Raw genomic sequence first — 144,179 nt, 5'->3', positions numbered from 1 at the left:
CAGGCTGGGGCATAATAGACTTCAATAACCGGGCACCGCAACAGTCACATGGGGTTCCCCACGTCAATGCCTCTCTAGAATAGTCACAGGTGGTACAAAAACATCGTATATACGGTTTTCCTTCCACCTCGGTTGGCTCGAGGCCTAGCGGGAACTGGGATAGGTCGGCTCCCTGGACATAGGCTTCTTGCAGGCAGGTGCAAAGTAGTGTAAGAATATCTACTCCTGGCACGCGCCAGGGCACATACATATTAGGGTGTACCCCATGACAGTCTATTACCTCATCAACGTATGGTTGAAGATCACAATGCTTGCTCCCCCTGGTGGAATGTGAAGGAGGGGCTGCACACTCTTTCAATGAGTGATTCTGGCTCTGCACTGCGTCACTGTGGGGTGGGGCTTAGGTTTTCCCGCCAGTCCCGGACGGTTTGCTGCAAAGTCACTCTGCGCCTTGAGCGCGATACCACGTGCACTCTGTTCACTTGGGGAAAGTTGCCATGGCGCTGGGTCAGCGTATACTAAAGGGTAGCCCTCAGGTGGGCACCCGGGCATAAATAACGTGGACGGTGACTCGGACGGGCATATACCCCCTGAGAATGTTACCACAAAAAGCAGCGATCTCCCCGTGGACGGGGAGTAAGGACCTATATCTAAAATAATGGCGTGCTGCCACCCAGGGATTTTATGCATATGCTCATAGATCTCCGTCTCCGATATAGTGGCGGGAAGGCCTTCTAAGACCACCACACGGCGGGGATTTAGATTCCTCCTCAAGGCCCAGGCGAGGACCTCGTGTCCAGACTTTACAGACATTGTGAAAAAAAATAGGAATTGGACAATTTGAAAAAAAATGGAATGGGGCACCCCGGGTCTCTCTCAGCAGCGCCTCCAAATGTAACGGGTATTCCACCCCACCCAATCGCAGATACTGTGTGGGTGCGGAGAACATACAGTGTTACCAGGTGTGGTGCGTTACCTGTTAGCTCACAGGAGGGCTGAGCTTCCGCCACGGGGAACCTGGGGTAATTATATTAGGAGTAACCGTGTACTCGGTGCAGCGCCTCCACCTGCGATGGTTCCTAGCAGAGCAGGAATGGTTCCTCGCAGGACACATACAATAACCACATACACTGTATGTATAATAACCAAATACCTTTTACTGGTGAGCATATGAGCCAATAACCATCGATAGAATAATAGGTGTACCTCTCTAGAGGAGACACTAACTAATCTGACACGTATAACTCTCCCACCTTCACCGGCTGATCCCACCCCATGTCCAGTAATCTCCCACACAATGTCCAGCACTCTATAGAGAGCGGATATGTGTGACTGCGCAGTCACTAAGGAAACTACTAGGCCTGTTGGTGCATGTGTAGATCAGAGTTACCTGCCGAGGACTCCAGTGCTCGGGCCTGCAACGGACTTCACAAAGGATCTGCCGCTTGATGATATCCGTCTGATCCTGTGGTTCGAGGTCCAGGGTCCGCCAGGGGCGATCCCACCCTGGAGATAGTCTCTGTCTCTGGGCACAGACTTGAGCCCAAGTCTTCTCTCGGGAAGCGCAGCGTCCGCTGTGTCCCTATCTAACACTAGCGCTACTGTGACAGGATCCCTAACCTAGGGCCTGTCCCTGTAGCACCACAAACTGGGGAGTGAGGACCTCTCTGGGACCTAAGGGGTTAATAGCCTGCTCCGCTCCCTTAACTCTTCCCAGTCCTGACTCTAACTAATACTCCCAGCACCTGCAGCAACGTACTGCAACCTACTGGGTGCATGCTGCAACCGTGCTGCACAAACCCTGTGCCTTCTTGCCAGACCTCACAGCACTGACAGCCGTGACCTTGACAAGACAGCACTCACACACTCACTAAGGGCAGCGTCCCTACCTAGGGCCGTCCCTAATCAATTACCCACTAACCTGGTGGGGAGTTGGGGCCTACCTGGGATGTGGGGGACCTTGCGCGGTGCAGGAGCTTCACTCGCTCTCTGCACCCTTCCTTCCCCTTCTGCTCCCCAGCTACAACTGACGTTCTCAGCACGTGAAATGTATCTTATCTGTCTCCAGAGCAGTCCTGCAGCCCTATTGGCTCCTATGAGGCACCTGGTGCCTGCCTCGCTATGCCCCATGGGAGTTGTAGTCCCATGGAGGCTATAAACACATTGGGGCCACGTGCGCACGAGTCCCTAATGGCCGCTGCAACCTCTCCTGGGCTGTCCCTAACTGTCTCGCTAGTCCTGCGCATGTGCAAGCTATCTGTGGGCCTCCCGGCGCCTGGATCTGTCTGCGCATGCGCGATACTATGTGCAATGGCGGCGCCCTCACAGTCCTGCTCCAGGAGCGCCAGGATCTCGGCAACGCGACCGCGGCCCTAACAACGGGCCGCTCGCGTCCCTGGCAACCCCGAGCAGGAGCCTGACCGCCCTCACCCCTGCGATACGCTGGCGGGGCCGCCATTGGACTCGGCGGCACCCGCGATCGCCAGCTAGGTGAGGGGTGTGCTGACAGGCAGGGGGGACCTGGCTACATATAAAAGACAAAAAGATAAGAAAGCGCCCAATACTCGTGTATTATATTATGATACAAAATTTAAAGTTCCATAAAACTCCAACAAATGCGCACTCACAAACATAAAAAGTATTTAAGCATGTAAGTAATACTCATTCGCCAGACGCTGGAAACTGCTGCTCCGCTCACACGTCCTGCTCCCACAAGTTGTATGGCACCTCTGAGCTACCGTCCAGCAGGAACTCAGGGGATGTGCAGCTACTCCTGTTCTCAGCCGGAAACGAGCTGTGGTGAACAGTGGTTCCGGATAGGAGGAAGGGATAAGGTAGGGCCAAGGGGACCAAATTGCTGATGTGTCACCATAAGGTGGCGTCCCAAAGTCCCAGCAAACAGCTCGTCAGCGTGGGGCAGCGTCACAGAGTCCCAGAGTCTGAATGAAAGTCCCAGATACAGAACAGGTCCGGTGCAATGACCATCACTAGTAAAACTAGTATCCCTACGCGTTTCTTCACACTTGGGTGATTTCATCAGAGGATAAGTGACGGATATACGTCATAGGTATTTATATTTAAATCCACCAATCAGCAGAGGTCATGGCTAGTTGAATATTTGCATAGATAAATACAAGCAATCAATTAATTAATGGCTGTATGTCCCAATAGACCCATACAACAATAACATTATCAAATAGAATTAAATCTTTGGAAATATACATATTTATGACCACAAAAGAAAACATGTATATAAATTCATGTATAAGTGTGTATATTTTGTTTGCACCTATAATAAGTACATAAGTATAAATCAGGCTATATGTTATTTGAGCAGTATGTAACCATTCATAACAATTGTGAAAATGAGCCTGTATTAGATGACTCAATTTACATTATAACTAACTACAACATGATTGTATATACATGTGTATTTTAAAATACACAAGTACCAATGTAAACATAATAATAAATCTAAAATTTAAAGGGAAATGGAAGAGGAGAAACAATAAAAATAAATATGTTATAATAATCAATCCAATCATTCAATCCTCCCATAAATTTGAGGTGGATGCTAGCCACTTAACAGTGATCAGCAGCCTCCCAAATGGGCTACTAGAGGAGGATAAATGATTAAGATACATATGAGGTGTACTTGAAAGGATAACAAATTAGAAGGAACCCACTCATACATTGCTCTAAATAATCTGTTGATAATTTTTGATATTTGTCAGGAATGTCCATTATCATGCATCAGAATGTACGAGTGATAGATAGTATTACAAGGGTATTCAAAAATTGTGATATTGCTATTTATGTTAATAATGAATAATAGATACCCCAGGGTATATATTTAACCCATAGTATGTTGAACCAATTATTGTAATTTAATATGCATCTGAAATACTAATGGTGATATATCTTTCAGATAAGGAGAAGAGAAAAGAAACATCAAACAAACAGAGACTTTGTATCCGAGATCACAAATAACGCAAACTGAAAAGAATGCACCATACAGCAAAAAAAATATATAATATATCGCTGTCAGTTATGGAGGAAATCATTTTAAGTGTTCAAAATTGTGAAAATGTATATGTAAATGTATATATTCTTATATATCTTAAATCTCTAATATGTGTACAATAAAAGAATACAGTGAAATCAGAGAGAGTACCAATGTATACTGCCCAATGATATTATGTTCCTATATTAAATTATATTAAAGTGTATGAAACTAAAATTAAATCTTAATTTATGTGATAAAGTGTTATATTAGTATTATTACTGTTCTAATACGTGACCTATCTAATAAACAGATATGTGAGAAAGAGACCCCATGAGACAGACACAGAGGGAACATGTCAAGCATGTTCAACCCAGACCTCTATATTATATCATTAAGGGAGAATTGTCCTATCAAACTACAGTACTGATATCAATGCAGTCGTTTAAACCAAATGGGCTAAGTGTGTTAAGTACATAAATGCAGTACAGTAGGTTTCTCTTAGATTTAACCGTTTATGTCTATCCCCACTTAATAGAGTGGATTGAATACTTTCTATGCCAATCACTACTAATGTGGCTGGGTCTTTGTTATGTTTCAACTGATAGTGGCGAGATAAACTGTGTGTTTGTAGTCCTTGTATTACGTTCCTACGATGTTCTAAAAATCGTATACTTAATGGACGTGCTGTCCTCACAATATATTGTAATACCACAAGGGCACATAATAGCATAGACTACAAAGCTGGATAAACAATTTATATGTCCTTTAACTAGATGTGTAGTTCCGTTGGAATGAGATGAGATACTATTTGATGTCTTTAGATGTTTACATGTTATACATCTTGGGCGCCTACAAAGAAAATTACGATCAACATCATTTATATCCTTCATGTGCATAACCTCTGAATATTTTAATCTACTTGGTGCCAAGACGGATTTGAAGTTTTTTGCCTTTTGAAATACAACTGGTGCTCTAGCTGGTAGGTTTTTTTTTACCAATAATCGGGTCATTCAACAGGATGTTCCAATGGGAGTTCAGTATCGATTTGATCTTGTAAAATGCATTGTTATATTGTGTGACAAAAAAAGGTGAACTAAAATTTTTGCTCAACCCTCTCTCACAATTCTTGATCTTTTGTTTTGATTTCTCCAAACTTTCACATCTATCCATTGAACCTACCTGTTTGAATGTATACAGAATAATATCCTTATTATAGCCTTTGACAACAAATTTCTTGACTAGAATATCCCCATGGGCCAAATAATCAGAGTCAAGAGAACAATTTCTCTTGACCCTTAAAAATTGGCCCCCGGGGATATTTTCCAACCATTTTTTGTAATATTTACTGGTACTGTGTATATACCCATTGGCAGCTACCTTTTTAAAAAAGTGTTCGTGACAATTCTGCCATCCTCATTGGCACTCAATTCCAAATCTAGGAAAGTGATCCTTGATTTATTCAGTTCTGATGTTCATAGACGACCTGCTATTCATCTGGGATGGTGACGAAAAGGAACTGGTAGACATCTTTTCTTCCTTCAACACTAATAATATGGGGCTAAAATTCACACCAGAACTGGATAAATCAAGGATCACTTTCCAGCTACCAGCTAGAGCACCAGTTGTAAATCCGTCTTGGCACAAAGTAGATTAAAATATTCAGAGGTTATGCACATGAAGGATATAAATGAAGTTGATGGTAATTTTCTTTGTAGGCGCCCAAAATGTATAACATGTAAACATCTAAAGACATAAAATAGTATCTCATCTCATTCCAACGGAACTACACATCTAGTTAAAGGACATATAAATTGTTTATCCAGCTTTGTAGTCTATGCTATTATGTGCCTTGTGGTATACAATATATTGTGAGGACAGCACGTCCGTTAAGTATACGATTTTTAGAACATCGTAGGAACGTAATACATGGACTACAAACACACAGTTTATCTCGCCACTATCACTTGAAACATAACAAAGACCCAGCCACATTAGTAGTGATGGGCATAGAAAGTATTCAATCCACTCTATTAAGTGGGGATAGACATAAACGGTTAAATCTAAGAGAAACCTACTGGATTTATGTTCTTAACACACTTAGCCCATTTGGTTTAAACGACTGCATTGATATCAGTACTGTAGTTTGATAGGACAATTCTCCCTTAATGATATGATATAGAGGTCTGGGTTGAACATGCTTGACATGTTCCCTCTGTGTCTGTCTCATGGAGTCTCTTTCTCACATATCTGTTTATTAGATAGGTCACGTATTAGAACAATAATAATACTAATCACTTTATCACATAAATTAAGATTTAATTTTAGTTTCATACACTTTAATATCATTTTATATAGGAACATAATATCATTGGGCAGTATACATTGGTACTCTCTCTGATTTCACTGTATTCTTTTATTGTACACATATTAGAGATTTAAGATATATAAGAATATATACATTTACATATACATTTTCACAATTTTGAACACTTAAAATGATTTCCTCCATAACTGACAGCGATATATTATATATAATTTTTGCTGTATAGTGCATTCTTTTCAGTTTGCGTTATTTGTGATCTCGGATACAAAGTCTCTGTTTGTTTGATGTTTCTTTTCTCTTCTCCTTATCTGAAAGATATATCACCATTAGTATTTCAGATACATATTAAATTACAATAATTGGTTCAACATACTATGGGTTAAATATATACCCTGGGGTATCTATTATTCATTATTAACATAAATAGCAATATCACAATTTTTGAATACCCTTGTAATACTATCTATCACTCGTACATTCTGATGCATGATCATGGACATTCCTGAAAAATATCAAAAATTATCAACAGATTATTTAGAGCAATGTATGAGTGGGTTCCTTCTAATTTGTTGTCCTTTCAAGTACACCTCATATGTATCTTAATCATTTATCCTCCTCTAGTAGCCCATTTGGGAGGCTGCTGATCACTGTTAAGTGGCTAGCATCCATCTCAAATTTATGGGAGGATTGAATGATTGGATTGATTATTATAACATATTTATTTTTATTGTTTCTCCTCTTCCATTTCCCTTTAAATTTTAGATTTATTATTATGTTTACATTGGTACTTGTGTATTTTAAAATACACATGTATATACAATCATGTTGTAGTTAGTTATAATGTAAATTGAGTCATCTAATACAGGCTCATTTTCACAATTGTTATGAATGGTTACATACTGCTCAAATAACATATAGCCTGATTTATACTTATGTACTTATTATAGGTGCAAACAAAATATACACACTTATACATGAATTTATATACATGTTTTCTTTTGTGGTCATAAATATGTATATTTCCAAAGATTTAATTCTATTTGATAATGTTATTGTTGTATGGGTCTATTGGGACATACAGCCATTAATTAATTGATTGCTTGTATTTATCTATGCAAATATTCAACTAGCCATGACCTCTGCTGATTGGTGGATTTAAATATAAATACCTATGACGTATATCCGTCACTTATCCCCTGATGAAATCACCCAAGTGTGAAGAAACGCGTAGGGATACTAGTTTTACTAGTGATGGTCATTGCACCAGACCTGTTCTGTATCTGGGACTTTCATTCAGACTCTGGGACTCTGTGACGCTGCCCTGCACTGACGCGCTGTTTGCTGGGACTTTGGGACGCCACCTTATGGTGACACATCAGCAATTTGTTCCCCTTGGCCCTACCTTATCCCTTCCTCCTATCCGGAACCACTGTTCACCACAGCTCGTTTCCGGCTGAGAACAGGAGTAGCTGCACATCCCCTGAGTTCCTGCTGGACGGTAGCTCAGAGGTGCCATACAACTTGTGGGAGCAGGACGTGTGAGCGGAGCAGCAGTTTCCAGCGTCTGGCGAATGAGTATTACTTACATGCTTAAATACTTTTTATGTTTGTGAGTGCGCATTTCTTGGAGTTTTATGGAACATTACATTTTGTATCTTAATATAATACACTAGGATCGGGCGCTTTCTTCTCTTTTTATCTTCTAGATCCAGTGGGAGGTCGTTGTTCCTTTCAGAAAGCTGCCTACATCCAATATAGAGGGCAAAAACCCTTCCATCTCAATAGGATATTTTCATCATATGGTTTTGTGGACTCGGAATTACTTTATTATTTTTGGTTCCTATATCATCATTTTTTAACCTTCCTTCACTCCCCCAAGCTCACTTATTTTATTTATTTTTTCTTATACATGCATGTTTATATGTTATAATTTGAACAGTCATTGGTAGTACTAGTTTATGTTATTGATTTAGTTTTTATTTTATTTTATTTTACATTTTTATTTTTGGTATAGTGCTAGAGCATCATTTCCTGTTATACATTAGGTTCCTTTATTATATTTTATATATATATATACTAGCTGAGAGACCCGGCGTTGCCCGGGATGTAAATGCATAATAGGTAGTATTATTTATAACTCGTGGAACAATAGGTGAGTATTTGTTGTAAAGGTTTCGGGGGGGGGGAGGAGAGAGGGGAGTGGGGGGGGAGAAAGGGGAGCAGGGGGGGGAGAAAGGGGAGCGGGGGGAGGAGAAAGGGGAGCGGGGGGGGGAGAAAGGGGAGCGGGGGGGAGAAAGGGGAGCGGGGGGGGAGAATGGGGAGCGGGGGGGGGGAGAATGGGGAGCAGGGGGGGGAGAAAGGGGAGCGGGGGGGGAGAAAGGGGAGCGGGGGGGGAGAAAGGGGAGCGGGGGGGGAGAAAGGGGAGCGGGGGGGAGAAAGGGGACAGGGGGGGGAGAAAGGTGAGCGGGGGGGAGAAAGGTGAGCGGGGGGGAGAAAGGGGAGCGGGGGGGGAGAAAGGGGAGCGGGGGGGGGGAGAAAGGGGAGCGGGGGGGGAGAAAGAGGAGCGGGGGGGGAGAAAGGGGAGCGGGGGGGGGAGAAAGGGGAGCGGGGGGAGAAAGGGGAGCGGGGGGGGGAGAAAGGGGAGCGGGGGGGGAGAAAGGGGAGCGGGGGGGGGAGAAAGGGGAGCGGGGGGGGGGAGAAAGGGGAGCGGGGGGGGGAGAAAGGGGAGCAGGGGGGAGAAAGGGGAGCGGGGGGGGGGGGAGAAAGGGGAGCAAGGGGAGCGGGGGGGGGAGAAAGGGGAGCGGGGGGGGAGAAAGGGGAGCGGGGGGGGAGAAAGGGGAGCGGGGGGGGGAGAAAGGGGAGCGGGGGGGGAGAAAGGGGAGCAGGGGGGGAGAAAGGGGAGCGGGGGGGGAGAAAGGGGAGCGGGGGGGGAGAAAGGGGAGCGGGGGGGGGAAAGGGGAGGGAAAGGGGAGTGGGGGGGGAAAGGGGAGTGGGGGGGGGGGGAAAGGGGAGTGTGGGGGGGGGAAAGGGGAGGGGGGAGGGAAAGGGGAGTGGGGGGGGGGAAAGGGGAGTGGGGGGGGTGGAGAGCAGTGGGCATATGTATTGTCATAATTTATGTATGGGCATTTCCCCCCCCTCCTCCGTGCGTCCGTCCCCCTGCTGGTTCGGCTGGTGGCCCCCCCGTTCCCCGTGACTCCCCCCCCCGTTCCCCGTGACTCCCCCCCCCCCCCGTTCCCTGTGACTCGCGCTCCCCCCCCACCCCCCCGGCGCCCGCTTGGTCCCCCGATGTGCCGTCCTGCTGAGTGAGGTGTGCAGGCGGCTGCAGGAAGCGCCCTGTGTGGGCCTAAGACTCGCGCTCCCCCCCCCCGGCGCCCGCTCGATGTGGCTTCTGGCTGAGCGGCGGTAGGAAGCAAGCGCCCTGTGTGGGCCTAAGACTCGCGCTCCCTCCCCCCCCCCCCCGGCGCCCGCTTGATGTGGCGTCTGGCTGAGCGGCGGTAGGAAGCGCCCTGTGTGTGTGGGCCTGAGACTGAGGCGGGACGCACAGTGACTTACCTGAGCGGGTGGTAGCGCCGGGGAGGTAAGGGAGCGGCTGGGGTAGGAGGGCCGCGCTTCCCGTCCGGAGCCAGTGCAAGACGGCGCACGTGAGGGGGGGAGGGGGGCGAACAGAGGGTGTGTGTGTGTGTGTATAGAGCTGCTGTGTTGTGTGTGTGTGTGTGTGTATAGAGCTGCTGTGTTGTGTGTGTGTGTGTGTATAGAGCTGCTGTGTTGTGTGTGTGTGTGTGTGTGTGTGTGTGTGTGTGTGTGTGTGTGTGTGTGTGTGTGTGTGTGTGTGTGTATAGAGCTGCTGTGTGTGTGTGTATAGAGCTGCTGTGTTGTGTGTGTGTGTGTGTGTGTGTGTGTGTGTATAGAGCTGCTGTGTTGTGTGTGTGTGTGTGTGTATAGAGCTGCTGTGTTGTATGTGTGTGTGTGTGTGTGTATAGAGCTGCTGTGTTGTGTGTGTGTGTGTGTGTGTGTGTGTGTGTGTGTGTGTGTGTGTGTGTGTGTGTGTGTGTGTGTGTGTGTGTGTGTGTGTATAGAGCTGCTGTGGTGTGTGTGTGTGTGTGTGTGTGTGTGTGTGTGTGTGTGTGTGTGTGTGTGTGTGTGTGTGTGTGTGTGTGTGTGTGTGTGTGTGTGTGTGTGTGTGTGTGTGTGTGGCCCGTCACTCCGCCTCAGGCCAATGAGAGGTGTGCGGGGGCGGGCGACCCAAGGGACCAATGAGATTTCCCCTAGGGACACCGGACATCCAGGCAGGCAAACATACAGTGCTTTCACTAATATAGTATAAGATATATTTTTTTTATATATATATTTTATACATTTTTGATAATACAGTTTAGTTGGTATATTAGTGCAGATAGATACTTAAAGCGCAGTCTTTTTTGTATATTTGTATATATATATATATATATATATATATATATATATATATATATATATGTAGCCAGGTCTCCCCAGAGTGTCCGCTCCCCCCTCACCTCGATGCCGATCGCGGGGGCCGCCGAGTCCCATGGCGGCCCCGCCGGACGCTCTGGGAGGTGAGGGCGGTCGGGTCCTTGCTCGGGGGTTGCCGGGGACGCGTGCGGCCGGTTGCCGGGGCCGCACTCGCGTCACAGGACTCCCGGCGCTCCCGGAGCCGGGCGGTGAGCCAGCCGCCATTGTTCCTTGGCTCGCGCATACGCAGTGGTCGCGCATGCGCGGAAGGAACCATAGCGCCAGGGAGGTGTTGCGCGAGGGTGAGGAGAGCCGAGAGAGAGTCACGGCAGGCCTGACAGAGTCGCGCATGCGCAGAAGATAGGCCAGAGTTAGGAAGGAGTTGCGCGAGAGTAGGGACAGTGAGAGGGATGTTGCGGCGGCCATTAGGGGTTAGTGCAGGCAGAGGGAAGGCGCGCACGCGGCCCCAATGTAAGTACAGGTGCCCCGGGACTACAATTCCCATAGTGCCTAGCGAGGGAGGCACCAGGGGCCTCATAGGAGCCAATAGGGCTGCAGGACTGCCCTGGACAGAAAAGAGATACATTTTGCGGGCTTGGACCACGCCGTCAGTCAGAGTCAGGAGCCCAAGGAAGGAGGTAGGGTGCAGGAGCCGGGGACTCCCTGCACTAGGCCAGCGGCCCTAAGGCCCAAGTTAGTCCTGATTCCCCACCAGGTTAGTGAGTGTTGCCAGGGACAGCCTCAGGTTAGGGACCCTGTCACTCATTGTAGTTAAAGCTGGGGAATAGGAAGGGATTAGAGGGCTGGTGTTAGCCTGCAGAGCGTTGCTGCAGGAACTAGGTGAGTTAAGCGACGTGAGGCACTGGGGGTTTCATAGCGGTAACCAGTCCGGTGAGCCATAGCCCAGGTCCGCGTTGCGCGTAGTGTGAGGCAACGGGGGGATTCATAGCGGTAACCAATCCGGGGAGCCATGGCCCAGGGCCCGTGCTACGAGTAGGGTGGGTGCAGGGACCTACCTGCATAGGATAGGCACCCCGCATGCCCTAGGAGTTTCCCCTTAAGCCACTTAAGGATGCTGTGCTATAGGGACGGCCTATAGTGCAGTGTGTGTCACGTTGCTATATCGTCAGATAGGGACTCAGCGGATGCTGCGGTTCCAGTGACGGAGTTCGGACCCACGTTGGGGTCCACAGAAAATATCGCCAGGATAGGATCAGACGGATTCATCGCACGTCTGACCCTTTGTGAAGCGTTGCTGATCTGAGCACCGGAGTGCTCGGCAGGTATCTACAGTTCTAAGTGCAGCAACGGGCCCTTAGTGTAACTGTGACTGCGCAGTCACCCATTGACTCTCTCTGCAAGAGAACGGGACATTGGGTGGGGTTCTTTGGACACTGGGTGGGATCACCTGGTGTTGGGGAAGTGTCCTGCTGGACGTCGCGGTAAGTGTCTCCTCTAGAGAGAGGGACACCTGTTCTGATATGTTATGTTCTGTTCCTAAGTAAATAGTATTAGTTATTATATTTCAGTGTGTGAGTATTGATTATTATTGATTGTCCTGAGAGGAACCACTCCCCCTCTGGTGGGAGCCATCGCAGGTGGAGGCACTGCACCTATTGTAAGTGGTTGTCCATAGTATTGTAATTGCCCCAGGTTCCCCGTGGCGGAAGCTCAGCCCTCCTGTGAGCCAACAGGTAACGCACCACACACACCTATTGTAACACCGTATGTTCCTTACACCCACATCAGATCTGCGATTGGGGGGGAATACCCGTTTCATTTGGAGGCGCTGCTGAGATCGACCTGGGGTGCCCTGTTTTCAATTTTTTCAAATTGTTCCATTCCTATTTTGTGTCCACCATGTTTGTCAAGTCTGGAAATGAGGTTCTTGCCTGGGCTTTGAGGCAAGATTTTAATCCCCGCCGTGTGGTGGCCGTCGGAGGCCTTCCCGCACATATAACCGTGCAGGAGGTCTGGGGGCATATGCGTAAAATCCCCAGGTGGTCGTACGCTTGTCCATTAGATGTAGATCAAGACCCCACCTCCCGGTGGCGTTCGATGCTTTTTGTGGTGAACTCAGAGTGGGATATATGCCTGTCAGAGTCCCCCGCCACAATGTTTATGCCCGGGTGCCCCCCTGAGGGTTACCCTTTAGTATATGCTGACCCCGCGCCATGGCAACTTTCTTCAAGTGAGCCGAGTGCACGTGGTACCGCGCTCAATGTGCAGAATGATTTTGCAGAAAACCATCCGGGGCTTGCGGGAAAACCAGAGCCCCGCCCCCGCAATGTGAGTGACTCAGTGCAGAGACAGAGCCACCCAGTGATAGAGCACACCCCTCCTTTAAATTCCACCAGGGGGAGTGAGCACAGTGAACAGCCATTAGACACTTCTGTTCACCAGGAGGAGGAGGAAGGCATTGTCGTAGACATGGAATATTTTCTTTCTGAGCAGGAAACAGAGATAGACTGTCAGGGGATACACCCTAGTGTGTATGTGGCCTGGCTCGTGCCCGGAGTAGATTCTCTTCTCTTCATGTGCTCCTGCCTGCAAGAAGCCCACGCTCAGGGAGCCAACGTGGCTCAGGGACCCCTCGACTTCAGGACCATCGAGGTGGAAGGAGAAATGGGCATACAGTGTTTTAGCCCCACGTGCGGTTGTTCTAGAGAGACATTGACATGGTGGTCCTACTGTGAATGTTGCGGTGTGCGGTTACTGAAGTCTATTGTGCTCCAGCATGCAGAATTTTCCAGTGAAGAGGTTGAGGTCCCATCGGTGGCGATGCGCCTACCGGCGAACCACCCCAGCGATGATACAGATGATACAGAGGAATCACAGGGTAAGGTGTCTGTACCCCTATCTTCTTCTAGTGATTTCAGAAACCAACCGTGATGCGCCTGCCAGCGGACCACCCTAGTGAAGTCATCAAGCCAAATATCTCAGTGACAGTGAATCCTGATATGGGCCCGTGTGCCCTACCACGGCCAGCCCGGCCTACAGAGGTACCATCGGTCCCAGGCTTGGGATCAGTACCTGTTGACGATGACAAGGGTGAGTTGACTGCCCCAGGGGTGTCGGGTGTGAGTCTCCAGGTGACCGCGGAGCACGAAAGCTTCTTAAGTCTGGACACCAGGGCGAATGGCTCCACTTGACATCGCGTCCTGGCGGAAGTGTCCCCCCTAGAAGATAGCTGTCCCACAGTACGAGTGGACCAGTACCCACCGCCTATCGTTCCAGATGAAGAGAAAACCATCGCAAGCCAGCAGAGTGGTAAGGAACCCCCTTGCTCCCCACCAGCTCCGATGGAGGTGGCCGTGAAAAAGGCCAGAGTTACGGTTCCTGAACTGCACGAGAGCCCGTGCGTTCCATCCCATATGGTCCCAGGACTGGGATCCTACGCTCCCGAGTTTCGAGTCAGTGAGTGGACTGCTCCAGAAGTGTTGTGGACAGGCCCCAAGACGGCCGAGGTGGGAACTGACAGCGTCCCCGAGAACCTGTTGGCCACCGGGAGTCACCGCAGTGGTAAGGTATCTACCCTTTACCCCCTTCCAGGTGAAGCAGAGACTTTGAGTAAAGAGACAGTGTCCGATTCTCGCTTCTCAGTGGAAGCGGCGTACGTACGTATGGACAAGGACTGTGTGGCAAGGGAGCTAGTAGAAGTGGCCTCCTTTGCGCCCAAAAAGAAGCGGCCCATCCGCCAAGTAGTGGACCGCGGGAAAGGTCCTGGCCGCCTGGCCTGCTGCTTCCAGGCTGTGGATGACCGGGTAAAGGCCGGTTTGAAAGACACTGTGCTATTCCTTCCACCAGGGGGAGGAAGTAGTACTAAACCAGTGACTGTTATCCCAGAGTGTGCTCCCGAGAGATTTACCACGGGGAGGCTCACGGATGCAAAAGTGAGGTACCCCCACCTGATCATTTAGGGGCACCCCACAAATGGTCTCAGCTAGCGTCGGGTATTACTTGGTGTGATATGCCATGTTTTGGTGAGGGTAAAGTCGACCTGCTAAGTGTACCAATTATGCAATGTAAATTTTTATTGTGTAAACTGATGCCAGGTTATGTGGTTCCCCAAGCGAGGGCGTTGGGTTTTTCACCAGGGGGAGAGTGTAGCCAGGTCTCCCCAGAGTGTCCGCTCCCCCCTCACCTCGATGCCGATCGCGGGGTCCGCCGAGTCCCACTTGGACCACGCCGTCAGTCAGAGTCAGGAGCCCAAGGAAGGAGGTAGGGTGCAGGAGCCGGGGACTCCCTGCACTAGGCCAGCGGCCCTAAGGCTCAAGTTAGTCCTGATTCCCCACCAGGTTAGTGAGTGTTGCCAGGGACAGCCTCAGGTTAGGGACCCTGTCACTCATTGTAGTTAAAGCTGGGGAATAGGAAGGGATTAGAGGGCTGGTGTTAGCCTGCAGAGCGTTGCTGCAGGAACTAGGTGAGTTAAGCGATGTGAGGCACTGGGGGGTTCATAGCGGTAACCAGTCCGGGGAGCCATAGCCCAGGTCCGCATTGCGCGTAGTGTGAGGCAACTGGGGGGTTCATAGCGGTAACCAATCCGGGGAGCCATGGCCCAGGGCCCGTGCTATGAGTAGGGTGGGTGCAGGGACCTACCTGCATAGGATAGGCACCCCGCATGCCCTAGAAGTTTCCCCTTAAGCCACTTAAGGATGCTGTGCTATAGGGACGGCCTATAGCACAGTGTGTGTCACGTTGCTATATCGTCAGATAGGGACTCAGCGGATGCTGCGGTTCCAGTGACGGAGTTCGGACCCACGTTGGGGTCCACAGAGAATATCGCCAGGATAGGATCAGACGGATTCATCGCACGTCTGACCCTTTGTGAAGCGTTGCTGATCCGAGCACCGGAGTGCTCGGCAGTTATCTACAGTTCTAAGTGCACCAACGGGCCCTTAGTGTAACTGTGACTGCGCAGTCACCCATTGACTCTCTCTGCAAGAGAACGGGACATTGGGTGGGGTTCTTTGGACACTGGGTGGGATCATCTGGTGTTGGGGAAGCGTCCTGCTGGACGTCGCGGTAAGTGTCTCCTCTAGAGAGAGGTACACCTGTTCTGATATGTTATGTTCTGTTCCTAAGTAAATAGTATTAGTTATTATATTTCAGTGTGTGAGTATTGATTATTATTGATTGTCCTGCGAGGAACCACTCCCCCTCTGGTGGGAGCCATCGCAGGTGGAGGCGCTGCACCTATTGTAAGTGGTTGTCCATAGTACTGTTATTGCCCCAGGTTCCCCGTGGCGGAAGCTCAGCCCTCCTGTGAGCCAACAGGTAACGCACCACACACACCTATGGTAACACCGTATGTTCCTTACACCCACATCAGATCTGCGAATGGGGGGGGGAATACCCGTTACATATATATATTGTAAGTGTGCATTTGTCTTGTCCATGAATTATTAAAATGTTCATCTGATTTTATACAAGGATCGGGCGCTTTTTCTCTTTTCTTTTTCATATATATATATATATATGAAAAAGAAAAGAGAAAAAGCGCCCGATCCTTGTATAAAATCAGATGAACATTTTAATAAATCATGGACAAGACAAATGCACACTTACAATTTGTCTGATAAAAACAGGCATTTTATGGGACCTGCCCATGCACCAAATGAAGACTCCACGGTCACCTCCGCTCTGCAATCTCCAGATTAGTTCTTTGTCCAGTATTTGAGAACGCCGTTTTCTCCAGGATGGATATTAACCACTTGTAAAGAGCTTCTCAACAGCGTGCGTCCGCCATTGCTCACTGGTGCCAAGGCAGGTCAGCCACCGTAGTTTCAATGTAAACTGTCCCTACGCGTTTCTTCCGCCTTTGTGAGCACTTGCACATGCACATGCACATGTCTTAGACATGTCTGAAACACTATTTTTCACCATTATCGCCTAATAAACAGTGTTCAGTGTTCCACTGCAGGCTATTATCAGTCAGGGCTGGGAAGAGTTAGGGGAGTGGGGCAGGTCATTAACCCCTATATGCCCCTAGGAGCTTCCCCCAAAGCCATTACAGGTTGCTGTGCTGTAGGGACGGCCTACATGCGCACACACACACATACACACATACATGCGCTCACGCACACATACATGCGCACACGCACACATACATGCGCACACGCACACCTAAACATGCACACATATACATGCACAGACGTATACATGCGCACACACAAACATGTGCACATAAACATGCGCAAACGCACATATATACACACACACAAACATGCACACACTTATACATGCGTACACGCACACATATACATGCGCACACGCACACATATACACACACACACATACATGCGCACACGCACACATATACATGCCCACACGCACACAGATACACACACGCACATACATGCGCACATATATACGCACACAAACATGCGCACACGCACACATAAACATGCACACACGCACACATAAACATGCATACACGCACACATAGACATGCACACACGCACACATATACATGCGCACACGCACACATACACACATACATGCGCTCACGCACACATAAATGCGCACACGCACACATACATGCGCACACATACATGCACACATATACACGCACACAAAAATGCGCACACGCACACATAAACATGCACACATATACATGCACACACGTATACATGCGCACACGCGCACATAAACATGCGCAAACGCACATATATACACACACACAAACATGCGCACACGTATACATGCATACACGCACACATATACATGCGCACACGCACACATATACACACGCACACATACATGCGCACACGCACACATATACATGCCCACACGCACACAGATACACACACGCACATACATGCGCACACGCACACATACATGCGCACATATACACGCACACAAACATGCGAACACGCACACATAAACATGCACACACGCACACATAAACATGCATACACGCACACATAAACATGCAAACGCACACATATACATGCGCACATGCACACATATACATGCGCACACGCACACATACACACACACACAAACATGCGCACACGCACACATACATGCACACGCGCACACATACATGCGCACATATACACGCACACAAACATGCGCACACACACACACCTCTATCTAGACAAATCACCCAAAAATCTACTCGCCCCAGTCCCACCTTTTAAAAAAAAGAAATGGAATAAATTCCTAGTAAGAACTAATAACATTTGTTTTTGACATAACCGTTTATTTATTGTATTACATTTATACTTTACTACAACTAGTCCTTGTTACTGTACATAGTTCCTTACTAATCTAGTAAAAAAAGCCAGATATAAATGAGTGAGGGAGAGGGTGGTGGGTGATGGTGAGGGTGGGTGAGGGAGAGGGTGGGTGGGTGATGGTGAGGGTGGGTGATGGAGAGGGTGGGTCGGTGAGGGAGAGGGTGGGTGACTGGGTGGGTCGGTGAGGGAGAAGGTGGGTGACTGGGTGGGCGGGAGAGGGAGAGAGTGGGTGACTGGGTGGGCGGGAGAGGGTGAGTGGGTGGGCGGTCGGGAGAGGGTGAGTGGGTGGGCGGGAGAGGGTGAGTGGGTGGGCGGGAGAGGGTGGGCGGGAGAGGGTGGGCGGGAAGTAAGTTACTGGATTTGCACCACACACATCGACGTGATGATGTCAAAAGCGTCACAACGCCAACCCGTGTTGTTAAAAAACAACAACTTTATTATACCTAACACAACACAAGCCACACACCTGATATCACCCATGCAGCCTGCCATCTCTTCCCCTGTAAATGGTGTTAACCTTCTGATTTAATACTGACTAACCATAAAACTCACCCCACAAGTTAAGCATCCCAACAGCCTGCACTCATGGTTACTGTCCCATACTCAGTCACTCCTATCACCCACTGTGGCCAAGCACTGCCATACAGCACTTATTCCCTCACCTACTGTCTCTGTAAGTCTCCCACCATACCTCTTAGATTGTAAGCTCTTCGGGGCAGGGATTTCCTTTCCTATTGTCTGATTTTGCTGCACTTATTGTATCATTTTAATTCCCTGTACTGTATTCTTTGTGAAGCGCTGAGTACACTTTTGGCGCTATATAAATAAAGACATACATAACAATACAATACAAAACAACAAATGTAATATTAAGATAAAAAAATATTTATAATCACTGTGGAACAAAGATATATATTAAAATAATAATAAAATGTTATCCACAAGAAAAAATATATAATAAAGTAAATGTAAAAACCCACTATGATTATAAAAAAAATATCAATTGGGGTATAATTTTCTCTAGTAACATGATTAAACCGTATAAGCTCATACTCTACAAATAGTCATATAATTATATTGCTAATATTGCTTGAAAGAGTATGAAATTAAAGTTGTATTTGAGAAGGATATGTAAATATCAGACGGAAGACAAACCTATGTCCCTCACTAACAAAGGAGCTAATTGCGGGATCCAGCGGGAGAATCTTCCAGTGCTTTTTCACAATAGCTTTGATTTGTTCATATTGCCTACTGAAGCGAATAAAAAATAAAGGAAGACTCCCTCTGACTGTATACGTCCTCTTTCTCCTTAATGTGCTTGCTCTATCCAAACACTGTACTTCTTTAAAAGCTCGATCAAGGTCATCAGGCTTATACCCCCTGGCTCAGAATCTGACAAATAATTTACGGGATTGTGAAAGGAAGTCCTCTTGATATGAACAATTCCTATTAAATCTCAGGAATTGTCCCTTGGGTGTGCTCCTTAACAAATTCTTGGGATTGCATCTGTCAGCGTGAAGGAAAGTATTCCATGCATTAGGTTTACGATACGTATCTGTATGTACATTTAAATCTAGATCAACATATAAAAGTAAATCTAAATAATGAATGTGTTGACAGTGATAATTATAAGTGAAGTTAAGTTTTAAATTATTAATATTAAGTGTGCCAATAAAATATAAAAGTGTGGTGACATCCCCAAACCCAAACAAAAATTAAATCGTCAATAAACCTCTTATAGAAAACAATGTGATCTCTGAAGAGGTTGACGAAAGAGGGGGCAAAACTAGTCCCCATAGCCGTTCCACGTGCTTGGAGATTGAAAACCCCATCAAATAAGAAATAATTATGTTTAAATAAAAAGTGAATGGCATCTAAGATAAAAGTGCACTCTGCAGGTGTGTGAGGATTCGGCATCCTGGCGGTCGCAGACGGTCTCCTCACCCCAACAAGCCTTCAGTGACGGACACCCAGGATGCGCGGTTTCTTGGTCCCAGTACACACGCGCGGACCTTGCGCGTCCTGATCCCCTGCCCATGGATTCGGATCCCGCCCCCATCTCTGTCGCACGACGGGTGCGTTCGACCAGCCTCCCTGCTGACGTGCGAGTCAAGCCCCGCCCCCGCTCTGGGGAAAGTCAGGATCGCCGTGGGAATGACACACACTCTCGGCTCTGCCCCCTGACCTCTGTGACACACGCGGGTTGGTGCACAATTGGTCCCGCCCCTTCTTGTCCCAAGAATCGGCGTGGGAGTGATGCACGCTCCAAGCCTCGCCCCCTGGCCTCCGTGACGTGCACGGGATGGTGCGCAAGCAGTTCCACCCTCATCCCCGATTAGGCTGCATCATAGGGCACACCTGTGTGCACCAGCAGCCTATCGGCACTTACTTCCTGGTTCCGCCCTGGCTGGCTATTGGAGGCTCCTCCTATATATACCTTCAGTCTGCTCTCCATCATTGCTGAGCATAGTCATTGTGACGCCGTGCCTTGCCACATCCTTGTTCCTGAGACCTTGCCTTGCCTTATCTGCCTGTTAACCTCTTGTTGATTGAACCCTGCTAGCACCTTGAACTCCGCTTCTCTCCACTCCTGATCCGGCTTGTATGACCATTCTCCTGCCTCCAGTCCTGACCTTGGCTAAGTACTCCAACGATCCGATATTCTCCTATCCTGAACCTGGCTATGTACCCCGACAATGCGATACTCTTCAATCCTGAACCTGGCTACGCACTACGACGATCCGCAACTCTCCACTCCTGAACCTGGCAAGTACCGTAACCATTCTCCAATCTGTAATCTAGATCTGGCTTGAATGACTACACTACTGTACATCCTAGGCACGTCCGCGTGGCTGTGGGTCAGCGTTATCCAATCCCCTACCTCAGCACCATGGTCGCGCTTCGTTTGTGGTGAGCTACGCGTTACAGTATGCTCAGCCACACAAACTTCGACCCCACTGAGGTAGGAAGAGTTCTGCGCACACACGCAACCTACCTCACCACCTTAGAGAAAAAGATTGTGGGTAGCTAGCAAACCATGCTCTCCCTTCAGGAGGACTTTCGCACCCTTTCTCGTGCATTACAGGAACCGCATCCCCTCTTGTATCTGCTGTTCCTGAGTTTCCCACTACTCCCGCTTTGCATTTTTCTCAAGAAACTCACTTACCTACTCCCAACCATTATTGGGGCGACCCTCATGAATGTTGTTTTTTTTTTAATCAATGCTTTTTACAATTTGAAATGAATCCTTCACGCTTTACGGCACGCCGCGCCAAGGTGGCGTATATTATTTCTCTCCTTGTAGATGACGCTCTTGCCTGGGAGCGAAGAACCGACCTCACATAGGATATCGGAGCCTTTGCCCGGGAATTCCGGAAAGTGTTTGATACACCCGGTCGTTAGGTATGTGCTTCTTCTGCACTTTTTCATGTTTCCCAACGCAGTCGTTCAGTCGCCAAATACGCTCTTGAGTTCAGAACTATAGCTGCCGAGACCGACTGGAATGACGCAACCCTGGCCGCAGCCTTTTGGCAAGGTTTATCAGAAACCTTGAAGGATAAATTGGCAGCCTACGATCGTCCCGCCGATTTGGAGGAGCTCATCGCTGTCTGTATCAAGGTGGATCGTCGCATCCATGAGAGACGTTCAGAGAAGGTTCACCATCGTACCATCCCAGCACGGATCAATCCTGGTCAGGTGATCTCCTCTAAAGTTTCTACCCCGGATACGTCTGAACCTATGCAATTAGGAGGTACCAGTCTTTCCAAATTGGAGAAATTGCGCTGCAAAAACGCTGGCCTATGTCTTTACTGCGGTGTTTCTGAACACTTTGCCTATTTTTGTCCCCAAAAGTCAGGAAACGCAAAGTTTCCATGAGTCCTGGGGGAGTCTCATTGGGAACGCTTTTTCTCTCCCCTATTTCTATTGATAACCCATCTCGCATTCTTGTCCCCATTTCACTCTTTGGGGAGGGCTTTCAAGTATCCACACTTCCTTTCATCGATTCAGGTGCCGGCGGAAACTTCATTTATTTATTTATTTATAAAATATTTTACCAGGTAGTAATACATTGAGAGTTACCTCTCGTTTTCAAGTATGTCCTGGGCACAGAGTTAAGACAAATAATATATGGTTACAAATACAGTTACCTAAATGAACAGGGTATACATTATATACAAGACATTACATGCACAGTTAAAGAAAATATATATTATGAAACAGTTACAGACCAGATTAAAATGTGACAGCCTTAGATTTGGAAGAACTTAAACTGGTGGTGGATGTGAGAAACTCCGGTAGGTTGTTCCAGTTTTGGGGTGCACGGTAAGAGAAGGAGGAACGACCGGATACTTTGTTGAGCCTTGGGACCATGAACAGTCTTTTGGAGTCTGATCTCAGATGATAAGTGCTGCATGTGCTAGGGGTGAGGAGCTTGTTCAGATAGCTGGGTAGCTTGCCCATAAAGAATTTAAAGGCAGGACAGGAAAGGTGAACTTTGCGCCTAGACTCGAGTGATGACCAATCTAGTTCTTTGAGCATTTCGCAGTGATGTGTGTTATAGTTGCATTGGAGAACAAAACGACAAATTGAATTGTAGAGGGTGTCAAGTTTGCTAAGGTGAGTTTGAGGTGCCGAGCCATATACTATGTCTCCATAGTCAATAATTGGCATTAGCATCTGCTGTGCGATACGCTTTCTGACCAGGAGACTTAGGGAGGATTTGTTCCTGTAAAGTACCCCTAGTTTGGCATAGGTCTTGGTTGTCAGGGTATCAATGTGCATCCCGAATGTTAAGTGGGAGTCAAACCATATGCCCAGGTATTTAAAACTAGTGACAGGAGTTAGGGTGGTGTTAGTGTTGGTTCTAATCTGGAGCTCAGTCGCTGGAAGCTTTAAAAATTTAGTCTTGGTCCAAAATACCATTGTTACAGTCTAGTCAGTGTTTAAAAACAGTTTGTTGTGGGAAATCCAGTTTTCGAGTCTCAAAAAGTCAGACTGAAGTATGTGTTGAAGGTCAGAGAGACTATGGCTGTGTGCATATAGGATTGTGTCATCTGCATACATGTGTATTGAGGCTTCCTTACAAGCTGTGGGAAGATCATTGATGAACACTGAGAAGAGTAGGGGCCACAGAACAGAGCCTTGCGGAACACCACAGGTGATATCCAGGGGGTTGGAGTTAGAGCCCGAGATGTACACATGTTGGGATCTACCTGATAGGTAGGACTGAAACCAGTTTAAAGCGTGCTTCCCTATTCCAGAGCTCTGGAGTTTGTTAAGCAGGATAGTATGATCAACAGTATCAAAAGCCTTTGCAAAATCTAGGAATACTGCACCAGTAAGCTGTCCCCGTTCCATTCCACACTGGATTTCATTGCAAACTTTTAGCAGGGTAGTTACTGTGGAGTGTTTGGGGTGAAAGCCAGATTGGTATTGGCTAGGGAAATTTGTCTTGGTATAGTAATCGCTTAGTTGGGAGTGAACACATTTTTCCATGGCTTTAGATAGAATTGGAAGAAGTGAGATTGGCCTGTGGTTTGAGACAGTGTTTTTGTCCCCACTTTTGAAGATTGGGACAACTCTGGTAGTTTTCCAGGTCTTAGGGATATGGCCTGCAGACAGGATAGAGTTGACTATGGAAGCAATTGGTTTGGCAATGGCTGGGGCACCAAGTCGTAGGAACCTAGATTGTAGTAAGTCAGGTCCACATTGGCTGCTTAGTTTTAATTTGAGGAGCGCTTGTGTAATCTCCTCTTCGGGTACTGGGCCAAATTGAAAGTTGTGGGCTGTGTTGGGAGGGGGTGGGGCTATGTGGGTACTCCCAGGATAAGATTCAGGTTTGTGGTTTGGGCTGCGTTTCGCTAATAAGTTAGTGGCACACCCCACAAAGTAATCATTGAATGCATTTGCAATGTCAGTGGGGCTTGTCAGAGTAATATCCCCCTTAGTGATATTACTTGGTTTTTGATGGTTAGAAGGCTGGAATATATTGTTGATAACCTTCCAGAAGTTAGCTGTGTTTGATGTATTTTGGTGGAGATTGTCAGAGTTATATTGTGCTTTTGCGTGCCCTGTTTGCCTTGTGCACATGTTCCGCAGGCATCTGTAGTGATTGAGATCCTTGGTAGTGCCAGTTATTTTGTAACTTTTCCACAAGGTATCCCTGAACTGGTAGAGTGCTATAAGGTCAGTTGTAACCCATGGAAGGTGGGCCCCCTGTACCCTTATTTTGCGTAGTGGAGCATGGGTATCGCAGAGATTTAAAAACTCGGATTGGAAAAAGTCGAGCGCAGAATCAGGGTCGGGAATTAAATCGATTCTGTGCCATGGGCAGTTGGTAAGGTCATCCAGAAACTGTTGTGGGTTAAAGTTTCTAAATGTTCAAGTGAGGAGAACTTTAGGGCTTGAATGGGGCGGTTTAATTTTCCTTACACAGTACACTATTGCATGGTCATAGATCAAGCCTTCGCAGAACGTCATCTGGTTCCTACCAGGCACAGAAAGAAGCCCATCGCTCTTGAAGCCTTAGACGGAAGACCTGTGCAACCGGCATTTAACTGCTAGGAGACAGAGGTGCTTCAACTCAAGGTGCAAGAAACACCTGGAAAATATCCAATTCAATGTCATTCATACTCCTTCCATCAGCGTGATCCTCGGGCTACACTGGCTATAGATTCACAACCCTCAGGTTGATTGGCTCAACAAGGAACCCATCCAATGGAGTACATTTTGCCACAAGAACTGCATTCTGCAGGCAAAAAGTATCGGGGGTACCAACGTGTCCGAGGAGCAGGAGAAGGAGAAGGTACAATTGCCAGACGAGTACGCTGAGTTTCAGGACATCTTCGATAAGGTCCGATCGGAGGTTCTTCCCCCTCACTGCCCGTTCGATTGTCCCATTGATCTGCTTCCAGGCACTACACCCTCCAGAGGGACTTCTTATCCGTTGTCTATGCCAGAGACCAAGGCAATGAATGAGTACATTGCGGAGAACTTACAGAAGGGGTTTATCAGGAAATCCACTTCTCCTGCGGATGCAGGGTTTTTCTTTGTGAAGAAGAAGGAAGGATCCTTACGCCTTGCATAAGATTGCCGTAAAAAAACGCCCCTTATCAATGAACTGTTTGATCGATTACAAGGAGCTAGTATCTTTTCGAAGTTGCACTTACGAGGTGCCTATAATCTGATCAGGATCCGTCAGGGTGATGAATGGAAGACGACTTTCAACACCAGAGATGGACATTATGAGTCGTGCCCTTTGGTCTGTGCAATGCCCCAGCCGTGTTTCAGGATTTCGTAAATGAAATTTTCAGAGATCTCCTCAACTCTTTTGTAATCGTTTATCTTGATGACATTTTAATTTTCTCCAAATCCAGACAGGAGCACATCTCTCATGTGAAACAGGTGCTCCTTCGCTTAAGCCAGAACAAACGTTTTGCTAAAGTGGAGAAATGTCATTTTCTTCAAAACTCCACAACGTTCTTTGGTTACATAATTTCCGATTCTGGACTCACCATGGATCCCGCCAGGGTCAAGCTGTCCTAGATTGGCCACAACCTACCACCCTGAAGGCAATACAACGCTTCCTTGGATTTTCAAACAATTACCGTAGGTTTATCCAAAATATTTCTTCTCTAGTGGCCCCACTTACGGAATTAGCCAAGAAGGGAGCGGCCCCTGCTTCTTGGTCTGCTGCTGCTCTCCAGTCTTTCGCCCGTCTCAAAAAAGCTTTTGTATCCGCCCCCATTCTCATTCAACCTGATCCCAAATTTCCTTTTACCCTTGAGGTCGACGCCTCAGATGTGGGCGTAGGCGCCGTTCTGTCAGAAAGTAAGAATTCCCTGTCCAGATTGCATCCTTATGCTTTTTTTCGTAAACAAATTTTCCGGCCCAATGCAACTACGACGTTGGGAACCGGGAACTCGTGGCCATGAAGCTAGCTCTCGAAGAATGGAGACATCTGCTTGAGCTCACTGAAGATCCGATAACCATCCTCACTGATCATAAGAACTTGCTTTACATTGAAGGTGCACGCCACCTGGGAGATGGTCACTGTTTTTCTGTAGGTTTAATTTAATAATTTCCTACCTTCCCGGATCCAAGAATATTAAAGCTGACGCTCTTTCTCGACAATTCTCCCTGGACGACAAGACTGAGGATCAGCAAAAACCCATTTTACCGCCCAAATGTATTCTCTCGGCTACATCATTTGGAGCACTCAAGGAAATTGTCCGTCAACAAAGCCACATCCCTCCAGGCATCTCACCTCCACAGGACCGTCTCTTCCCTTCACCACCATACCGTACGAAGGTTCTAGAATTGAGTCATTCGTCCAAATCTGCAGGCCATCCCGGCACCAAAAGGACCTTGGACCTCATCTCTCGCACTTTTTGGTGGCCAGGAATGCAAAAGGACATAAAAAAAATTGTAGCTGCATGCCCTACATGTGCCAGGACTAAAACTCCCAGGATACCTCCTGCAGGTCTCCTTCAACCTCTTCCTGTTCCGGCCATGGACACATTTGTCGATGAATTTCATTGTAGACTTGCCTAGTTCCAAGGGTATGGACACGATTCTTGTAGTAGTAGACCGTTATTCGAAGCAGGCCCATTTCATACCACTCAAGGGTCTGCTCAACTCTCCCAGTTTAGCTGACATCTTTATCAGGGAGATCTTTTGGTTACATGGCGTACCCTTGGAAGTAGTTTCAGATAGAGGATCGCAATTCATTTCTCGTTTCTGGCGCTCGTTTTGTCTTCAGCCAGGTATCGCCCTCCATTTCTCGTCGGGATACCACCCAAAGACCAATGGTCAAACAGAGAGGACCAACCAGTCCCTGGAACAGTATCTGTATTGCTTTACGTTGGATTCCCAAGATGACTGGGCGGAACTCTTACCCTGAGCAGAATTCGCCCACAATAACGCACGAAGCAGCTCAACACTGGAGTCATCGTTCTTCGTAAATTACGGTTTCAACTCTTCCACTCTTCCTCTTGTTTTACCTTCCTCAGGGCTCTCAGAGGCTGATTACAGGATAAAAACCTTACCGGACCTGTGGAGAAAGATTCAGGTCAACATCAGGCAAGCTGTCAATAGGCAAAAGAATCAGGCAGATCGCCATCACAGACCTGCTCTGGACCTTAAACCTGGTGACAAGGTCTGGTTGTCATCCAGGAACATCAGGCTGAAGGTACCCTCTATGTAATGCGTAGCTCACCACAAACAAAGCGCGACCGCGGTGCTGAGGTAGGGGATTGGATAACGCCGACCTACAGCCACGCGGGTGCGCCTAGGATGTAGAGTAGTTGTTCAAGCCAGGTCAGGGTTATAGATTGGAGAATGGTTAAGGAGTGGAGAGTTTCGGATCGTCGTAGTTCGTAGCCAGGTTCAGGATTGGAGAGTATCGGATAGTCAGGGTACATAGCCAGGTTCAGGATAGGAGAATGTCGGATCATTGGAGTACTTAGCCAAGGTCAGGACTGGAGACTGGAGAATCATCGTACAAGCCGGATCAGGAGTAGAGAGAAGCGAGTCGGCGTTATCCAATCCCCTACCTCAGCACCGTGGTCGCGCTTCGTTTGTGGTGAGCTACGCGTTACAAGGTGAAAGTGAAGCTTTATCTAAAAAATGTCTGACAGCTGCCATCCCTTGTGTATGTTCGATAATTGAATAAATGGACGTGACATCCAACGTTACCCAAAGGTAATTACTTTTCCATTGTATGTTCTGTATTTTGTTGATTAAATCACCCTATCTAAAATAAAAGAAGACAGTTCCCGAACCAGTGGCTGCAGATAGCCATCTACATACTGAGATACACCATCTCCCAAAGATCCAATACTAGCCACTATTGGCCTCCTAGGAGGGGAGACCAGTGTTTTATGGATCTTTGGGAGCTTGAGTGAGCTTGAGTCAGAACAGTAAATTGCACCTCTACAAGGAGACAGACTGAGACATTGACTGCAGCCACAACTACACAGACTAGCAGAGCCCCTGTACTCTACACAGCAGCTGCAGCACAGCTTCACAGGGCCTGCCGCTCTACACAGCTATTCAGTGAAGTAAAGCCATCAGATCTACCTGTGTGCTACATCCCAACAACTAGGGCTACCAAGAGCCAAACTCTAGACTTCAACCAGTAATCTGAGCTCAATGCCAAACTTTCTTCTCCCAAGTAATGCCTTGTGATAAGTTATATTCTGCACTAAGCAGAAGCACTCATCGCGATGTTTCACTTGCAGAATTCTCAGCCTCACACCATTTATGTGGCAGGGTATTGTGAGATTATTATAAAGAAAGGTCACTCAGAGTTTTTATAAGATAAGGTTTGTTGTTTATTGTATTACAACAAAATAACCAGAAAACATCACAAGCAAAATTGCAAAGAATGAGCTAATAGTGAGCTAACAGCTAACAGTTAACAGTAAGCTAACAATCCATTTCTATCTATGCAGAGATTATTTAGTTAGTATGCCTGTCATACTCACGAACCCAAAAGATATTCTGATAAGTCACGCCAGTCTCATCTAGGTATCGCCTCAGTGTGGTTTTCCACTTCGGTTCTGAATTCTAACATGGCGTTACGCTAACTTATATTGTGTATTTCGTCTATAGCGTACGTGATGGACGAGTGACATGTGACCATCTTCTGTGGCTACTGACGTGTGTTACTGGCAATTACAGTTTGACCACAGCGTGTTTACAACTCAAACAACTTCTGCTTTTATGCGTAAGTACCTGTGTCCCAACGACATATGTCTTAACACTATATCCTGTCCACTTCTTAGCAAAACAAAGAATCTTAGCTGCACAAATTCTAGTAACTGATATTATTTCCAAGGCAAGAAAAATAGCTAATATTCTGACAGTATGCTCTAAGCTGTACTAAGACATATGATTACTGCTGCGGCACAGTTTATTCGAGCATTTGCCCGTTCTGTGCCGCAGCAGTAGCCTGGCGCGCGCCCGAGTGTGACGGGCGCGCGCCGAAGCAGCGGAAGAGCGCCCTCCGATCGGGGCGCTCTCCCTACCGCTGCCGGGTCCGCCGGGTCCCCCGGAACCCCCTGCCGCTGTCCCGCGATCGCGGGACACCAGGGCTCCCTCGGGGAGCCCCTGGACACGCGTGCAGGGGGCGCACGCTCCCGATGACGCGTGACCGCGCGTCTATGACGCGCGGCACGCCGAGGGGCGGCCACTAGCAAGCCGGGAGATTTCCCGGCTTGCGGTACCGACCACACTTCAATAAAGTGTGTCGGTAGTGTATACTATATATGTACCTGTAACCTATAACAATTATGCTATATATACCATATGCTACCTGTAATCCATAACACCAGGACACGGGTCAGAGCTATGGACACCTTAAGTATCGGTATCATTATGCTGACCCCTGCAGGACACCGACCGGATATATCTGAGGCAGTCGTCCATCGCTGACACAGGTAACAAACAGCACACCACACACACTAACTAAGGCCTACAAACACCTGCAGCATGACAGAACACAGACCCTCACCAGACACCATGCATGAGAGTGACAACTCAGACGCTGAGACCGCTACACAACCGCAACAGACCCAGGAGAGTGTAAGGCCTAAGTGGACAATCACACTTACACAACAGGCCCACAAAAATATGAAACTAACATTGATGCACACGTGACAAATTAGAGAAGGCCTGGGAGAAAACTGAACTTGAAATTTGTAATGTTACAAATATTTGCGATCAAGAAAAGCGGATTAAGCAGGTTATAGCACACCTGAGGTCATGTAATAGACTTTACCAAATGTTATCACGGGCATATCTAACTTACTTGGCAAGGACCAATACTGAAAAAAGCCAGCGAGAACATGGCCGACAAAAAGCAGCAGATCTGGAGTGTGACGGCGTCGTGCAGACCGCTATCACGGAAGCTAAAGGCCAGAGAGAGGACCTCTTGCTGGAGACTGCATCACAGTACTCCAGCGCATCAAGGCATTCAACAAGGTCAGCAAGCCCAGTACGATCTAACGCATGTAGCACAAGCGCTACAAGGGCGCAAGCTACCGCAGTGGCCGCACGTGCAAGGGCCACATACAGCTGGAAAGAGGCAGCATTGAGGTGAGAGAAGGCCTGTATTGAAGAGGAGGAGCAGAGAGAAACCACTATCTTTGGCGTTACAGCCAACGCCACCGCTGCTGCCGCTGCCATTAATGCCCCTACCGCCGCAGCCTCTATGTGCATGACGACTGAAGTGGAAGCGAACTTAAAGGCCTTAAGTAAAGAAAGGGAAGCCACAGCCCAAGCCGAGGTCTTAGAAGCAGCCACAAGACAGGATGAGCGCAGGAAAGTGTGGTCATATATGTAAGAAAAAAATAACATATATATAGTGCAGATTGTAATATACTGCATGAATGGAATGAATCTATAAAATAGAACTCACAAAAGTCGCAGATAATGTCACATGTCAGAGATCCTTCTCTCTCGGACTGGAGCCCTTTAGACAGTAATTGCCGGGATATCCCTCAGTGCACGGGTATGTAAGAATAAAAAAAAAAAAAAGCCACAATAGTGCACTCCTGACTAAGGGCACTCCTGACGAAGTACTTGGTACGAAACGCGTAGAGGTCACGACAGTTCATCCTGCGCGTGTATGCTGGTAAGCTGAGACGGAGCCTGCAGGAGACAGCAGCGGTTTTATCCATCTCTGCGGTGTCGAGATCCGGATCCTGTGCAGACACCGCGAGTCTGCTGACTGTCTCAGTGTGAGTGTCCGTTTCCCCTTGCCAGTGCCCAACCCTATGGCGGTTTCTATACAAATCTGTTGATAGGTTGTTTTCATGTTTGTTTTTTTCTTTCATGTTTTTTATATAAATTTTACTGTATTTGTATACTGTGCAGCTTAGGGTTTTGTCACCATCAGGTGTTCTCCTTGGTAGTACTTAGCCGTCAGGCTGCACAGCTGTTCTGAGGTGGGGTTGGATCCCCTCAGTTTTTGTGTATTTTTAATAAATTACCTTCCACTAATCCCTGGTGCGCATTTGTGCATTTTTTATTATTATGGTGTTAGATACATTTGTGTACTTAAGTTGTATTTTTAACAACATTATTGGTTTATCATTCGGGAGCGCCCATTCCATTCCCCACTTCCTTCCCTCCCCATCCCCCACATCCCGTTATATTTTGTACAAGACAGGATGGCAGGGAGCAACCGTACAATTGGATCGGATAGCTTCAGAGGATCCAGCCCAGCGCACTAGAGACTATGAAATGAGCCACTCCGATGTGACACCAGTTCACTATCTCTACCTGATGAGGAGGATATCACAGATGACGAAGCTATGGAGAATGCATGGGAAGTTGGTGCTGCTTCTCTAAGGGCATACGCTACCTTGGATGGCTACATCTACAACAGTAATCTACACGCTCGCTCGCATACGGTTACACTACAACAAGTTCGCAATCCAGGTATGCCCAGACAGAGAAACACGGCTCCTCACACTGAAACACAGTCATCGCACCTCCACCGGTTGGAAAAGACAACGGCAAGATTCCCCCCAGCAACCACCATTGCGCAAAGCACCAACTCTGCACACATACCAAAGACGCACGATCAGCCTCACTCGGCCTTGCGGTCCAACGCTGCAGACTTGGATAGCGGACAAAGCAACATACCTGAATGCAACTGTCCACCTCCTCCGCAAAACCAACAGACAGATCAAAACCAATCAGGCCTAACAGACAAGGGCAAGTACATGATCTGGCATGACTTACCAACTTTGACAACCGTCCTGAGAACTACAGAGTATGGAAGTCTATATTCAAGGATATAGCCAGGAGTCTGGACGTCAATGCAAGGGAAGAATTTAACCTGCTAACCAAATGGTTGGGAAAGAATCTTCAGAGCATGTGAAGAGACTCAGAGCTCAAACATTAACCGCCCTCAAGTAGGTGTTGACTTAGTGTGGGAAAGACAAGAAGAGTGCTATGGCAGTAATTGAGGATGCACTTTTCAAGAGACTTGACAACTTCCTGAGAATCTTGGTCAAAGATTATACAAATTTATGAGAGCTTGGAGATCTGCTGCAGGAATTGGAGTCAACAACAGATCAATCTCTACCAGGTCTCAATTTCTTGAACTCCGCTCGTGGAGTAAAACCCATCTTACCTTCAACTTCCTCATAACCTTCAAGAAAGATGGAGTTCACAAGGTTCAAGATAAAAAGGGATAACCAAGTTGCCTTCCCTCCCTTGTCATTCTTCTTGAGCATTATTTGTGAAGCAGCTAAAATGAAAAATGATCCCAGCTTCGCCATGGGTACACCAATTGCACCCAGTGCAAGCTACCTCAAGAATGAAGGACCGGTGACAAGATATGGTAACATCAGAACGCCTATCTCGGTCCATGGGACAGACGTGTCTTCTACGACATCTACACATCCCAATAATTCTATCGCCACAAGCGGGAAGACGGCAGACCCAAATAGGGAATGCGCCATACACACGAAGCCACACCCACTTAACAGGTGTTTTGGGTTTAGAATTAAGCCTATAGAGAAACACAAGAGCCTACACAAGGAATTCGGAGTTTGCTTCCGATGCTGCGCTTCCATAAGTCACCTGTTCAAAGACTGTAAAGAAGCTATTAAATGTACAGTGTGCAATAGTGACAAGCATGTAACATCTTTACATCCAGAGGCACCAACCCTACCTCCATGGCAAAGCACGGCGGGGAGGAGGAGAAGAGAAGACATATTCACCATCTGTCACATCCCAGTGCACTGAGGTTTGCGGAGAAGGACTTGACCAGATGTCCTGCTCCAAAATATGCCTTGTCGCTCTATACCTCAAGGGACAACCCGAGAGGGCTACTAGGATGTCCGCAATCATTGATGATCAAAGCAACCAATCATTAGTCAGGTCAAAATTCTTTAACTTATTCAACACATAAGAAAATGCCTCCACCTACAAACTCAGAACATGTGCAGGACTGGTTGAGACAACAGGGAGGAGAGCAAATGGCTACACTATACGTTTCATAGATGATAGAATAAAAATAACACTCCCTACGCTTATAGAGTGTAATCAGATCTCAGCGAACAGGAGCCAGATTCCCACACCAGACGTGGCACATCAGCACTCACACCTTAGGGGAATAGCCGACCGTATCCCACCGCTGGAACAAGATGTCAAGATTTTGCTACTGCTCGACAGGGACATCCTGAGAGTGCACAAAATCTGTGAACAGCACACCGGAACCCATAACGACCTGTTTGCCCAATGACTTGATCAAGGGTGGGTGATAGTGGGCAACGTATGCTTGGACAAAGGGCACAAATCAGACTACATTGATGCCCGAAGAACAAACATAATGGAGTGTAAACACACATCCCCCTTCAAACCATGCCCTAGCTTTATTCCCAGTAGAAGAAAGGCTTGGCAATGAAGAAAAACAAAGTCATACCCCTGAAAGCCACAAAAACATCTTAATATCAAAGGAATGTGACAATGGCCTAGGATGTTCAGTAGTCCAGACAACAAAAAAGGACGTACCACCTTCACCAAAGGAAGAGAATGATCTGACAAAGACATATTCCAAGACAAGACCAACAGTTGGACAGCTCCGCTACCATTCCATCCACCCAGCGGACATCTCCTAAACAAAGGAGGGAATCAAGAAATCCACACAAACAGATCAGTGGCACCATGTGCCTACAGACCAGAACCCTGCAGACTACGCTACTAGGCTAGTGTCTACATATCACCCACAGAACACATCATCGCCAACAGAACCAGAGTCTCTGACACAACTTTGAAATCCTGGTACATAGATGTATACAATTTCAGGTATGTCACAATATAAGAGTAATGGAGAACCAGCCTAGTACAATTGTAATGAAGAGGAATCTAGAGCAGACAAAAAAGCAATGCTACTTTACATGTGGCTAACCCTATGGCAAAATCCCAATGAAGTCGGCAGAAAATGTCAACAATTTAAGACACAAAAAGTCAGCAGAAACAAGGCTCCACATGTATAGTAGCATTACTTATTTGTCTGCTCTAGATTCCTATTCATTACAATTGTACTAGGCTGATTCTCCATTACTCTTGTATTGTGACGTACCTGAAATGGTATACATCAATGTACCAGGGTTTCTCAGTTAACATTAAACAGCAGTGCTGCGGAGCTCCGACAGCGTTAATCTTCAGGCACCCGCAAAGTTGTGGTCCTGCGGCTTTCCCTCGTGCCGAAAACAGTAGGTCTTGCTACATATTACAGATGTTTAAAAGTATTTAAATGTATTAGAAATTGCATATTAATACACCTGTGGCCCTTATGCCCCTAATTTGTTTTCTGATAGTGTACTTTTAGGAAACTGGTTGAAGAGCCCTGATGCAGACTGGTTTCTTTGGTCCGTGGATTTCTGCAGATAAGTCTCAAAAAGGGCGATTTGTTCCGCAGTCTAAAATCCGGATTGTTACCGTTTAAATCTGCGTGGATGAATCCAAAATTGCCATTGGATACAATCCGCTGGTGGATTTTAAGAATCCATTCCACGGATTAAGGAATTCACCTGAGGATTTCGTAATCCACGGATGGATTGTTAAAATCCACCAGCAGATTGTATCCAATGGCGGTTCTGGATTCATCCGCGCGGATTTAAACTGTAACAATACGGATTTTAGACTGCGGACCAAATTTTGAATGGAAGTCTCCAGGAAACGGATTTGGACCGGTTCGCCCATCTCATGTTAAAATCCGTCAGGCTTATTGAAAATTGTGACTTTATGGAAAAAGAGCAATTTTCATGATTGCCAGCAGAGGGGGCTGTTGACTGCTATTCTTGCACACTATAATTGGTACATTAATGTAAGTTGCTAAACACTTTTGTGATAGACTCAGATATAGCTACTGTATGTATGTCTTAATTTATATAGCGCCAAAAGTGTACTCAGCGCTTCACTAAGAATACAATACAGGGAATTATAATAATGTAATAAGCGCAGCAAAATCAGACAATAGGAAAGGAAATCCCTGCCCGAAAAGTTTACAATCTATCTACATAAGGAGTTTGTTTAATTCAGAATATAGAGCCTGGAAATTCTTTGTCTATTTTACCTATGTTAATACACACAATCACTCACACACACAAACAGTTTTACATACACAAACACGCTCACATGCACGCACTTGCGCGCACACACACACACACACTTATACACACATGTTGCCAAGCCTATTTATACACATCCCATGGAAAGCATGGGCAGGGACAGTGCCAGGCTCCCTCTTATACAGTACACTCTGCAGAGGCTTAGGTTTATACACAGCACAGAGCCAAGCTGACCTTCTCACACACTTTCACTGCTAGACCGGAGATATGTATACACTGCACGGGTACAACTTGGGAAGTGTCAGGTTCCCCCTCAAACAAGCTGTCAAACCATCCACATATATACAGCACAACAGTGCCAGGCTCACAATAACACACACTCAAATACCTAACTACACAGCAGAAGTACAGCATGGGCAGCAGCAGTTTCAGTCAACCCCAAACACACAATTCTAGCCATCTGTTGTCACTGACTGCACCATAGAAGAACAAAAGAACAATACAGACCGGCGCCTCAAAGTCCAAATGGAAAGAACAAAGATGAGTCCAAAGAATAGCTGCAGTGTCCAATGGAGGATGATCCAATCTTTAGACAGCAGACTCCACAGCAACAACCATGGTATATAGTGCAGGGGAGACAAGAGGGAAAATCATAGCATAACAAGGTATGAACTGGACATATAACACATAGACATAGACAAACATGCACATACAACAATAACAGATAGGCTGACTAATATAACAGAGAATTTATTTAACACAATAAAATGCAATGAACCAGTGAAGAGCAGGTCTGGGATCCGGTGTGTAAAACCGGAATCCTACTTACAAGAAATACAAATGGTACAGGCAGGGGTATATGTGAGCGTGGTCCGGCGGCAGCTGTTGGTGGACACGTGGCGCTCAGGGAGGACTGCAGGCACTTCCTCTGATCAGTATCAGGCTGTGCATCACAGTAGGTAGCTCTTCATGATGCCGTCCGTCCGCGACCAGAAACGCGTCACTGTGGGCGGGACCAGTTCCCGGAACTCACTTCTCCTGTAGCTGTAACCCGATGAATTCTTGCAGAGGTCTGCTCTTTGTAATGTTCAACGCGTTTCGTGCGCATGTGCACTTCTTCAGGGGTTCTGACTGCACCATATTGAAACTAGGGAAGTAGACTAAGGGGCCGATTCATAAAGCAGTGATAAAATCAGTGCTTTTGCGTCCAACAATACATTTTTTTTATCATGCAATAAGACTTTAAGCCAAAAGTGGGATTCACTATGAAGTGAAGGCAATCTTTTTAAAGTCCAATAAAAAAAATGCACTATCGTGCGACCTGTTTTTGTATCAGTGCTATTGTGATGTAAATTCTATAGTGCGATAGCTGAAAAAAAATGCAGCCTTTAAGAGCTGCATGTAGACGCTGCTTCTCCATGCACGGCTCTTACAGGTGATAGTGCAGTAAAAATATTGATTTTAATAATAGGGTACATGTGCAGGTGGTCTCCTGCGCTGAACTGCATTAACTTCAACCCCGGGGACCCCTACTTCCCGAGATACAGGCCCCGGTATGGGGTGTCAGTATCCCCTGTGCTTTTAAATCTCCCGCATCACGTGACCGTGGGATATAAATCCTGCACTGGGATACCGGTACCCCATAACGGGGCCTGTATCTCATGAAGCAGGGAGTCTCTGATGCTTAAACCAATGCGGTTCATCTCAGGAGAGCCACTGCTCATGTTCACTAGTATAAAAACCCCAATAACAATAAAAAACAATCATTACTGTAGCGGCTATCCGCTATGGTAATGAAGCAGCTTTAATGTCATTTTTATAAATAGTGGTCTCCTGAGATGAATCACATTTATTTCAGCCTCAGTGACACCCTTCTTCCCGAGTTACAGGCCCTGGTATGGGGTGCTGGTATCTCCTCCTGTATTTTAATCCCACAGTCACGTGACGAGGACGGTTTAAAAATGGTGGCGATACCGGCACCCGATGCCCGATACCGGGGCCTGTAACTCGGGAGGCAGGGTAAGTCCCTGAGGCAGAAATCAAAGTGGTTCAGCTCAGGAGACCCCCTGCTCCCGCACACTATTAATACAATTTACATTAAAGCAGCTTCATTACCTTAACGGAATTAAACCATTGGGTTTTGGATTGACAGATGAAGATAGAAGATTAAAGAAAAGAAAGAAAAAATGACAGATGAAGAAAGAAGATGCTGATAGAAGATAAAAAAAAGAAGAATTTTGTTACCTGTTCCGGATATTCAAGGTGGATGACGTTGGATTGACTTTTATGATGTCGCGGTACGAGAGCTTGAAGAAATGCCAGGATTCTGAGGGTCAATGCTTCTAAAGGTAAGAAAAATATTGAATATATGTAATTTTATTTTTACAGGTTTTTTAATTGTATTTTTTTATTTTTATGTTTTTCATTGCCCATTGACTGATAATGTATTAATCTGTGCCGTTTAGGGTGCAGATCAATACAGTGACAGCCAATGTAGTTTTTGGCAAATGCTTTTTTTCTATTGATTATTGTTTTTTAGTTTCCTGTTTATTGTTTGGCTTAAATTGTTTGTAATTTGTATGGCTTGTTTTTATTTCATTTTCCGATTGTTTAGTGTTTTTAATGCATTATTTCTTTTGTTGGCTACTGGTTTTAATTTATGTGTTGGCTAGTGGTTTTATTAATTAATTGATTTGTTCCCTAGTGGTTAAAATGATTTAATTGTTTTGTTGGTTAGTGCTTTTATTTATTAAATTGATTGGTTGGTTAGTGCTTTTATGTATGTATTTAATTGGTTGGCTAGTGCTTTTATTTATTTAATGTGTTGGCTAGTGCTTTTATTTATTGATTTGGGGTGTTTAGGTGCTTGTGTATATCTTTTATTATTGTGTATTTTTTGCCTTCATACTTTTTTTATTAGGGTGACAATTTACTGCTATAGTGGCTTATCAGGCCCATATAATATGGGTATGATGTACCACTATGCTAATCAATGGGTACAGGGTGGGTAAAGGGGTCTAGGGGTGGGTGGTTAGGCCTCAGGGTGGGTAGCGGGTGAGGGTTGGTTAACCCCTTAATTACTATAGCGGTTATTAACCGCTAATGTGATTAAGGGGTTAGGGGCCTTTAGATTGTATTTTCCATGTATTCTTGCTGGCATCGGAGGACATGGACCTGGAGTATGCTGACAAGGACGCCCTTCATGATGGCAGGAGTAAGTAGAAAGGTTTATTTACTTTATTTACGCTGGCTGGCTAATGTTTGATTTAATAATGGGCAAATGAGCTATTATCCGGATAATAGTTATTTTGCCCATTACAGTACTCTATGGGTTTGGGGGGGGAGGGGGTTGTATTTATTTCAATGTATTGGGGTAAAAAAAATTGCCCACAGGATTGGTACCGCAGGCCAGCGTGGACCTGTGGGGTCCACCCAAGGGCCCCCAGACATCTGCGGGGATTACCTAAGGGCCCCCAGACACCGCAGGGACCACCTGAGGGCCCCCAGACACCCGCGGGGACCACCCGAGGGCCCCCTGACACACAAGGTGACCACCAGAGGGCCCCCAGACACCCGCGGTGACCACCTAATGACCACCATACACCCACGGGGACCACCCAAAATCCCCTAGACACCTGTGGGGACCACCTGAGGGCCCCCAAACACCTGTGGGGACCACCTGAGGACCCCGCCAGCCTCTAGTGTAAATAATGTGCAGACATTTTGTTTGTTTATGCTTTTATGCATGTCTCCATCTCTTTTGCGCCGCCTTTAGTTGGGGATAAAATCTGGTGAGCTTTTATAGTATGATAAACTCATCATAGCTTTGTGAAAAGCTGTTACTGACAAAAAAAGTTGGGTTAGCCACTTTTTGGCCTATCGTATGACTTTTTTTTCAATGACTGTTTTTTTTGTGCTAAAAAGCCATTATAGCGTGATACTGCACTGTTATCACTGATTTGTGAATAGCAGAGCAGGCAGTATCTCGCGATAAGGGCATTTATCGTACTTAAAACCACTTATCACTGCTTATCGGTCCCTAAGGATGCAGTGTGTGATATTTATCTGTCTATGAAAGCAGGGCCCCTTGATCCAATGGGCAAAAGAGGCAGTTGCCCAGGGCCCATTCAGGGCCTACGACAGGTGGGGACAGCTGAGACCACTATCCTGGGCCAGGTGATTCAAGGAATCTGTTGATCCCAACATGTAGTGCCAGATCTGCAGAGGCGCCTGTCAGAGAGGGCCTGCTGGAGGCCAGTGGAGGAGAAGCCCCCTTTGACAGGCACCTGTCGGCCCCTTCTGTCAGGCCCCTCCATCCACCGAGGCTGCAGGCAGGCACATTCGGCTCCCCAACCCCGCCCCACTCTTTAGTTGCCCTTCATGATACCCAGGCCCACACTTCCTACTTCTCCCTCACTGTCAGGTACTGGATGGGTTAAGCTGTGAGAACGCTTTCCAGTGTAACAGTGAAAACAGTAACCAGGTTATTGTGATATGACACAAACCTCTTATCGCTACCCAATCTGTTTTCCGAGTGATTCACCCAACACTCTGAGATTAAAACCTGCTGCAATTTCCTCTCCTGTTGTATTACTGTTTGCGAATGTTATAATAACATAAGCATTCTGCTTCCTGCTGCATGCCACTCATTGTCTGAAATCAGTAGAACAAGCTAATTTCCTCCATATACACTCACTCCGCTACTCACCTGCCATTCTGCCCCTCTAATACAAAAATCAACAGACTGGTACAGACACTACTTGGCACTGCCCTCTCATATAGACTGCCTGGACACTGCCCTTTCCTACCATCTAATACAGAGACTAGTAGAGTACTGCCCTTTTGTACCCTGTAATACAGAGGTTACCTGAGCACTGCTTTCTTTACCCTTTAATACAGAGAATGCCGGGGCACTGCCCGCTACTACCCTCTAATACAGAGACTATCTTGGCAGTGCCTTCGCCTGCCCTCTGAAACAGGGACTACTGTCCTGTTTCACCCTCTGATGCAGAGACTGCTGGCACTGCCATCTCCTACACTCTAATACAGAGACTGCCAGAGCACTGCACTCTCCTACAGAAGGAGGTGGCTCAGTGAGTAAAGGCACAGGCTGATAACAATGCCTGTGATTTTTTAGCAGCTGAGCCTTGTTCAATTCCCGGTGTCGGCTCCTTGAGACCTTGGGCAAGTCACTTTATCTCCCTGTGCCTCTGGCATCAACAACATAGATTGTAAACTCACTTGGACAGGAACTGTGTCTGAAACACTCCTATGTACAATGCTGCTTATCGGGAATTATATTGTAATTGTGAAGTACTTTGAGCCCCTCTGGTTGAAAAAAGCACTATATGAAATAAAAGTTATTATTATAATTACACTCTAATACAGAGACTCAGGGCCGCCGTGCTCAGTGGCTGCGAAGGGCCTGGAGGCCAAACAAAGCAGGGGGCCTCTGGCCGGCCCTCTTGTTGCCGCCAGACCCAGCTCTCCCCACTGCGGTCCTCCTTCACTGACTGTCCCATGCTGAGCTTCTGATGCTGGTGCGCCGGGCCTCTCTGACATCTGTGCGTGCTGGAAGCAAGCTTGGTGCGGGAAAATCAGTGAGGGAGGCCCGGCAGCCAGGCCCCCCGCAGCCACCGGGCCTGGCTATAGGCCTGAGACCATCCCAATGTTAGTATGTATTTTGTATTGATTTGTTTTTTTAATACATATTTGGGGGGGGGGGTATTTTTATATATATATATATATATATATATATATATATATATATTTGGGGAGGGGTGGGAGTGAGTAGGGTTGCCAGGTGTCTGGTATTACACCGGACTGTCCTGTATTTGGACACTCTGTCCAGTAAAAAATGAGAGGTACTGTACTGTAATACTGGACATGTATATTTCCAAGTATTTTCCTCTCTGGACATAGTGACCTGACGCACCTTTCACCATTGAGGCCAGTATTTTTGGAGAAGCCATCTGGCAACCCTAAGAGTGAGAGGAGAGAGATGGTGTAAGAGAGGGGGGAGGGAGGGAGGAAGTGAGTGAGGAAAAGAGAGTAAGAGTGAGACGCAGGGGAGAGAAATACATGCGAGGCGGGGTAATTTATGGAGGGGGAAGAGTGATAAGAGAGAGGGGGTGAATGAGGAAAAGAGGGAGTATGACGGAGAGGAGAAAAATACATGGGAAGAGGGGGGTAGAGGGGACTTACGAGATGTGCAATGGGGGGGCTCGCAAAACCCCCAATCCGGGAGGGAAGAGCCTGGTCCTAATTCTAGTCCTGGCCCCAGGAAATCTGTCTGCGGCCCTGTAGAGACGGCTTGGGCACTTCCTTACTCGTATCCTCTAATACTAATACTGATACACCCCTGGCACTGCCCCCTCATGGCTACTGACACTACGCAGACACTGCCCCCTCATACTGTACCCTCTAACACTGACACTGCTCCCTCATACCCTCTAATACTGATACTGCCCCCTCATAACCTCTAATAACGAGATTGCTCCCTCATACCTTCTAATACTAACACTCCCCTGAAACTGATCCTCAAACGTTCTAATACTGGTACTCTCCGGCCATTGTCCCCTCATACTTTCTAATACTGACACTGCCCCCTCTAACACTGGTTTTGCCTGGGCACTGCCCTCTCCTACGCTATAACACAGAGACTTCCCAGGCTCTTCCCCCTCCCCCCTCTATCTCTTTTCCATATGGAGTCTTTTTCTGATATCTCTCTTTGTTACCTGCAGGCAAAGAGAACATGTTAAACAGCCCCGTGCTACCAGAGAGACGAGCAAACAGATCGTCCTGCAAGTCACATCACAGATATCTCTCTTGATTTCGACCGGCAAAGTGAGGTGTGTAATGGGAGATATAAACATTGATGGAAAGCAGGCAGAATTCTGTCTTATTAGCCCACTCTCCCTGTGACGCAGACACGGCGCTGGAGGGTGAGTTCTGTTTGAGGTTTCAATTAAATGTTTATTGGGAGGAAGATTCACATCCTGACAGATAAAAGCTACTGAGGCAACAGGTCAGTGCTACAGCTGAGCGAGCAGAAGGTAAGGTCTATCTGTGCTGCTGTAGCTTGTTACCTCTCGTCCTTTCACTGTTACTCCCGTCCAGGGGACAAGCAAAAGGAACAGTTCTGTTCCAGGAATTGTTAAATAATAGGGCAGAGGACTATACTACTATTGCTTTCGGCATCTGTGGAGAGGAACGCTTGCTGCGGGGCAGACAAGCATCAAAGAATAATTACATATTTACAAAAATATAACCATTTTCAGTTAAAAGAAAGGGGAGCTGGGAGTAAATAAAACAAGTAATGGTACTCTTGGTTTGTAAAATAATAAAGTAGTGGTACTCGGTACCATCATATTGGGATACAAGCAAAGCCGACCAGTTTCTACATTCTCATATAGTCCACTGTCTATTTCTCATTGAAAGGGCGGATCCTTACTTATATCAAAGGGATTTAATAGCAGTGGCATGCTTTAATAAATTAAATGTAGGGAACCGACACCATTTTAAGTAATCAGACGTGTATAAGTATTTTTTTACATATATATTTTTTTACTTAGTATTTATTTAATATGTTTTACAAAACGGGGTACAAAAGTGAGACTCGGTTAGGGAAAAAGATGATAGAGACAGAGTATATTAATTAAACAAATAAATATTTTAATAATGTACAGATGCAGCGGTCGTTATTCGAACAAATCACGGCGCTGTTTTCGTGTGCGCTACTGTACTCCACGCGGCATGAATGCCGCCAATCGCCCCAGGCACACGCGTTTATCGCGGTTGCTTTGTTTGAATTTCATGGATTGTGTGCAATTAAGTGCAATTAGATGAATGAATTGTAATGTGTACAGTACTGTACTACTGTGCTACTGTGTAATTTGCAGGTGTTTAAAAGCCACAACACTAAAATGCCATTTTATGCACTCGCCTGCACTCGCGTCTTAAGGCGGTACGGTTGGAAGAAATCCCGCGCCATGACATGGTTATTTCGAGGTATACAACGCGTGATTTGTTAAAATAACGGCCACTGCATTTTATATGTATTTTAATCGATGTCTTTGTAGTAAATAGATGCCTAGGAGGATTGTTACGACATTTACCTTATTTTCTTTTGTAATAAGACTGCATACTGGAACATTGTTGATTAACACTTATTCCCTTTAGATGTTTTATTTCAAATAATTCTGGTGCCATCATCAGCAAAAAAGATAACTGGAGATAACAATAATAAAGTTTAAAATTAGAAAACATATTTTTTTTTTACACTGGAAGTAAATAGGTGAACGTCTTAATTTTAGGGATTGAAATGTTTAAGAAATATTGATAAATTGTTATAAAAAGGGTTTGCCTGCTATGTGAGATTAATACTGTATGATAATGTGTCATTTATTATAAATAATGATTATATTTATTACTCCCTAATTTGTGTTCAGTCTGTCCGATTTGGGTTCTGTCTTTTACCCTCAATGTTCATAGACTTTGATGGAGTCTTGTTTGTACGGTCGTTTTCAATGAAAAAATTAATTTACAGCCCAATCTCTTTTGAATAATGATATCTCTTTCATAAATCTAAAATTAACATGCTGAATGTAGCCTACAATTCAAAATAATACCTCGTGTTATATTTCTTTGTTTAGAAAAAAGTGTTTTTAGTTATATTTTTTATTGAAATAAACCAGCCTTCTACCTACCAACACCTGCAGGCCCGGCACTAAATGTTATAGGGTCTGTGTATCAGCACACATACTGTACAAGTTTGCTTTGATGCATTGGTATAGATTTCTGCCCCAAGCTGTTTAATGTAAAACAAGCTGTACACACAGAATATGTTACAGCTCATTATAATCTGTGCATCACATAATTTCTCCCTAACTCCTCTATTGTACACACAGAATATGTTACATCTCATTATAATCTGCACATCATGTAACACCTCCCTAACGCCTCCTATTGTATGCACAGAAAATTATATGCAACCCTGTAACCCCTTTCCCCCCACCCATTCGTAAATAGGATCTATTACAGGGAAAACTATGCTGGTTACTTGGAGTGGTGTGGTGCATACCTGCTGATAAACAGTAGCCCTGAGTCTCCCGCATGATGGAAGGGGATGTCAGGATAGGCTTCTGGGGTATAAACTGACTCGTACTCACGGTGACAGCGCCTCCATCTCTTGCAGCCCCCAGGATAAGGGGAGAAATTCCTGCAGGACACTCTCTTTCTCCTTCTTCCTCATTGATTTCAGTCTCAGGCAAGAAGTATATTAAACAGGAACACTTTATTCTGCATGTACACTGCACAGCAGTCAGTCAGCAGCATATAGGGCCTGCACCCTTAGGATGTCCCTAGATCTACACTCCCAGCCAGCGGGCACCAGGAGCAGTCCTAGCTCTTCCCTTACTCTCTGGTAGAGTAAGGGGAACAGTTTCCCACCGCTCCCCTAAGGGAGGGCACACAGTAGGCAGCACCCTGCACAACTGATCACGGGTAGACTATGCCTCTCTCAAGGTAGAGGCAGACTGCTACATTTAAGAAGTGCAGCCCCTTAAGTATAGATCCAGTAGGAACCAGCCTCTTGACCCTGATTGGACACCAGGCCTGTTACACTACCTTCTCTGTGACTCACTGAACTGCAGAGGTGTGGGGGAAACCCATGATTACTCCTGGCTACTGCCCTTACCAGGGATTATTGCCAGGACTTGGGCAGACTGATAGCCCAAACCAGCCAGGGCTACATATACATACCATTATAATCTGTGCATCATGTATATAATAATACATCTCAATATAATCTGTGCTTCATGTAACACCTCCCTAACTCCTCCTTTTGTACACACGAATATGCTACATCTCATTATAATCTGTGCATCATGTAACTCCCCTCTAACTCTGACTATTGTACACACAGAATATGATACATGTCATTATAATCTGTGCATCATGTAACTCCTCCCTAACTCCTCCTATTGTACACACAGAATATGATACATCTCATTATAACCTGTGCATCATATAACTCCTTCCCAACTCCTCCTATTATACACACAGAATATGATACATCCCATTCTAATCTGTATCTCCTGCATCATATATCTCCTTCCCAACTCCTCCTATTGTACACACAGAATATGATACATCCCATTCTAATCTGTGCATCATGTAACTCCTCCCTAACTCCTCCTATTGTACACACAGAATATGATACATGTCATTATAATCTGTGCATCATGTAACTCCTCCCTAACTCCTCCTATTGTACACACAGAATATGATACATCTCATTATAACCTGTGCATCATATAACTCCTTCCCAACTCCTCCTATTGTACACACAGAATATGATACATCCCATTATAATCTGTGCATCATGTAACTCCTCCCTAATTCCTCCTATTGTACACACAGAATATGTTACATCTCATTATAATCTGTGCATCATGTAACTCCTCCCTAACTCCTCCTATTGTACACACAGAATATGATACATCTCATTATAACCTGTGCATCATATAACTCCTTCCCAACTCCTCCTATTGTACACACAGAATATGATACATCCCATTCTAATCTGTGCATCATGTAACTCCTTCCCAACCCCTACTATTGTACACACAGAATATGATATGTAGCACAGTTTCCCTCACCCTATGGGAGATATGGCGGCTACCGAGAGTGTGTGGTGCGTTACCTGTGGCTCACAGGGGGCCTGAACCTCCGCTGCTGGGAGCCTGGGGTTTATCTGATCTGTCTGGTGACAGCGCCACCACCTGTGCGGGATCCTACTATGTGGATAACCCTGTCACAGGACCCAATGCAATAATACACACACCCTAAGATAACAGTTTACTGCATGCATATGAAAAATAAATAACAATATAACACCCACACCAAATAGGCCACGTACAGCCATAACTCCACAGTGCCCTGCAACACAGTATCCACACCCGGCTGGAATATCCCCAAAGTACTGAGGGTCCCATGGGCACCCAACCACCCTGGTGTCCACAAGAGACAACCCACCCAATGTGTGCGACAGCATTGCCCACAACTAAAGTGAGATTTGTTGTTGCACTTAGTTAGGTGATGATACCTGCCGGAAGCTCCAGCACCAGGTAGTGGCGACTGATGTCAAGGGGGCTGACCGTTCCCACGCTGTCGTTTCAGCGACGAATCCGCCTCAACGTGGAGTGGTATCCAGCTGGAGGGTCCCACCATAATAGTCTCTTTCTGTGTGGTGGGCTGGTCCCAGACCACCAGATGCCAGATCGCAGTCGCGTCGTGGCTGTGTCCCTCACGCTTGGTACTACAGGGGCAGTGTACCTATCTACTGGGCATGTCCCTGCAGCAACCACCACAATCTTGTCTGGGCCTAGCTGGGGCCTATGGGGGTCTCTGGACACCCTGCACACACACCCTACCCTCTCCTTGTCCCAGCTCCGACTGGTGTGCTCAGCGCGCGAAATGTAACAATATCTGTGCAGGGGAAAGGCTGCAGCTCTACTGACTGTCTTGTGCATCATGGGGCTTGCAGTTCCTGTCTAGCATCTCTCTGTGGCCGCAGCTGTGACACTACTCTGCGCATGCGCGAACAGTACTGCACATGCGCGCACATTATCAAGATGGCGGCCTACGGCGGTCTAACCGCAACCTCCTGTGTAAGTCTGGGAGATACAATGTATCTTTGGACACTCGTCGTAAGTACAGTCACCCCACAGACATCCAGGAACTGACAGGAGCCACGAGAAGCGGAGAAGCCACAAGATTGTTTGCAATGTGAGTGGCTTTTTAGCTGTTTTATGTGCTATGTTAATAAATTGTTTGTGATCTAACACACATTATCCTGGATGTCTGTGGGGTGACTGTACTTCCGACGAGTGTCAATACACCCTGCGAGGAGACAGACGCAGCAGACTCAGGATCTAAAGAAACCGTTGGAGACAGTAACTCACACATGGCCGTGTGAGTCTGATCATATTTTATAGTACACCTTGCAGTTTTCCCTACACTTACCTCAACACGTATTTGATAGCTGGAGAGGATTCCAAAGATACATTGTATCTCACAGACTTACACAGGGCCATGTAAGTCTATGTTTTAGTCTTGCTTGTACTCATTTCCCCACTGTCCCTGCATGCAGTTGCATGTCTGTATTTCACTTGATGCCATTTCACTGTATACAGTATTGCTATTGATATCTGTTCTGTTATTTCTTGTTTGTATGGTTTGCGCTCCCCACATCTGCTATACCACTTACCACAAGGCTCCAGTTAGATTCTCTACCGTGTAGAGCTGCAACAGACTATTCCGGGCCAGTATTGATTACTATTTATTCTATCTTTATTTGCTATACGGCATTCTTGCGTTGTTATTACAGTATCGCCTAATATTTGTTTGGGAAGCGCCCCAGTTTTTTTTCCACTAACCGCAACCTCCGGCAGTATCTGCATCCCCCGCGGATGTAAGGGGGGACAATGGGGAGCCCAGAGAGGAACCTGGCCACATTCTCCCCCTGGTGAAAAGACCAACGTCCCCACTTGGGAACCGCGTAATACATAACCACACTGATTATATATAAAAAAAAAAAAAGCATTGCAATATGTGCAACTTATCACATGACCTAACTCTATATCAAGTTATACATTTCTGAGAATATCACAATGACAGACTTGATTTTACTGCGAGAACACTGCTGAGCCTCGTATCAACCCGTAGGTCTTGTGCACTCCAAGATGCCCATGGTCATGGTGTAGCGATCACAGGACCATGTGTTGTAAGGTTCTTGGGTATAACCTGCTGAATTCTATCCAGTACTGCGACCGTGTCACTGGGAGCATGTTTCAGCAATGAAGGCTTGTTGTGCTGGACGGCTTGGTGGATAATTCCAGCCACTGGATTCCTTATCTGGTATTGTACAAGATCCTTCCAGGTAATGATCTTGTCTGGGGTGATATTTATTCCCTCTGGGTGGCAATAGGCGGCAGGGATAGCCTTGGATTGGCATCCCAATGAATTTGCGAGCCTCAGTTCTGAGAAGGCCACTTTATCTTCCATGACGGCTGCGGTTGAGCACCTAGCCCGCATCCCTGGTCATGGGATTTCCTCCCAGAGGTCATCATCCAGGGTTTTACTCAGTCCCGGTCTTCTGGATAGATAATCGGCTCTGATGTTCAGGGGCCCCGGCTTGTACTTCAAGGTGAACCGGTAGTTAAAGAGGGCCGCCAGCCATCTGTGCCCGGTGGTGTCCATTTTGGCAGTCATCAGTATGTACAACAACGGATTGTTATCCGTGTGCACTTCGAAGGTGACTCCATACAGGTAGTGATAGAGTTTGTCCACGATTGCCCACGTGAGAGCGAGGAATTCCAACTTGTGGACGGAACAGTTCTGCTCGCAGGGGGTCAAACTATGGCTGATGTAGGGCACTGGTCAGAGGCCAACCAGATACTTCTGGTGCAAGACTGCACCTAGGCTGATGAAGCTCGCATCAAGGATGTAGAGCTGCTTCTCGGGGTCGGCATAAGCGAGAACGGATGCATCCATTTAACTTTTCTTCAGGCCGATCAGGCATCAATCATGCCAAGGTGGCCATCCATCAGGGTATATTTGAGAAGGTTGTTGAGGACCTTTGCTTTGCTGGAATATCCCTCCACGAAACGGCGATGGTATCCGCAGAATCCAAGGAATGAGTGAGCATAGCTCCATGACGTTTTTTGGTCTTGGCCAGTTCACCATGGATTCAAATTTGGCGGGGTCGGTAGCTATCCTATCCTTGGACACTATGTGTCCCACGTAGGTCACTGATGTGCAGCAGAACAAGCATTTGTCCAAAGACAGCTTCAAGCCATCCTGGCCCAGCTGATCCAACACTTTCAGTAGCCGTTCTTTGTGTTCGTCCAGAGTCTTGCCGAAGACGATATCGTCCAGGTAGATTAAGCATTCCCATGGGTTTATGTCGCTGATGGTCTTCTCCATCAAATGCTGGAGTGTTGCTGGGGTGCCACAAATGCCTTGCGGCATGCAAGTAACTTGGTAGAAGCCAAGGGGACATACGAATGCCGTCTTTTCTTGGTCTTCAGCACTCATTGGTACCTGGTAGTACCCAGATCTCAGGTCCAGTACACTGAACTACTGGCTTCCAGACAGCGCGTTGAGAATTTCTTCAATCCGCGGAAGGGTGTACTGGTCAGGCACGGTACGGTTGTTCAGGATCCGATAGTCGACACACAATCGGACCAACCCATTTTTCTTCGGCACACCACGATTGGGTGCTACAGGATTCTGTTACAATGCCCACATCTCCATCTCTTGTAAGACATCTCTCACATCCTTCACATCTCTGGGAGTGATGTGACGGGAACGCTCCCTGAAAGACCTGATATCACTTAGCCTGTTGGTGTGCTGAGTGTTTCGGCTGCAGCCCACATCCATCTCCTTGGTGGAGAACACTTCCCGGCTCGTATCTTGGGAACAAGCCTGTAACCTCGGTTGGCATCCTCTTCTGGCGTATTCTCCACAGATAAGAGATGATTGACCTCGTCTCAGCCAGGTTAGCAGCAGGCTGCGAACATGACCTTCACTCTCCTTGGTGGAATCTCGAGAAGTTGCTCAGTCTCTATGATGGCTTAAAAGAGGCTGACAGCACTAATTCTATGGCGTCCTCATGGGCATGCGCACTGCAGCTTCCATAGTCCGTCATTACGTGACTACGTCGCTGCGTATGACCTCACCGTCTCAACGACACTTCTTCAAGGGGTTGAAGAATTTGTATATGTATTGGGGGGCTTGGGGTGTTTTTATATGTATTGGGGGGCTTGGGGTGTTTTTATATGTATTGGGGGGCTTGGGGAAAATTTTATATGTATTGGGGGGCTTGGGGGAATTTGTATATGTATTGGGGGTCTTGGGGGAATTTGTATATGTTTTGGGGGGCTTGGGTGTATTTTGTATATGTTTTGGGGGGCTTGGGGTAATTTGTATATGTATTAGGGGGCTTGGGTGTATTTTGTATATGTATTGGGGGGCTTGGAGGAATTTGTATGTATTGGGGGGCTTGGGGGTATTTTTATATGGGTTGGGGTATTTTTTATATGTATTGGGTAGGGTTGTTTCCCCCCTATGCTGACTTAAAGCTGTTTTTGTGTGTGTGTGTGTGTGTGTATGTTTGTATGTATATTTGGTAGGCCGAATAAAAACCCATGCTCAGACCACCCATGTTTCGTTGCTCTGCAACAAATGGTATTAAAGTGGGATTCTGAGCGATCCTGCACCAGTATTGCCACATGCACATTAAAAAAGAAAAAAGGATTATTGTTTTCAGCAGTTTCTGCAACAGCAAGTGCAACCAGCAGAGAAGTAAACCTAGCAAACCAAGAGGCTGGTAAATTACCAAGTAGAGTAAACAGAGAGGCTCCTCGAACTACAGACCCCAGGTCCAGCCTCCTGCTAGACCAGAGATTCCTAGTAATCCACCAGCAATGCTGAGCAAAATTAAGCCGACAGAGGACCCAGAGGCCTTTCTTGTGACCTTTGAAAGAGTCGCCACTGCTCAAGGCTGGATGTGGACTGCTAGGCAACGACTTTGGCCCCACTACTCATAGGAGAAGCGCAGATCACATATTAAGCTCTACCCACAGACCCCTATAAAGTCCATTATTCTAGATCGCCTAGGCCTGACTCCAGAGACTTACCGACAGTGATTTTGTGCATTCCAGTACACCTCCAGAGACAAACCATGGGTTGTATCACACTGACTAATGGATTTGTGTACACACTGGATGCAGCCTGAAGAACACACCACAGAGGAGATCCTGTAGCAGTTTCTGCAAGTGCTAATCCCTTCCTCCTGCTTCTGTGTAAAACATCATGCAGCAAGTGCCTTGGATGGGGCCACTCGGCTGCTGGAGAACTTCCTTGGGGAAGAAGACAGAGAGTAGCAGAGACCTAATAGGAAGGGACCCACCTGCTCCGAGTGACACCAGAAGAGCCCAGATAAGCGGGGAGTCTATGGACCCCCAGCTCAGGATGGCCAAGTATCCCAAATAGAAGACCCGTTCTCATAGCAGAGAGGCACTGACAACAGTGCCCATCGAGGCACTCCTCCAGCAGTCAAGGTCGACCGATCACTTAAAGAGGGGAGCTCCGGGGTCATCGCCCACAGAACCCACCTGATTCCTTTTCTCCCATCCAGCAGAGGGGTATCTATGAACACCTGCTGCACTAGAGATATTCATGTAGGCTCCAACAGTGGGAAACATGGTCACCGACAACTAGAGTGCCCAGAGATTGATTGCTCTTTCAGAAAGACCATCTTCACAAACGTTGTGAGAACCATCCATGGTCAAAGGAAAACCAGTCCAGGCCCTTGAGAACCCAGGGTCTGGAAAAAAGTTGTCCTGCAGGAACTATTGCCAATTGAACTACTGTCCATGTGGATCATTGAATGTATCTATTGTGATACTCAACCACAGACATCCTGCTACAGTTAAAGGGGCAGGTGGCCCAGCAACAAGCAGGGGCCTTTGCTCCTATCTTGCCTGGCAAAGAATGGCTAGATTTTTCCTGTTTATTGCCTCCATCCCAGGAGGTGCCTCCTTCGCCTATACAGGAGAAGCCCGGTGAACTCTTCCCCTTTTTGGCTGAGATCTTCCCCCGTAGACATCAGACTCCAAAGTCTCAGAAACAGAAATGCTCTGAAAAAGAGGACTAGTTGAAAAGCTCAGGGACTCCAAATGACGATAGTCCTATATGCGGACTACAAGTAATGGTGAGGAATGGCCAAGATGGGGGAAAATCGGTTCTGGATCTTTACTTGACCTGGCTCATCCTGATTTTCGCAAGAGCCAGAGGAATGACCTGGTCTTGGTCCAACAAGTCTCTTGAGGGGGTGACATGCCCTGCCTGTCTCTTGTAGGGGTAACATGCCCCTAAAAGTGCCCCAAATGAGGAGTGGCCAGATAATTCGTTGAATCTTGGGACCATGAACAGTCTTTTAGAAACAGATCTCAGGTGATAAGTGCTGCATGTGTTAGAGTGAGGAGCTTGTTCAGATAGGCGTGTAGCTTGCCCAGAAAGTATTTGAAGGCAAGATAGGAAAGATGAACTTTGAGCCTAGAATCAAGTGATCTAGTTCTTTGAGCATTTTGCAGTGATGTGTGTTGTAGATGCATTGGAGGACAAAGTGGCATATTGAATTGTAGACGGTATCAAGTTTGCTAAAGTGAGTTTCGGGTGCCGTGCCATATACTATGTCCCCATAGTCTATAATTGGAATTAGCATCTGCTGTGCGATGCACTTTCTGACTGTGACGTGTGCTTACCACAAACAAGGCAGGACCACGAGGCTGAGGTGGGGATATTGATAGCCACCGACCAACAACCGAGCAGCCACATCCGGTGTGCAGAGTGAAGGTGATATAGCCGAAACAGGGTAGGAGAGGTCAGGTAGGTAGAATGTACTTGCCATAGTCTGGGGTTGGAGAGTGTAGAATTGTCATATATCCGTAGCCATGGTCGAGGAGAGAGTGGAAGTCCAGAAGCGAGCCGAGGTCAAGGGAACCGAGAAGTCAGGAGTCCAAGTACTAGCTGAGGTCACAACAGGAAGACAAGACAAGATAAGGCAAAACCAATGAGTAGCTTGAGGGAGCACAAGACACATAAACCAAAGTTCATGCTCAGCCAGTTTGTAGCAGGGCTGGGTGAGTACTTAAAGGGCTGGCAGCCAATGGTAGGAAAGCACACAGCTGCAGAGTAATGAATGCAATCAGACATAGGCTGTCCACTGATAGGCAGGGGCGGGGTGCACAGCAGCTGAGGAATTATTAAGAGAATTAACCCCTTGTCTGCGTGTAGCCAGCGTGCGTCATAGGTTGCCCTCTCGAAACGGGGACGGAGCCTGGAGACGGTTCCTGCTGTGTTTTCCTTCCTAGCAGCACGATGCCTACACACGGGTTGCGGCTGACGCGCGTCACTCGTGATGTTGTGAGATGCGGCACAGGGGCAGGGCCTAAGCCGATCCTGAAACTGACCAGCAGTGGCATAGGTTTTGGATATCAGGGTATCAATGTGCAAGCCAAATTTTAAATGAGAGTCAAACATATTCCCAAATATTTCAAACTAGTAGCAGGGGCTAGAATGGTATTAGAGTTGAATCTGATCTGTAGCTCCATCATTGAAAGCTTTAGAAATGTAACCTTGGTCCCAAATACCATTGCTACAGTCTTGTCAACATTTAAAACCAGTTTGTTTTGGGAAATCCAATTTCCAAGTCTCAAAATGTACGAGAGGCTAGGACTGTGTGCATATAGGAGTGTGTCATCTGCATACATGTGCATTGAACCTCCCTTACCAGCTGTAGGAAGATCATTGATGTACACTTAGAAGAGTAGGGGCCCCAGAACAGAGCCTTGCAGGACACCGCAGGTGATATCGAAGCGGTTGGGGTTGGAGTTAGAGCCCGAGATAGACACATATTGGGATCTACCTGATAGGTAGGAATGAAAACAGTTTAAAGCATGCGTCCCTATTCCAGAGGACTGGAGTTTGTTTAGTGAGATAACATGATCAGCAGTATCAAAAACCTTTCACAAATCTAGTAATATTGCACCAGTAAGTTGTTCCAGTTCCATTCCACACTGGATCTCATTAAAGACTTTTAGGAGGGTAGTTACCGTGGAGTGTTTGGGGCGATAGCCAGATTGGAATTAGCTAGGGAAATTTGTCTTGGTATAGTAATCGCTTAATTGGGAGTGAACACATTTTTCAATTACTTTGGAATAGTATTGGGAGAAGAGAGATTGGCTTGTAGTTGGAGACAGTGTTTTCGTCCCCACTTTTGAAGATCGGGACAACTCTTGCAGTTTTCCATGTTTTAGGGATATGGCCTGCAGACAGAATAGAGTTGATTAGGGAAGCAAATGGTATGGCAATGGCTGGGGCACCAAATCGTACGAACTTTGATTGCAGTATGTCATGTCCACATTGGCTGCTTAGTTTTCATTTGAGGAGTGCTTATGTAATCTCCTCTTCAGATACTGGGACAAATCGAAAATTGTGGGCAGTGTTGGGAGAGGATGGGGCTGTAGGGGTTCTCCCAGGTTGAGCTTCATGTTTGTAGTTCGGTTTGTGTTTCGGTAATAAGTTAGTAGCACACCCCAAAGTATTAATTGAATGCATTTGCAATGGCAATGTCAGTAGGATTTGTCAGAGTAATATCCACCTTAATGATATTACATGGTTGTTGATGGCTAGAAGGATGGAATATATTGTTCATGACCTTCCAGAAATTTGCTGGATTTGATGTATTCTGGTGAAGATCTGTTCGGTCAGATAGCACTAAAGAATCAAATATCTTGCTGAGGAGAAGAGAGAAAGAGACTGGGACTTTTATGACCACAGACACTGCCTTCCTTTGCACTATTTCTTTTATTTTTACCCTATGCTGACTTATTCTGGTGAAGATTGTCAGAGTAATATTGGCCTTTTGCATGTCTTGTTTGCTCTGTGCACATATTCCGCAGGCATCTGTAGTTATTAAGATCCTTGGTAGTAGTGCCAGTTACTTTGTAGCTTTTCCACAAGGCATCCCTAAGATGGTAGAGCGCTATAAGGTTGGTTGTTACCCATGGAGGTGGTCCCCCTGTACTCTTATTCTGCATAGTGGAGCATTGGTATCACAGAATTTGAAGAACGCGGATTGGAAATAGTCGAGCACAGAATCGGGGTCGGGTATTAAGTCGATTCTGTACCAAGGGCAGCTAGTAAGATCAGCCAGAAACTATTGTGGGTTAAAGTTTCTAAATGTTAGAATTTTAGTGCTTGATTGGGGTGGTCTGATTTTCTTTACACAGTACAGTATTGCATGGTCACTGAAAATATCTCGTAGGATGCTGGAGGATTGGATTCTGCTGGACTAGAGGAGAGAATCCAGTTTAGCAAAGAATGGTTGTGAGATTTCAGGTTTGTCCATGTGGGTTGGGAAATGAGTTGCGTTAGGTTAAGTGACTTGAGTTGTATCTGGATTTTGTTGTTTTTAGGGTCAAACTAATTGTAGTTGAAATCCCCAAGAAGCAACAGCTCACTCTTCTCGTTTCGAGAGGAAATTGAGCTAAGAAACTGAGTGATATCAGTCAGTTGTGTTGAGGGGGCGATAGATGCCAGCAATAAGAACACACTTAGAAAAGGGGAGGCACATTTTGCAAACTAGGATTTCAAAAGAGGGTGGGCATGGGGAGCAATTCAGCAGCATAAATTGTAAGTTGTCTGCAATATAAAATATTTGCATCAAGGGTTTTAGGAGTTAGCCATGTTTCTGTGAGAATGATGGCTTTGGGTTTATGCATAAGGCACCATGACCTTAGTTCATCCAGTTTGGGCAGCAGGCTCCGGATATTTATATGGGCGACAGATAGACCTTTTTTAAATTTGAAAGGGGTGTTCTCAGTGGTATGGGACAGAGTTGAAGGGAAAGGGCCTGGGTTAAGTTCAATATCACCTGCTAAAGAGAGTACCAGTATAAATAAAAATGTGAGTAGTTGTTTGCAAGTTGTATATTTGTGATGTTTGCCATTTGAGTGAGTAGTGGTTGGTGTGCTGGTTTTCAGAGTTTGCCACCAACATTAAGTAGATAATTAGGGTGACCAGATTTTCAAAATGAAAAACCGGGACACATTTATAAAAAATTTTTTAAAACAAATTGCATCACATGACGCACCCCGTTGCCATGACAACGAGACACTGCCGTCAGGCATGATGCCTCGGCGCCATAATGCATCCCGTTGTCATGTCAACTTGATGCAGCGTGAAGTCATGGAGCGTCTCGTTGTTATGGCAATGAGCATTATGTGACGTCGCGCAGCCATGTTAACGGAATTTGGAGGGGAGGATACAGCCAAAGACAAGATAAATATATAATAAATAGATCTAAAAATTGTTGTTATCTCCGGGTTAGCCTACAATAGAAGGTGGCAACCCTGGCTGCAGTGTGTGTTTGTGCGTATAGAGGTGGGGGCTGCAGTGTGTGTTTGTGCGTATAGAGGTGGGGGCTGCAGTGTGTGTTTGTGCATATAGAGGTGGGGGCTGCAGTGTCTGTTTGTGCGTATAGAGGTGGGGGCTGCAGTGTGTGTTTGTGTGTATAGAGGTGGGGGCTGCAGTGTGTGTTTGTGCGAATAGAGGTGGGGCTGCAGTGTGTGTTTGTGCGTATAGAGGTGGGGGACTGCAGTGTGTGTTTGTGCGTATAGAGGTGGGGCTGCAGTGTGTGTTTGTGTGTATAGAGGTGGGGGCTTTGCTTGGGCCCTTCAACTCTTGCAGCCAGGGCATTGTTGGCCAAGAATGCCCAGTTCGGAGGGGATGATTACTACTTCAAAAATGTATTTATTTCCAATTCTTAACATAACACAAACTCTCGTCTCCCCCCTTCCCTCCCTTTCTCGCTCTCTCAGCTCCCTCACCGTGTATGTGTAATTAAAAGTAAAATAATTAACAAATTAAAATGAAATAAATGACATAAATTAAAATTTAATTAAAAAAGTAGGCATTAATTAAAATTAAGACATTTTAAAAAGAACATTCCTGACCTTGTATGTATATTACACTTTACAAAATAGGGTCTCTTGTTCTCCTTGTGGCAGTCAGTGACATCACTGCCATGCAGGGCCGCAGACAGCTTTCCCGGGGCCCAGAAAATACGTTTCGGCGGCCTTGTGAGAACCCCCCCTTCTCACACACCACCTCACTCTTACCCCACCTCACACTCCCCAGTCACCCTTTCCTTCCCCCCCCTCTCTCTTACACCCCCCCATGTATTTTTATACCCTCCCGACTCAACCTCCCTCCCCAATATACGTGCACACACAGTGACACACACACACAGTGACAAACACACAGCCACTCCACTCCTCATATCTCCCCTCCCCTCCTCATCTCCCCTCCCCTCCTCATATCTCACTCTCATATCTCCCCCTCATATCTCCTCCTCCTACTCCTATCTCCTCATACCTCCCCCTCCTCATATCTCCCCCTCCTCATGCTCTTCCACTCCCCGCATCTCCCCCTCCTCATCTCTTCCACTCTCCGCATCTCCCCCTCCTCATCTTTTCCACTCCCCGCATCTCCCCCTCCTCATCTCTTCCACTCCCCGCATCTCCCCCTCCTCCTCCTCTTCCACTCCCCGCATCTCCCCCTCCTCATATCTCTCCCCTCCTCATCTTTTCCACTCCCCGCATCTCCCCCTCCTCATCCTCTTCCACTCCCCACATCTCCCACTCCTCATCCTCTTCCACTCCCCGCATCTCCCCCTCCTCATCCTCTTCCACTCCCCGCATCTCCTCCTCCTCATAACTCCCCCCTCTCCTCCTCATACCTCCCCCTCTCTCTCCCTTCTCCCCCCTCTCTTTCCCTTCTCCCCCTCTCTCTCCCTTCTCCCCCTCTCTCCCCCTTTACAGCCCCCCCCCACCCCTGCAGCAGCTCGTTTTTCACACCCACCCACCCCTGCAGCAGCCTGTTTTTCACACCCACCCCCCCACACACCCCAGGCCGTTTTTCACAAACACCAGCCCGTTTTTCACACCCACCCCCTATCCACCCCTGCAGCAGCCCATTTTACACACACACACACACACACACACACACACACACACACACACACACACACAGACAGACAGACAGACAGACAGACAGACACACACACACACACACACACACACCATGCTTTGACCTCCAACCAATCCCCTGTTCTACTCTAAAGCCCCGCACCCGGCATCCTGCTATTGAAAAAAAAATACTCACGGCCGCCGCATACTCCTCACGCTGCCCCCGCGCACCGCCGCCACCTCGCGCACGGGACCAGGGACAAAACCCAGGACATTTCCGGGACGGGCCATAACCCGGGACAGCCCAGAAAAAACGGGACTGTCCCGGCAAAACCGGGACGACTGGTCACCCTATAGATAAAGCAAGGATTTTTAGTAATTCAGGGTGTGTAATGATATTGGTGTGGCCCAGGAGGGAGGAGTTTGTAGTGAATAGAGAGAGTAACATTTAAATTAAGTCACAATAAAGAACAGAGTTGAGATAAGTAGCAGGTATGAGATCAGGGATGCAGCTGCCCTGAGACCCTGCTATCAGGACCTTGGGGGACGTTACCAAGGATGTGTGTTTTTTATATGACTGTTTTAGTGTGTGTGTGTGTGTGTGTGTGTGTGTGTGTGTGTGTGTGTGTGTGTGTGTGTGTGTGTGTGTGTGTGTGTGTGTGTGTGTGTGTGTGTGTGTGTGTGTGTGTGTGTGTGTGTGTGTGTGTGTGTGTGTGTGTGTGTGTGTGTGTGTGGCGGTCTGTCCCTTGTAAGTAGCTGTTTGCACTATTGTAGGGGTGTCTTGGCAACTATGAATAGAGAGGTCTCGAAAGAAAAAGGTTGAGAACCACTGTGTTAAAGGGTCAGTCAAAACTTGGAGCAAAGTGACCTAATGATGGTCACATTGTTAGTCAATCCCCAATAAGAGGCTCAAGCAATATAGTGGCCTTCTCAATGTGACGGAGGATTCCAGTCCATATATTTCCTCTAAAGACACTGCAAGAACAACACACAGAAGCAATAAAAGCAAGGCATCTCTAGGATCTATTTTCAGCAGTCTGTAAATTCTCCTAATCTCTATAAAGATAAGTACTTTTTGGAGCTTGTTACCACTATTTCTGCAGAATTTAAGCTGTTCATATAACCCTTGTGTATTGTGTCACAGAATATCGCACAGGATCTTTTCTGGGACTCTGTGATTATTTATAATTGTATGTGGGGTATTTATACAGTATGTAGGGTTTATATGTATTGTAATAAAATGGTTATTTTTATATTTGATCGTGTAGTCTTTTCATCAGCCTATTCCTACAGGTTTTTTATTGGTGGCGCAATGTCTTGGTATTTATATATTTATTGGTGCAGGCAAAATATATTGGTGAAACCCATAATGCAGCGGATAGCCTGACATTTTGGTTCTCTTGAGAAAGGGCCCCCTGGGGCCCGAAACATTGTCAAGCTTTTTTTCTGCATTATGGACCAATAAATCGCCCCTTTTTTAATTACAGTGAGGTGCTGGTATATTGGATCACTCCGGTGATTTATTTTTGACGTAATATATATATTATATTACATTTACATTATATACGATGCAGGGTTTTTTTCTTGTTTTAATTTATCTAATGAGTCAATCCCACTAAGGAGCAAAGTGACCTAGTAACAGTGACGTGTTTAATGGGTCTGAATATAGAGGGATGTGGCTACCTTTCTTTATATCCTTGCACTTATCCTGTTCTCTCCTCACACTCTAGAATTTTGCCCCGCTCTCTCACCATGATGGAGTGTGGCCCCTGGAAGTGGCTGAAAGAGAGGCGAGGGTCCCGTAAACTGGTCCTCTTGGTGGTATTTGTTGGTCTACTGCTGGATAACATGCTTTTTACAGTCGTGGGTATGTTTGCATGTTTTCTGGTAGGAGTTATCACTGGATAGGGGAGTTTGAGTAGCTAACTCAAGTGGTAGAGTGTTTGACTCATTTAATTGGTCAAGGAGTACATGGTTGTGCTTTTTTAAGACACAGGCTTTAAGTTTGGAGGGTGGTATACTTATTTTTGTGAGAGAGTAGTAGATGTGTGAAATATGTATCCAGCAGGCATGGTGAGTGCAAATAAAGGTTAGATTGATGAACCTTTATCTGTTTTCAAGGGAAAGACTGGGGAGATGGCTGGATGGAAAGTGATCATGAGGGTCGAATAATCTGGAAAAATTATGCCTACTGTATGTGAAATTGAGGGACAGATGACAAGGAAGGACAGGTGACAAGGAACAGATGACAATGACGGACAGACGAGTCAAAGGTGACAAAGGACAGATGACAAGGAGGAAGGACAGGTGAAAGGGCACAGGAGACAATGAGGGACAGATGACAATGAGGAACAGGTCACGATACACAGGTCACAATGAGGGACATATAATAAGGAGGGACAGGTGACAAGTTATGGGATATAATGGGGGAGACATGATGAGGCATATGTGACAATCAGGAACATATAATGATGAGCCACACACAGACATAACAAGGTCTCTGGCTGACATTAGTCTCTCTTCTTACTGTAGTTCCAATCATCCCCAGTTTCCTGTATGTCACAGAATATGAGAACGGAAACACGTCTCTACCCCAGCTCTCTCCTTCTTCCTCTTCTCCCTCTGGCTCTGCTTTCTCCTCCGTCCCCTCGCTGTATGATAACTCCACAATGTCCAGCGGGGTTCCTCTTCAAAGTGTGGGCAGGAACGTGACCCAAGTTCCCGTGAAGGAGAAGGGGAGCTGCTATAAAGGGACAGGTTTCTTACGGGAAGAGAACTTGCGAGTGGGGCTGCTGTTCGCATCCAAAGCTATATTACAGCTCCTGATGAACCCCTTTGTGGGTTTGCTCACTAACAGGTGAGACCTCTGTATAAGGCTCTGTTCAAGGATAACTCATAATGTATAAACTTGTGTGTTCGTTTGTATAAGGCTTAATGCATGCTAAACACCCTCTGTATAAGGTTGTGTGCAGTTGTAGCTCCCTTTGTATAAGGCTGTGTGCAGAAATAACTCCCTCTATATAAGCATGTGTGCAGGGATTACTATCTCTCCATAAGGCTGTGTCTCTAGAAATGCAGATGTCTCTCTCAAGTAGAGGATATTTCCCTACAGGGCCGTTTCTATATGCTGCTCTTTGTATAATCCACCTCTTCTTTCCTCAGGGTCGGATATGACACCCCTATGTTTTGTGGGTTTGTCATCCTGTTTTTTTCCACTATCAGTAAGTAGCATTTTGATATTGTATACACTGACCCTTCGAACCTACTGACCCCCCCCTACACCTGCTGACCCCAAACCTACAGACCTCCCAGACCCACTAGTCCTAAACTTATTGACACACCTATTGACATACACACCTATTGACCCCCAAACTTACTGACCACTTCAAACCTACTATCCCCCTAAACCTACTGACCTGCAAACATACTAATGTTCCCTGACACCAGACACCCTGCTGCTTTGTTAAATATACTGACCCCCAATCATACTATCCCCTCAAATCTACAGACTCCTCAAACTTACTGGCCTCTAAAACCTGCCCATCCCCAAACCTATGTAGCCCCCTTTCCCCCTGTGTCAGGGTGACTATGTGTGCTGCTATACCTGTGTGGCAAACATGAGGCCTGATGCTCTGCTGCTGGGGAGCCTGGGGTATATGTATATCTACTAAACAGTGCCTCCACCTGAGAAGGATCCTCACATAGTAGGATAACCCCTCCCAAGACAATATGCCCAGTAATACACACACAGAGTATGGGAAACAGTATTTACTGGGAGGTAATAAATAATGACATCAATAGGAACAGCAATAGACATATATGTATATCAACCCGCGGTATATCCCCACAGTACTTGGGTGCAGGGGCACCAGGGTCCCAGTGTCAAGACCCCAATGGCCTGGGACAGCGCTGCCCACGTGAATGTTGATGCACTTATGCGGATACCTTCCCGGGCGCTCCAGCCCCCGGGTGTAGCTGAACAACAGTCAACGGCAGTCTGCTAAAACGACGCCTCCCTCCTTCGGGTGGGGTGGTCTCCAGCAGGAGTGTCCACCATAAATGGTCTCTGAACGTAGGTGGCCTGATCCCAGACCACAAGTTACGCGTCACTGCGTGGTGTAGACACTGTGTCCCTGATACTGCACAACACAGGGAAAATGGTCCCTAACTATGGTCTTCCCTATACAGCTGCAGGTACCTACTGTGAGTCGGGGACTAACTGGGGCCTGCAGGGGAAAACTGGCCTAGTCCCAGGGCTACTGGCACCTGGGACCCTACCTCGCTCTTCTGTACTCTGCTCCCAACTGACCAACTGCCCTAACTGTCCTAACTTTTATCACTGTTCTAACTGTTTTAAATGCAGCAGTCCTGTTGGCTGCCTCACAAAATGTGGTCTGCAGCCCCTGAGGTTGCTGCGACTTGTAGTTCCCAGCGGATCTATGGGTGTAATGGGCGCCGCTGGCATTATACTGCGCATGCGCCAGGTGTACAAAGATGGCCGCTGCAGCTCTAGATACTATCTGCGTATGTGCGAGTCTTCTCTGCACATGCGCGCGCACAAACAAAATTGTGGCTCCCATGGTGGAGCACTGGCGACCTGCTCGCCAGCTCACCATATCCCTGCAGCAACCACACAACCGTCCCCCTCACGCAGCCCGGAGGTAAGAGGGGGACCTGGCTAAATCTACAAACACAAAAATCTACTGATGCCTTACACCTACAGACCGCTTAAACCTAGTGATCCCTCAAACCTACTAACCCCACTGATTAGGCTGACCATACGTCCCATTTTGAATGGGACAGTACAGTTTTTACCCTATTTCCTGACCGTCCCGTTTTTCTATATAAAATTCCATTTTGTCCCGTTTTCGGCCCCCCTCCAACTCCCCCGAGTGCTCCGAACTGTAACGTCCTGTCCCCGAGCAGTTGGCGATATGGACGCTCAGAGGGAGAGAGAGACAGGGAGAGAGAGACAGGAACACAGGTGGGGAGAGGGAGATGGGGAGAGAAAGAGAGGAAGGGAGGCAGGGAGAGAGAGGGAGGCAGACAGAGGGAGAGAAGGAGGGAGAATTGTTAACTCAATATGTTCATGTAATAAAACTTTTGTTATTGTCTTACTTTTTCATGAATACGGAATATTACATAACCCCATCTCGTTTTTGCCATCCCAATGTCCCGTTTTTGTTTCTAGGAAATATGGTCAGCCTACCACTGATCCCCCAAACCTACTGACTCGCCCATAATCCACTGAGGCCAAAACATTTTACTCTCTCAAACATCCACTGCCCCCAATACATATAAAAATACACCCTCCACCCCACCAAATAGATATAAAAATACACAACCCACCCCCCCAAATACATATAAAAATACACCACCAGCCCACCGAATATATAGAAAATACACTACCCACCTTTCCGAAAACATATAAAAATACACCACCCACCCCCCGAATACATATAAAAATACACTACCCACCTCCCCGAATACATACAAAAATACACCACCCACCTCCCCGAATACATATAAAAATACACCACCCACCCCACAAAATAGATATAAAAATACACCACCCGCCGCCCAAATACATATAAACATACATCAGCCACCCGCACGAATACATATAAAAATACACCACCCACCCCCAAAATACATATAAAAATACATCACCCACCCGCATGAATACATATAAAAATACACCACCCACCACATGAATACATATATATATATATATAGATATATATAGATATATAAATACACCACCCATACCCCATAATACATATAAAAATACATCACCAACCTTCCCGAATACATATAAAAATACACCCCACCCCCCAAAATACATATATAAATACACCACCCACCCGCACAAATACATACTGTATAAAAATACATCACACACCCGCACAAATACACATAAAAATACACCACCCAACACCTGAATACATATATAAATACACCACCCACCCCCCTCAATACATATAAAAATACACCTCCCCCGAATACATATAAAAATATACAAGCCGCCCCTCAAATACATATAAAAATACACCACCACCCCCCCCCCCGAATACATATGTAACGGGTATTTCCCCCCACCCAATCACAGATATAGTGTGAGTGCGGAGAACCTACTGTTACCAGGTGTGGTGCTTTACCTGTTAGGCTCACAGGAGGGCTGAGCTTCCGCCACGGGGAACCTGGGGCAATTATATTAGGAGAAACCCTGTACTCGGTGCAGCGCCTCCACCTGCGATGGTTCCCAGCAGAGCGGGAATTGTTACTCGCAGGACACATACAAATACTCAGCACACCGTATGTATAATAACCAATACCTTTACTTGTGCGCATATGAACCATATAACATCAACAGAATAACAGGTGTCCCTCTCTAGAGGAGACACAGAATACGGCGTCCCGCAGGACGCTCCCCCCTGATCCCACCCCGTGTCCAATAATCCCCACACAATGTCCCGCGCTCTTACAGAGAGAGGATATGTGTGACTGCGCAGTCACTAATGAAACTAATAGGACTGTTGGTGCACTTGTTGATAAGGGGTTACCTGCCGAGCACTCCAGTGCTCGGGCCTGCAACGGGCTTCACAAAGGATCCGATGATAGAAGAACACCGGAACCACCATCAGGACGATCCCACACGGAAAGCCCCTGCAACGGCAGTGGAGGCCTGCGCCCAACCCTCTGAACGGATATGCAGCGTCTGCTGAGTCCCTAATTGACTCTGTGAACTACGGTGATGCTCGCTGCTACTATAGGCAGTCCCTACAGCACAGCAACCTTAAATGGATTCAGGGGCAAACTCCTAGGGGCATACGGGGTAGCCTATCCTATGCAGGCGGGTCACTGATCCACTGCACCCACACTACCTCTCCCGTACCATCCGGGTCCCCTCTGACTACTTCTACCTAATACTCAACACCTGCAGCAACGCACTGCAACCTGCTTGGTGCCTGCAGCGAATGCGCTGCACACACATACGATGCCCTCTTGTCAGCACTCACAGCACTGATAGCCGTGACACTGAAAAGACGCACACACACGAACCTAAGGGAAGGGTCCCTAACCTGGGGCCGTCCCTTATTAATTACCCACTAACCTGGTGGGGAGTTGGGGCCTGTCTGGGACCTGGGAAACCTTACCTGGTGCAGGAGCCACTTGCTCCCTACACCCATCCTTCCCCTTCTTGCTCCCAGCTCCAACTGACAAAAACTCTGTCTGCACACAACATTGTTGCAACTCTGCAGCATGAGAATCTGCCAGCTCTATTGGCTTCAATGCTGCCTGTGGCCAGGGTGAAAGTGCAGTCCCAAGAGGCTGCTGGGAATTGTAGTTCTTGGTACAGCTCTTTCCTATGGGGGCCGCGTGCGCGATCTTTACTGCGGTGCCCGCCGGGAGAAGTCGCCGTCAACTTCCCCCACTGCCACAGGGGTAAGGCAGGGGGCAAAGGAAGATCAGGGGAACCGGGGGTGACCCCCTTACACATATAAAAATACACCACCCACCCCCTCCCGAATTCATATAAAAATACACCACGCATCCCCCAGAATCCATATAAAAATACACCACCTGCTTCTCCAAATACATAGATAAATACACCCCCCACCCCCCGAATACATTTAAAAATACATCACCCACCCGCACAAATACATATAAAAATACACCACCCACCACCTGAATACATATATAAATATACTACCCACTCCCTCAATACATATAAAAATACACCTCCCCCGAATACATATAAAAATACACCACCCACATCCCAAATACATACAGTTAGGTCTGGAAATAATTGGACACTGATACAAGTTTTGTTATTTCGGCTGTTTACCAAAATAAATTCAAGTTACAGTTAAATAACGAATATGGGCTTAAAGTGCAGTCTATCAGCTTTAATTTGAGGGTATTCACATCCAAATTGGAGGAAGGGTTAAGGAATTGCATCTCTTTAATATGTAGCCCCCTCTTTTTCAAGGGACCAAAAGTAATTGGACAATTGACTCAAAAGATTTTTCATGGACAGGTGTGGGCTATTCCTTCGTTATTTCATCATCAATTAAGCAGGTAAAAGGTCTGGAGTTGATTCCAGTTTGTAATGCTGTATGCCCGCAGACCTGGCCAGTCCCCAGTACTGAGGTGGGTAAGGGTATAACACGCACCCACAGCAGTGAGGGCGTGCCCGGAGTGTGGTAGTAACGTTGCCGGACCTGGTGAGTAAGGGTTAACATAATACTTGTTGAGTCCGGGGTGCCAGAGGTCGGAGGGTAATGTCCAAGTGCCAGAGTTCAGGGGTTGGAGAGAGCAGCGTAGTGATGTCCGAAAGCCAGGGTTCAAGGGCAGGAGAGCAGCGTAGTCAAGTCCAAAGCAGAGTTCAAGTTCAAGCCAAAGGAATCCAAACGGGCAGGGACAGGAACCAGAGCTGAAACAGACAAGGGAACTAGGCATAGACACTGCACACACAGGAGCTACAGGAAAGCTATGCAGAGCAAGGACTGAGAGTACAGAGTGGGGTTATATGGGAAGGAATAGGGATGCAGGGAGGAGCATAGGTTTGAGTGGGTACTTGCAGGGATAGGTCAGTGAGATCAGGGAAGGAAACAGAGGTAATCAAGGGTTATAGCCCGGAACCGATGAGGGGCGGAGCCAGAGCATGGGGGAGGTAAGTAACTAGAGTGGGTGCACGTGCCCTCTGTAACCCTGCTGCCTCATTAGGAAGCTTTATAAACCACAGGCTGCACACACATGCAGTCTGTCTGATCAAGAGGGAGTACTGAAATGCTGAAAGAAGATTACTGCTCAAAGGTCTGTCTTCTAAGTACATGTTTGATGAACTGTCTGTTTTGTTTTTGTATGCTGAAGAGAAGCTATTTTTGTTTTTGTATGCTGAAGAGAAGCTATTTTGTTTTTGTGTACTGTATTTTTAAAGGCTCAATAAATAAGCCTTATCAAGAGAACCCGCGTGTGGTTGCATGTACCCTGCAACAGGGATTGTGTATGAAAATGGTTGCAATTCCTAAATGTTTCATATGATATTTTTGTTCAACCCCTTGAATTAAAGCTGAAAGTCTGCACTTCTATTGCATCTCGGTTGTTTCATTTCAAATCCATTGTGGTGGCGTACAGAGCCAAAATTATGAAAATTGTGTAAGTGTCCAATTATTTCCAGACCTAACTGTATAATAATACACAACCCACTTCCCTGAAAAAATATAAAAATTCACCAAAATACACCAAAAATACACCACCCACTTCCCCCAATACATATTAACATACTCCACCCACCTCCCCAATACATGGCTGGGTGTGGTTACTATACTACTCTGTACTGACATATCAGTCCTAGTAACAGCAGGCAGTGTTGGGATCAATCATGGGTTTTCCCCCACTCAAGCAATACCCTTGAGTGACAGGGGAGGAGGTGGGATTAGGTCAGTGGTTTCCCAATCCTGGGTTCAGAACTGGCACCCTCCCCCTACTGTACTCAAGGGGGTTGTATCTCCAAATTGTTAGTTGGTCTCTGCCATTGACAGAGACAAGGTATCACACACAGGCTGCTGTGCACTGGCAGGCCCAGGTTAACTTCCCTTCAGGGGATTGAGTGATGACCTATACCCCTGGTCCTGCTAGAGGATCAGGGAAGAGCTAGAACTGCTGCAGGGGCCCTTGACCCGTAATGAAGGTCCAGAGACCATCTGAAGTTTGGAACCAAAGTTGTGACTGCATTGGGCAGAGTTGCCAAGTGACTGCGCTGGGAGCAGAAAATAATAAAACCGTTCCTATTATATATACCTCCTGCCTGTTGTGTAATCTTTCCGGGGGGAGATAACCTTCATACATCTGGAGCCTACTGCAGATTGAGGCGCTGAGTACCATGGAGTAAATGTCAGGTATGTTCCTGTCACGGGAGACAAGAACTTTTAACACCACAATTTCCCGGATCCTTTGATTGAGCAAAGCAAGAGATAAAATAAATTGTCATTTATTTACACGATGAACATACACAGCTTGATTTACGAAATAATACGAATTAACACTTACTGGGACGGGGTAAAACGAAATCCTCTACTTCCAGATCGAAATATTTAGAAATAGAGTCTCTAAACAGGGAGTTGTGCATAAGCAAAGCTGCAAAACAATCTCTTGGCACCAATTTCCAGGAGCGGGGTTGGTGCGCAAACAGAGACACGAAATAGTCTTTGGCTAGTGGTGCCGCTCGCAACCACTTTTTCTCTGTCGAAGGTACTCCGTTCGTTTTTCCATCGTAGGATTGCTTCTGGATTCCCTAGTTCTTTCGAACTATCGACTTAGGTTACGATGTGATAATGTTTCAAATCCAGCTCAGATTAATCTAACTCCTGATCGGCTGTAGGGTCTTTTAAAAACACCAAACCCTATCTGTACACTCTGCTCACTCTACTCTGTACAATCGCTGCGTGGAAACCAAACTTCCCACCTATAGCAAGGTTGCCAGTCCTTCATGGAACCGGGCAAAGGGGCTTCATGGTATGCCACGGACATGCACGGACTTCGCACTTGTCCCGCTTAACAAACCTAACCAAGCCCACTTCCCCGGCGACATCTTGTCTCTCTCCCCCTGGACATCTGGACATCTGCAAGGGGAAAGCTGTTTATAACTCCCCTTCCCCTTTTAGCACTTTAACATGTCAGTTCTTTTGTTAACTCTGGACTTGGTCAGACATTCTGGGACCATCCCCGCAAGATGCCTTAGAATAGTTAAATTATGCATGACTCAATTGCAGGAATGTCCTGCCATATACCTTTTGATCACTGTACTTGTGAATCAAGTGTTTCCGCTGCTCCGCCTGCTTGAAGGAAAACTCCCTTGCTCTTATAATATTAATACACTTAAAAGAGGTGGACTTTCATTCATGATTTTTCATAAAAGTTTATAAAAAGTAACATACAGCCATTTTAATGATGTACTCCCAGCCGCACGCACAGTAAAATTCAAAGCGCTAGGACGTTCCTAGCCAAAGTTAGCTTACCACTTATGTGGTTGTGGGTGGGGTGTTTTTATATGTATTTGGGGAAGTGGGGTGTATTTTTATATGCATTCGGGGGCGGGGTGGGTGGTGTATTTTTATATCTATTTTGTGGGGTGAGTGGTGTATTTTTATATGTATTAGGGGTGGGTGGGTGTATTTATATATGTATTGGGGGGGGTCTATTTTTTATGTTTTGGGGGGTGTATTTTATATGTATTGGGGGTGTATTTTTTTATTACAACACTTTAGTGGGCAGCGCTGTACCACACATTGGGTGGGGTATTACCTTGTGGACGCCAGGGTGGTTGGTTGCCCAATGGCCCTTCAGTACTTTGGGAACTGTGTTCCAGGTCGGGGACAGAGGATTGGAGGGTATGGCCATGCTTGGCCTGGTAGGTGGGACTGTGTATACACTACCGACACACTTTATTGAAGTGTGGTCGGTACCGCAAGCCGGGAAATCTCCCGGCTTGCTAGTGGCCGCCCCTCGGCGTGCCGCGCGTCATAGACGCGCGGTCACGCGTCATCGGGAGCGTGCGCCCCCTGCACGCGTGTCCAGGGGCTCCCCGAGGGAGCCCTGGTGTCCCGCGATCGCGGGACAGCGGCAGGGGGTTCCGGGGGACCCGGCGGACCCGGCAGCGGTAGGGAGAGCGCCCCGATCGGAGGGCGCTCTTCCGCTGCTTCGGCGCGCGCCCGTCACACTCGGGCGCGCGCCAGGCTACTGCTGCGGCACAGAACGGGCAAATGCTCGAATAAACTGTGCCGCAGCAGTATGTGTGTTATCTTATCTTTTGGTTGCCTGCAGTAAAACCGTTATCTTATACCAAGTGTGTATTCCTTATGTTTCCTGTAACGGGATTATTCTACATAATAGAATCCCGTACAGGTGCCGAGCATCACTCAGGTGCACCCCAGGTTCCCAGCAGCGTAGGCTCAGGTTTTCTGTGAGCCACCGGTATTGCGCCGCACCCCACACACCATATCCACACTTCTCCCAGGGGGGGGGGGAGGTGCGCTACACATATAAAAATACACCCATCCCCCAATACATATAAAAATACATCCCCCCTCATACATATGAAAATACACCCTGTAATGCATATAAAAATACACCCAATCCCCCATCTTTCCCCAATATTATTGAACCCTCAGGGGGCTATGCACTAAGCAGTGATAAGTCGTTTTAAGAGCACAAAGTTCTCTTAGAACGTGAAGTTCCGCCGAGCGCTATTCACTAAGCCGCGCAAACAGGCACTTTGCGCTCTAAAACTGACTTTTTCCTGGAAATTTTTCAAAGTCCAACTTTGCTCGTAAGATGAGCTGTTTGCGCTGAATCCTGCCCTTCTGCGGGATTCACTAAGCAACGCAAACTTTTCGTACGTGAAAGTTGCGCTGAATAAAGCTCACCAGCTAAAGGCAGGTGATAAAAAAAAGCAGGACTTTGAAAAAAATCTTTGTTTACCTTTTTGCAGGCGCAAAACCCATACAACAGGCCGGCGGGTGTCCCCGGCTGACCCCGCGGGGGTCCCTGAGGGAGGCCGGGGGTCACGCGGGTGTCCCCGGCTGACCCCGCGGCCGTCCTGGGGTACCCGCGGGCCTGCGGTACCAATGTTGTGCCTAAACATTATTTCTAACTAAATACACCCCCCTAACACATACAGTACAATAATGTGCAAAATAACTATTATCCAGATATGGATAATAGATTATTTGCTAATTATTAACACTGCATTAGCATACCTAAATAAAGTAAATAAAAACAGTAGCCAGCTAATCCAATGAATACAAGCAGTAACAACATCAACAATGAATTAATTAAACCATTAACCAATGAAACCAATTAATTCCTAAACCAACTCAAAATGAATAGTAACACTAACCAATCAAACCAATGAATTACTACAACATTAATGAATGTAAACATTAAAAGACTAAGAAATACATTCAAACAATATCTGAAATAACCATAATACGCATTAGCTAACATAATACAACATTAACTACAAACGAACACCAATCGCAAACATTTTATTACATTAAGCAGGAAAAAAACAAACAATGACATCCACATAAGAAACTGACATTAAAAAAACCAACAGCAATACCAAGCCACAAATGCCCCCCAAATATTGTCATAATAATGTACTGTATTGATCTGTACCCTAAAGTGGTACATATTAATATATTATCAGTCAATGTGCCTCCCCAAAAAAAGATGACGTGACGAAGCCGGCGTCACATGGTATTTCAGCCAATCAGATCGTGGGAACCAAATACCATGATATCTGGAAATAGTAATTTTGAACATTATTGTACTGTATGTATTAGGGCGGAGGGGGGGGGTCGTGTATTGATGTTTGTTAAATCTTTTTTTAATATATATGTGTTTCATAGTGTAGATGTGCAGGGGGTCTCCGGAGCTGAACTGCATTGGTTTCAGGTCCGTGGACCCCCTACTTCAGGAAATACAGGCCCCGTTATGGGGTGCCGGTATCCCCTGCACTTTCAAGCGTCACGTGACCGGGACATTGAAATTCTGCAGGGGATACCAGCACCCCATAACGGGACCTGAAACCAATGCTGTTCAGCTCCGGAGACCCCCTGCTCATGTACACTATAATTAAAATGTATTTATTTAGTGTACGATCGCCTGTAACAGCCTTGCATGGATGTCATGCAGAATCTCCATGCAAATGTCACAGACGGCTTATTTTTTCTATCAGCTAGCTTACGGGAAGTTTCAGTGCGCTAGCAGAGGGAAAAAACATTGCACGCATGATAAGCCAATTTTGGGCACGCCCGATAGAAAATGGGCTGAAGACCTTAGTGAATCGCACCGCCGGCTTCATTTTTTATCGGACGTGATAAATTTTTTCAGCCCGGCACAAAAGCTCAGAGCTTAGTGCATAGCCCCCTCATTCTTTGTTATGTGATATATGTTAAAAACCTGTCTTGAAAATGTAAAATAAAAAGAAACAAAAAAAATACACACATCCTCAATACATATAAATATACACCCACCCCCCAATACATATACAAATACAAATACACCCCCCAATACATATACAAATACACCCCCCCAATACATATAAAAATACAATACCGAAATACATATTAAAAAAACAGACTTACCTTGGGATGGTGAGGCCGTGCCCGGTGGCTGCGGGGGGCCCCATGGCCGGACAAAGTAGTTGCCATTGGGCCCCGGCTCTCCCCCCGCTGCGGGCCTCCTTCACTGTATCACATGCCAAGCTTACAACACCAACACGCCCTGGGCCTCCCTCTAATGCCAGTGTGCGTCGGAAGCTGGGCCATGCTTTCTTCTGGCGCGCGATGTCAGAGAGGCACGGCGCGCGCCATCGTCAGAAGCTCAGCATGGGACATGCAGTGAGGGAGACTCGCACCTGGGTGAGAGCCAGGGCCCAGAGGCAACTACTTTGTCCAGTCGCCGGACCCCCGGCAGCCACCGGGCTTCGGACACTTGTCCTGGCTCTCCCCACATGTTGGCGGCCCTGATGTGGTGTCTCTATGAGTAATTGGGCCTGTCTGCGATGGGTTGTCTCTCAGTGGGGATCTCTCTCAATGGGGGTATCTCTGCTCTCTCTTTCTCACTCAGTTAAACTCTCTCTCATGGTCGTTCGTCTCTATCTCTCTTGTAGTGTTTGCTTTCTCTGGCACATACACCCTTCTCTTTGTGGCAAGGTCTCTCCAGGGTGTTGGATCGTCTTTCTCTTCTGTGGCAGGTAACATCTTCTCACAAGTCTGACTCCTTTTACCATTAGAGCTCTACTTCACACATTCCCTTGTTAACCTCTCCATTTCATCCCCTATTTCTCTCTCCATCCTTCACTCCGCTGTTTTACGGTATCTTTCTCCCTCCATCTCATTCTCTTTCTCCTTCGCTCTCCCTTTACATATACACTTGCATCAGTATACATGTCCCTTCAGGTCTGGGCATGCTGGCAAGTGTGTATCCAGATGACCATGAGCGAGGAAAAGCTATGGGAATAGCATTGGGAGGTCTGGCCTTGGGAGTCCTCAGTAAGTACAACTCCATGAGGCTTCCCACATGAGATGTGCTAGTTTCTACTCTGAGGATCAGTCTCTGTGTTGGTTTCACTCTGCATATCTATCTATCTTTGTCTCTTCCTATAAGGGTCTCTTTATATTCCTCTGACGGTCTCCATTTCTCTGTCTACCTCAGAGGGTCTCTCTATGTCTCTCTCCCTCTGAGTATCTTTCTCTCGCCCCGCTCCTCTGAGGGTCTCTCTCACTCTCTCTTTCCCTCTGAATGGCACTTTCTCTTCCTGTTTCTCTCTCCCCCTCCCTCTCTCCCAGGGTTTCCCTCACCCCTTGTATCTCGGCCTCTGCAGCGGGAGCTCCCTTCGGATCAGTCATGTATGAGTTTGTTGGAAAGTCATCTCCATTCCTGATCCTAGCAGTCCTGGCTTTGCTAGATGGAGGTGAGGAACATATATACAGTATATGTATCTTATACCCATAGAGTAGTAAGGGTTGGGGCATGTTATGTTTGCTCTTTCCTCAGCTCTGTATCATATGGTGATGTTAATGTCACTGCCTCTCCTCAGCTCTGTCATATTGTCACACTAATGTCACTTTCTCTATATCCTCAGCTCTACAGCTGTGTATTCTTAGGCCAGCAACGTTTTCACCAGAGGTAAGTGTTCTGAGATGTCTGATATGTGACAAGGACAGAGACAGAAGATGTGATCTTTGCTAATGGTGCTGATCCATTGTGTCATGTTTCCCCAGAGTTCTGCCCCAACATCTTTCTTTAATCTACTCAAGGACCCCTATATTTTGGTGGCTGCTGGTAAGATGGAATCTGTCTGTGAGTACAATGAATAGTGGGAGGTCTGTAGGCAGACACTGACCAGTTATAAAGTATACTGGTGGGTTATTAATCAATGGAATGAGTCTACAGCGGGACTGACCTATGGAAGAGGGCTACAAGAGGGCATTGACCAATGTGAGGATTCTGCAAGAGACGCAAAAGTAGACCAGATCATGCTGCACTCACCTATAGGAGATTGGTACTAGGTTTCACAAGCCAATAGGATGGGTCTACTGACTAACAGGAAAACTCTACAGTAGGGCATTGGCCAATGAGGGAGTTGGGGGGGCTTGAGATGTACCATGGGTCAGCGTGTGCATGGTAACTCACCTTATCCTTTCCTTTCAGGGTGTCTTTGCTTTGCCAATATGGGTGTTGGCATGCTGGAACCCACCCTACCCATTTGGATGATGGAAACCATGTGCTCACCCAACTGGCAGCTTGGTACGTGCTGGTCTTGCATTCCTTAGGCAATAACTTTCCTTCTGTGACCCTGAATGTGAGGGCTCATTATTACAAGAGTGTAGTGATATATTGTGCTGTGGTCTCTCATGTATGTTACCATAAATATATCATAATGGCCACATAAAGGGAACTTCCACTGGAGTTTGATTACCCTTGACTTATACTATAGATTATAATCGCTATCAACCCAACTCCTGAGTGCATTATTACAGTAGCAGAAACCCTATACGATCTTTCTTGGCTATATTAACTGAGGGAAACACGACTCCTGAGTACCTTATTCCTATGGCACTGGCACTGCACAGTCCATCAAAGAAATTGAACTTGAGGGTAATCCAGCTCCTGAACGCCTTATTACCCCAGCAGTAGTCCTGTATAACCCCTACTGGTGACTAGTAACAATGTATGATGCAATATTCATGTAGGGGTTCCCAGCTCCTGAGTGTCTTATTGTCAACAGCGACACTGCACAATTTCTCAGAGCAATAGAATTTGAGGTTAACCAAGCTTCTGAGATCATTATTTGCCAGACAGCGACACCTTAGACTGATTGCGCTTGGGAGTTGGGTTATCCTCAAGTTTTGTCACCCTTATGGCCCTGTGGGTTGATATATCACTGCGGAGAGAATGCCTGGTAAGTGTCATGTTTTTATTTACATGCAAATCAAGCCACTTTATCATCTTACAGTACCGACACACTTTATCCGAGTGTGGTCGGTACCGCAAGCCGGGAAATCTCCCGGCTTGCTAGTGGCCGCCCCTCGGCGTGCCGCGCGTCATAAACGCGCGGTCACGCGTCATCGGGAGCGTGCGCCCCCTGCACGTGCGTCCAGGGGCTCCCCGAGGGAGCCCTGGTGTCCCGCGATCGCGGGACAGCGGCAGGGGGTTCCGGGGGACCCGGCGGACCCGGCAGCGGTAGGGAGAGCGCCCCGATCGGAGGGCGCTCTTCCGCTGCTTCGGCGCGCGCCCGTCACTCTCGGGCGCGCGCCAGGCTACTGCTGCGGCAGAGAACGGGCAAATGCTCGAATAAACTCTGCCGCAGCAGTACATGCTGCCCTGTATGAGATCTCATCAGAAAAGCATTTCCCGGCTTAACGAAGGAAAAGACCTCTCCACCGGCTGCACTCACGTTGACATCATCAGGGCTTCAGCTAACCTATTCACGTGATGCACAGTTGGGTGCAGGCAGCAATTTAATCTGTTTGTTGGCAGAGAGGCCAGCAGCGCTTTGCAAAGCCATTAAACATGTCACTGTCATTAGCGTAACCATACGTCCATGTTTTTCATTAAACGTCCTGGGGTCCTGACAATTTTCTGTAAATCGTTCAAATAACCAATTTTGTACTCACTTAAAACTCCATAAAAATTGACACTGCTTGATTTCATGTGATCGATCATATCAAAGAGTAAACATTTTAAATGTTTCCCTCCCGGCCTGGCACCTAAGGAGTTTACATCAGTGTCTGTAATCTTGGCTACTCAGGATGCATTACCTTGTTTAGGGTGCCGGCTTCGTGCAGGCTGCATGTTGACAAGCATTGACGGCCACCAGGAACTTTATAAATTAAAACAGCAACTTTATTATCTCTTATACACAGTCTCACAGTTTGTATACATAGTGCATCTTGTATATCCAATGTAGTGTCTTTGGGCTGCACTGTTTGTAGGATTTCCATAGCGGTGCCCATTGACCAGGCAAGCTGCGAGGGAACCACCACCCCCTCCCCTTGTTAACCGATACCCACATATAACAGATAAGTAACAACAGACTTGGTTTGAATGTATAAAAGGCAGCGGCTTTATTTATTAAACAATAATAGAGTAACCGCTAGTTCCTGCCAGAGTGCTCACTTAATGGGGTAAGGGAAGGGGGTCAGCCAGGCAGGGCCGCCAACAGAAATCATGGGGCCCGGGACAAATGGAGGGAGCAAAGCCCTCCACCCAACCCATAGCGCACCGACCATGAAAAAAAAAATGTTAGCGCGCAACTTTCACTTAACCACCCAATCCATATAAAAATATACCCCCTCCCATCCCCCCAATCCATATAAAAAATACACCCCAAAACAAATAAAAATCAGACTTACCTTGTGGATGGCTGCTACTGGGAAGGAGGGGGGGCGGTGGCTGCTACAGGGGGGGGGGGGGGTGGCGCCGATGGCTGCTGCTGGGTGGGGCTCCGGTGGCTGCTACTGGGGGGGGGGGGGCACCGGTGGCTGCAGGATGCCTGGGGGGGAGGGGAAACGCAGCTAGGGTTGCCAGGTGGCTTGTCCAGAAATACTGGACACAATGCTAAAATATGCGAGACCCTCCCAATACATATAAATAAAAAGTACCCGACTCCCCCACTACATATAAAAAAATACCCCAAGCCCCCCAATATGTATAAAAAAAATACCCCAACCCCATTACATATATAAAATACTCCAGCCCCCCCAATACATGCATAAAATACCCCAGCCCCCCCCCCCCCCAATACATATATAAATGGAGGTGGGCCAGCCGCGGGGGGTGGCGGTGCTGGGGAGGTGGGCAGTAGCACTCTGGCGGCACTGCGCAGGCCCGGCGGAGCTGGGGGGTGAGCGCCACGGTGGTGACTGCTGTGGGGGTGGGATCACCCTGGCGGCACTGCGGGGGCCCGGCAAAGCTCGGGGGGGGGGCGGCCATGGGGGGAGGGGTGGTTTTGACGGTGCTTTACGATGCTGCGGGGGCCCGGCGGCAGGCACCTGTTCCACGAGGCTGCTCCCACATGCACCAGGCCTCCACTCACGCTGGCGCGCCGGAAACTTACCCAGCTGCTGATTTCCAGCGCTGCCAATAGGGAGACCCGGCAAAGAGTGTTGTTTTTTTTTGTTTGTTTGTTTGTTTGTTTGTTTTAATTAACTGGCGCCCGGCCACGCAGGGGGTCCGGGCGGCCGGGCCCCCCTGACACACGGGGCCCGGGACGCCAGTGCCCTTTGTCTCCCCCTCTTGGCGGGCCTGCAGCCAGGCCTTGTCCTGCTGCCCCCGTAGCGGGCCGAGCCCCCAATGAGCTGGCCGTTGTTGCGAGTGGGTTCCCAGTAGTCTTGTTCAGTTGACCCCACACACTCATGACTACCTCTGGGCTCCACCAGCCCCGAGCCCTGTCTGGCAAGGACAAGAACTTACTGCTCAAACTGACACCGTGACAGTGGCAACATGGTCAAACTGACCCCTCCTTTAGGAACTTCAGTCCTTTCTATTTCTCAGGAAGTCTTCTGACTTTGCCCTGTAAAATACAATAGTACATGTTAACAATGTTTACAGGCAGTATACTGTAGCTTAGCAGCTCAACAATGATAATCGTTCTATTTCCTCGTTACATACGAGTACCTGCCCCGACTACCTTCTGAAAAGGGATTGTGGGTTGGAATTTTGCTACAGCCGGGAGCAGAATGTATGCTCCCGCTCCCGGCTGTGTCTTAAGGCCTCTCCCTAGCCCCTCCCCCAGTCCCTACCAAAGGCTGCAACTGCGGTGGCCCAGAGACCCTAGTGAGGTGAGGGGGACTTTCCCCCAGTCATAGCCATCCCTCGCCTAACCGGCTAGAGGGATTGCTTGACCAGGGAGACTGCGAGGGACCCCCCTCCCTTTTTTAACCGATACCCATATATAACAGACAAGTAATGACAGACTCAGTTTGGAGGTATAAAAGGACGCAGCTTTGGTTATTAAACAATAATAGAGTAACCGCTAGTCCCTACTGGAGTGCTCGCTTTATGGGATAAGGGAAGGGGGTCAGCAAGGCCTTGTCCTGCTGTCCCCATAGCCGTCCGAGCCCCCAAAGAGCCGGCCTTGTCGCGAGTGTGTTCCAGGGAGTCACGTTCAGTTGACCCCGCCCACTCACTACTACCCCCGGGCTTCACCAGCCCGACCCCCGTCTGACAAGGACAAGCACTTACCCACCAAACCTCCGCCACCAATGGGTCTATTTAACCCCCCTTAAAGTAGGCCCGTGCCACCAAACCCATTAGGACCCTCTCCAACCTTTCTTTAAAGCTCTGATAAGCGTATGCCGTCAGCCCTAAATAGGCTGACTAATTTGCACGGCATCACCATCTTGTTCAACTTTACGTGCGCTCAGTCAACGGCACCCAGGGCGCGCGAGCCCCATCCACACTGCCCTGCAGGCTATGTCTGACCAGACAATCTAAATTCCCAGCCAAAGGACGAGGATGAGAGCAGGTCTTGCTTTATCGCATTGACTAGCTCGAAGTAGCGTCGCGCGTCCAGGTAGTTGCCCCCGGCATGAAGGATGATGATCCATGGTGCTCTTCTATCTCTGGCCATCGTCATTAGCCGTGGGATTAATTGGCCCCACCACAGCTCCCTACCTTCCCACCATAGCACCTTTGCATGCTCCGCACATAACCCCAAGGTTTCTCTCATATGGGCGTATGGCTCACTTCTCTGTGTATGAGTGAATCCCCGATGATCCATGCATCTGCGGCATCTGCGAAGGCATAAGGGTGGTGGAGGTTTATTCCAATAAGCGCTATTCCCCCGTTAACGTGGGCCTGAAGTAGGACCAGTATCTGTTAGACTTCCAATGTCCTATCTTCTGTATCGCTGTTACTGACAGACCCGCGTGCGATGTTTCCATTGCCGCCCCAATCCGGAACAAATGTTTTCCGTACTGTGACTCGTCTAGACCCTGGTGTTAAAGGTACATGCGAAAAACCCACAGGTACTGAAATCTAGATAACGGTACTCCATCCGCGTGTAGAAGTAGAGGACCTTGCCCGTCTGGCCTGCATTCCAAGTATTCCTCAAGCACATTAACTGGTCAGAAAACGGTCCCTGGTAGACCTAGCAATGAAATCCAAGCTCTCTTCCCCCGCTGGTCCATTTTCGACCTTTGAATGTGCAGCTTAACTGACCCATTCCCTAAAATTACGTCCTTGAACTGCAAGCCTCCCTCTCCTTTGCGTGATACGCAGACTAGCTCCCCGGCTCTCAATGCTGCAAAGAAGGCCAACGCAAACATCAGTCGAAAAAGCCTCGCCTCGAACATGGAAAAATGCACTCTGTCTGCCATCTGCGTTAGACTTTCTAGTATTGCTGGTGTTACTGGCCTTCTGCTGTCTTTTGATTTCGTCCCCTTCGTTAACCCTGCTAACACCCTTTTGACTATAAACGTCTTTGTCGGATCCTTCTTGCCTTCTAACCTCAAACAGAAGGAAACCCCCGTCAGTTGCTTCCCTTCGGATCCTCCTGTTAAACCCTTTGTTCTTAAGTTTAAAACGAACGATAGTAAGGTCCCTATTCTTGACACTTCTAGACCCAATTCTCCTGCTTGGCTTTGATAATTGCTCCAAGCCGCTGTGTACCACGTACCCGGAGCCAGAGAGGATCGTACTAGCTTGGTCACTGGGTCGTCGTCAGTTCCCGCAAGTCTACTGGGCATGGACTGCCGTTCGTGCCAGTGCCAGTTTCCGAAACGGAAACAGTGTCAGTGCCAGTTTCCGAAACGGCACCATCTGTAACCGGGATAAAGAATCAGCAATGTTATTTGCAACCCCCCGGACATGCAATGTTCAAGTGCAGACATGAAAGTACAAAATTGTGCAGATGGGTAACTGGAGGGGAGCGTGAACTGAAATTGTACCCACTTCTACTTACCCCCATGTTATCCGACCAGAACATGACTTCCTTATTTGCGAATAAATGACCCCACAGGCGCACCGCGATGGGCAAGGGGAATAGCTCTAGAAATGTTAGGTTCCCATTGAGCTGAGTCTCCCTCCATTGGAGAGGGGATTGTTCCGCACACCATGCCCTGTGAAAGTAAGCCCCAAAACCGACTGAACCTGACACATCAATAAACAATTGTAGCTCAGTGTTATGGGCTGGGCGCACTCGCCACAAGGTTTTGCCATTATAATACCGTAAAAAATCCAACCAAACCGCCAAATCTTTGCAGATTTCAGCGGTGACCAGGATGAAGGGGCTAGGATGTTTTACCACAACTGTGGCAGCAGAGAGGCGCATAGCAAACACCCTTCCTGCCAGCATGACGCGTTCTGTGAAGACTAAGCAGCACTTGGAAATGCCTCAATGAGGTTTTTTTGAGGGCCTTGAATTTCCAAAGCAACTTGCCTAGAGCGACTAGCTTTTCCGGAGGGAGCCTGTACTCCATCCTCACTGAGTCAATCTCGATGCCCAAAAAAGTAAGGAGGGTTGTTGGATGCACCGTTTTTTTCATCGGCCAAGGGAACGCCAAACACGCACCATGGCTGAAAATTCAAACAGCCACCTTGCGCATAAATCTGAACCCCCGGGGCCAACAAAAAGGAAATTGTCCAAAAAGTGAATGGCCCCTGCTGCCTGTACCTTTTTACATGGTACCCATTCCAGGAAGGTGCTAAACGTCTAGAAATAAAAACAAGAAAGCGCACATCCCATTGGCAAGCATAAATCAACGTAGTACTTGTCCTCAAGTATGCAGCCTAGCAAGTGTAAACACTCTGGGTAAACCGGCAAAAGCCTGAAAGACGATTTGATGTCAGCTTTTGACATTAATGCCCCTTTACTCATCTGTCCCACTAGTGCTGCCGTTTGATCGAAGTTTGCGTAAGTAACCTCACACAACTCTCAATCGATACCGTCATTCACTGACGATCCCTCTGGGTAGGAGAGGTGTTGAATTAACCTATACGCCCCCGCCACGCTCCCACTCCTGGCTGTGCCTGAAAGCCTCTCCCTAGCCCCTCCCCCAGTCCTTCCCTCTGGCCACGATGGCGGCCCAGAGACCCTAGTGAGGTGAGGGGGGGGATTGCCCCACGGTCATGGCCATCCCTCACCTAATCGGCTAGAGGGATTGCTTCTCGGCTCGCTGTGAATTTGCTGAGGTTTAATGATCAAGTTACGTATACGCCCTCCTGCTTCATAGGGCCCCCTGGGCCCCTGACGGGCCTGGTACTAGTCTTTCTGTTGTCAGCCAGTGTTGACAGGATGATCAGTGAGGGGAGTCTATCCCAACTTGTCCGTGAACAGACCCCCAGATCATGCATAACTCTGCTTGCCATATGTCCCGATGGTGGGCTACACACAACCATCACCACCAGTCCACTCTCATGGTATTCTTTAGCGTGTTGGCGTGGGAGCTCCGGTGTTTATCTAACTCCTAATTTAGAGCTACCACATAATTTGACTCGTTCACCTGCCGGATTACTGGGTACAGGCCGGACCAGGCAGACAGGAGCTTGTTCTGGCGAGTCGGCTTTAGAACAAGCACTTGCTTCCCCAGGATGAACTCTCTACTACGGGCATCTGCCTAGTCTGAGCTCCCAGGTTAGCCTGCACTAATCCCATCAGATCGATTAACAGATCCCTGAGCTCCACCACATACTGGAGGACAATTGCATCCATTGTGGTAGTCTTTCCCTCCCATCCCTCCATGAACAGGTCGAAGGGTGAGAAGCCGATAGACACTTGTGGCACTTCCATGTATGCGAACAGTAGGTGCTGCAGTCCCCTCCTTTGGTCTCCACAAATGCCTGCAGCATTTCTTTCAGGGTGCTATTGAACAGCTCACACAGTTCGTTCGTTTGAGGGTAGTAGGGGGCCGTGCGGTGAGGGGTCAGCCCGCACCCAGCACAGAGACTCTGGAGAAGTTCACTCATGAACTGTGCTTCCTGGTCAGTCAGGATCTCACAAGGAAAACCTACGTAGTAAAAATATTTATGAGCAATAATACAATGGAGAAAAGAGCAAACACCACAGGTACCTGGTCGCAAAGTCCACGACCATTAAATTATACCTTTTCCCTGACCTAATGGGCATCATCAGGGCCCCAAAGATGTCTACCGCCACCCACTGGAAAAGTTCCCCGATCACCAGTAGCGGCCTCATGGGGGCCTTCGCATGATCAGCTTGCCACTCACTGGCAGGTATCACAGGTGTGGCAGAATGCACATGCCTCCCACGATACCCTCGGACAGTAGAATTTCTGGGTCAGCATGGCACTCATATGTGTAACCCCTGATGCTCAGCTAGCAAGCAACTGTACTTACTAGGAACCACCAATTGACATTTGGTTGTTCATGGTCTGTCCGGAGCTGCCGGTGCTATTTCCCTTGTATGAGTCCACAGTGCCACAGGATCCACTCGGATCTGGGCTCAAAGGATTGTTCAGCAGCAAGCTGCCTCCTTCCCTCCAAGCTCAGGTCCGTCTGCAAGGATATCCAGAATGCCTGATTCTGCTCCTTCCCACTGGCCCTAGTCACACTGTCAGGGAAATCAGTCACAGTCAAGGCGGACTCTGCTCATCTCACCTGGTCAACCTCCTTTGGAACGTCCATGACTGGAGGCCCCAAGATCCGGGGAATGATGGGTTCAGGGTTGAGATCCTGAACAACAGCTGATGCTTGGTCCAGATCCTGGAGACTCCAAGTCCTCCTTGTAGCTGCATTGGAGCAGACCAAGGTCATTGCTGGACAGTACAGCTGCTTCTAAGCCGGGAAAAATGCTGACATCATGGATGCCTTGGCCTGCACCACAGTCCAGGGATACATGGGCTACTTGGAGGGATTTGAGGGATTTGATGCCTCCATCTGCCAGGGTCACCCTCATCCCCTCCCTGTGTAAAAGGTGCTCTTGCCTGAATTAGAGTAACAGCAGTGTCGGAATCCAGCATACCGGCGGTCATCCGGTCCCCAATGGTTACCGATCGGAAGTGCTTGATCCAAATGTCGGTGGGATCAAGCCCGACCATGTCAACTTGGGATGCTTCTTCGGCTGGAACAAGGGGGTTGGTCGCTTGGGTCGCTGCGACTGGCATTGGAAACATAGGGGAGAGTGCTGGGTCATCTGCGCTGCCTATCCATGCAACAGGCCAGGTTGCTGGGGTACGTTGCCCAGCCCCTGTACTTTGGGGCCAGGGAAGCTTGGGCAGTCCTGTTTCATGTGCCCCTTCTGGTTGCACTGAAGCACCATCTTTCATGGGCGAACTCGGTGGATACCGGCCGGATACTTGTAGTCACTGTGGCTGGCCGCCAGGGTCTCACACCGGTTCAGCTGGAATTGGGCTGTCTGGGCCGGAAAGGTACTGCAGAGTTAAGGAACACCGGGGGCTGCCTCCGGAGCTGAGGCTGGGCAGCCACAAAGTCTTCTGCCAAGGTGGCCGCTTGCCTCACACTGGCCGGTTTGTGGTTGATGACCCACTGCCGCACCTCAGCAAGCATTTCAGTATGAACTGCTGTTTGATCATCAGGTCATGGAGGGTCTTAAGGTGGTCACCTCACACCCAGCGAGCCACCGTTTAGACTGGTGCTCTAGCCGGGACATGAACTCAAGGTGCATGCCCTAGAACCCTTTGTTTAGAGTTTTCAACTAGGTCTGGTAGGTATCTCGAGTAATGGCATAACGTGACAGGATAACCTCCTTCACAACGGGTAATCTTTCACATCCTCCCGGCCCATCTCACGATTTGCCATGGCTGCTTTGCTGCGCTGCTGAGGGACCAGGTACTTGACCAAGTCCTCCTCAGGTAAGTCGTGCATTTCACAATAGCTCTCAAAGGACCACAGATACCCATCGATTTTATCCGTGTTCTAATAGAACATAGCAAAGCTGCCATATGTGAGTCAGGTTTCCGAATGGAACGGGACCTCCGACTTCCAGAGGACGATCGGGACCTCGACTGGACAGGTGCCCAAGCAGCCAGGTTCTGGAGCATGGCGACTCGCTCAGCAGCGGTGGCCCCACTGCCTAGGTCTTCCAGCGCACACTGAATGTCCGCTGGTATACCCACCTTCGCTGTGGGTGGCCCTGACAGAGCCTCCACCGACTCATCGTTGGAGTTGGCGGTGATTCCCATAGTCCGGAAGGGCTCGGAGCCACCTCTGGGCTGGCCAGTGCATCAGCTTTAACCACTGAGCAGTGTGCCTCATAGGCTTCCAGGTTGGCAACCAGCAACTTCTTGTCATGGCTCCTGGTGCGACCCGGTCCTTGGTCCAGGACCGATACTTGGCCGACAAACTCCTGTGTGATATTTGTATTTCATGACTATACTGAGTTACCAAGTCTACACCGATATTTACCACAGTTAGCTACCCGTGTCTTAAACATAGAGAGGAGGCTATATCTAGGAATACACCGTCAGGGTATACACTGTACTGGTATCCCATATGGGTGTTACCTTAATGCTATTTATACGGGTATCTGTTTAATAATGTAATGTACACTTGATTGTCCAGACATAAGATAGATACCTCTCTATTAACCCCACACCACGATCTAGTTACCACCATTAGGGAATACTTGATTACTTGTATTTGGATTGTCCACCATATTCCCTTTTTGGTGTTACCTATCACCCTTTTGTTTTAATTGTTTTTATGATAGAGTTTGCATCGTTGTCTTTGTACTAATAAAACTTTATTATTTTGGCTCGCATTACGCTTTTAGTGGTAACTGTCCTCCCACAGTGCTGGGAGCGGTTACTTTGTGTACCCTATACAGCTAATTAGACAATTTGTCAGGGAGAATTATACCCCTATACATTACAGCAGCCTTGTTGTGTAATTAATAGGGATCTTTGGGAGACATCGTGATCTCCTTGTCTGTTTTTATATGTTATTACCATTCCTTTGCACGGTTGTGTTTTGATCATTTATCCTATTTATTTTCACATATTGGTGAGGGTTTATCACAAGTTATATATATGAAAATTAACCGACCAGAGCCCAGGGACAGAGTCCTGTAAGAGTATCCGTAGTCGGTAAGCAGGCAGGAGGTCAGGGCTGGCGGCAGTGTTGCAGAATCCAGGCAACAGGCAAAGGGTCAGGGCAGGCAGCGAGGTCGGGACCACGGTCCCGGGTCAGCAACAGGAATTCCAAATGAACAGGGAAGCCACAATGATAGGCAAGCCACAGCAACAGGCTGCCTCTGGAACAGGGAAGCCACATGGATGTGCAAGCCACAGCAACAGGCTGGCCTCTGGAACAGGGAAGCCACATGGATGTGCAAGCCACAGCAACAGGCTGGCCTCTGGAACAGGGAAGCCACATGGATGTGCAAGCCACAGCAACAGGCTGCCTCTGGAACAGGGAAGCCACAATGATAGGCAAGCCACAGGGACTGGCAAGCCACACGGAAGGCTCAGGAACTGGAGCTTAGGGCACAGCAACAGGCTGCCTCTGGAACAGGGAAGCCACAATGATAGGCAAGCCACAGGGACTGGCATGCCACACGGAAGGCTCAGGCACTAGAAGGCTCAGGAACTAGAGCCCAGGGCAGCCAGGAACAAAGGGAAAACAAATATAATGCCCAGGCAATGGCTGGAAGTCACTGGCTGCTATTTAAGCCCTTGAACAGGTGCAGCTAATATAGCAGGCTGCCAGTAATCAAAATGTCCACAGCAGCCAGGTAAGGGCGGGTCCCAGCCAAAGCCTGGACCCCTTACAAAAGGTCACATGAATTTTTGCAACATTCCCTCCTGAACAGAGAGTTAACCCCTGTCCCTTAAGTGCTGGAACCAGGCGACACAACATATAGATACAACACATCATATTATTGACATGATGGGGTAATGGCGGGCTTAACCTTTATTAAAAGCAGCCAAATCTACCCCTACCGTCACAATCACCACTAACTGCGCTGTCTCACTGCATGTTCCTCATTAAGTCTAACGATTGGACTGATGCCAAATAATTTGCTGCTACTGTACATGCATCAAAATTATCACACACATTCCCAGTTAGCTCAAACTCCAACACCCACCACATTAACCAATGGTTTGGTTATACCTTGACGTTGGTACAGTATGCAGGCTTATGACGCTTTGGCCAAAGGGTTTAACTAAATAACCAAGAAAATATTATTATTGAAGTATTTAAACTTTATACTTATTACCACATATTGAGGAACCAACCAGGAGAGGAGCAATACTGGATTTGGTCATATCAAACAATGTAGAAGTAATAACAAATATTCAAGTCCTGGAACATTTGGGTAACAGTGATCATAACATGGTCTCATTTGAAATAAATTATCAAAAAACAGATTTCTTGGGTTCAACAAAGACCTTAAACTTTAGGCCTCACTTTATTAAAATCTGCCTTTCTAATCTAATAGTAATACAATGGGATGATGTTTTTGCAGGGAAAAATGTAGAAGACTAATGGGCAGTCTTTAAAACATTGTTAGAAAAGCACACTTATCAGTGAATACCCTTGGGTAGTAAGTATAAAAGAAATAAAGTCAAAACCAATGTGGCTAAATAAACTGGTAGGGGAGGAAATGGATAAGAAGAGGAAGGCGTTTAGATTCGTTTAAGTCAGAAGGGACAGAGACATTGTATCAGAATTATAAGGAATATAACAAAAATTGCAAAAGGGCAATCAAAATAGCAAAAATGGATAATGAAAAAAGGATTGCAATAGAAAGTAAGGTCAACCCTAAAAAGTTCTTTAAGTACTTAATAACAAAAAAATGAGAAAAGAAAATATAGGACCCTTTCAGTGTGAGATGGGTAGGCAGATTATTGGAGATAAGGAAAAAGATGAGGAATTAAACAAATTATTTGCCTCTGTGTTTACCAGGGAAGAATCAAGTTCAATAGTAGTGCCACAGGAGGAAGCCACAACCTCCATATTAATGATCAATTGGTTAACTGAGGAAGAAGTTCATAAGCGACTTGAAAAAATTAAAGTAAATAAGGCACCTGGCCCCGATGGCATACATCTAAGAGTTCTCAAGGAGTTAAGTTCAGTAATAGCCAAACCATTATATATAATATTCAAGGACTCCATTTCCACAGGCTCAGTACCACAAGATTGGCGTAAAGCAGATGTGGTGCCTATATTTAAAAAGGGAGCTAGATCACAACCGGGAAATTACAGACCTGTAAGCCTGACTTTAATAGTAGGGAAACTACTTGAAGGTTTAATACGGGATAATATTCAGGAATACCTAATGGAAACAAAATTATTAGTAATAGTCAGCATGGATTTATGAAGGATAGATCTTGCCAAACTAACCTTATTTGTTTCTTTGAGGAGGTAAGTAGGAATTTAGACCAGGGTAATGCAGTTGATGTGGTCTACTTAGATTTTGCAAAGGCTTTTGATACGGTTTCACACAAGGGGTTGGTGTACAAAATAAAGCAAATTGGACTCAGTAATAATATATGCACCTGGCTTGAAAACTGGTTAAAGGACAGACAACAGAGGGTTGTCATAAATGGAACTTTTTCAGGTTGGGCTAAAGTCATGAGTGGAGTACCTCAGGGATCGGTACTGGGACCCCTGCTTTTTAACTTGTTTATTAATGACCTTGAGGTTGGGATCGAGAGCAAAGTCTCCATCTTTGCTGATGATACTAAATTGTGTAAGGTAATAGAATCAGAGCAGGATGTAATTTCTCTTCAGAAGGACTTGGAGAGACTGGAAACGTGGGCAGGTAAATGTCAGATGAGGTTTAATACAGATAAATGTAAGGTTATGCATTTGGGATGCAAGAATAAACACGCGACTTACAAATTAAATGGGGATAAATTGGGGGAGTCTTTGATGGAGAAGGATTTAGGAGTACTTGTAGACAGCAGGCTTAGCAATAGTGCCCAAAGTCATGCAGTAGCTGCAAAGGCAAACAAGATCTTATCTTGCATTAAACGGGCAATGGATGGAAGGGAAGTAAACATAATTATGCCCCTTTATAAAGCATTAGTAAGACCACACCTTGAATATGGAGTACAATTTTGGGCACCACTCCTTAGAAAAGACATCCTGGAACTAGAGAGAGTGCAGAGAAGAGCCACCAAATTAATAAAGGGGATGGACAATCTAACTTATGAGGAGAGGCTAGCTAAATTAGATTTATTTACATTAGAAAAGAGGCGTCTAAGAGGGGATATGAGAACTATATACAAATATATTCGGGGACAATACAAGGAGCTTTCAAAATAACCATTCATCCCACGTGCAGTACAAAGGACTCGGGGCCATCCCTTAAGGTTGGAGGAAAGGAAATTTCACCAGCAACAAAGGAAAGGGTTCTTTACAGTAAGAGTAGTTAAAATGTGGAATTCATTACCCAGGGAGACTGTGATGGCAGATACAATAGATTTGTTCAAAAAAAGGTTGGACATCTTTTTAGAAAGGAAAGGTATACAGGGATATACCAAATAAGTATACATGGGAAGGATATTGATCCAGGGATTAATCCGATTGCCAATTCTTGGAGTCAGGAAGGAATTAATTTTTCCTCTTAATGGGGGTTTTTGTTTGCCTTCCTCTGGATCAATAAGCAAGTATAGATATAGGATAAAGTATCTGTTGTCTAAATTTAGCATAGGTTGAACTTGATGGACCTACGTCATTTTTCAAACTCATCTACTATGTAACTATGTAACTATATATGTTTTGTCAATTGGATGTAGCATTGGGCACCCCTGACTTTTGTTGTATGCATCAAAATTATGTCAGGAATGGCCCTACCCCTCTCCCTATGCAATATCTTGGGAAGCAGTTAGTCCTAACACATGCCCCTATTGTCAACCCACAATATCCTGTCCATGGTTACCCTTATCCCAAACTGCCTTCCTCCTGGCATTATTGACAGTCTAGGATAGAAAAGAATCCCTTTAGTGTGGCACGAAGAGAGACACCCTAATTAATACATAATCTTTATTAAGGTCAACTTAAAATATAACTGTTTGGACACCACATAAGCAAGACAAAAAACCTAATAAAAACAATTAAAAGAACCAAAGAGGTGTGGGCAAGTGTAACTAAGGTACTAGAGTTCCAGTGATTTATATATACCTGTTACTAGACATAGTGAAACACTTAGATGGTGTAAGTAGTGCCTTTATATTGTCCTGAGAAAACAGGATATATCCTAAATAGCCACAGTATTGGCTGAATAATCCACTGTGTAAGGGGAACCCTGTATAGGGACACCTTACCACCAAACTACTAATAATTGTAGTTGTTTGGCTGGGGTATGCACACAGTGATGCCACAGAAAAGTAACTGTGGCATACACAGGGGTGCTATTAGGACCATATAATATAACACAGCTGGACAGGATAGATAGTACAAAGTAATGGCTATTGACTAACCCTAGCTAACACACACACTGATAGCCGTTAAGGTAGGTTGGAACCCTCAAGAGGGACCTCCTACCCCCAAGCTGCTGATGATACAGACTGTGAAGCTAAGGGCTAAGCTACCCTGTATATACATCTATCAGGCAGCCACACTAGTGCAATACCTATATATCTCTTGTAAAAAGGGTCATTTCGTTTAACCCTTTGGCCAAAGCGTCTTAAGCCTGCTGCCACTTACAAGGCATGACCGAAGCAGGTCCTAACACTCACCTGGGTTAAAATTCTTATTTACCTTATAATTACAGGCAGAATGATCACATTGGATCTGTCGTAACCTGGCAAAATGAAACTGACCTGCCAACTTGGAAAGTGGGCTGGGGCAAGCTTAAACCTTGGGGGGGAGGGGCCACTACCCTCCCATATGCAACTGAGACCAGCTGCACACAGTTAGCAAAACACACAGATTCCCAACCAGCTCTAAGAAACCCCAACCATTACCACATAATATATATATGCATATAAGTGTCAAAAGGACTAGTGGGCGTGGCTTAATGTATACAACAAAAATGCCCAAAGCTACTTCCATTGTGACAAAAATATACAGTGCAATACCTATATATCTCTTGTTAAAAAGGGTCATTTAGTTTAACACTTTGGCCAAAGCGTCTTAAGCCTGCTGCCACTTACAAGGCATGACCAAAGCAGGTCCTAACACTCACCTGGGTTAAAATTCTTATTTACCAGTATAATTATAGGAAGAATGATCACATTGGATCTGTCGAAATGAAACTGACCTGCCAACTTGGAAAGTGGGGTGGGGCAAGCTTAAACCTTGGGGGGGAGGGTCCACTACCCTCCCATAAGCAACTGAGACTAGCTGCACACAGTTAACAAAATACACAGATTCCTAACAAGCTCTGAGAAACCCCAACCATTACCACATAATATATATATGCATATAAGTGTTTTTGTTGTTGTTTAATACCCAAGTGTAACTGCTGAGGCCTGTGCCGCCGCTGGGGCCTGCACTGCTTCCAGAGCCTGTCCTGCCCCTAGAGATGGGTAGAAATGGTGAAATTCTGCCTTCTGAACCCTCCACTCAAAATCCGCTCTACGATGCGAAATTCGTTGACAGATTTGTCCAAATTTCGATCCATGCGGATTTTTCATCAAAATGTACACAGAATCAGCCCTACCATTCTATTCACAAAGATATTAAACAAAATTTCACCCTTGCGCTCAATCCGCGAGAATTTTGACCAAAAATCCACCCTTGCCGTTAATCCGTGTGAATTTAAAAAAAATCTGTCCACTTGTTCAATCTGCACAGATTCTTAACCGAAATTCACCTTACGCTCAATCCACTTGAATTTTAACCAAAAATCCATGCCTCTCTGTTTAATCTGCGTGAATTTAACCCAAAATCCACCCTCGCTGACAAAAATTCACCCTCACGTTCAAGCCACGCAGACCTTGAACAAAATTCGCCGCCGTGTTCAATCCTCCTCCGTATCCTCGTAGGACCGGAAGGTACACGCTTCAGTCTGCCCGGGTTCATTACAGGAACACCACATTTTGTCCTCCATTTTGGAGGTATCAGGTATATTCTTTCTCCTGATCTCAGGAGGCGCTATTGCAGCTATATTCTCAATATATGCTAGAACCCCACCTGGCAGTCCTACAGGTGGTCAGATTTCACTTGCAGAGTTCGTATGTCTTACAGATGTCTCTTTTTTTCTGAGCAGCCATTTTAAAAACACATGGGTTTAGTGGGGTAGGCTTTGGTCATAGCCAGTACCTTGTGTGGGTCACCATCTGTCACAGTCCTCCAAGTCAAACTGTGGCGTTGTGGCTTTCTCCAGTGTACTGTAGCTTTCCTGCCTGGATGTGTAGGCCTTTAATTCTGGTCACTTCTGCACATGGTTCTTTTGTTCTTGGTTTTGTTGCTCAAGCTGTTGCAGGAACCGTAGGCAAACAAAAGCACAATCATTTCCCCAGACAGTCTCTGAGACCCCATTGAAATTCAAGGGCCACCTCTCATCCTAACTTCTGACACTATGTGTAGGAGACCAGTGCAGAGATACAGTACGACCAGAGGGACATAGATTGGGGAAATAAGCAGTTGCATTTATTGAGCCCCGTAGCTTCAAAACAATAGAACTTCAGGTCAGCAAAAACAAATCAAACAGGCCTTTCCCTTTGTACGGTCTGACTCACACTTCATAGTCCCTATCTGCAGGGCTGGGAGGTTAGGCCAATCTCTGACCCCAAAGTCTAAAGAGGAACCTGTATCCAGGGGCTCTTTACATCAGTCTCCAGGTCTGGGTTGGTGTCTATGTGGTGGGTGGAAATTGGGGCACCCACTGGCAGGTTTCAGGGTCCGCTGCTCAGGGTCTGCTGAGAGCCTTGTTCCCTGGTATGTTTGTGGCAGCACAGTCCATCTGTGCTAGAGAACCTCAGGCAGTTTGTGCAGACCACCTTTAAGCCTGCTTGATGAGCCAGGTGGAGACTGGCTAATTGACTCTGCCTGCAATCAACCAGCTCCTTGCTCGACTCATCAGCTACAGACAGGTGTGTGGTGTTGTGTGCTGCCTTTTTAAACTGGGGAACGGCCCTGTCAGAGATTCTCAACACTGGTCAGTATATGATACACAGATCTGTGCAGTATAGGATACACCACACTGGACAGTATATGATGCCTTGCACTGGACATTACTGTATATGATACACCACTCTGTACAATATATGATGCCCTGCTCTGTACAGTATATGATACCTTGCACTGTGCAGTCGGCGGTCTCAGTTTCTATCTAACACTCTATTTTCCCAGGTGTGGTTTTCCACACTTTTGCACTGTATAATCAGGGGTTTCAGTCTCTTTCTGACTCTTTTTCCCAGGTGTGGCTTTCCTGCCTGCCAGCATCGCATACCTCATATGCACTAACCTCTTTGGGATCCTGTCACACAAGATAGGGCGGTGAGTATTTTGTGCACCTGCCAGGGGATCAGAGGCTTAAAAAGGGGAAGATGCCGATGAGGCTTATTTAGGGGTGATCAGGGGCTGTCCATGTGACCTCAGTTTGCTGTTTCGGCTTCAGGTGGCTCTGCTGTCTGCTGGGAATGCTCTTGGCGGGGATCAGCCTCCTCTGTGTGAGTGAAAATCAAAGCTTGTGATGTATACACACAGTGCACCCAATACACAGACACATATAGTCCCCCCTTATACACACAAACACACACAATCCCCCTAATGCACACACATGCAGTGCCCCCTAATACATACACAGACAGACAGTTCTCCCTGACACATGCACAAACACTGCCCCTTGATACCCACACATTAAGTTCCCTCTATACACACACAGTGTCCCCTCACACATGCAAACACAGTGACCCCTTATACATGCACATACAGTTCCCCCTAATACAAACAAAGTTCCCCCTAATACACACAGACACACACACACACACACACAGTGACCCCTAACACACACACACACACACACACACCACATACTGACCCCTGATACACAAACATACAGTGTCCCCCTCATACACACATACAGTACCTCCTGATACACACACATACAGTGACCCCTAACACGCACACACACTGTGATGCCGACACCACATTGCAGTCTCTTTTGTCCCAAATGAGGCAGGAAACGCTGTATTTCTCTATACTTGGGGTTTATTTACAGGGATAAATAATATGAATAGGCCCACAGTCCCTTTAAGAAAAACCAAATAATAAAATCAAATCCTATTTCCATTAGGAAAGCTAACTGACTTCTCAGCTCCAACCCTTACTAACCCGGCTGCCAGCTAAGCCAGTTGTCAGCCCAAAACATGCCCTAGCATAAGCAATAAGGTAACAGCAGTCTTTGTAAACAATAGAAAGGGTTGTGCTTATCTTAGTCCATCTGGTGGTGTCCCTGCTTCAGCACAGTCTATCGTCCTTCCTTCTTCTCTTTGGGATTCCACCCCACGGGAGCTCAGGGAAACTCCTGTGTTCCTCTGTAACCAGCCGTCACTGCTTCAGCACAGCTCTCTTAGCAGTGTCTCTCAGCAGTGTCTCTCAGCCTTCTTTCGCCAGCTCCTGGTAGCTGGGAAGCTCCTCTGTCTCCCCCCTTCTCTGGGGAAAACTGTCTCTCAGTGCCTTGCTGCTTCCATACTCTTAAGGCACTCCCTGATTAATCAGCCAGCAGGTGAGCAGTCATGCCAGAGAGGATTAACTCTCTGTGGTGAAAAAATCCAATAGCTGCTCCATTCAACGCCTAGAGGACAGCGATGGCACCACATATCCCTCACCCCAGCGAAACATTATCCTGTGAGCGGCCTGTGCACTATTCCTGTGCACCCACCTCTTTGTCAGAGTTCAGCCCTTCCCTCCCCCCCCTTTTTTTTTCTTGCCTTCCAATTTAGGCATTTTCTTTTTGGGGTAATTACCAGGCCATCTGGGCCTGAAGACTGGTACCACACTATCTCCTTGTCTTGTACCAGTTTGAGTTTAAGGTTGAAGCTCTGCTTTTGTTGTGTCTCTTCTTGCAAAGGTTCCTGAGCATCCTGCTGTCTATTAGCTCTCTCTGCCAGGACTCCACGCCACTCTGTGACCTTGATCTGCATATCCTGATGATGCATCTCTGTCTTTTCCCTCTTGTGCTCAGAGTTTCCCTTACTCTGTAGAAGAGCCTTGACCTTGGTCAGCTCATTGCATACACTTGCCAGTGACTGTTTGGCCTTTTCCTGTGAAGACAGCAACTCCGCTTTAGCGGTGATGGCTTTTGGACCTTTTTCCAGCAGCGTACCTTCAGTGTTGGGTTTCACATCATTTATCTTCAGAACTTCAATTTGGTTTGGGGTCTTTTTAACCCCAAGTGTACCCCATGATGCCTCTCTTTTACAGTCGGCAGACTCGTAGGCTTGGGCCTGTCTTTCTTGTCTTACGAACATGGACACTCTTTAGTTCCATTCTCGACTGTCTCTTCACAGCGGCTGCCTTCCTTGCAAGGAATCCACTATGGGTCCCATAGTACAACAGGCTTCTTACTGTGCTACTACATAGCACCTTGGTCTTCCCATTCCGTGCCTTGTGGAAAGTAGACTGTAACACTGCAACGGTATTGCAGTCACGCTTCCTGGAACGCCTCACTTGCTTTATCTCTACCACCCTTTTACCCATGGGCTGCTTCTGTGACCCAAGGGTCTGTCTTAGGGTGGTAACCTCTTTCTCCAACTTCAGCTGAGAAATCTCCTGCTGGGCAGCATTAGAGTCCACCGTAGCGTCCTGCTCAGTCTTCAGATCCTCGAGTATCTCATCCAGGTCACGCTTTTGTTTTTCTGCCATCTTGCGGCCAGCACGCTCAGACTCCAGGTTCTTCCTCAGGTCATGAAGCTGTCCTTCTGCATTTCTTTTTTCACTTCATGCAGCTGCCAGTTCATCTTCTTTGGCGTCGAGTCGCGATTCCACATCTCCTAGCTGGTTCAGCGCAAGTCTTAAATCTGTTTCTTTTCCTTTATTTCTGACCTGCAACTGCCGGTGCTCCTCCCAGACCTTGTCCAGCTCCAGCTGCAGTCGGGCCATCTCATTGGCCGTGTGGTCCAGCAGCTTGCGGGTATCAGCCATCTCGGTTTCATAGCGCAATGTCAGGCAAGCCACCTGACGGACGGCCACCTTCTCCCGCTCGGCGAGATGTATCTTGTGCTCAGCAACCTGCGTTTGCAGCTCTTCAATTTGATCCTGCAAGTCCCCTCTCAGGGCCTTCACCTCTTCCCGGTGCTTACTCTGGGTTTGCATCAACGCCTCCTTCATCTTTTGGAGCTCTGCAGTTTTTGTCGCCAGTATCGCCGTTGCTTCTGTCTTCCAGGCTTCTTTCTCCTTGGCATACTGACTCATGGAGATGGAGTTGCCTCTCTGCTTCTCCAGCTCTTGCTCCAGTCTCTGGACCTTCTCGCACTCCCTCTAATACAGAATCACCTGGCTTCCCAGCTCCGCCCCTAGTGATGCTCTTGTGGCGTACAGCTTGGCCCTCAGCTCCTCATGCTGTTCTGTGGGGACATACTGGGTACTCAGCCGTTCCTGTAGCACTCGCTGCTTCTCCTTGGCCGCTTGCAGACTTGCATGTAGCTCTTGCAGTTGGCTCTGCCATAAGTGCGTTGCCTGTGTGTGCTGCTCCAGGGAGACATGTTGCATCCTCTCTGCATTCTGCAGTGCTTCCTGCACCTCTAGCTTTTCCTTGATCAATTGCTTCTCCACTTTTCCTGCTTGGTGAAGCTTCTTATCACATTTACTGATTTGATCAGTCAAGTCTGAATTTTTCTGTGTCAGACTTACATTCTCCTTCTTTACAGTCTCTAAATCCCTCAGGGCATTCTCATGGGTTTCCTTCAACATACCCAGCTCTGTGTTTAGACTGTGGCCCTCTTGGTGTGAGTGTTCCACCTCTGTGCCGAGAGCGTGAACCTCTTGTAGAGCCTTCCCATATTTCTGTTTGAGGTTAGCAATCAGTTTGTCCGATTTGTTCTGCTTTTCCTCCATGGTAGCAATTGAGGCGTTGGCATTTTCCAGACCAGTCGTCACCTCCTCCAACTCACTCCGTAAGAGACGCTCTGTTTTCTCCAAAACTGCGTACCCTTGTAAAGCTGGGAGTATACACTTCTAACTCGGCGTTCACTTCTCGCTCCTTATTGTTAGATTCTCGCTCCTTCATTAATCTCTGCAACAGGACTTCATAATCATGGCGAGCAGTTTGGAGTTCAGAAATTAAAGCCTCTTTATCCTGGATCAAGGATTCAGCATCCCTTTGCTCCTCCTTTTCATTTGCCACTGTTCCCATGACAATTCTGCCCATCACTCCGGTCTGCAGCACATCTCGGCGCCTTTCTGACGCATGTCCTGACAGTGCAGATTCAGGTGGTTCGGTCACTTCCTCTGTTTCTTGAGGAACAGTTTTATTTTTCTTCTTTCTTTTTGTTTTATTAGCTCCATAGACATCAGTAGTACTGGGCACACACTCTCATTATCATCGTCATCACCATCCTGCCTGAAGGGACAGTCTTTGGTATGGTTCAGCTTTTCACACCATAAACATCTCTGGTGCGGCTCCTTTTGCGGGACCACGCCAGGATACCCATTCCTGAAAGGACATTATTTTGTGTGGCCAGGCATATTACACATGAAACACATTCTATCCTCCATTTTCTACCTTCAGATGTATTCTTCACCTTGAACTACTGGAGGCGCTATTTCATTTACACACAGCACTTGCTAGCTGCAATTTCACTCGCTTCAGCAAAAAGCATCAACTTTACATACAGCACTGCAATCCTTTTCATACCCGACCGGCAGACTTTACACTTTCTTCAGAATTTTTTTTTTTGTTTTTTTCCCCCTCTGCTTGAGTTCAGCACCTTAACATATGTTCTGACCTCTGGGTGCTATTGCATCCACACTTCACACATTCTCTGTGCATGCTGTAAGCACAACTGATCACTCATAGTGGGACAGGCTTTGCTTGCTTTTTACTTCAGTTGGGTGGCCATTTTAAATCCCCGCATTTATCTTCAAACCCAGTTTCCGCTGCTTGGTGCCTTAGGGACTGCCCGCATTCTCCACCATATTGTGATGCCGACACCACATTGCAGTCTCTTTTATCCCAAATGAGGCAGGAAACGCTGTATGTCTTTATACTTGGGGTTTATTTACAGGGATAAATAATATGAATTGGCCCACCGTCCTTTTAAGAAAAACCAAATAATAAAATCAAATCCTATTTCCATTAGGAAAGCTAACCAACTTCTCAGCTCCAACCCTTACTAACCCGGCTGCCAGCTAAGCCAGTTGTCAGCCCAAAACATGCCCTAGCATAAGCAATAAGGTAACAGCAGTCTTTGTAAACAATAGAAAGGGTTGTGCTTATCTTAGTCCATCTGGTGATGTCCCTGCTTCAGCACAGTCTATCGTCCTTCCTTCTTCTCTTTGGAATTCCACCCCACGGGAGCTCAGGGAAACTCCTGTGTTCCTCTGTAACCAGTCGTCACTGCTTCAGCACAGCTCTCTCAGCAGTGTCTCTCAGACTTCTTTAGCCAGCTCCTGGTAGCTGGGAAGCTCCTTTGTCTCCCCCCTTCTCTGGGGAAAACTGTCTCTCAGTGCCTTGCTGCTTCCATACTCTTAAGGCACTCCCTGATTAATCAGCCAGCAGGTGAGCAGTCATGCCAGAGAGGATGAAGTGAAAAAGTCCAATAGCTGCTCCATTCAACGCCTAGAGGACAGCGATGGCACCACAACACACTGACCCCTGATACACAAATATACAGTGTCCCCCTCATACACACACATACAGTACCTCCTGATACACACACATACAGTCCCCCTGATATACACACACACAGAAACACACACACAGTGCCCTCTTGACACACACACAGTGCCCCCAATACACACAGTGTCTCTCTTTAAACAAACATACAGTCACCCCCTGATACACACACATACAGTGCCCCGCTAATACACACATATACAGTGCCCCCTAATACACACATATGCAGTGCCCCACTGATATACATACATATAGTGCCCCCTAATACTAACACATACAGTACCACCCGACATACAGACACAGAACCGTGCCCCCTGACATATTTGTGTTCTTCTTCTGTAACCTCTCACTGCCTCCATTACCCACCTCTGTTGTTTCTCTCTTATACACCTCCCCTTAATCTTTTCACCCTTCTGATCATATCTACCCCACTGATCCCCTTTACCCTCTCTAACCATCTCTCTCTGTCCCTTTTGCAGATACCTCTGGCTGCCAATATATACCAACTAATCATTCCCAACGGTGGAATAGGCATCGGCCTTGGCATGGTGGACTCCTCTATAATGCCCATCATGGGACATCTGGTGGACCTGCGCCACACATCTGTCTATGGCGGGGTTTATGCCATCTCTGACATCGCTCTCTGCTTGGGCTTTGCAGTGGGTAAGTAATCATCTATATATATAATACGGCCTCCAAACACTGGCCACCCCAACAGTTGTTCTCCCTCTCTCCCCAGTGCAGAGGGAGGGGAGATGTTACTAGTGTGCCTCATAGCTTCTTACCACTTTTTGAGCTGCCTAATGACAGTCCTAGTCACTAGTTCCCAGTGTAAGGAGGGGAGTGGGACAGTATTCATCAGTGTGCCAGCATTAAGAAGCTGACTGGAGGTGGTGGGGAGAAGCTGCAGGGCAGCAATGCCCCTTCTGCCTGCGTACCATATACGTGGCCCTTTTGAGGGATTATGGGCTGCACATGCGTCCCTTGGATTATATTATGTGTCCTACCACTGATCTACAGTATGTGCAGCCACTTGCAGGGTGCAATCTTCTTATACATCTGTATATCTCTACAGTATTTATCTATATGTTGATCTATGCTGTATATGCCTATCTATTGTATGTAGCCCCTCTACTTTTAGCTCTCAGATTTATGACTATAGCTGAGGCTGGGGCCAGAGCCCCTGTCTATAAATTACCAGTGCCACACATGGCCTATGGTGAGATGGAAGGAAGAAGATAGACACAGTATGGGTGATATAACTAGTTTATTATTCTATCTGTCTCTGATACCTTGTGTTCCTCAGATGAGGACCACTACACACAATACACAGGTTAATATATAATAGCCAAATAACACAGAGCGGAATTACGTCAGTCAGTGGTGCTTTAGCCTTCCAATTCTGGGTATATTGGCTTCTGATGGTGCCGGCACAGTGTGGAAGCTCATTGTGTACTGAACCTGTTGCAGGCCTGTTCTTCAAAAAGGTTGCTTCGGTACCACTATTTTTATAGCCATTGAGGGTCCCCTCTAGCGGTGCTTGAGCTCTCATCCACATCTGGAACTGTAGCTCTCAGCTCCTGTTGCCACGTGCACTCTCTCTGTATTGTACTGTATGTCTTTATTTATATAGCGCCAAAAGTGTACTCAGCGCTTCACAAAGAATACAGTACAGGGAATTATAACAATGCAATAAGTGCAGCAAAAATCAGACAATGGGAAAGGAAATCCCTGCCCCGAAGAGCTTACAATCTAAGAGGTTTGAGGGGAAACTTACAGAGACAGCGGGTGAGGGAGTAAGTGCTGTAGATGGGTGTGCTTGGCCACAATGGGTGGTATAAGTGACTGTGGGACAATAGCCATGAGTGCAGGCTATTGGGATGCTTGATTTGTGGGGCAAGTTTTAAGGTTGGTCAGTGTTAAATGAAAAGGTTAACACCATTTACAGGGGAAGAGATGGCTGAGATCTGTGGGTGAGATCAGGTGTGTATGTCTGACTTCAGGCTTAGGGGAGATCCCCAGCAGCAGGAAGGAGTAGATAGAGGGTGTGAATAGAGGATTTGTGGGGGTGATTTTTATTGCGGGTTGTTGGGAGAGAGGTGTATAAATAATGGTGCAGTGGGGAGTGGGGATGTTGGAGAGAACAGGAACATTCACCAAGGAGTGAGTAAACAGATAACATAAAATGCAAGAAGGATGGCATAGTGAGATACAGGAGGAGAGACTTCCCAGTTATTGGATGATAGGAAGAGTACAATTAATCACCGCTTTTAGAAAGTAAAGTTCTCACAGTTGTAAAGTTGTTGTTCAGAGTCCAGATCTTCCTCCAATCCACCTCCAATTTCAACTCCAAGATTAACTCCAAGATTAACTCCAAGATTAACTCCTCACATTTACATGTTACATGTTACTTTGATGTTACATACAGCCGCACACTCCGTAGACCTTGAATGAACTGGTAGAACTCAGGTCTGCACCTATCTAAACCAACATGGCTGCATCCCCTTTTAAAAGGCTCCTCTCCCTCTCAGACCCTCCTCTTCCACAGCCATTATTAATGGCTGCTCTCATGTCCATCGCAGTCACATGTCCAGAGCACCTTGGAGAGAAACCTGCCAGGGGGCAGTGTGAGTGTGTGAGCTCATCACACAGGGAATTATAGCCTCACCCTGCTAAAAATGTTGACATCCCCATCAACCGGATTAGAGCCCTTTTGGCACATAACATAACTATATAACACATGTCTTCTTCTCTAGTTGCATAGAATCATGGGTACAGTGGATCCTACACACATACCATTTTGACAGATTGCAGTACTGTTGCACCACATGGTCCCACAGATCCCTGGGTCACCTATCTCTATGTGATGGTGAGTGTGTAACCAGGCTCTCAAATAAAGGTTAAGCCCATTTGCTTACTTCTGATTCATGTTTTTGGGTTCAAGAGTGTCAGCTCTTGAGCCCAACCGCTATAACTGCATAACCTGTACTTTGCGGTAATGAAGAATTGTATGTGTTTTTGCCTTTGCAGGGATGCTAGCAAACAGGGATTGCTATGGTATGAGTTTCAAGGTGGGTTTTGCATAGGAATTGTCAGAATGTGCCTAGCTAGTCGGGGTTCATAGTTGTTGGTTCCCCTAAAAATGTACCCAAGGATCATGCTTGGTTCCCGGATACATGTAGGCACATTGTCCAGGCAATATCTCCCCTTGAAAACACTTGTGTTACTCACCACTAGGGTTCCCTGCTTCAGCACAGCCCAGAAAGGTAAATGGTGCTAGGTTATGGGGGATAGCCAGTTACTGCCCAGGTCACCCAGAACCTATAAAAGGGTTCATGGGTTCTCCAACCATAGATGAGGTTGTGAGGGGACTCTTAGACTTCAGTCCAAGTCTATAAGACAGTGTGTGGGGGATATAGTATAATAGAAAAGAAAGTGCAGCTTTCTTTTCTATTCCCCATACCCAGAGACTTAGGACATGTAAAAGTATATTTTTATTAATATTGTTTTTCATGTAAGATATACTGTTGACACGATAATGAGCTGAGACTTTCAGAACCAATGTTCCGACAGGCTACCCGGGCTACCAAATTTGGTGCCAGTAAGTCTGTGGGACATCGGAGTTGAAAGCCACCAAGGATGACTAAGGTGTGAAGACCATTTGGGCAGGAAGGAAGGGCTCAAGTATCCACATCCTGGGATGAATGGAAATCGTCTAGACTACCATTTGCCCCACCAGACTTGGTGGAGCCTAACCCAGCAGGTGGCATCTGAATAGCAAGGGACAAGGTGGCAAACTTGCCCATGTCCCTTGGCAGATTCAGAATCCCCACTTGCCCGGCATCGCTCTGATTGACTGGTAAGAAAGTTCCCATGTTGGGATTGGCTGCAGTATTTTGTGAATGAACTCCAAAATACTATAAGAAACCTCTCAGCCAATCAGTCAACATATTCTCAAGCGCCAAAACAGCGGCAGGGTTTTTGAATGTGGTAAAAGATGCTCTTGCACGAATAGCAAGACACCGGCTTAAGAAAAACCAACCCGGAATATTTTCAGTCCAGCGTTTTGCGACCAAGTTCTGAGAATTGAACGTAGTGGTCGCGGATGGTATTCCAAGCCGATTTTTTATCCAGGATGTTTGGAGCTAAGTCCCGGTCAAGCAAAATCAAGTCCTCCGTAGAGAAGGGAGCGGTGGCGTCTGGGATTTCATGCCGATTTGAGTTCCAGGACATTCGGGCTAAGTCCCGATCAAAGAAAGACTGTTGTTTAGAGTGCCATACAGCTAGGAAAGTCTAGTTTTTTACCCCAGTTCCCAAGTAAGTGTGTCTGTTCTTGTGTAGTTTGTGTATCATTGTGTGTATGCCTTTTCATGCAAATACATTTACAATTTATTTCAATTGACCTGTTTTGCTCAATGTATGATCCTGGTTAAAAGGTGTAAATGCCTGGTCTCGTGACACTCTATCATAGGTACTGCCCATCTATTCATGCTAACTATAGGAATCTCTGTAGATAACCCTGGAGACTCATAGGTCAGTCTCATGGGGAGTCTACTCTCCTTTATGGAACATGGTGAGAACAGCGGTGCACTACTGTATTTTCTCCTTGCCTTTCAGAGGATCCAGATGGTACTGGTGGATCATGTTCGGCAGATCCTACATTTGAGGGGTTCTCACAACTATCCAGCACTACTGCATCTTCAGTTTCGCTATCCTGTTCAATGGGACCTACTGGGGTGAATTCCTCTGCTTTGGATTCAACTCAATGATAACATCTCTTTCTCTGTCCAATGGCTCTGCTGGCCACATGGGTGACACCTCTTGAGGAGGCTGCCATTCTTCCTTATGCAGGATATTGGATAGGTGCCCTAACATTCTCCCTCCTTGGTATCTCTCATCCTCATCTGACTCCTTATCACTATAGTGCCTACAGTGGCTTTGTGGGATATCTCCAGGAACCTGTCCTCGGTTTAGTCCATCACTTCTCCTAGGTTGACTTGCGTTCCATGGAATACTTTCTTTCTCAGGGCATCACACTAACTGACCTATTGGCTGAAGATGATTCCTATGCAGGATCTTTGCTGGCTGGAACAAAAACAAGAGGAAAAGCGCACAACATAGTGTAGTATGCAAAATAATATATTAGTGCAGATAAAAGGTGAGTATCACACATACAGGAATAAAGTTCTTTTAGTCATGTTTATGCATAAACCAGCATGATCTTACCACCGATGATAGATGACTCTCACAGGTTTCTCTGATGAAGTAAGTGTTGTCTTACGAAACGTGTTGGATGCTGTACTTGAGTATTTTATATTTTTACTCTCTTTCCCCCCTTATGGCAATCTGCTAGCGCTCTGGTTCCTATGTCTAGAGTTTAAAGGGCTATCCCAGTGTGTCTACTACCTAGCACTGCGGTGCTCAAAGTGACGTCAGTGGAATCTACCCTCTGCTTGATCATACAGGCCACGCTAACGGCCGACACGGGAGGGATATTTGCTCCATTTATACGGAAGCTACGCCTTCAATGGGACTCTGTTATGCTCCAAATAGTACTATATTGTATGCTTAATACCTTGTAGCCTTGGTGCTGGGCTGTTACTCTGCCTTCCGTATACCAGCAGATCAGCTGTGCATGCACGTGAGATGGTATTAGGCTTTATATCCTACAACTGCTGCTTGTTCATAAGGTGGCTAGAGAGTTTTCTGTGAACTACCCAGACTGATATCTCATCCTCTCCTGGCTGGTGTTTGGATGTGTGTCGTTGATATTTCATCTGGAGAAAAGAGATTTGTTTGCACAGGGTCCAGGAGCTGACATCGGTCTTCACTCGTGAGTGCCTTTGCCTGTATTCCTGAAAGAGAGTTATCTGCTCTACGGACGCCAGTCCTGTTTTACCACCTAAGGACTCATCTTGCTTGCCTGACTGAGTAGGTGACGTCGTAGCCCACCTATTAGAGTCTCCTATCGTCTGCGGTAACATCATGCTGATTTATGCATAAACATGACTAAAACAATGTTATTCCTGTACGCGTGATACTCCCGTTTAATCTGCACTAATATATTATTTTGCATGCTACACTATGAGTTGTGCGCTTTTTCCTCTTGTTTTTGTTCTAGCTATCCAAGATGTTATCCATCATTTTGGTTTACTGTAAGCTCACATATCCTGTATTTAGGTGGCAGACTGTTGTCACTTATCTACTCTTATTTCTACACTCCTCACCTATATTGTAATTTTATACACGTTTTATAGTTATATGACATTTTGTGTGCTGTTTATTTGTTTCTTTTATTCTTTGCTGTCCCACCTTCTTTTTCAGGCCTTACTCGATCTACTGTAAGTCCTTATAGCTTCTCTACCGCCACATAGGGCTCTGGTTCCAGCGATTCGCTATTTTGTGTTTACGGGCATACCTAGCTTCCGGATAAGGATTCTGTCCGGCATGCTTTCTTGTACTCTCCTGTCATAATGGTTTTTATTTCCCCGGTTGTTCATATCAGCAGCAGTAGTTGCCAGCCTGCATTCTTCAACTGTTCCTTGAGCCTCCATACATACTGCATGTGCGTGGTCAGGGACATACCATCTGCCACCACTCCAAACACAGGTCGATGGATAATCAAGCTTCCCGTCCAAACATCAAGTAATTGGATGAATACCCTGTAGAATCACTTTGGCTGCAGTTATTCTTATGTACCAGCTGGTGCACATACAGACTCCATTGTTCCTTCCCTTGAGTGTTCAATGTGCCCATCATATTCAATTGGATCCTATTGAATTTCTCAGATTGAGGATCTCCCTGCGGGTTGTAAGGCTTAGTTCATGATTTTTTTTATTCCAAAGATGCACAGAAATTCCTTGATGAGTAGGCTTTCAAAATCCCTCCCTTGATCAGAATGTATCCAAGCTTGCAATCCATAATGGACAAAGTATTTGTTTCACAACAATTTGGCGACAGTAGCAGCTCATTGATCCTTTGTCAGGAATGCTTGAACATAACAGGTGAAATGGTCCATGACCACTAGGATATTACTATTATTCTTGATGTCTGGCTGTAAGGACAGGAAGTCCGTGCAGACCAAGCCCAGTTTACCACTACTGGTGATGTTTGTCAATGGTGCAGCCCTTGTGAGCAAAGTCTTTCTATGAACACATCTTCCACGGTTATTGCAATATTCGTCAACATCCCGAGCCATTCGGGGAAAATAGAATTGGTCATTCACTAATCCCAACATTTTGTGTGTGCGAATGTGGCCATGATCATCATGGAGAGAATGGAGCAGCATCTGTCTATACTTGTAAGGAAGCACCAGTTGCTTAGTAATGGTGTGTTGTGACTTCTTTGCGACTCTAAACATCACTCTTGATCACCAGATTATCACATTGCTTTAGGAGGAGTCGACTTTCAGGTGCCTTCCAATGACCGTCCTGGACGATTTCTGGGGCCTCAAGACTGACCACACTTTCTTCAAAGTGTATAGGCTATATCCGGCCAGTTTAGTCAGGGTAACTCCTCCATATTTAACTCTGCAGGGAGAGAGTATACGAGGGGTACCACATTGGGGGGGGGGGGCGGCAGGGGGTGTCACGTGAGACCAGAACTTTTAACACCAAAATTACCCGGATCCTTTGATTGAGCAAAGCAAGAGATAAAATAAATTGTAATTTATTTACACAATGAACACACACAGCTTGATTTACAAAATATTACAAAAATACACTTACAGGGATGGGCCAAAACAAAATCCTCTAGTTCCAGAACAAAAAATCTTAAGAAATAGAGTCTCTAAACACAATTTCCCAAGAGCGGTAGTTGTGCATAAGCAAAGCCGCAAAACAGTCTTTGGCTAGTGGCGCCACTCGCAACCACTTTTTCTCTGCCGGGACTGCTTGCTTCGTTCTACCGCTGTAGAATGGTCCGGGATTCCTTAGTTCTTACGAACTCTTGACTTGGGTTACGTTGGTATAAAGTTTCGAAACCAGCTTAGTTGAATCTCTGTTACCGCATGATGAATCTCTCTCTTGATCGGCTGCAGGGATTTTTAAACCATCATAATCCCTAGCTTTAAACTCTGCAGCCAATCACTGCGTGGGAACTAAATAACCCACCTATCCCCAGGTTGCCAGGGCCTCCCAGCACTGGGAAGAGGGCTTCTTAGTATGCTAAGGGCACGCGTGAACCTCGCACCTTCGCCGCTTAGCATACCAAACCAAGCCCCCTTTCCTGGCGACATTGTGTCTATTTCGCCCGGACACCTGGTCATCTGCTAGGATGAGGGTACTTGTAATTACCCCTCCCCGCTTAACGCCTTAAAATGTCGGAACCTTTTTAACTCCGGACTTTTCCAGACATCCTGGAACCATGCCAGCGGGATGTTTTACAAGTCCGGGGCTAAATTATGCATGGCGCACTCACAGGAATCTCCTGCTATACATTTCTAAAGTATGGTACTTATAATTAAGTGTTTCCGCTGTCCCAGCTGCCTGAATGAAAAACCCCTCACTCATAATGTTGGCACGATTAAAAGAGGGGGACTTTCATTCATCAATTTTCGTATAACTTTACAAAAATTGCAGCATAACCTTTTTAATGATTTTACTCCAGCAGCACTCACAGCAAAACTCAGCGCTCTAGGACCTTCCTAGACATAGTTAGCTAAACGCTATGCGCTGTGCTGTAAGCTGCTGCTTTTTAAAACCATTTTTCCTTTGTAAGGGTTACAGGGAAACATGGGCACAAAAGCACATACATTTAAAACATGATATCACCACCTTATACCTGGTGGGACATACACAGACATTTTTAATACAAGAACGGTGTTACCGCCATTACTGGGTTGAACAGCTGACAATCACAATTCCCCAATATGGCTCAGGGGCACCCATTCGGGCATAATACCTTTATTTACTGGCCTGGGTACCCCTTCACCATCACACCTCCCCATCTCAAAGCGTAGGGGCTGTTACAACCACCCTGTCTGGTGGTTTAACGGACCGGACAACTCTTGAGGTTAACTGTTCAACAGTACTGTCCTTGCAGGATAGTCCATCCGCATTGCCGTGCTCGCTGCCTTTCTTGTGCTGGATGGTGAAATCAAACTCTTGCAGAGCAAGACTCCAGCCAGCAGCTTGGCATTTTCCCCAGACACCCATTGTAACCAACTCAGGGGGTTATGGTTTGTGAGTACCATGAATGAACGACCGTACAGATAGGGCTGCAACTTGCGGAGTGCCCATACAATCGCCAGACACTCTTTTTCAATAGTGGCATAAGCCACTTCCCTGGGCAGCAATTTGCGGCTCAGGTACACCACAGGATGCTCTCCTCCCTCCTCCCCCACTTGGCTGAGCACAGCACCGATACCAAAGTCCAAGGCATCGATCTGCACCAAAAACTTTTTGGAGTAGTCTGGTGCAGCATGAATAGGAGCACTGGCCAATGCGGTCTTCAATGCCTGGAATGCATTTTCACAGGCTGGAGACCAGACAACCAGAACTGGGAGTCGCTTCTGTGTAAAGTCAGTCAGGGGTTTGGCCACTGCACTATACTGTGGGACAAACTTTCTGTAATAGCCAGCGGTGCCTAAGAAAGCCATAACCTGCTTATTAGTCTTAGTCATGCCTCACTCGGTGCAAAGTACTCCTTGAGCATGTTAATGTGATATATCCTAGTTCTTCCTGTCTCTCTAACTGTACAACATAGTTGTACTCATTCATCTTCCTGAGAACCGTGTACGGTCCAGACCAGGCAGCCATTAATTTGTTCTCCCGAGTGGGTTTGAGAACAAGTACTTGCTGTCCTGGGATGAATGACCTACTACGGGCATTCTGATTATACCAAGTCTTCTGCTTGGTCTGAGCATCCCTAAGGTTGTCCTGTGCCAACCCCATGAGCAACTCTAACCGATCTAACCGGCTACAGGGATTTTTAAACAGTCACAATCCCTATCTTTAAACTCTGCATCCAACCGCTGCGTGGGAACTAAATAACCCACCTATCCCCAGGTTGACAGTACCTCCCAGCACCGGGCAGAGGGCTTCTTAGTATGCTAAGGAAATGCGCGATCCTCGGACCTTCGCCACTTAGCATACCAAACCAAGCCCCCTTTCCTGGCGACATTTTGTCTATTTCACCCGGACACCTGGTCATCTGCTAGGATGAGGGTACTTGTAATTACCCCTCCCTGCTTAACACCTTAAGATGTCGGAACCTTTTTAACTCTGGACTTTTCCAGACATCCTGGAACCATGCCAGCGGGATGTTTTACAAGTCCAGGGCTAAATTATGCATGGCCTCCTGACAGGAATTCCCTGCTATGCATCCTTACAGTATGGTACTTATAATTAAGTGTTTCCGCTGTCCCAGCTGCCTGAATGAAAAAAAACCTCACTCCTATAATATTGGCACGATTAAAAGAGGGGGACTTTCATTCATCAATTTTCATACAACTTTTCAAAAATTGCGGCATAACCTTTTTAATGATTTTACTCCAGCAGCACTCACAGCAAAACTCAGCGCTCTAGGACCTTCCTAGACATAGTTAGCTAAACGCTATGCACTGTGCTGTAAGCTGCTGCTTTTTAAAACCATTTTTCCTTTGCGCGGGTTACAGGGAAACATGGGCACAAAAGCACATACATTTAAAACATGATATCACCACCTTATTCCTGGTGGGACACACACAGACATTTTTAATACAAGAACGGTTTTACTGCCATTACTGGGTTGAACAGCTGACAATCACAATTCCCCAATATGGCTCAGGGGCACCCAGCCGGGCATAATACCTTTATTTACTGGCCTGGGTACCCCTTCACCGGGGGCAGTCTGTCAGCCACTCTTTTTATATTTGCAGTCGTGATCTGTTTTGGCATCTCATTTTGCTTGCACAATGCACGCACTCCGGCTGCAGCAATTCCTTCCCATTTATCATTCATACCTCGAGCATCTCTGTGAATTTGAGACAGGGCATCAGCATCAACATTTTGCTTCCATGGTCTGTACTTGAGGCTGAAATTGTAGGTCCCAAATGCCGCTAACCACCTGTGACCAGTGGCATCCAACTTCGCTGATAATAGAATGTAAGTAAGCGGGCTGTTGTCTGTGTGCACAACAAAGGTGGCTCCATACAGATAGTCGTGCAGCTTGTCCACTATCGCCCATTTCAACACCTAGAATTCTAATTTATGCACCGGGTAGTTAGTCTCCGAAGGCACCAACCCCCAACTCACAAATGTCATGGGTCTCAGTCCCTCTGGGTGCTCCTCATACAGTACTGCTCCTAACCCTCCTAGGTTGGCATCTACATGAAGTAAATATGTCTCTTTGTGCATCAGCAAATGCGAGTACTGGTGCATTAATATAATATGCCTTTATATCTTGAAAAGCCTCTTCACACTTAGAAGTCCATCTGTCCCCATATGGCTCGTTCATTTTGAAATAGTCTTGGCTGGTTGCTGCAGCGTCCATACTGCGTCCTTTGGGTGGCAAGTAGCCTTTGGTTAATTGAGTCAATGGCTGTACTATGTCTGAGAAATTGTCCACAAACCATCTGTATTATCCACATAACCCCAGAAAAGATTGCAATTCTGTTAGTCATTTGAGCCTAGGCCAGGATACAATGGCCTCTAATTTACAGTAGAGGAATCAGTAGCCACTCCTTTTTTAGACAATGTGTATCACATACGTGACAGAGATCCGGAAGAGCCAACACTTATCTAGTGACAAGTTTAGTGCACTCTCGCTCAGCTGATCTAGTGCCTTCATCAGGCCTCGTGTTCCTCCAGGGTCTTCCCAAATACTATTATGTCATCCAGATATACGGTACAAATACTTCTAATAGGTTCATATCTCCTACCACATGTTTCATCAGTCTTTGGAAAGTAGCTGGGGCCCCTGACACTCCTTGGGGCATGCACTCAAGTTAATAGAATATAAAAGCGATCTTTTCTTTATCTTGCTTACACATTGGGATCTTTTAATACTAAAAACCATTTGCTCCCTGTGAGGCAATCCAATGCATCCTCTATACACGGCATAGTATATTGATCTGGAGTGGTCCTTTTGTTCAGCGCGCGATAATCAATGCACACGCACTGTTTTTCTTCCGGGCGACCACTATGGGTGATGTGTATGGGCTCCGGGATTCGGAGATTTTGCCAGACTCCATTAATTACTGGAGTGTCATCTCAAGTCTTCTACATCACCTGGGGCCAATCTCCGTGACCTTTGTCTGAAAGAGCGAGCATCATGAAGACGGATCTGGTGTTCCACACCATGGGCCTACATCCCATTCTTGAGTGGAGAAAACTACTGGCCTATGAGCCATATTTTCTTGCAGCTGTTTCTTCCAGTGTTCTGGAGGAGGACTGTCTCCAAAATTGAACATAGCAGGGGTCAATCTATTCCAGGATGTTCTTGTCCCTGTGGGCCCATCACTTCAGCAATATACAGGTGAGCCACCGTTGTGCCTCTTCGTATCTACACATCATGTGCTGTCTCATTTTTTACTTCTACTCCTAGTGTGTCTATGTCACGGTAGACCAGGGCTTACCAACAATTTATACCGGGATTCTGGACTGAGCACACAAGATCAGTAAACTAAATTGTAATTTATTTCCTTTTAAGACAAACACACAATACTTCACAATTTCAGTCAATATACACTTACTGGGATGGGGAAACTAACAAAGTCTCTGGGCACCCCTGCAAGTGGGTGCGCGATGTAAGCCGTGCGACAGTCCTTGAATAGGGGCGCAACTTGCCAGCCCGCTATCTCCGCCAAAAGGAATTCTTTCGTAAAGTCCTTACAGGATTTGTTCGGGAATCCTTAGCTCAAACTAATTCTGGAATTCTTGAAGAGGGTGCAAATTTTCGTTATGATGTAGGTTAACCCCCTCACACTCCGGAACCGCTGACGCTGTAGCTTGGACATTTCTTGGAAAAGCTTAGATGAATCTGACTGGGACTGGGCTGCAGGCATTTTTATAGGGCTAAGGGTCCTATACCTAACATATACACCCAATCCTCTCGTGGGAATAATTTTCCCCACCTATCCCCAACTTGCCAGTACCTTACAGAGGGCAGAAGTTGCTGCCCAGTTTGCACAAAGCATGTGCTAACCTCACACCTGAGCTGCTTAGCATACTGGGCCCAACCCCATACCTAGCGACTGTAAGTCTGGAGTTTGGCTACCAAGTGTGAAGTGCCCATACTTCCCACCGGTATATGGCAATTAACAATATCCTGGCCATAATAACAACTATGGTCTCTGTGGCTTTTCAACTCCGAACTTCTCATAGACACTGGTGTACCACTTTATTAGGGTGCCTTTTGAAGTTCGGAGATGAAAAATCCCTCAGCTCATTCATCCATAACATATGGGCATGTTAATGGATTCAGGACAGGAAAGGATTCCTGCCTGTACATTTTAAAACACCATTACAATACAGTTTATTTATAAATGTATGTTCTGCTTATGCAACAATTATAAACCTTATATGTTTGTTCATGGTTTCTTTTTACCTAGCTGCACTCCAAAAATTAGAGTGCTAGCTCTTTCCTAATGCAAGTTATCCACTTAATTGAACGGGCTCTCTGATGTGGGTTGAGGTTTGACCTATAATCGGTCTTGGTTACAAGCCGGCATACAATGTATACGTGCTGGCTTTGATCCGTAACCGCAGACACGCCAACAATTTCATCTTAAGTGGTTAATGAGCCTGGTGGATACATTTTGACAAGAAGGCACTTCAGCTAGACCGCAAACCTCTTATCCAATTGACTTTGCGGTCTAGAGGTCTACGGCTTAGGAAGTGATACCTATACATCAAAGCGGCCACCCATTCAAAGGCACGCTTCTTCACTTAGCGCTTGGCTCAGCGCTAGAAGCTCCCCCTTGTGTCACAAATACAGTTAGCACATTTTCATTCATTCAGTGTAACTGCAGCTAGCTTCTTAGCTGCAAACCAGGGACAAAAAAGATAGTGTAGAGGAAAACATGATATGATGGGGACAATACAGTTTAACCCCTTCAGTCCCAACAGGAATTAGGGTTAACCAGCAGGGCATAATACCTTTATTATTGGCCTGTTAACCCCCTCCCGCCACAGTCTATTTTTCCCTTCTTTATGACAAGACTCCAGAATATCATCCATGGGGTGGACTTTCTAACATGACAGTGGCCCCTTCTATATTTCGCCAGTGTTTAACTTTTCCAGTTATCCTCTGTATGCTGTTGGGGGGAACTTGCACAGGGCAGGGTCCTGCCCACGTGACCTCCCCCAAGGGCCCCTTACTCTGAGCCCTGTCTTTTCTCTCCATCCACTGGTATGCCTTCAAACACAAGGGATGGATGCTAAATGTACGGCCATAATCATTTTCACCAATGGTCTGGCACCATTTTGCTAGTTGTCTATAAATATTGGCATTCATATCAATTATAGCCCCAGCCTCTTCCTTGCTGTGGACATCAGGATATATGAAGGCCACCACCGTCAATGGTCCTTCTACTCTAGTAACTTTCTTGGGAAACTCAAGTTTCACCACTACATAAATACCCTAAATAAGGGTAGCTGGCATCGCTGAGGCCCCAAACGATCAAGCCCTCCAGTGGTTGCAATTGCAGGTGTTTTTAGGTACCGATCGTACCAGGGCTGGATGTCACGGGAGACCAGGCAGTTTACACCTTTTTACCAGGATCATTCATTGAGCAAAACAAGATAATGAAATAAATTGTCATTTATTTGCACACTACGATACACAAAATACAGACGTAAAACACACTTACTGGGGGTCTGGGAGTCAAAAAAAGTGTTTGCCTTGTACTGTACATTTTTTCCCCTGAATTTGAGCTGTCCCTATGGGGGGGTCTGCACCATTGATACTCGCATCCCCAGTTGTATCTGGGACCGTTTGAAGTAGCGTCTAATCACAGTCTGGGCCATTCCGCACACACCAATCATTTTAAATTGCTGCGCTCATGGTGAGGTAGATCAAAATGTTGGCAGCAGAGCTATGGGGCCGACAGTCTTAATGACTTCTGTAACAGTGCAAATGTCTGACCATACAACTGGGGAACTTATAGTGTTTACCACACTAGTTAAATCTGAAAACATAAATCTCAGCAGCGCCTCCAATGTAACCCGTCTACATTTAGCTCTCAGACTTCCAACTGTAGCTGATACTGGGGCATGAGTCCCTGTTAATAACTTACTGGGCCACAAGTGGCCTATGATGAGACGGCAGGAAGAAAACAGACTCAGTATGGGTGATACAACTAGTTAACTTTTACCTTACTGACTCTGTTACTTGGTGATCCTCAGATGAGGATCACTACACACAGTTTACAGGTTACTACACAATTCCCAATAACAATACACAGATGTGAGTCAGTGTCAGTGTTGTAGTAACCACCCAATCCTGCGTATGTTAGCTTGTGATGGTGCCGCCACAACATGGGAGCTCATTGATAACTGAACCTGTTACAGGTCTGTTCATTTGAAAAGGATGCTTCAGCAGCACTGTACTTGCATAGCTTTCCAGTTGCACTTGAATTCTCATCCACGCCTGGAACTGTAGCTCTCTGCTCATGTGCACACTCTCTGTAGACCTTGACCGTACCTGATAGCACTCAGGTCTGTGCAGATCTGATTCAACATGACCAACCCCATCCACCTTTTTAAAGGCTCCTCTTCTTCCTCATAGTCTCTCCTTTTCCATAGCCATCATGATTGGCTGCTCTCGTGTCCATCATGGTCACATGATTAGAGCTCACTGGGGAGGAACCAGCTAGGGGGAGTGTGTGTGAGCACTCCTTATGCTAACTAGTAGTTCCCAAAGGGCGGCTACATTTATATTATATATAATCAGACAATGGAAGTGAAGAATACAAATAAAACATACAAAATGAGACATTAAAAATAAAACAATGGATTTACCTAATGATCCACTGACCTTCCTTCTGGCTAGGCCAATGAAAGAAATTGACCGCCCAGTAAGGAAATTAATCTCCTTTATTCTCACAGCGGCGAGGTGTGAGGTAGCGGCCTCCTGGAAGAAAGTAGCTCCCCCCACCAAAGGAATGCTAAAAAAAAAAAAGAATAAACGAGGTGATGCTTATGGAAAAACTAACTGCGCTCCTTAAGCAAAACACAACAGCTTTCTATAGAATCCGGGAACCATGGATAACTTTATGAAACGAGTCTAATTCGCCACGGTATAGCCCAGAAGATAGAATGCCGGGAAAAGGAATCCTGTGACAATCAGTGCTTAGTAAGAGCCTGCCCAAGGTGGACACTTAGTGACCGGGGTAGACACCCCCCTCCCCTCCCCCTCTTTCTCTCCCCTCTTCTTATTTCCCTGGCCTCTCCTTTTTCGGAAGGCCACTGCCTTTTGGCAACAGGTTTTGCCACTCTTCTCCCCCCCCCCAAAAATACAAAAATGTTTCTGTATTAGGCTGTGTATATTGACCCCTGTATGTATATTTTATATCTGCCTAATAAAAATATTTGGAAAAAAAAAAATCAATGGGGGTGGGAGGCCGAAATGTAATATGTGAGCTTGGAATAGCAAAAATATGGTGCCTGGAAGGGAAAAACAAGCACTAAATGTGAAATCGGGGAAACCAGATAGCAACGTAACATATTTACAAAACCACAAAAAGTTAATAGTTATGAAGATGATGAGATGACACAAGGAATGTCCGCCTGAAGAAATAAGTATGAGCCAGGAGGACGCTCAGGACCAATGCAGGTAAAGCTAGAAAGTGAAGCAGGCACTGGATGTGAAATCAATGTGGAGAGACTCATAAATATAAAGAAGCTAACATATGTATAGTCCCTATAAAGACAGCACAATCCTGGGATCTTTGTTCCTTTCTGTGCTGGCTCGTAGATGGACTATACATACAGATGTAGCAGCACTTCTTGTCTCTGGCACTGGGGCAAACTGCGTGACCGTTATCGTGATTGCCCCAGCGCCTGATGATTATCACTGTGTGGGGACCGATATGGAAGCATGGACTTCTGCTGCAAAATCCTGCAATGCAGGGGACCTGAGAGCAAGGGGGTGGGGGAGGGGCCCGGCTAGCTGGCACTGGAAGTTGGGCTTGGCCAGAGGTCTGACCAAGCCTCTGTGGTGCCTGCTTGGGCCTTTGTTTGCTGTGGGCCCCTCACCCCCTCCCCCTCCCTCCCCACCTTGCTGGTGTACTTGTGTCCCAGTCAGTGCCAGAGGTTGGGCCCGTCCAGAAATCAGGCCCAACTTCTGTACCCACTGGCGTGGTCCCAGCTTCTCACGGCTGGGTGGGTCCCAATGCCTTGCCCCTATCCAACATTGCCCACAAGGCAAGGTAAGGGGGGGGGCTGAGTGTGAGGAAGGGGGAATTGAGTAAGAGCAGAGGGGGAATTCAGCCGCCATTTTTCGAAACTTTTTTTTTTAATTTAATTAACTGGCGCCCGGCCGGAGTCATCGCGGGCCACACAGAGAGGCCAGGCGGGCCGCATGTTGTGCAGGCCTGCTCTAAACCAATCACAGAGCGCCTATTGCACTCTGCCCTTCCCCTTCGTGACGTCACTGGCCTTGTCGCCAGCGACGTCGCTCAAACCTAAAGTTCAACTTTCGCCAATGTGACGTCATCGGTCGCGTCACTATAAATGTGGCCTTAGAGAGGAGGGGAAGAAAGTGACAGAGGGAATATTTTTTAAAAATGTGCGGGGGGGGGGGGAGGGGTGTTTTGTGTAAAATTTTAGTTACGCCACTGTCTGTATGTCAGCTTTTTCATATTCTCTCCACACCGACTATGAAAATATGTTATCTGGGTACCCACGATTTCACACCAAGTGCCTACTTTCCTTTATTAACTTTTCTTGCATTGGATCATGAGCTGAAGTGTCCTGGCTCATATTTATGGTTGCTTTCCAGGAAAAAAATTTGTGTTATCACTTTCATATTTATGAACTTTTTCTTACTGGTTTTGTAAATGATTTACATGTCAGCAGCTAGAATTCTCAATTTTATGTTCACTTCACCTAAATCAGGACCAGATGTTATTTGACCTGAATTTTACAGTGTCCGCACACAACAAATGATATGCGAATTTAACGGCCGTGCTGAAGCTCATTAGCATCGGACTAATGTCATTTTATTTCAGGATAACACTATGTTACTTTTAAATGACGTGACGTTATTCCAGTATTGCCGTTACGCTCAGCCAGACACTGACACAGGGCTTTTGGAGGAGAGCAGAGGAGAGGGAAATAACCCTAAGGGGCCTATTCTAGTAGCTTTGATAAAATTACTGCCAACTCGAACGGTTTGGCATGACCCCAGCGAACGGTTTGACATTTATGTTATCACGGTATTCAGAAAGAATCAGAAAGCATTACCGCAAGTCACAAATGTAAGGTAGGAAAATGCCAAGACTGCCCGGGATAGCAGTGATGTTATCTCAGACTTTTTCTAAGTCCTACTGCTGCCATCATCCTGGAGTCTAAGAACTGCAGAGAGAGAGCTGCATCTCCCTGCACAGCTCTTACAGGCTATCACAGTATTTATTTCAATAACACCATATTGTAGCAGGGGGAGCTGAACCGCATTCATTTCAGGTTCGGGGATCCACTGCTTCCCGAGTTACCGCCCCCAGTATTGGGTGCCGGTATCTCCTATGCATTTAAATGTCCCGGTCACATGACGCAGGAGATTTAAACAATGCAGGGGATATCAGCACCACATACTGGGGCATGTAACTTGGGAAGTAAGGGGTCAGTGGACCTAAAATGAATGTGGTTCTGCTCCGGAGACCCCCTGCTACAATACTTTGTGATTAAAATAAAATAAAAACAGCTTAATTACCTTACCTAAGGCTTAGCTGCTAAGACAATGAAGGGGTTAAACCAGAGTATCTGGTTTCTTGGATGTACAGGGGGTGGGTGAAGGGGGTAGTTGCCCCATGGTTGTGGTTAGGCCTGCTGGGCAGGTTGTGGGAGGAGTTAACCCCTTAACTACCATAGCTGTTGTAATTGCGATGATAATGAATGAGGTTAACCACTCCCGCTACCCACCAAAGGGGCCTAACCACCCATTCTTGGGCAACTACCCCCTTCACCCATCCCCTGTACCCCCAAGGAATATTAAAATACACAAACCCTACAAACCACCCTCTCGACCCCCAACAACCCTCCCCCCCACCCCTCCCCAGCACATACAATACAATAATGGGCAAAATTACTATTATCCATATCGGGATAATAGATGATTTGCCCATTAAAAATAAAACATTATCCAGCCAGCATAGAGTAAATTATAATTCTACTTACCCCTGACAGGATGAAGGCTACCCTCGTTTTCCTCCATGGTCTCTGCGTCCTCCATGGGCAGCAACATTACAATAATAAAAAAACTAATGGCGACAAACCCCTTAATCACCTTAGCGGTTACTAACCCATACCCGCTACACATTGATTGGCAAAGTGGTAATCCATACCCATGATATGATATGCCACTGCAGCAATGAATGGGCAAGCTACTGTACAAATACAAAAACAAGCACTGAATAAAATACATAACATTTCAATAAAACAAAACATTTGCCAATATACCAATTGATTGGTACATTGGTAAAAATACGGTGCCCATAATATGTGCATGGTTTGCCACTATGGCAATGAATGGGCAAGCAAAAAAAAAAAGAGAACACAAAATACAATACATTACATTTAAATAAATACAAACATTTTCCAAAAAATGCATTGGTTGTCACTTTGCTATCTATAGCTAGAAAGGGGCATAGATAAGCACATTGCCAGTCAATGGGGCAACCAAAAAAAAATACACAATTAAATAAAATCCACTCAATGTGTTTATTACCTCTGCTGTCTTCATCCTCCGAATCCTACTTCCTACTGCATCAGCAATCTCTTGACCCTCCCCTCTATGCAATGCTCCTCAAACAGCTGATGAGCAGAGGTCCCTGATCATATGTTGATTGAAGAGACGCCTCTGGTAAATTCTTCCTTTCTTCCTTCTTCTCTTCTTTCCTTCAGACAAGCCCGTGGTGGGTGTTTATGCCTACCGAGTATATAGCGGGAGGGGTTAACCACTTCATTAACTTAGTGGTAGTAACCGCTAAGGTAATGAATGGGTTAACTCCTCCCGCAACCCTCCCAGTAGGCATAAACACCACCTTCACCCAACCCAGCTACGCCCAATAAACTGGGCACTGATGAAGCTGCCTGTAAATGTTTTATTACATAGGATGGAAGCAGGGGGTCTACAGAGCTGGTATTAATGCATATCAACTCCGGGCATTCCCGGAGTAAAAATGCAGTAAAAATAAAAATTTTCTAAGTCCAACTGCAAATCCCATCCCGCCACCCTTGAGGTGGTGAGATGAGATTTGCAAGTTGCTCGCTAGTTGAGAGCCTCGATGATCTCATCGGAGCTACTGTACTAGAATATGGTTAATTCTCAAAAAATGCGAGTTGGAGCGCTTTTTAAAATCCTGCTAGGTGTGTCGATTTTGGCATGCTATCGAAGCTTTCTGAATAGCTACCTGTGCCAAATCGTGCAGGAAGTGCTCAAAAAGCTCGATGAGAAACTTTATATAATAGACCCCTATGTTATTTCATTTACACATAAACCTGGCATCACTTCCATCCAGAAACCGAAATAGGATTTTGCCCATTGCTTTTGCCCTATTTAAGTGTCCACAAAGAATGCCAGTTTAAGGTATGACAAAAAAATGTAACATTATTTTTTGCCGTTAACATTAACGGATCTTCTTGTGTAGTGTATTCTTATGCTAGCTCCTTATTTGTATTGAATGCTAGGCTTTTAATGTGATGTTAACATAAGTTACTTTCTTTAGTGAGTACAGCATTACCAATTACCATTATGTTAAATAGTCTTATGGCGTTTATGGAGTCTGGGCCGTACAGACATCCAACTAGATCTACTGTACTTCATCTCAGTCCGCCCCAATTGTTTTTTTTTTATTGGGTATGTTTCACTTCCATTGTCAGATAATATCTGTTAATATTTTCCCCTCTGATGTCACCCACCTCCCACACGTCACCCACACTTCCTCTGCAGACACCTCCTCGTTTGTGTCTTTGTTCACTCCCAGCAACGGATGCTTAGCAACACTAATTGACTGGGATGCCGAAGTCTTCTCACTTTTATTGTATCTGACTATAATGGTTTATGTAATGATGGACACCATGCACCTTATCTTGAAAAAAGTTATTTAAATGTGTATCCCATTTATACAATAGGGTTTTTCTCTGGTCTGTGATTCAGTTTATAGGGTGGAGCCTCCATCGTATATCCCATTTACTTTTCCATACTCTGTATCTCAGTTAATAGCATGTAGCCTCCATCATATACTCCAGTTATAATATAGGACTTTTTTATGGTCTTTTTGGGAGTTTGCTTACTGTCCTTGAGCACTTTGCATCCAAGCAACTTGTTGCTATGAGGCAGACAAGCAGTGTCCTGACCTCAGGGTTTTCTCTCCTCCCCCTCAGGCCCTATTACTGGTGGAGCAATCGTGAGGGCTATTGGATTCTTCTGGTTAATGGTGATCATCGGTGTGTTAAACATCATATACGCTCCTCTCTGCATCTTTTTGCGCAACCCGCCAGCAAAGGAGGAGAAGATGGTGAGAAGCCTCATTCTTACTTACCTTATATGGGGAAAATGACACGAGTAGCACCATTGTATACTGTATTTGTATATATACACCTGACAAGCAGCGAGACCCTCATAGTAAATACAGATAATACTAGAAAACTTCTAAAGACTAAACCAGGTTGGCGCAGAAAGGATTGAGAAGGTAAGATGAAAATAAACTTAAATGCACGCTTGCTAATGCAAGAAGCCTGACTGATAAAATGGGGGAGCTTGAATTAATAGCGACATGGGAGCAGAATGATATCATAGGCATTACTGAAACATGGTGGGATGAAACTCATGACTGGGCAGTTAATTTAGAGGGTTATTCCCTTTTTCGGAAGGATCGAGCAAATAGAAGAGGAGGTAGAGTATGCTTATATGTTAAACCGGATCTAAAACCTATTATAAGGGAAGATGTTTATGAAGGGAATGATGGAAAATGTAGAAACTTTGTGAATAGAAATTAGCAGTGGAGGTAAAAGTATAAAGAAAATATTTGTAGGGATATGCTATAAACCACCAAATATCTGTGAGATTGAGGAAGCTAAAATACTTTTGCAAATGGAGAAGGCATCGCAACTAGGTCATGTTTGCATTATGGGGGATTTTAATTATCCAGACATAGACTGGGGCAATGAGATTAGCATTACAGCAAAAGGAAACCATTTTTTCGGGTGTGCTTAAAGACAATTATATGACCCAAATTATTGAGGAACCAACCAGGAGAGGGGCAATACTGGATTTGGTAATATCAAACAATGTAGAAGTAATAGTACATTTTCAAATCCTGGAACAACAAGTCCTGGAACATTTGGGTAACAGTGATCATAACATGGTCTCATTTGAAATAAATGATCAAAAAACAGATTACTTGGGTTCAACAAAGACCTTAAACTTTAGAAAGGCAGATTTTAATAAACTGATGACTAATTTACAAGTAATACATTGGGATGATGCTTTTGCAGGGAAAAATGTAGAAGATAAATGGGCAGACTTTAAAACATTGTTAGAAAAGCACACTTATCAGTGTATACCCTTGGGTAATAAATATAAAATAAATAAGTCAAAACCAATGTGGCTAAATAAACAGGTAGGGGAGGAAATGGACAAGATGAGGAAGGCATTTAGATTCTTTAAGTCAGAAGGGACCGAGGCATCTTATGAGAATTATAAGGAATGTAACAAAAATTGCAAAAGGGCAATCAAATTAGCAAAAATACAGATGCAGTGGCCATAATTTTACGAAATCACGTGGTGTATACCTCGGAATACCCATGTGATGTCGCGGGATTACTTCCAACCGTACCGCCTTAAGGCGTGAGTGCAGGCGAGTGCATAAATGGGATTTTAGTGTTCTGGCTTTTAATCACCTGAAATTGACACAGTAGCACAGTACTGTACACATTATAATTAATTAATTTCATTGCAAATAATTGCACACAATCCATAAAATTAAAACAAAGCAACCGCGATAAACACGCGTGCCCGGGGTGATTGGCTGCGTTCATGCCGCGTGGAGTACAGCAGCACACACGAAAACGGCGCCGTGATGCCTTAAAATAACGGCCACTGCATCTGTTGATAATGACCTTAAACTTTAGAAAGGCAGATTTTAATAAACTGATGACTAATTTACAAGTAATACATTGGGATGATGCTTTTGCAGGGAAAATGTAGAAGATAAATGGGCAGACTTTAAAACATTGTTAGAAAAGCAAACTCATCAGTGTATACCCTTGGGTAATAAGTATAAAAGAAATAAGTCAAAACCAATGTGGCTAAAGAAACAGGTAGGGGAGGAAATGGAAAAGAAGAGGCAGACGTTTAGATTCTTTAAGTCAGAAGGGACGGAGACATCATATCAGATTTAAGGCATCATATCAGAATTAAACGGAATGTAGCAAAAATGGGCAATCAAATTAGCAAAAAGGCAGTTCATCATAATAACTGACTGACCCCCACACAGACCCCCCATACACACACTGACTGACCCCCACACAGACCCCCACACACACACTGACTGACCCCCACACAGACCCCCACACACACACTGACAGACCCCCACACAGACTCACATACACACACAAACTGACCCCCACACAGACTCATACACACACAGACTGACCCCCATACAGACCCCCATACACACTGACTGACCCCCACACACACACTGACTGACCCCCACACAGACCCCCCACACCCACGCTGACTGACACCCACACAGACCCCCACACACACACTGACTGACCCCCACACAGACTCACATACACACACAGACTCACATACACACACAGACTCACATACGCACACTGACTGACCCACACACAGACCCCCACACACACACTGACTGACCCCCACACACACACTGACTGACCCCCACACAGACCCCCACACACACACTGACTGACCCCCACACACACACTAACTGACCAACACACAGACCCCCACACAGACTCACATACACACACTGACTCACATACACACATTGACTGACACACTGACTGACACACATACACACTGACTGACACACATACACACACACTGACTGACACACATACACCCACACTGACTGACACACATACACACACACACACACTGACTGACTGACACACATACACACACACACTGACTGACTGACACACATACACACACACACACTGACTGACTGACTGGCACACATACACACACACACTGACTGACACACTTACACAGACTGACACACACACACACACACACTGACTGACTTACACATACACTGACTGACAAACATACACACACACACACACACACACACTGACTGACACACATACACACACACACACTTACTGACACACATACACACACGCACTGACACAGATATTCACACTCAGTGCAAATAGCTAATACAGGGGATGTGTGCCGAGCACGCGCATTATAAGTCAAATGTATTTGCGTTTTGTCAATGAAATTGTATTTTGATTTTTAATTAAAACATCACCAATACAAATACAATTTCTGTGACAAAAGTCAAAGAAGTTTCACTTACTATGCGTGTGCACAGCACACACAGCTTTTTTTTCTTTAATATATGGTTAATTTTTTCCATTTATATTTTTGCATGTTTAGCGCTGTTTTTTTCTTTGATATATATATATATATTATTTAGGGTACTCAGACTCACCTCGTATATTATTTTGCTATACGCACGATGTATTGTATTAAAACACACTATCAGGTTCTGTGTACAGGTATAAGAGAAGCAGGGGTGACAGTTTCACGTGCTTGTGAATCCGAGCATCATGTGTTTTCACAGTGCAAATAACCCAGAGTGCCTTAGGATGTCATACAATATACTATGTACACTGCTATATACTATATACTGACATAGAACACCGCATATTAACTGCTCCCATGCCAAGGGGCCTGCTTTGAATTGCAAAGGGATTAACCATTCAACATGTCACTGTAATGAGGTCACTCTGATCATTGATAGGGGGCTAACATTTTGATCCCTCCTCTGACCTTCAGACTGTTGTACCTTTCAGGCTATTCTGCATCAGGAGTGCTCACTGCAGACCAAGTCTTACATGAACCAGGCCAGCCTCCGAGATCTGCCCCGCTCAGACCACAGTGATGAGGAGACTAGCGCCCCCTCCAACAGGACCAAGGGGGGCCCTCATTAACGAGCTGCATACATCATATAGAAGCTACAGGGATCTGCAAAGCATCACTACTCCAGGCCTGCAGGACATTGCTTTATTCACCCTTTCCCTGCCAGAGACCTGCAGAGCATTACTTCATTAACCCCTCCTGAAAGAACATACCTCAGTTAATCGATTCTCTGATAGACTTGCAAAGCATTGCAACTTGAATACCTGCCCTGTTAAAGACCTGCAGAGTATCAAAACCTTAACCACTTCACTGGTATAGCTCTGGAGAGCATCGCTCCATTAACTCCTGCCAAAAGCCTGCAGCGTGGCTCCATCAAATGTTTGCCGGCCAAAGACATGCAGAGCATCAATCAATTAGCACCTCCCCTGTCAGACACCTGCAGAGCATTGCTTCATTAACCCCTCCTCCCTAGAAGCCTGCAGTGTGTCGCTTCACTAATCGCTTCCCTATTAGAGACCAGGAGAGCATTGCTCCATTAACCAATTCCCTGCTAATGGTGGGCGAGATGTTCTGCAGAACTCTAACAATAACTTGAGTTGGGGCAATGCTCTGCAGGGGGTAGCAGATTTTCTTTCTTTAAATTGCACCATCTAAACTTGTAGGGAATGATACACAGGATGATTTACACACAGGACCAGAAAGGTTGACTGCCAATTATGTGATAAGAAACTGAATTTAGGACCACATTCTAAATCCTGTTGGTGATAATCCCTCCTCTCCATCCAAACGTAAGAGGCAATAGGGACTAAGCAAACTACAGTAGGTAACTGCTTATAGCCACAACTAGCCGCTGAAGTTAACACACCATACAGCTAATTTACTTGAATGGGCTATAAGGTATCTTATGACAATAAGACCCATTGTCTTTACCCTACATTTGTTTTAATTTTTTTTGGAGACATTGCAGTAAAAAGTTGTTGAGGTCGGGGCGAGGGAGGGTTGGAAAACAGTCACCATCAATCATGGACTGCACCTTGTTGCTCAAACACTCAAGTGTTGTGGTCAGCTAAAAGAACCAGTTTAGGTTAGATGTATTGATCTTTGGAGCCAGTCTGGGATAGGTAAGAAGACCTGTAACTTGATTGGTTTAGAAGAGGATTATCCCCTCCTGTACAGTGAATGCTGTGAGATGATGTGATTATATTCTGCCTAGTAACCTATGTTAAAGGAATCTAAAATGTATATAGAGCCTGCATGGACATTCTATTGGCAGAGTGTCTAATGGACAACTTTCGTGTATGATCATACTCTGTGCTGTACGTACAGGCAATAAATTTATCATTATCAACGAACCTGTGTTTGTGAGTTTGCAAACAACGACAGTGGGTATACATATTATGTGGCCCTGAAGGTCATGAGCCACACCTAGGGGAACGCTTGAGCACACACTGTAAGCAGCCATCTCGCGTCCGCTCCAAGCCACGCCACATTGTTGTTTCTTTTTATCTACGGTTATCATAAGTCCTTATTTTAAAAAAGAGGACACCAAAAAGTTGACCACGCATGCACGAGTCGAGCGCTCATGCGGATGGCGCTTATTGCTCGCGCCTGGGCGGACGGCTTTCCTTCCAGCATGCATGACGCTCACACACGCATAGTCGAGCCCAAGCGTGTCCGGAAAACCTACTGAGTACCTAGTGGTGATACCAAGTGTATTCAATTGGGACCTAGAGTTATCATCTACTGTACTTGGCAGTATTGCATGCCCTTGTCTCTAGGTCCACTCTATATACATGAAGGGTTATCTTTTCCATATGATTTGAGCCTCATTACTCTCTCTACCCTTATAGTGCTCCACTTACACTATTCAGCAGTGTGAGTTTTACTACGTACTCTGCCGTATGTTAACATTACCTTTACACAAGCGTTGCAAGGGCTCTTTCTACTAAAAATTACATCTTACTAAATAAAAATAAAATTTAAATTGCCCAAACATTTCTAAACAAAGAAACAAACTACATTTAAAATACATAAAAACAAGCATTTGCACAAACAACCATTGATTGTCCCCTGTATGTATATATATCCATAGAGACATACATAAATACAGTAGCAATGAATGGGCATCCAACAAAAATACAACCACAATAAAAATTAAAAATAATATCTATTTAATTGGTTATGTGATGTGTTTTATTTTGCTATGTGGTGTGTTTGATTTTGATGTGGTGTGTTTTATTTTGATATGTGCTGTATTTTATTTTGCTATGTGCTGTGTTTGATTTGGCTATGTAATGTTTTTTATTTGGGCCTGTTTTTTTAATCCTTCACCATTGGGAGAAGGAGTGGCTCAGTGAGTAAAAGTCACTGTTTGAAGCAGGGGAACATGGTTCAATTTCCGGTGTCAGCTCCTTGTGACTTTGGGCAAGTCACTTTATCTCCCTGTGCCTCAGGGACCCAAAAATAGATTGTAAGCTCCACGGGGCAGGGACCTGCAAAATGTCTCTGTAAAGGGCTACGTAAAACTAGCAGCGCTATACAAGATAATGCTATTATTATTATTAATATTTCTTGGTATATTGGTAAATCATGCCCATATTATATGGGCATGATGTACCAACTGTACCAATGGATGGGTGAAGGGTGGGGGTAGTTGCCTGGGGAGGGTGGTTAGATCTCCTGGGTGGGTAGTTGCAGAGGGTGGGTTAACCCCTTAATTACTATAGCGGTTATTAACTGCTAAGGTGATTAAGGGGGCTAGGAGGACATCAGAATGTATTTTACTATGTATTCTTTCTGGCAATGGAGGACATGGACCTGCAGTAAGCTGACGAGGACACCTTCATATTGCATGGATAAGAAGAACATTTTTTATTTACTTTATTTATGCTTCATGGCTAATGTTGTGTTTAATAATAGGCAAATAATCGATTATTCATATCTGGATAATAGTTATTTTGCCCATTACTGTACTGTATGTGTTTTGGTGTGGGGGGGGGGGGGGGGTGTATTTATTGAAATGTAGGCCATGTTTTATTTTTTTTAAATACAGGAATGGTACTGCAGGCCAGCGGGGACCCACGGGGACCACCCGAGGACTCCCGGATGCCCACAGGGACCACCTGAGGACCCACAGACACCTGCATGGAACAACCGGGTGTCCCACAGCTGTGGGGGACCCATGGGAACCCCCCGAGGGCCCCCAGACCCCCGTGGGAACAAACCGATGTCCCCCAGAACCCCGTGTGAACCACTCGAGGGCTCCTAGACATCTGTGGGGTCGACCTGGGAACCCTCAGACACCCACAGGGACCACCGTGGACCTCGTTGGGGCCTGCGGGGACCACCTGGAGGCCACAGAACCTAGCAGGGACTACCCGAGGGCCCCCAGACACCCGTGGGTACCCCTTGGGGTGCACTGTGGGACCTGAGGACACCTGTGGGGACCACCCGGGGACCTCTGTCAGCCTGTGGTATTAATCCTGTGTGTAAAATAAATAAATAATGGTTTTATGTGGGGGCACAGGGTGGGTGGGTTGTGTATTGTTGTTTATTAAATAATGTAATGGTTTATTGGGGGCCTAGGCGATAGGTACTGGGTTGTTGTGTGTATTTTTCTTATTGTGGGTAGCGGGGTTGGGTGTAGGGGGTATTGTCCCCAAGGATTGGTGTTTAGACCTACTGGGTGGGTAGTGGGGGTGGGTGAGTTAACCCCTTAATTACTATAGCTGTTATAAACCGCTAAGGTGATTAAGGGGTTAGGGGACATTAGTCTTTTTTTATTGTTCTGTATTGTTTGTAGCAACGGAGGACATAGACGGTGATGAGGATGAGGACGGCCTTCAACGTGGCAGCCTGGCAGGGGTGTGTGCAAGATTTATTTACTTTATTTATGCTGCGTAATGTTGTATTTTAAATATATTAAATATATTATCTGGATATATCTGGATAATAGTAATTTTGCCCATCACTGTACTGTATGTGTTAGAGGGCGAGGGGGGTGGTGGTGGAGGGGGGTATTTTTATTTAAAAGTATTGGTTTTTTTGGGGGGGCACAGGATTGGGACCGCAGGCCAGCGGGGACCCCCAGACTCCTGCTGGGATCACCCGAGGGCTCCGGACTCCCATGCTGATCACCCGAGGGCCCCGGACTCCCATGCGGATCACCTGAGGGCCCCCGGACTCCCGCAGGGATCACCCGGGGGCACCTGCTTGCCTATTGTATTAATACAGTAGTGTGCCTGAAAAAAGGTAAACAAAGATTTTTTGACTGTGTTCACTTCTTTTGTGCCAGCATTTAGCTGGCACATAATTCTGGCATGCTTTTAAAGCACTTTTCAGTTATCACTGTTTAGTGAGTCACGCTGACTGGCAACAAACTGCGCGTTTTGCCGTTTTTTTGCCTGATTTTACGTGTTTTGCTCACAGAGCAGAAAAAAATGCTTTTTAAGGCCTATAAAGCGCTGCTATCACTGCTTAGTGAATCGCGCAGCAGACTGTATCGGCCTTAAAATCCACTTAGCACTCTTAAAAGCAGTTATCAATGCTTAGTGCATCACCCCCACTGTCTTTTAGTGTAAAGCTGTGAGGATTCGCCATCCTGGCAGTCGCAGACCGTCTCCTCACCCCAACTAGCCTTCCGTGACGGATATCCAGCATGCGCAGTTTCCTGGTCCCAGTGCGCGTGGGGACCTTGCGCACTCTGTTCAACCGCCCACGGATTCATACCCTGTCCCCATCGCTTTCACACGACATGGACGTTCGGCCAGCCTCCCTGATGACGCATGAGTCAGGCCCCGCCCCCTGACCTCCGTGACGTGTGTGGGTCGGCGCCCGACTTGTCCCACCCCCTCTGGTCCCAGGAATCGGCGTGAGAGTGACGCTCGCTCTAAGCTCTGCCCCCTGGCCTCCGTGACGCGCACGGGACGGCGAGCGAGCGGTTCCACCCTCAACACCGATTAGGCTGCATCAAAGGGCACACCTGGGTGCACCAGAAGCCAATCGATTCTCACTTCCTGGTTCTGCCCTGGCTGGCTATTGGAGGCTCCTTGTTGCAGCGTACAAGCAACTACACACGCGTGTTTCTTGACAAGGCTTATTTATTTAGCCTTAAAAAATATACAGCACACAAAACAAAAATAGCTTTTCTTCAGCAGACAACACAAAATTCCTTGTCTTCAGCATGGCAAACAAAACAGTTCATAACACATGTACTTTGCAAAACAGACCTCACATCAAGCTGTTCTCTCTCCAGAGTTTCAGGGTATTTCCCTGCTTCAGACATTATACAAAAAGACAGACCTTATAGCAGTAATCTAGTTCAGTATTCCACTCCTGTCTCCTGACCAGCTAGGCTGCATGTGTGCACATCCTGGGATTTTTAACACACCTTGATTAGGCAGATGGGATCCAACTAATTGCCTGAGCTTCCCAGCTGAAGTTAACCTATTCACTGCTGCACTGCAGACTAAACATATGTCTGTCAGGCATATAGCTGGTGGCTTTTATTTACCCTGTCACATTCCTCCCCTGTTAGTGTGTGGCTGGGGCTACGCACGGCTGAAGCCCGACCATCCACCCCTTCTCTAGAAAATAAATCAGCATTTGCGTTATCTTTTCCCGGCCGGTGCTGAATCTCAAATGAGAAGGGTTGAAGGGCCATATACCACCTAGTTAATCTAGCATTGGAATCTTTCATACTATTTAACCACTTCAGTGGAGCATGGTCCGTCACCAGAGTAAAATGGACTCCTGCCAGGTAATGCCTTAAAGCCTCGATTGCCCACTTTACTGCAAGGCACTCCTCAATCACTCAGTAGTTTTTTTCCCTCGGGAACAATTTCCTACTCAGGAAAGGGATAGGATGTTCAGCTCCCTCAAACTGTTGTGACAACACTGCCCCTAGCCCTATCTCTGATGCATCCGTTGGCACTACAAAAGGCCTGTTGAAATCTGGGCTTCTAAGGACGGGACCCTCTGATTTACACCTTTTTATGTCCTCAAAGGCTCTCTGACACTCCCTTGACCATACCACTTGTGTAGGGGCACACTTTTTTGTGAGGTCCGTTAAAGGGGCTGCCACTTCCGAGTAGTTGGGGATGAACCGCCGGTAGTATCCTGCTAAACCCAGCAGAGAGCGTACCTGCGTTTTTGTTTGGGGGGGTCGGAACTTCTTTCAGGGCAACTACATTGTCAGCTAGTGGCCTTACTTTTCCACCTCCCACTGCATACCCTAAGTATTTGGTTTCCGCCTTACCTAAGGCACATTTCTTAGGGTTGGCTGTGAGCCCTGCCTCTCTTAGAGATTTGAGGATCGCTTTCAGCCTATTTAGATGGGCCCGCTAGTGTTTACTATAAATGACAATGTCATCTAGGTAGGCTGCGGCATAATTCCTATGGGGTCTCAGCACCTTATCCATTAGTCTCTGAAATGTGGCTGGGGATCCATGCAGTCCAAATGGCATTGTCACAAACTGGTATAAACCCATGGGAGTGGCAAAGGCTGTTTTGCACTTGGACTTTTCCTCTAAGGGTATTTGCCAGTATCCTTTTGTTAAGTCCAGCGTAGATATATATTCCACGTTACCAAGGGCGTCAATTAACTCGTCCACCCTTGGCATCGGATATGCGTCAAACTTGGATACCGCATTGACCTTTCGGAGATCCACACAAAATCTTACCTTCCCATCGGGTTTAGGGACCATAACTAGTGGACTACACCACTCACTGCATGATTCCTCAATCACTCCTAACTGTAACATTTCTTGTACCTCCTTCTCTACCAGGGCCCTACGACTTTCAGGCAACCTATAAGGATGGGAAAGTATTTTACCCCAGGTGCTGTCTCGATCGCATGTGAAATTAAGTAAGTTTGCCCTGGTAAATCAGAAAAAACATCATGGAATTGTGCAATTATTGCTAACAAGTCCCCTTTTTGTTCAGAGGACAACTGTTTACCCATTGGGATTTTATCGTCACCCACGATGTTCTCCGGTGGGAGGCTGAGGACCCAAGTCCGTTTCCTCCTGCACCGGGTGGATGAATAGAGACCACTGCATCTTCCAGGGTTTCAGCAAGTTCACATGGTAAATTTGTTTACCCTTCCTGGACCCTGGTTGAGCGATCTCGTAATCCACATCACCCGTGCGGCGGAGTACTTCAAATGGGCCCTGCCATTTGGCCAGGAGTTTACTCTCGCAACTGGGAAATAATAACATCACCCGGTCTCCCGGGTGAAACACTCTCATGCGAGCATTCTGATTGTAATGTCTCTCCTGACTGTCCTGGGCTGATCTAAGATTCTCCTTAGCAAAATGGCCGACCACATCTAGGCGTTTCCTAAGGTCTAGTACATATTGCAGGGTATTCTTAGAAGGGGACCGCTGTTCCTCCCAGTACTCCTTTAGGAGGTCTAGGATACCCCGGGGTTGGCGGCCATACAGCAGTTCAAATGGAGAGAATCCCATGGAGGCCTGGGGAACTTCCCGCACTGCAAATAGCAGAAAAGGGAGAAGTTCATCCCAGGCTCTCTTCTCTGAATCTATGTCAGGATGAGCTCACCACAAACGAGGCGGGACCGCGGTGCTGAGGTGGGATAGGATATAACGCCACCCACAGCCACGAGGGCACGTCTTGAGAGTAGAGTGGTCCGGGAGTCCGAGTCGGGGCAGGAGAGGTACAGATGGTAGAGGGTGCTGTTCGCCAAGTCCGGGGTTAGAGAGATGGACGTAATCATTTATCGTTTGCCGGGTTCGGGGTGCCAGAGGTGCGGAGAGTCGTATTGACGTATGCCAAGTTTGGGATGCCAGAGGTGCGGATAGTCATAGGGGAAGCTGGTTCGGTACACGAGGAAGACTGCAAAACAAGACAGGACAAGACAGTACTAGGGAGGCAGAGAGTGATGAGAACAACTGGTTCTATGCTCAGCCGACGAGTTAATGAAGCTGCAGGGTATATATAGGCAAGAGGGTCCAATGGCAGAGTAGCAAGGTGGGGGGTGTGAATGGGCCAGGCTGAGACAGGGATAGGTCTAGATGAGTTCATGGAGGAGGGGCTATAGATCCTAGAAGAACTGGTATATTGGATTGCAGCATTGGAAATAGGTACTGTGCCTTTAAGAGGCTGGTGCGCCTCCGTGTGGCCGCGCCTGCGTGTGGCTGTGCCTGTGGATGTGTGAGCGGGCACACGCCCAGACCCGAAGGCAGAAGAAGAGGACTGATGTGCGCGCGCGCACACAGGGGAAACTGAGCTCGGCGTCCTGGAGGAGAGATCCGTGTGAGGCGCGGGAAGCCCTGGCAGGGCTGTAGGTAAGTGGGGAGCATGCCGAGAGCGGCGTGTCTCCCCATTTGTTACAGTACCCCCCCCCCCTTCAGGGGCGACCTCCGGGCGTCCATGACATGGCTTGGAGGGATTCCTACGATGGAAAGCCTGGACGAGTCGAGGTGCTTGGAGATCCCGGTGGGGAATTGTCCTGGAACTAGATTCCATATTCCTCTGTCTCTCCTTTAGTTTATGGGATCCATTTTTCCCTTCTTTAGTTGCTTGTCAGTTTCCCCTGCCCCAGCAGCCACGCTACATGTAAAATGCAACATTATTGCTACATGTTGTAGTTCCCTCAGACATTCTGTGAGTTGCCATAGCAGCCCCAGCCTTTCTCTCCAGAATGGGCTAGTCTGCCCCCCTTCTGTTTGTTTTAAGATAGTCTGTCCCAAGGCTATTCCCTTACCCACACTGCTCCTCACTTCATTTCTACCCTAGATCACAGTGAGTACAGTCCTGTCTGCATCCACCCCTGGTAAGGCCTTTCTCTCTTACCATAGTCTAACCTTATAGAAGCATTCCACATAGAGAAGCACTCTCTGCCTACACTACACCTACAAGTTCCTGTGTTTTCTACTCCTGCAATAAAGTTAAGAAAGACATTAAGGACTTGTCATGCTTTGGAAGAGGGAAGACATGAGTTAAAGCTAACTGAAGCTATTCATACCTCAACACGTGACCCTAGCTTCAGGAAAGTAAGAGAGAGACCGTGTACTAGAGGTCTACGCAGAAGCTATCACTCACAGCCTTCATGCTACAAAGTGCAGCTCTACACAGCTATACAGCAAACAGCTACAGCTTTCTGCAAAACAAGCAGCAGTTTAAACAGCACAGTAAAACAAAGACCTGTGTTAGGGAATCACACAGGAGCTACTACTCATAGACTTATACTACACAGAATAGTCTCTGCTCCCCAGGACAAGCAGCAGCTTTACTCAGCAAACTGCACACAGCCTGCAACCTTACAGATTAGCAAGCAGATTTACACTGGACACAGCCAGCACCTACCCTGCACCTAAGGCAGCAGCTTTGCAGACTGACAGTGCACTTTACACACAGAGCCTTGATCGCCTTCTCTGTCTTTTTGAGTCCACCCCCTGCACAGCCCCATAGTGAGGATCCACCATCTCACCTACCCCTGCGCACGTCCCCACGGCCAGCGCCATCAAGGGCCACGCCACCGGACACCCGCCAGGATACGGGTCAGAGCCACCGGACACCTGTGAGTACAGCTACCCCTATGCTGCAGGCTGCAGGACACCGCTTGGCATCATCTGAGACCGACGCCCATCGCTGACAAGGTAAAAGACCACACGCCACACGCACTATCTAAAGGCCTACACACACCTACAGCATGGCAGAACTCAGAGCCTCACCAGACATCACGCAGGAAAGCGATCACTCAGACACAGAGACCGCTGCGCAACTGCAACAGGCGCAGGCAGGCGCAAGGCCCAAACGGGCAGTCACACTGACACAAAAGGCCTGCGAAAAATATGAGACTGACATTGAAGCGCACCGCGCTAAATTAGAGTTGGCCTGGAACACTACCACACTTGGGATACGCAATGTCGCCGCTGCTGGCAATTCCGTACAACAGCTCGAGCAGGCAATAACTCAATTAAAGATAGACCATTTATGCTACCAAGGGCTGTCAGAGGCATATGTCACTTACCTGGCCAGGGCTAATACCGGCGAAAGCCTGCATGAAAGGGACTTACAGCACAACATTGACTTGACACGTGACAGCCGCGTGCGAACCTCTATTAGGGAAAGCCGAGAGTAAAAGAAAAGACCTTTTGCTGGAAACCGCATCGCAGCGCTCAAGCACATCCAGGCATTCCTCAAGGTCAGCAAGATCAGCGCGATCTAACGCGTCCAGTGCTAGCACAAGCGCTACCAAGGCGCGAGCCTCCGCAGAGGCCGCACGTGCCAGGGCCGAATATGGTCGAAGAGAGGCATCCGTAAGGGCAGAAAGAGCACGCATAGAAGAGGAGGAGCAGAACGCCACTGCTGCCAATGCCGCCGCTGCTACTGCCGCCGCTGCCAATGCTGCCGCCGCCGCTGCTACTGCCGCCGCTGCCAATGCCGCCACCGCTGCTACTGCCGCCGCCACCGCTGCGCGCAGAAAGGCCGAATTAGACGCGGATCTAGAAGCTCTAAGCTAAGAAGAGGACGCCACTGCCGCCATGGCCCAAGCCGAAGTCCTAGAAGCAGCCGCGCAACAGGATGGCGGGTAGCTACCATACAAACGGATAGCCTCAGAGGATCCTATCCAACGCACTGAAGACTACGTAAGGAGCCTCTTCAGTGTAAACACCAGCGCACCATCTCAACACGGATGGAGTGACTCCACAGACACCGAAGACTTGCTAGGCCCACGAGGAGAAGATGCTGTTCCTTCAATGGTACATGCTGCCTGGGATAGCCACAGCCGCAACAGTGATCCACACGCCAGCGCGCGCACGGATGCACCACAACAGGCTCGCAATCCAGGTACACCCACACGGGAAAACACAGCCCCCCACACCGACCAGCAGTCGTCACGCGTCCACGCCAAGGAAGAGGCGACCGCACAGACCCTCCCAGCAACTACCTCAGAACGGGACAAACACGCCGATGCCTCAGGCCTGACAGACATAGTCAAGTACATGATCCGGCGTGACCTGGTGCAAGCAGGACTCACCAGCTTCGACGACCGCCCTGAGAACTACCGGACGTGGAAGTTCACGTTCAAAGACGCAATCAACAGCTTGGACTTCTCAGCAAGGGAAGAGCTCAACCTGCTATTCAAGTTCCTGGGGAACGAATCCAGAGAGCACGCGAATAGACTGCGGGCGGCAAATGCGCACCAACCCCAAGTAGGTCTTGACCTAGTGTGGGAAAGGCTAGAAGAGTCCTACGGCAGCCCCGAAGAAGTCGAGGATTCGCTCTTCAAAAGAGTCGACAGCTGGATGACATCATCCAGGGCAGACGGGTAGAGGGAGAGCTCCGGAGACCCTTCTGTATAAACGCTGATATTTAGCTATTTCACCCGACTGAAAACCCCCCAAAAGGCACCTAATCACCCCCTAAGACCGAAGGGATGTCAAACAGGGGGAAAAGCCACCAGACCCCAAGGGGTTGGCCGGTTCTTTACCCCCGCTAAACAACCCGCTAAGGTGGGAGGCAGACGGCAAGATGGCGCCCAGCCATCAGGTGCACGAGGCAAAACAAGGCCTCTCAGACCCGGCAAGTCCCGCCGAGACTCCCCCCTCACCGGATGGGAGGATAACGAAGGAGTTCCTCGAGGAGCTCCACGCTAAGCTCCAACGATCGCTGGAAACTAACATTAAAGAAGCGGTTGCAGAAATTAAACACGATATACAGGGCCTGCAGGAGCGCACCACTACACTGGAAACTAGGCTGGATGAGGCCCTGCAACACCAATCTGAGGCCGATGATGAGATAATCCGCCTGGGCAAAGAGATTCACACCCTCCGCGAAGGACTAGAAGACCAGGAGAACAGGGACCGCCGGCAGAACCTGCGGATCCGTGGCATCCCTGAGGCGATACAGCCCACTCACCTAAGGGCTTACCTAGTGGACTTCTTCCTCTCTATATCCCCAGACCTTGACCCTCGCGATCTTGAGATAGACAGAGCGCACAGGGCGCTAGGCCCACGTTCAGATGACCCAAACCGCCGGCGGGACGTGATCGTGCGCCTCCACAGCTACTCCACTAATGACAAACTGATCGGAGCCAGCAGAGAAAGGGACACAATCACGTTCCAAAATGAGCCACTCCAGGTCTATAATGACCTTTCAAAACTTACCGTGGACCGACAGAAGGCGATGCGCCCCCTTACACTACTCCTTCGTGAAAAAGGAATTAAGTATAAATGGGGGTTCCCTTTTAAATTGATCATATCCCACAAGGGAAAATTCCTCGCCATCAGACATCCCGAGGAAATGGAGCCACTGGCAAAGACCCTGGGCCTCCCAGCGGATCCCTTCCAATATGCCCACCAAACTGGCAACAGACTCCGAGACAGAGAGGACCAACCTGTCAGAGCTTCAGAAACAATTGCGGAGCTGAGGCAGTCCCGAGACAAATGAAGGGATACTCCCAGAAAACAATGAGGCCCTCCCGGGAGAACACCATCTTCCTCCCTGACACCCCACAAAATGGCGCTTGAAGAGGCCCCACCGCATGCCTCTTCATAAAGACGCGCCTGACGAGGCCATACCACTTACCTCCACATAAAGATCCTCATCGACTCCCAGACGAACGACAAGCTCCATCTCCTGCAGTACATCCCTGGATCCAGCCGCCGCATCGCAGAAGACCGGATGACGGAGTCCGCCTCGTATGCACCGGATCCCCACAAAATGGCGCCCGGAGAGGCCTCACCCCGCCGAGGAGCACCACGCCGCATCCAGAGCGAGACGAAGCTGACGTCACCACCACTCGCGGTCCCCATCCATCCGTCACCACCTTCCGCATCATGTGACCCCGGAGGACGGAACCCGAACAGAGGCACCGAGCGTACGGCAACCGCCGAACCCCGCACCATTTCTGACCTCAGACGGTTCGCTGTCACCCCCCCTCGGCTGCGGAGGGCTTGTTATGGTTCACTAAAGCTTCCCCCAACGGTCCCCCCGGTCTCGTTTGCTCCCCCCCTCCTCGAGGGGGCTAACGGCGCAGGACATGCCAGTCGCTACCAGCGGAGAAGCGCCTACAGACGGTCTGTAAAACTGTTACCCCCCACACACTCCCCTGTTGGACTCTCCCCATTGTCCCAAGTTACGCATTAAACCCCCTATTGACCCAGCGTTATGGTACCCCATTACAGAAGGATCCACATAGAGTAGAAAGAGACCCCCCCCCCTTCCCTCATCCGCCCCCCCCCCCCCTCAGGGTCCCCACCCTCCCCACCCCGGCCCACCCACCCTCTCCTCCCTACCCACCCCCCACCCTCACTACCAACACCCCCTTTCCTTCCCCCTCACCCACCACCTACCTCCGCCCCCCCCCACTACCTCCCCCCCCCTTTACTTAATGCTACCCCCCTCCCACCATCCTCACCAAGCCCCCACCCCCCACCCCCCTCCCCCGAAACCTGGATAGACATTTCCCCGAGAGAAAGTGACCCCCCCCCGGTTGATGCCCCACCTGAGATTTCAAGGAGCCTGGACCCGGAAGCACTACCCTAAGGTTCCCCCCATGTCAAAGTGTTGCATAAAATGTTGTTGATGTTCACAATCGAGCCTCCGTGCTCATTACCGATTACTTCAATGCTGAACCGACAGGACAGTCTCACAAACGCATAAAGGGACAGCCTCACGGCTCCTATGTAAATAAGTGTAAAGGTTCAACTACTAAATGTCAAGCGGTTCACTTCCAGTGGCAGCTCCCCTCCTCCCCCCCCTCCCCCTCCCTTGCCCTAATACCCCCCCCTCCCCCCCATCCCCACCCCTCCCCCCCACCCCTCCCCATCAACCCCCCCTCTCCCCAACTACCCCACCTTCCCCCGCCCCCTAGCCTTCTACCCAGCCTCCCCCCCCCGTCCCCCTTGAGCTTGACCACTTATCTTTGCTTTAGCTCTGCTAAATATGTTCTTGAACATAGGTTCGAAAGATGCATTACTCAGGTTTGCCACAAGAGGCCGAACAACCTCTTTACTAATGCAAATATTTGACATCTAAATTATTGAATGTAAATTGTGTATAATGCTTATGGTTTAATGCCCAAGTCTGTATCCCCCCCCTCCCTCCCCCTATCCCTTCTCCCCCCCCCACCGCCTTTCTTCCCTTCCCTCGCCACCATCCCCCCCCCCCCAACTACCCCACCCCCTTACCTTCTACCCAGCCCCCCCCCCCGGCTCCCCTGAGCGTGACCACCTAAGTTACCGAATGTATATTGTGTATAATGCTAACGATGTTCTGCCCAAGCCTAAATCCCCCCCTCCCTCCCTCACCCCTTCCCCCCTCCCCCCAACCCCTTCCCGCCCCACACCTCACCCTCTACCCCCCTTGTTACCACCCCTCCCCCCCCCCCCGCACCTATCTCTCCCCCCCCCCTTCCCTATCTCCCCCCCCCCTCCATCCCTTTCCCTACATCCCACACGAAGGAAAAATACCATTGAATAATGTCGGTAACTGTAGATCATAAGAGCGTTGTACTGTACCAACAATTACATGTTGCATCCTCCCTCCCACCCTACTCTCCAGGTCCCCCCCTCTTTTCATCCCTTTCTCCCCCCCTACCCTCCCAGGGACCCTAACCCTCCTGTCACAGCCCCTTAACAACATTACTCCAACTAGCATTGAGAGCCCACTGACCTTACCAACAATGAAGATTGCCTGAAATGACTCCAACTGTGTATAAGCTGTATGTTCCACATGTTATTTGATGTCCACACTCAATCTTAATCTTTTTGGCTCCACCTCTTATACCCTTCCCCCCCCTACCACCCCCCCCTCCTCCCTCATCCCTACACACACTACACAGAAAACATTGCCAAACAATAAATGAACGAAAAGATACACCAGGTGAGAGAGGCCAATGAGACGACCCCTCCCTCCCCTCTCTACCTTCCCCTCTCTACCCTCCCCTCTCTACCCTCCCTGCTTCCCCCTTGTCCCCCTCCCCCTCCTTCTCCCCTAGCACCCACCCCCACATCTGCCGCCCTCACCCCCAACCCCCCCTCCTCTACCCACCTTCCCCTCCCCCCCCCAATTCCTCACACACATAGGAAGACAAGACTAAGGCCTAACTGACCAGAAACCCCACCTACCAGGCCTCCCCGGAGTAAGTAATCTCGGATGAAACCATAGAGTCTAAAGGGTCTCCACCCAGCCCGCCTTCACTGGAGACCGTTTCTGGACCCGCCCCCAAGGGTCTTAAACCCCACTAACCGGTCCATTACTAAAGACCGGTTCAACACCTTTTAGACCACATTAGGGTCGACTTTCCTTTCTTTTTCTAGCCGCTGTCACTGTCCCAGCGGCCCCTTACCCAACCCTCCCCCTCCTGCCCATTTTGGCTGTTTATCTCCAGCACTAGTCCAAGGACAACACACACGGAACCCTCTGTGAGGTCAATATGTCTCACCAAAAAGCACTAAAAATTGTCTCCCTAAATGTGAAGGGCCTACACAACAATAGAAAGCGACGCCTGGCCCTCCAGGAAATAAAGAAGTCAGGTGGCGATGTTGTTTTCCTCCAGGAGACACACTTCACGTCTCAAGAACCGCCTAACATATTTCAACACGCGTTCCCACTGAGCTATTTCTCATCATTCAGCAGCAAACGCAGAGGGGTTGCCATTCTGATTCGTCAGGGCACCCCATTTAATTTAACAAAAATCCAGGCAGATCCAGAGGGGAGATTTATTGTAGTCTACGGCTCACTTTCAAGCACGGCAATCGCCCTTATTAACCTATATGCCCCGAACGAGAACCAGACAGAATTCCTGAAAAAGGTTCTGGAAGAAATTGACCCACAGTACCTATCCTCGCTACTTATTGCAGGTGATCTTAATATGGCTCTCAACCCAAAAGAAGACAAATCGAGCCACCCAGGACGACAACACTCCACTCAGTCACAAAGACTGGGGAAAAAATTCAAGGACATTGTTGGGGACTTTTCTCTGGTGGACATTTGGAGAACACAACATCAGGGGCAAAGGGATTATAAAGACAAAAAGAACAGCGCAAAACGCAATAGTGAAGTAAATAGGAACAAATTATATTTGTGAAAAAATGGTGAGTATTAAGCGTACATTTAGGCAGAAGAATAAAAGCATATCTGTGCAAACATCAGAGGGCTACACCATTCCATCCAGAGGCTTTCCATTGTGGTAACATTGTGCTGATGTTTGCACAGATATGCTTTTATTCTTCTGCCTAAATGTACGCTTAATACTCACCATTTTTTCACAAATATAATTTGTTCCTATTTACTTCACTATTGCGTTTTGCGCTGTTCTTTTTGTCTTTTTCTCCTAGTGTTTTGAGTGCTGAGCCACTCTCTCAGTTTAGCAGCATACGCCTTCTATATGGTTTTGTATATATTTTTTATACAATATTATAACACCCTATGCACATTTATTATTGCACTTTAACACCATAGTGTGTGTATTTTGTTGTAAGGTGAATTTTTGGGTTGCGCACTTATTTTTGTAGCAAAGGGATTATACCTTTTACTCGGCGCCTCACCAGTCTTATTCCCGTATTGACTACTTTCTTGCTACCAAGAACATCCTAGAGGCCACCACAGACTCAGACATCGGCCCAATTACGTGGTCAGATCATGCTCCTATCACCATGACCCTATCCATTCCATTTGGGAAAATTATCTCGTATAGCTGGAAACTTAACGATTCCCTACTGAACCACTCCGGGACAGTGTTGGAACTCAAAAAATCCCTCAGGGAATACTTTAGAATAAACAAAGGCTCTGTATCATCTCCAGCAAGCCTGTGGGAAGCCCATAAGGCAACAATCCGAGGAAACCTTATCTCGATTGCCTCCCACCGGAAAAAAACTAAACTCAAATTAACCAAAGAGCTTACAGACAAAATAATCAATTTAGAGCAGCAGCATAAAAATAACCCCTCCCGGAGAATTTACAAACAGTTGACAACTGCTCAAAACGATTTAAGAATAATCCAATTGGAAAATGTAGAAAAAGCTCTTAAATGGACGGGTCAGAGGTACTATGATAAAGGGAACAAGGCCGATAGACTTCTCGCTAGTAAGTTACGAGGAATACAGAAAAGGTCACAAATAACGGCGATCAGGAATAACTCTGGTGAACTCCAATACAACGGAAAAAAAATAGCAGAGGAATTCACCAAATTCTACACCAAATTATATAACTTAAGGACCCACTCTGCTAATTCTAGTATAACGAACTCGGCATTAGCCGCTGATTACTTATCCGATTGCAATCTTCCATCACTAACAGAGGAAGAAAATATTATCCTAAACGCTAGACGAATTAGAAGTGGCCGTTAGGGCCTCAAAAATCTCCAAGGCACCGGGCCCTGATGGTTTCACAAATGCCTACTACAAGAAATTTTTCCCCATCTTGTCCAAACACCTATTAAGCTTGTTCAACTCATTCTTAGAAGGGAGTCCTATCCCATCCACAATATCGTCCGCAAATCTGGCAATAATACTTAAAGAAGGGAAGGACCCCACCCAATGTGGCAGTTATAGACCAATCTCACTGTTGAACAACGACCTTAAACTATATAGTAAAATTTTGGCGAACAGACTTAACCCTATCCTCCCGAGACTAATACACAAGGACCAGGTCGGGTTTGTCCTGGGCCGACAGGCCTCAGACAATACCCGTAAAATAATTAACTTAGTAGACCATGCCCACCTTTCAGGCTCAAAGGCGATGCTATTAAGCCTAGATGCAGAGAAGGCATTTGACAGAATTGACTGGCTATTTCTAGACCAAACACTGATAAAATTTGGTTTCAGAGACTCGTTCTTAAAGGGTGTTAAAGCACTTTATCAGAACCCCTCTGCCTCAGTACGACTCTCGGGCAGAGGCCTTGAACGATTCCAAATCAAAAATGGCACCCGACAAGGATGCCCCCTATCCCCCCTCCTCTTCGCCCTCACGATTGAACCACTGTCGTCTAAAATAAGACAAAACCCGAACATCCAGGGTATCCCTATTGATAAAGCGCAATACAAAATTTCCCTATTCGCTGATGATATCATTCTTACTTTGACTAAACCCCTAACTTCCCTCCCTAACCTTCAGAAGGAACTGACGGAGTTTGGTAAAGTATCAGGATACAAAATAAACAGCGACAAATCAGAGGCTCTAAATCTTAGTCTCCCAGATCCCGAAGTCAAACTCCTCAAAACAAACTTTAACTACAGATTGTGCCCTTCATACATTAAATAGCTGGGAATTAATGTATCAAGGCACTACCGGGATTTATACCGGGATAACTACCCGAAGTTATGGGACAAGATCAAAAAAGATCTAGATCAGTGGGAAGGTTACCAGATATCGTGGTTCGGTAGAATGATATCTACAAAGATGAATATACTCCCAAGAATGTTATACCTTTTCCAAACACTCCCGACCCACGTACCGGGCACTGATCTAAAACATATTCAGAACAGATTGTTTCACTTCATTTGGCAGGGCAAGAGACCCAGAGTCGCCAGATCGGTCCTGTTGGCAGCAAGATCTAGGGGAGGACTGGGAGTTCCAGACCTACATAGATATTACTTAGCTGCACAGCTCAAGCAGGTAGTAATGTGGAACTCGGACCCGACCCATTGTAGTTGGGTAGAGATAGAGACTCGATGTGCCAAAATGCCTTCTCTGCAAGCCTGCCTCTGGAGCCTGGACAGAGGAGAGGGGCATACACACAATCTTAAACTACAGGCCTCGCGTTTCACGTGGGACGTATGGATAAGATGCAAATACAAATATGGCCTTACCACCAAAAGTTCCCAATTGACCCCTATTTTTAACAATCCGAAGTTCCCCCCGGGATGTGGATCTAAACTGTTCGACCAATTCAACACACGGGGTATAGAGGCGATTGCGGACCTACTGAGCCTAGGGAGGCTTCTGAGCTACTAAGAATTGAGGACCAAATATAAAATTAGAGAATTGGACACATTTAAATACCTCCAAATCAGAAACTTTATTAGGACAACATGCCCTCTCCCAGAATACCCCACTCTCACGACGTTTGAACAACTTTGCGAGACAAAGACCCACCAGAAAGGTCTAATCTCGGACATATATGGTGCTCTAGAGCACTCCTCGACCCCCAAAGAGCATGACAATATGCTCAAATGGGCAGCAGACCTGAATATAAATATAAACAGAGAGACTTGGGAAGAAATCTGGCAGGCAGCCTCAGAAACTTCCCTATGCACTACAATAAAGGAAAACATTTATAAAATTATGTTTGGCTGGTATCTTACCCCAGCACGATTAAACCAGATCTACCCTCTGGCATCAGACCTATGTTGGAGAGGCTGTGGTCATAGAGGGGACATGGCCCACATCTGGTGGACCTGTCCAGAAATTGTGAAGTACTGGGCCAAGGTCCAGATTTTGATTAAAGAGGTCACCGGCCTGGAAATACCTATCGAACCACTGACCTACCTGTTGGCCGCACCAATGACCGACATAGTCCGGCCAACTAGGAAATTAATATCCTTCATTCTTACCGCGGCAAGATGCTGTATTGCGGCCTCCTGGAGGAAAACAACCACGCCGGCACTTGGAACGATCAAAAAAAGAGTCGGCGAGGTGATGATCATGGAAAGGCTTACCGCCATCGTGAGACAAAAACTCCCCACCTATGAGGACATCTGGGAACCGTGGATTTCCTGCAATAGGGTCAGACAACCAGCTCCAACGAGACAGAGGTCTACCCCCTCCCCATAAGAGAACAAAAACTACCTGCGATACTATATCCCCAACAGCCAGATGGGACACCCACCCCCCGACCCCTCCCCCCCTCTCCTTCCCCTTCCCCCCTCCAACCCCCCCCCCCTGCCTTCCCTCTTTGAAGGCACTCCCCCCCCTCTTTACTGACAACTGAGGTTGTCAATCTGTTTCCCGCCAAAAATTGTCGATTTAAAAATGTTAGGCTATATCGCTTGTTGTACCTGCATTCATATCTAAATGCCTAATAAAATTATTTAAAAAAAAAAAAAAGAGTCGACAGCTTCCCCAAGATCACAACTAAAGACTACTCTAAGTTACGAGTGCTCGGGGACCTGCTGCAAGAACTGGAGTTCGCAAGGAAAGACCATTCCTTAATAGGTCTCAATGTCCTAGACTCAGCTCGTGGAATGAGACCCATCCTGGAGAAGCTACCCTTCAACCTCCAAGAAAAATGGATTTCACAAGGCTCCAAATACAATAGGGAGAAACAAGTCGTCTACCCCCCATTCTCAGTTTTCTTGAACTTCATTCGCGAAGCAGCCAGGACAAGGAACGACCCCAGTTTCATCTTAGGTGCGCAAACCACATACAGTGCAAGCAGTCTGAGGAACGAGAGACCAGAGACGAGATATGGTAACACCCAAACACCCATCTCGGCCCGCAGGACAGACGTGCCTCCCACGACCCAAACTACTCCCGATCAGTCGGTCGCCGGAGACAAGGAACCAAGGGACCCAAACAGGGAATGTCCCATACACAAGAAGCCACACCCACTCAACAAGTGCTTTGGGTTCAGGATGAAGTCCCTAGAGGAACGCAAGAGGTTACTTGGAGAATTCAGAGTTTGCTTCAGGTGCTGAGGTTCCACGACTCATCTAGCCAGGGACTGTAAAGATGAGATCAAATGTACGGTGTGCGAAAGTGACAAGCACGTGACATCGTTACACCCAGAGGCGTTGACACCCCACCAACTGAACAACCCATCCTCCGTAGCGGAGCATGGCGGGGAGGAAGGAGAAGGAGAGCCAACATCCGTCACATCTCAGCGCACTGAGGTTTGTGGAAAAGAAAGTGACAAAATGTCCTGCTCCAAAATATGCCTTGTCGCAGTGCACCCCCAGGGACAACCTGAGAAGGCTATTCGGATGTATGCAATCCTCGACGACCAAAGCAACAGATCATTGGCGAAGACGGAGTTCTTCAACCTATTCAACTTACAGGACAATGCCTCACCCTACACCCTCAGAACCTGTGCAGGGTCAACTGAGTCAACAGGGAGAAGAGCAAGCGGTTACGTCATACGTTCGGTGGATAACAGAGTGAAGATAGCTCTCCCCACACTCATCGAGTGCAGCCACATGGCCACAAACAGGGACGAGATTCCCACACCGGACATGGCACGCCATTACCCGCACCTCAGAGGAATAGCCAACTACATCCTGCCGGTAGAACAAGGCACCAAGATCTTGCTGCTGCTCGGTAGGGACATCATGAGGGTACATAAAGTCCGTAAACAGCTTAACAGACCCCACAACGCGCCATACGCCCAAAGACTTGACCTAGGATGGGTGATAGTGGGCAACGCGCGCACCAACAAAGAACACGGACAAGACTATGTTGACGCCCGCAGAACAGTGGTAACAGAATGTGGACACACATCTCTCTCTGAACCATGTCTTGGCCATCTCCAAGTGACC

At 46.9% G+C, this 144,179-nt stretch overlaps 1 protein-coding gene across 2 annotated transcripts; it reads left to right on the top strand.

Moving 5' to 3' along the window:
• Positions 1-41,886: 41,886 nt before the first annotated feature.
• LOC142495660 (chromaffin granule amine transporter-like) lies at positions 41,887-124,062 on the top strand. Of its 2 annotated transcripts, none has more exons than XM_075601422.1 (15): positions 41,887-41,987; positions 59,468-59,604; positions 60,270-60,594; positions 60,900-60,958; positions 72,421-72,504; positions 72,710-72,802; positions 73,135-73,224; positions 73,396-73,439; positions 73,535-73,595; positions 73,965-74,060; positions 92,051-92,129; positions 92,251-92,302; positions 97,950-98,133; positions 118,995-119,128; positions 122,667-124,062. In XM_075601422.1, the coding sequence occupies exons 2-15, from the start codon at positions 59,490-59,492 to the stop codon at positions 122,802-122,804; spliced, it is 1,554 nt and encodes a 517-aa protein (XP_075457537.1). In that variant the 5' UTR covers positions 41,887-41,987; positions 59,468-59,489; the 3' UTR covers positions 122,805-124,062. The 2 variants fall into 2 exon arrangements, with proteins under 2 accessions (XP_075457537.1, XP_075457536.1); XM_075601421.1 differs by having other exon boundaries at positions 41,887-42,080.
• Positions 124,063-144,179: the final 20,117 nt, after the last annotated feature.

The sequence above is a fragment of the Ascaphus truei genome, chromosome 5 (assembly GCF_040206685.1).
Source record: "Ascaphus truei isolate aAscTru1 chromosome 5, aAscTru1.hap1, whole genome shotgun sequence".
NCBI classification, from domain to species: domain Eukaryota; kingdom Metazoa; phylum Chordata; class Amphibia; order Anura; family Ascaphidae; genus Ascaphus; species Ascaphus truei.
The sequence above is the reverse complement of the archived record's forward strand: the minus strand, read 5'-3'. Positions and strand labels throughout refer to the sequence as shown.

Excerpts from the sequence above, each read along its gene's own strand:
- LOC142495660 (XM_075601422.1), top strand. The coding sequence starts at position 59,490 with ATGATGGAGTGTGGCCCCTGGAAGTGGCTGAAAGAGAGGCGAGGGTCC. Across the intron at positions 59,605-60,269 it reads CATGCTTTTTACAGTCGTGG|TTCCAATCATCCCCAGTTTC; the intron begins GTATGTTTGCAT and ends TTCTTACTGTAG. Across the intron at positions 72,505-72,709 it reads GTCTTTCTCTTCTGTGGCAG|GTCTGGGCATGCTGGCAAGT; the intron begins GTAACATCTTCT and ends ATGTCCCTTCAG.